Source organism: Rutilus rutilus, assembly GCF_951802725.1.
Source record: "Rutilus rutilus genome assembly, chromosome: 13".
Taxonomy (NCBI): Eukaryota; Metazoa; Chordata; class Actinopteri; order Cypriniformes; family Leuciscidae; genus Rutilus; species Rutilus rutilus.
In genome coordinates, this window is record NC_140218.1 from 30603746 (window position 1) to 30736104 (window position 132359).

Genomic DNA, 132359 nt, shown 5'->3' on the forward strand with positions numbered 1-132359 from the left:
TCACAACATATGGACCCAGCCTAACACAGGTTCCACCAGTGTATACGAGTGATAGGCCTGGCTTCGGACGTTCCACCACGTCCGTTGCTGAAGGGTATGGAGGAACTCAACAGGGTTCGGTTTAAGAGGGAACTCAACTGGAGCAAGAATTGCGTACATATCCAGTCCATAGGAGGGGAATGGCGCAGCAAGCCGACACTTTGAACAGTGCTTACAGTGAAACTGGCTTCATGTGAAGGGAGCCCACGGGAAGCAACGGTTCAACACATAGGGCCCTATCTTGCACCCAGCGCAATTGACTTTGTACACCGACGCATGTATCATTCCTATTTTGCACCCGCGCAAAGCGGACTTTTCCCTCCACAGATGCACGTCGGTTAACTAAGAAATACACTTGCGCTCCCCGGGGCGGTTCAGTGCAAAGAGGAGCCGTGTTCCGGCGCAAACGTTCCCTCGTGCTATTTTACAGGTTTAGAAAACAATTGCGCCACTAACCGAAAAAAAAAAACAGTTTAAAGTCAGTGGTTTAAAGCATGTTATTCATATGCTATTTTAAGGGCGCATGCTTGGCCTTAATCAATGTAGCGTGTGCACAACGCGCATACACTTTGATTCTCTCATCTACACACAGACGCAGCAGTTATCATTTTTGCAAATCATACATTATTACGATAGATAGATAGATAGATAGATAGATAGATAGATAGATAGACATTTTATTATAAAAGCATACATCTAGCTTACACATTTACCCAAATTATCATACGCCTGTTTAACCAAAGTTAATTTGGGTGTGTTTCTCCATCCCCAACGTCCCTGACGAGAACGTCGGTCTCCTCGGCCTTGAACCGCTCCTGTCGTGCGCCTGGCAAATCCGCCGTTATAATAGGAATCCGCTTTTGAACAAGCGCGCCTCCTCTTAAAGGGAATGTGAGATGTCGCTCTGATTGGTTTATTTCACGTTACGCCCAAACCACACCTATGAATAATGAAGCTACTTCAGACCAAACCCTTTTAGATTTGCGCCAGGCGCAAGAGTCATTTATCCCGCCGGGAAAATAGCAACAGCGCCAAGACCCACCCACAAAGTTACTTGCGCTTTGCGCTTTGACACTTGCGTTTCAGATCGTTAAAATAGGGCCCATAGGCTAGTTCTCTAGCGAATGTGTATAGGTGTCGCCCAGCCCCCAACTCTATTTAACATCTGTTCAGTGAGGCACTCTGTGTCAACGCCTAGGAGAGAGCAATACCCTCGCTTAGGAGGAGCTCACCGCCCAGGTGGGCTAGTGCATCTTGGGAAACTTTCTCACCAAGAAGAAGGCAACCACTTGTAGTGGGTCAACCTCTGCATGGAAACAGCCTTCCCTTCTGCTGGTTTCCATAACAGACAGAGCTGGTCTAAGGTCTAGGCTTTGCATTCTGATCATGTATAACCGTACTGAAGTGGTCGGACAGAGAAAAGCCAGGGCTGGGTCTGCCTCCTCCGGGGCAGCGCTTGCAGGCACACCACCTGGTCCCGTAGGAGAGGTAGGAACCTTGGGCACATATCCAGGCCGGGGTCTCAGGAGTCATGAGAGTTAGCCGGCCCGAATTCCAGGCACGATTCGTTGACCGAAAATGCGGGCAAGTCCCTACCCTCTAGAAAGAGACCAAACAAGCAGGAGAACTGTTTCTTTAAAAACTGAATTTTTAACTCACTGCCTGTAGGGCTCAAGGGAGGTCTCTGCAGTAGCACCAGAGATAAGTGCCAAGAGGGTAAAAACTGCCAGGACAAGCGGTCAGTCTGTGGAAACGGCAAGAGCGCGCAGGTGTTTTTTTCTTAATATCCAGTTCTCCTGTTGTTTCAGTTTACCATTTGAGTCAAGGTAAGGCTATTTTCGATTCTGTACTTAGTTTTAATTTTGACCTTCACATAAATCTGTATTTTAATTATACGCATTCCTACTTTAAATAACAGCCGCCGCATCTGAAAGAATTGCAGTTTGAAGACTTAAGTCCAACAGCAGTTTCGATTCCTCCCATTTGCGGATTGTTTGCTTTTGCTGTGCTAATTGCTGGGCCGAGACAGCTGTCCTCACTCAGCGGTGAAAGCATTATATCTATGTAGTTTGCGCGCTGTTACGGAAGCGTCAGCGGAATTGCAGTTTGAATTTTATTGCACTTAAGTCCAACAGCAGTTTTGATTCCTTCCATTTGCGGATTATTTGCTTTTGCTGTGCTAATTGCTGGGCCGAGACAGCTGTCCTCACTCAGCGGTGAAAGCATTATATCTATGTAGTTTGCGCGCTATCACGGAAGCATCACCGGAAGTGTTCAGCTCTCGTGTTCAGCCTCCTCGTGTGAAGACCGACTCGGGTAAAGACCATCGACTCTACCTGTGCGACTCCACCGAGCAAGGACACCAGGAAGGCACTTAAGTATCTTCTTCTCCCTTTCCTTTCACACTTTTATCTTATTTCCCCTTACTCAACATGTGCTTTCAATACATTCCTGTTGTCTCTCGACAACGCTCTTTCATCACGCGCAGGAGGCAGCGCAATACTGCTAATCTGCGTCCCATTCTCTCATCCTCACACACACCTCTCTCTCTTTCTGTGGGTCTATGGAATTGTCAGTCAGCAGTCAATAAAGCTGACTTTAATCCAGCCTTTGCATCTCAATCTACTCTTAGTATCTTGGGCTTGACTGAGACCTGGATTCGTCCAGAAGACTCAGCAACCCCTGCTGCTCTCTCTAAAAATGTCTCTTTCTCTCACACCCCTCGCCAGTCTGGGAGGGGTGGGGGTACAGGGCTTCTCATTTCTAACAATTGGAAATACTCAGCGCTCTCTTCTCTATGCAATAACAACTCGTTTGAATATCATGCTATTACACTTACAACTCCCAATAAGATCCATATTGTAGTAATTTATTGCCCCCCAGGTCAGCTGGGAAGCTTTGTAGAGGAGCTGGATGTGCTGCTGTCCTCTTTCCCTGAGGACGGCACCTCACATGTAGTCTTTGGTGACTTCAACATTCATCTCGAGAAGCCGTATGCAACAGACTTCAACTCTCTCCTAGCCTCTTTCGATCTCAAACGACTCATCACCACAGGTACTCACAAATCAGGCAACCAACTGGACCTGGTTTACACACGCAACTGCATCACAGACAACATTTTGGTGAGACTCCATGTTTCAGATCATTTCCTCATTACTTTCAATCTATAACTTCCTACCCGTGCACCACCAACCCCCCTACCAGTCACTTTCAGACGAAACCTGCGCACACTTTCTCCCGCCCATCTTTCTTCTGCTGTGTCATCTTCTCTTCCCTCACCCTCACAATTCTCATCTCTGGATGTGAATACCGCAACGGATACCTTATGCTCCATTCTAACTTCTTTTCTAGACAATATCTGCCCTCTCTCCTCCAGGCCTGCACGTGCTACTCCCTCTAACCCCTGGTTATCTGAGGTTCTTCGTGAACACCGGACCGAATGCTGCAGCTCATCTTATCCTTCAACGAGCCAAAAAGGGCCCACGTCACTCCTCTGTTCATCTCTCTGCACTGGCTACCACTCGCTGCTCGAATCAAGTTCAAGGCATTGATGCTTGCTTACAGATCTATCACAGGCTCAGCTCCCTCCTACTTTCACTCACTCCTAAGAGTCTACATCCCTACCAGAAGCCTACGATTGGTCAACGAGCGACGTCTCGTGGTTCCATCACAGAGAGCCACAAAATCACTTTCCAGAACATTCTCATTCATGGTTCCATGCTGGTGGAATGCTCTCCCCACCCTCATCTGGAATGCAGAATCCCTGACAACATTCAAAAGACAGCTGAAAACACATCTCTTCCGTGAGCACTTAACCTCATAAATTTTTTTTCCTTTAATCCTCACTTATTGGGCTTATGCTACTCTGAACAATGCCTGAACTTCGTATTTTGAGCACTTCTTGTGTTGTTTTTGCCTCTTCACGATGACTCACTTAATTTAGTCCTAATTTGTAAGGTGCTTTGGACAAAAGCGTCTGCTAAATGACTAAATGTAAATGTAAAGAGGGGACGCAAGGAGGATTTAAGTTTTTTCCCCTTGCTCCCCTCAGGGACCTGACGATCAAGTCCCCACCGCACTGCACCATGATGTGTGTCAGTACAGAGGCCACAACATTTTGAGGTGAAGGAGACAGCCTCACTCCAACCATTAGCAGGAAGGAAGCACTGAAGTGATCGAACACCTTTGGGATCTCCTCATGTAAAGAAGCGTCTTTTTGAGAGGGTGCTCTCACAGAAGTGATAGTCTCTATGGAATAAAAATTCTTGCGGTAGTAACCAGAACCTCCGCGTCCCGTTCTTTTTAGAACCAGACCTGGAACTCTCCAAGGGCTAGACGTGGGTGCCGTCGTGCCCCATCCCTGAGAATGTACTCAGAGGAAGGAGTCAGGAAGGCTGTCGAGAAGAGAGGTCGGTTGGACCAATAAGGGGCAACTAGCAAGACCTGCTCCATCTCTTCCTGATTTTAGCACCGTAGTGCAAGAAGGCTCACTAGGGAACGCATTTCTGCAGGGGCCCCAGGGCCAGCTGTGGCCAGAGTTCTTTCTGTGCCGAGGGACATCCACTCAGACAGGAGAAGAAACAACTGGCGGAGGAACGAGCCTGGAGGGGCAACAGACGTGGCTGTGCGGCCCCGAAGTGGTCCCAAACAGCTGGCCAGCTGGGGACGGAGTCTCCACTGTACCTGAACCAGAAGCTGTCGTGAGGCTTGTCAGCGGCATTATTGAACAAGCCAGCAGAAATAAGTGGAATGAAGCGACCTTAGAAGCTTCTGACTCCAAGGAGGAGGTGGCGGGCGAGTTGCAACATGCGAGGGGAGCGCAGCTCGACGGTTGCAATGTTGTCAGAATAGTACATGCTCGCTGAGCAGTGGTGTCACGAAGCTAGGAAACTGTTAGCAACTCGAGGCAATGAATGCCAATGCAGTCAGAGGGCGCCCAGACCTCTGTTACTGCATGCCGTTTATACGTGGCCCCTCAGCCGATATTAGTGGACACTTGTTCCAGAAGCCATTGGCCCGGGGAAACAAAAGGTCTATTTATGGGCTGAGGGTTTGGCGACTGGCCAGGGTGTTCACCACACGGAGCGTTGTCGCTCTGTCACGGCCACCTCGGGACTCGGTCGTGAAGCCAGTGCTGAAGGGGTCTTCATATGGAGGAGCCGTGTGGCTGCGTCTGCCATATGCCCCAGGAGCCTCTGAAAGTTTCAGTGGGACCCTTTCTCACTTCTTTAATAGCACTGAGCTGACACACCTCTATCTGAAAGATGCGCTAGACCATTTCCACACTAGAAAAGAGATTATCATGCTGTGTATTTTCTCACCTTTTGAACACTGACATTGAAACCTGTATGTACCTTTTCTATGTTCTATTACATGGTAGGAGGATGGTGTTCCCTCCACTTTAATAGTAAGATAATCATTCAAGTTCTTAATTTACTTCGTTTATTTCTATGACCGTATGTACTTTTGTGTATTTATTGGCAAAACAATGTGTGTTTTTTTTCATGAGACTTGAGTGCACTGATGAACTAGCCACTACTGTGGGTGCTTCTAAAATTGTGCATCCACATTTCCCTTCCTTGCAATCATCCTTGCATTCTTTCCTTGCATCTTAAGAAGGATGAGCTAAGATGCAAGGAAAGAATGCAAGGATGATATGAGGACAGAGGAATCAAAACAAGGCATATTTGTAAAATGGTCCTTGCCTTACCACAGTGCATGTTTTTAATAAATGCATGCTTCTCAATGCTATATTTTGCTATATAATTTATATTTGTACTTCTTCAGAAAAATTACCATAATATCATAATAATATGTTAACACACACCATAGTTTCTCCAGTTTACAGAGTGGATTCTGCAGTAGATCAGAGATCTGCTTCACTCCTGAGTGCCCTAGTTCATTATGGCCCAAATTGAGTGATCTAAGGTGTGAGGGGTTTGACATCAGAGCTGAAGCCAGAACAATACAACCTTCTTCTGTAATACTGCACTCTTTCAACCTGCAGAGAGAATCGGAAACAAATCATTAATCCATTGGCACGACTTTCATAATTTCCTTATACAGCAAAGGAGATCTGTGTATTTGTAATAATACTTCAAAAGTGCTTAGACACTCGAAAGTCCTGTCCTACAAAAACACAATCTAGACCATTGTAGTTATGCCATTCACAGCCATATGTCAAAGGCTTATTTTCACAGTTCACTGCTCAGTGGCTTCAGTATTTACTAATGCTTGTTAACAAATGATAAAAAAAACTGTAATACACCCAGGGAGCATTTTGGATACTTGCTTATGCCATTCGGCTTATCTAATACCCCCACAGTCTCTTTCAAGCACTGGTCAACGATGTGCTGAGAGACATGGTCGACCAGTTCATTTATGTCTATCTGGATGACATACTGTTTTTTTCTTTGTCGTTCCGGGAACATGTCAGCCGAGTGCTTCAGAGGCTGTTAGAGGATATGCATTTTTGTCTAGCTAGAGAAATACATTTTTCATGCATAGTCGGGCAATGAAGAGCCGTTTTTGAATGTCGGCCGACTTGTTTTTCCTGGTGTTTTCCGCACCGTTGCCTCTAGTCAGACTGCTTCTTTTTTTGCTTTTTTTTTGGGGGGGGGGGGGGGGGGGGGGCGATTCAACATGTAGAATCAGCGTTTGGCTGTCAGTGAGAAAGAGAACTGATTGGCTGTTCAGTTTAATGAATGAATCAGTGCACGAGAATAATAGCAAAACAGCGTGCAAAAAAGTGAAGACGGCACAGACAGAAGGCTGTTATAATTTGATGTAATTTTACCTGAGTGTTCCTGGGTAAATATTTTAATAATAACATGAGCTGAGTGGAATAAAAATAGTGATCAGCATGATCAATATTCAAAAAGGAAAGCATGCGCTGCTTTGTTTATGGTTTGTGTATCTGCAGCCTACAGTGTCGGTTTCGCTCTTTGAATGACGAATATAGAGAAATATATCTGCAGAAATAGACAGATATTTCCTTACACAAAGGCACTTTGAAATAGTGTGTGCTAGATGGCAGTCGGCTGTAGTCCTTTTGGTGTGTTCAAGCACAGCTTTTTTGCCCTGACACAAGGGAACAAGACAGCCGGCTGTCATCAACGCTAGTTCTTTGGCATCGGTTTGGTGTGTCCCTGTCTTAAGCTGAGTCAGTTTGGTCCAGTGCAGCTGAAACTGCCTTTTCCAACCTCAAAAGCCGCTTTGCTTTGGCTCCTATTCTAATTGCCCCGATCTGTCTCATCAATTTGTGGAGGAGGTCGATGGTCAAAAACTGGGGCTGTTACGGTCCTCTCCCAGCGCTCCTCCATGGATGGGAAGATGCATTCCTGCTTGTTTTTTTCCCCTTCGTTTCTCTCCTGCCAAACGCAATTACGACATTGGTAACAGAGAGTTACCTTGGAGGAATGGTGCCATTGCTTAGAAGGCACGGGGGTGCATTTTATCTGGACCGATCATAGAATCTTGAATACATCAGATCCGCCAAATGCTTAAACTTCAGGCAGGCCCGGTAGGCATTATTTTTCGTTCGTTTAAAATTGTCCATTTCTTATCGTCCGAGCTCCAAAAACATCAAGCCTGATGCCTTTACTTACATTTTTGACCATTCTCAGCAGCAAGTTTCCCCTGCTTCCATCCTGTCATTAAGCAAATCATTAATATTTATGTCCATTGCCGATCGATTGCTCCTGTCTGCCTTGCTGCTGGTTTGTGTCTGTAAGCTCTGCATAGCTTTCAGTTTTGAATCTCTATTTACTATCATTCCTTGTTGTTTAGATTGCTAAATATAACTTACTCATCAACATATATTAGATATTGTCAAATATTGCCTATCACATTAATCTGACATCGCTAGATTTTAACTAAATTGTTATCGCTAGCACAACACACTAGTATCTCGCTAGCCTGTTAACCTGGCTTGCACCTTTTACGAGTCTATCAAACAACTGTGGTGAGTAGGATCAGTCAACAAACATGGTGAGTAATGTCTTCACCTGTTATTGTCACTTGCACTTCGTGTCACATGTATAGTATAGCATTCTCTGTCAGCACTGAGGGCTTTACATGTGATAAATGCAGGGAGATAGTCAGGCTGACTGAGAAGATTTCAGAACTAGAGACACGCATCCAAACTTTAATTGTAAGACTTGAGAAATTAGAAAATGCCGGACAGTCTGGTTAAGGAGCGACCAGACCCTGAGAAGACAGGATCTTGCTGGAAATTACCATTTGAACTCACCATTTGAGACAAAAGTCTCACCTCCGAGTCATCCTAATCTACATTTCATTCCCTCATCCCTCATCCCCTCTCTCTCATATTCAGATCACCTGAATTCACCCAAGAAAATATATGGTTTAATGTGAATGATTATCATCGAGTATTATACATATTTAGTATCATTTGAAATGTCTCAGTGCTACTGGTACAAATGTCTCATTTCCAAATAAGTAAAACAAAAGGTAATAAGGTTTTTAAGAGTTTAGAGAGAACTGGCACACAAAGGAAGGTGGTCTCCTGGAAAATGGTCTCATACCCCCAAAAGGTGTAACCTCTGAATGCAAATTTCCATTGTTAGCACATGTTTCCATGTGAAAGAAATTTCTGTCTATTTAAGGAAATGCAACGAGAAGATCGGGGCCTTTCTGTATTTCAGATTAGCCCGTGAGGCTGAGAGTAAGACTCTCAGCTTCATGTATAATGTTGGGTTCGCATCTCTTCTCTTTATTCCAGAGCATTTGATGTTTTGTATCGATTATCTTTGAATTGATTATGAAATTGGCATGATACATTTACCTGACATAATAAATTGTTACATCTGATTATTCTAACTGACTTTGACATTATTTTCATTAAAGAGTTAAAAGGAATAGTCAAACATTCGCTCACATTTAATGATGCACAGATATCATTAAAACCTTTTCATTTATGGAGTCAGATGAAATAATGAGAGAATACATATTCAAATGTATTGAATTTAATCAAAAAATACTTTGCCTCGAGAAAAGACAGTAACACGTAGAGACCTTCCACGCTGATCGGATGCTGGACTTTGGGCCGATCGAGGGCGAGATTACACGCATCCAAACTTTAATCGAGGATAGTAAGAATGCAAGGGCTTTAAATACTGCTTTGGATGCGACTAGCTTAGTTAACTCTGTACATTGTTCGGTTCTGGATGTAGAGCCAGTGCAGCAGGGCAACTGGGTGACCGTGAGACAGTGTAGTTGCAGGGCAAAACACTGCACTTCTGTTCCAATTGCCATAACAAATAGATTCTCCCCACTCAGTGAAACACCCACTGTGAATCCTGTTGAATGTGCCCTAGTTGTTGGCGATTCTATTACAGAACGTGAAAAAAGAGACACCAGCCACCATAGTCACATGTTTGCTGGGAGTCAGAGCGCCTGACATCAAAGCAAATTTAAAAGTGCTGGCTAATGCTAATCGTAAATTCTCTAAGATTATTATTCACGTCGACCCTAATGATGCTCGACTTCGCCAGTCGGAGATCACTAAAATTAACGTTAAAGAGGAATGTGAACTCGCAAGTACGATGTCAGACACTGTAATTTTCTCTGGCCCCCTTCCTGTTCGTTGGAGTGATGAGATACTTAGTAGACTGTCCTCACTCAATGGCTGGCTGCCTAAGAGGTGTTCGTAAAATAATACAGAATTCATAGACAGTTGGAAAAGTTTTTGTGGCAGACCTGACCTGTTGAAAAGACATGGTATTCATCCCTCCTGGGATGGTGCTGCTCTTATTTCTAGTAATATGGCACATAGTCTTATAGCTCAAACATGATGATTTGTGGCTCAGGTCAGGAAGCAGACAGACTGCCTAAACCGACCGTCTGCTAGCTGTCTCATGTCACTGAGGTCAGATAAATCCTATTGCATAGAGACTCTTTCACCTAGCTATCATTATATAGAGACTGTGTCTGTTCCCCGAATTAGGAAATAAAAAAAACTCCCAAACCCATTTGAGGGTAAAAATGTAATTGATGTGCAACAAATAAAAAAACAGATATAATACAAATGAGCAACTGAAAAAGCTTGGCTTGCTGAATATTCAATCCCTTTCTTCAAAATAAATTGTTAATGACATGATTACAGATTATAACCAAGATATGCTGTGTTTGACAGAATGCTGGTTAAAACCAGATGATTACATTACTTTAAATGAGTCCACCCCCCAAGATTACTGTTATAAACATGAGCCTCGTCTGAAAGGCAAAGGGGGAGGTGTTGCTGTATTTTATAGTGATATCTTCAGAATCATTGAGAAGTCTTGTTTCAAATATAATTTTTTTGAAGTGTTGGTGCTTAATGTAACACTATCTAGATAAATCACGTTTTAAATTTGTACTGGCTGCTATATATAGGCCAGCAGGGCACCATACAGACTATATCAAAGAATTTGCTGACTTTCTATCAGAGTTAGTACTGGCTGCAGATAAAGTCCTAATTGTTGGTGATTTTAATATACATGTAGCTAACGAAAAAGATGCATTGGGATTGACATTTAAAGACACTCTGAACTCTATTGGAGTTCGACAACACGTGTCAGGACCTACTCATTGTCGTAATAATACTCTAGAGCTAATATTATTACATGGAATCAATGTTGATGCCATGGATTTTCTGCAGCAGAGTGATGACATCTCAGATCATTATCTAGTCTTGTGTATACTTCATTTAGCCAAGGCTGCAAAGCTGACTCCGTGTTACAAAATGTTAGACCTATCACTTCTGCCACTAAAGATTACTTTATTAATAATATTCCTGATCAGTTTCATCTCCCCAGCATCCCAGATAGCTTAGGAGAACTCGATATTGCGACATGAACTTTTGACTCTCTCTTTTCCAGCACTTTAGACACAGTTGCTCCTTTGCACTTAAAGAAGATTAAAGAAAATAGTCCAACACCGTGGTAGAACGAGCACACTCGGGCCCTTAAGAGAGCAGCCAGAACAATGAAGCGCAACTGGAAGAAAACAAAACTAGAGTTTTTTTCACATTTCATGGAAATAGAGCATGATTGCGTACAGAGAGGCCTTAAAAGCTACTAGATCTGCTTATTTTTCAACCCTATTAGAAAAAAATAAACAAAACCTAGGTATTTATTTGAAACAGTGGCTAAATTAACGAAAAATAAAGCTTCAACCCCAGACGTTTCCAAGGAGCACAGCAGTAATGACTTTATGAACTTCTTTATCTACAAGATTGATAATCTAAGGGAGAAAATTATAACTATGCAACCATCTACTACAGTATCGCATCAGGCAGTGCATTGTAGTCTCCTTGAGGAAAAATTCGATTCATTCTTTGCTATAGGAGAGGAAGAATTTTCTAAACTCGTTAAATTGTCTAAATCGACACCATGTATGTTAGACCCTATACTAACTAAGCTATTGAAAGAGATGCTTCTAGAGGTCATAGATCCTCTTCTTAATATCATTAATTCATCTTTGTCATTAGGATTAGGATTACCAAAAACCTTTAAACTGGCTATGTTTAAACCGCTTGTTAACCCTCTGGGGTCGGCAAACTCACCAGCGCATTTTGCTGGAATTTCTTCACATAGTAGCACAATAAACTTTAATTACTCCGTCATTTATGGTCATACAGAAAAAAGAAATATGAAAAAAGAATCTGTGAGATGTTTACTTTTGTATGTGTCCACTTACAATCAAAACAAAATATTGTGCTTTTGTAAAATAAAGAAAATAAACAGCGTGTGCTTTTTGCCTCTCTGTCTCAGTGAACTTTTTTTTTCTTGAGCACGTCTATAAACTGAAACAAAACTCAGCGAATACTTGTCACACATTTATGAGCCATATATCTATATAAACATTTAAGTGTGTACTTTTAAATGATCGGATTCAAAATGAAAACAAATATTCTCTGTTTAAGTAATTTGTATAAAACCAACAAGATGTCTAGTTTCTCAAACCCTTGCTCATTAGTTTTAATGTGACCACGCCCACACGCACAAAAGAGATTGACATTCAAATATCCACGTTAAGGAACGCGAACACGCTCATTACCTCAAAAACAAAGCACCAAACTTCATCAGTCTCTGCTTTTCGTCGAGTTTGGAAGACACGCTGTGAGCTTAGTCAGCTTACATTGGATTTACCTCAGAAGAAGAAGAACGCGATTTGAAGACAAGAAAGATGTAAGGTAAGAAATGTATTCTGAATTATATTAGTTAATGTTATTGTTGCATAAACTTCACATTGCAGTTGAACTGTTGCTAGATATATGCTGAATATTATAATGTTTAGACCCGTGTTCACTGTTAAATACTGTGTTTGTGGATATCTGCTCAAACGTAGATATGTATATGGTAACAATAATGTTTCATAGTTTGGAGCGGCTTGATCGCTTCAGTAAATAACGCAGTGTGCGTTTGAAAAGCAAAACGCACCAAACATTAGGCTTCATGTTTTACTCCAATCTCATTTCATAACGTCATAACGAATGGAAACATTTGAAGTGACATATGATAATCAATATATTTTTCTCTAGTTTAGTGTTACTGAAGTGTTCCTTTTTAACGATTGATAGGCCGCCTGCTATAGGTTATTGTTATTATTATTTTATGCAGCACTGCAGCCTATGCCTACAAGGAACAACAAACCTGTTGTTCATATATATATATATATATATATATATGTTTGTGTGTGTGTGTGTGTGTGTGTGTGTGCAGAGTCGTCGCAATGGGGTAGGCAAGGTAGGCAGCTGCCTAGGGCCCCCAGCTGAAGGGGGCCCCCGATGGCCGCACGGTCGTTTAGGTTGTGTATCTGCCCTCGTCAAACAGTATCAACCATTGTAAACAAACCACCACAGTGAGACAGCGCTATCACTTTCCAGTACTGCTCCGTGAGAGGGGCCCCCCAAACTAGAGGGATTCCCCCATGCAACGACAAACACTATGAGTGCCCTAATCACTGTAATGTTGAAGTGACATCCACCGTCGCGCACCCCCCATCAGGTCCCCCACTAGCTGTCAGTGGAAGAGAAACTGTCGTTCCCACACTCAGCGCGCTACGCGGGCATTTAAATTTAAAAATGTCATCATGAAGCGCTCATACCTTTCAGGATTTTCCAAAAGACAGAGAAAGAAAGAAGAAGAGGAAAAACGCCAAAGAGACAGTGGCAAGTAAACCATTATTATCTCAAAATACAACTGTCTGACGTATTTTCACATCTCTGCGAATAAAGGCAAAAGCTAGAGAAGTGTTGTCACGGCTGTCTGCCCGCGGTCATAGTAAAAACTTTGTCAATTCCAAACAAAATGAGCTGGTCCTATGACTCCCATGCAGTTAGGTCCAAACAAAATAATCCATCAAGTCCGGTTACATTTTAGGTGTACGCAGGCTATCAATTTCCGTTGGTGGTGTTTCTATTCCATCTGGAGAAAAATGCCCCTTTCCTTCGCGTTTGTCCTTCTATTCTTCTCCATCAACACTTTGTACCGTACGCAACAGGTAGGCCCTTGCACACTGAGTCCGAAATTCGCAATCGAAAATTTTCGCACGTTAAAAAATAAATACGACCTCACGTTATGTCAATCACGCTTGCACACTGCCTCCGAAACTTTCGTCCGCCAAAAAAAAAAAAAAATGGTCTGCGTTTTTCGCGTCCGTAGCAAGCATTTTGAATGGTGTTTTGACAATTTAGAGCCACCGAATCACGATTATTCATGAATACGAAAAAACGCATTCGAAAATTTCGGACACAGTGTGCAAGGACCTGTAGTTTTGCGTATGACGTTGCTGTTTGTGGCATTATGGGAAGTGAAGTTCTTTTCCTGTAAAGTAAATATCGAATCCTCCACACTTCACTTTCATGATATGCTATGAGAATAACAATAAATGTATGGCTATTAACCAAATGTTTTTTTTTTTTTTTTTGCTTTATTAGGTGCTTTGCTTAAATTTCTGTCTGTGCCAATTGATAATTCATGACTCTTAAAATGCACCAGAATACAAGAAATCCCATCTGAATTTTAAATTTTTTCCTGAGGGAGGACTTGGGACCTCACTTCACTCTTTTGCCTAGGGCCCCCAAATATCTTGAAACGGCCCTGTGTGTGTGTGTGTATTTTGTCATTTTTAAAAAGCAATTTTAACCAGAAAAATCTAAAATGTATTCCCAAAACCGTGCAGCCCTATAGTTTCTCTTGATATCAGCATGTTCACAGGTGTTTATTTTTATTTTTTATACAGGGACCAGATGCCCCACTGATGAGTCCTGCTGACTTCAACATTCACATGAGTCTCTGTACATGAACATGGTAAAGTGAAAAATCAAACACCTTGGAAATGACAGGTATGTATGTTTCAGGAATGGCACAAAGGTGTGTGACTGTTCAAGTCTCTGTCTTTAGATCAGTGTGTTAAATAATGTGCTTTTTTGTCATTTGTTGTGTATCTTTGGATTATGTTGTGTTGTAAATAAATCCAAACAATCAAAAAGCCGTTATTTTTTAAATCTCTTCATTCTTTGTGCAAGGTTGCTCAGAATGATAGGGCCTGATAGCACCTAATAGGGCCATTATGGGAGGGTCTTTGTTTTTCTCAGGTGTGAAAGCCATCAATATTAATGATGTGTTCACGCCTCCTCGCATAAAGCTTTCTTACACAAAACATGTCTTACAAATTTAAAATCAATATATTGTTTTATCTGAATGAGTTGTCAGGATGATTTTACGTGATACAATTTTCAAAAGTCGTGTGAAGAAATAATCAGTATGGGTTTCATGGCCTTATTTCAGTGATAATTGTTTTCGTTTTTTTTCACAAACCACGCATAAATGTCATTATCTCAAAACTACAAACTTTTACATACTGGGCGCATCTTGTCTACTGATCAGCCTAGCAGAATTTGTGCTAAATACAGTGTAATCAGATTTTAGCCATGAAAATGTCACAAGTAATAGAAATAAGAACAAATGTCAGCACATGTCAGAACACCTCCAGGGCCCAGAAAACACCTCAGACCCCAAAAGGTAAAAAAAAATGCAACTTGATCCTACAGAATTTTTCAACTACAGGTCGATCTCGAATCTACCTTTTCTGTCAAAGACACTAGAAAAGGCAGTATCCTCACAACTATGTCCCTTTTCCAGTCAGGATTTAGACCGTACTAGTACTGAGACAGCTCTCATTAACCCTTTGTCACGGTTTATGAATTCACTGACTCTTTCTGTGTGTATGTGTGGGTGTGGGTGTGTCCGCTGATTACCACTCATCTGATCATCAGCGCCAGCTGCGACTGATCAGCCTTGTCTATTTATGCTCATGTCTTTTGTCCTGTTGTTGTCAGGTCGTTGTTTGGATTTCCCTGTGTCGTGTTCTTGTCTACTGACATCCTAGTGGTCGCGTCCTCGTGTTGGCGTGAAGTTTCTTGCTTCATCTGCACGTTCTGTCCTGGTTATTACTTTCGTTTGGAGATCTGTGGATCGCGCCCAGATTTATGTGGATTCTGTTCTCTGCTTCTTCCAGAACGATCGGGTTGTCCGTTGAACGTCCCTGTGCCACCCAGATTGACTGTAACCTGCACTATATTATATCACCCGCCGAACGTAATTATGACATTGGTAACAGAGTAGTTGGCAGTCAAGTTAGCGTTGGAAGAGTGGTGGTGTCATTGGTTAGAAGGGTCGGGGGTACCTTTTATCATTTGGACCGATCACAAGAACCTGGAATATATTAGATCCGCCAAAAGACTTAACTCCAGGCAGGCTCGGTGGGCACTTTTTTTTTGGTCATTTAGATTTTTCTCTCTCGTACCGCCCGGGTTCTAAAAATATCAAACCCGATGCCTTATCTCGTATTTTTGATCGATCCGAACGCCCATCTACTCCCGAGTGCATTTTACCTGAGAGACTCATTGTCTCCACACTCACATGGGAGATCGAGTCAGGGGTCAAGACGGCCCTAGAAGGGGTAATGCCTCTGCCCGGTTGCCCACCGAGTCGGTTATTTGTGCCGGATGAATTACGGTTCGGCGTCATTCGATGGGGTCATTGTTCCAACATAGCGTGCCATCCAGGAGTAAATCATACCAGTTTTTTGGTAAAACAACGATTCTGGTGGCCATTAATGGCTCGCGACATTCGCAATTTTGTTTTGGCTTGCTCGTTTTGTGCCACTGGTAAGACTTCCAATCGACCCCCAGATGGGTTACTCCAACCGCTGTCGGTCCCTTCGAGACCCTGGTCCCACATAGCGATAGATTTTATCACCGCCCTCCCGCCCTCTCAAGGCAAGACGGTCGTTTTGACCGTAGTGGACCAGTTCTCGAAGGCGGCACATTTTATTCCCTTGCCCAAATTGCCTTCAGCCAAGGAGACAGCAGTGACTGTCGTAGATCACGTCTTTCGTTTACATGGCCTCCCGATGGACGTGGTTTCCGACAAGGGGCCCCAATTTGTGTCCAAATTTTGGCAAGAGTTTTGTTGATTACTGGGAGCGACTGTCAGTCTGTCTTCGGGGTTCTATCCCCAAAGCAATGGCCAAACGGAGAGAGGCAACCAAGATTTGGAGAGAGTGTTGCGATGTTTGGTATCCAAGAATCCTTCCTCCTGGAGACAGCAACTCTCAATGGTTGAGTACGCACATAATGCATTACCAGTGTCATCCACGGGCCTCTCTCTGTTTGAATGTAGCTTAGGTTACCAGCGACCAATTTTTCCTAGTCTGGAATCCGAAGTCGCGGTCCCCTCCGCCCACGCTTTTGTCCAGAGGTGTCGCCACACCTGGAACAGAGCCTGTGAGACTCTCCTCCAGGTGGAGGCGCGCATCAAGGCTAAAGCCGATCGCCACTGGTCGAAACCTCCCGTATAGGTCATAGGTCAAAAAGTGTGGCTTTCTACCAAGAATATTCCGCTCTGGTCCATTTGTAATAAGTTAACTCCCAAATTCATCGGCCCGTTCACTGTCACCAAAGTTCTTAGTCCGGTGGCAGTCCGACTCAAACTCCCTCCTTCACCACGTCTTTCATGTTTCTAAATTAAAACCCGTGTTTCATTCACACATTAACCCACCGGCCCCGGTCCCCCCCCCCCCCCCGCCGCGACTCGTAGACGGGGAACCAATGTATTCGGTCAATCGTATTCTGGATTCGAGACGGAGGGGACGCGGATTTCAGTACCTGGTGGACTGGGAAGGTTACGGTCCGGAGGAGAGAAGTTGGGTACCTGCTAGAGACATTCTGGATCATTCTCTTATTGATGATTACAATCAACAGGTAAGTTCCTCTGGGAGCGCCAGAAGGCACTCCTAGGGCCCTATTTTAACGATCTGAAACGCAAGTGTCAAAGCGCAAAGCGCAAGTAACTTTGTGGGCGGGTCTCGGCGCTGTTGCTATTTTCCCGGCGGGATAAATGACTCTTGCGCCGGGCGCAAATCTAAAAGGGGTTGGTCTGAAGTAGCTTCATTATTCATAGGTGTGGTTTGGGCGTAACGTGAAATAAACCAATCAGAGCATCATCTCACATTCCCTTTAAGAGCAGACGCACTTTTTCCTTGGCGTATTGCTATTATAACGGCGGATTTGCCAGGCGCACGCCAAGAGCGTTTCACAGCCGAGGAGACCAACGCTCTCGTCACGGCCGTAAAAGAGAGAGAAGTGACATTGGGGATGGGAGAAACACACCCAAATTAGCTTCGGTTAAACAGGCATATAATAATGTGGGTAAATGTGTAAGCTAGATGTATGCTTTTATAATAAATTATTATATTTATAATAAATTGTCTATCTATCTATCTATCTATCGTTTGTAATAATATGATTTGCAAAAATGAAAACTGCTGCTTCTGTGTAGATTACAGAATCACAGTGTATGAGCGTTGTGCACTCTATACATTATGGTCAAGCATGCGCCCTTAAAATAGCATAATGAACAACGCGCAACGCGTCACTGACTTTAGACTTTTTCTGGCCAGTGGCGCAATTGTTTTATGTAACTGTAAAATAGCACCAGGGAACGTTTGCGCCGGAACACGCCTCCTTTTTTGCGCTGAACCGCCCAGGGAGCGCAAGTTCATTCCCTAGTTTAGCGACGTGCTTCTGTGGAGGGAAAAGCGCGCTTTGCGCGGGTGCAAAATAGGAATGAAACATGCGTCGGTGTACAAAGTCAATTGCGCTGGGTGCAAGATAGGGCCCCTAGGGGGAGGGGTACTGTCACGGTTTATGAATTCACTGACTCTTTCTGTGTGTATGTGTGGGTGTGGCCGCTGATTACCACTTATCTGATCATCAGCGCCAGCTGCGACTGATCAGCCTTGTCTATTTATACTCATGTCTTTTGTCCTGTTGTTGTCGGATCGTTGTTTGGATTTCCCTGTGTCGTGTTCTTGTCTACTGACATCCGAGTGGTCGCGTCCTCGTGTTGGCGTGAAGTTTCCTGCTTCATCTGCATGTTCCGTCCTGGTTATTACTTTCGTTTGGAGATCTGTGGATCGCGCCCGGATTTATGTGGATTCTGTTCTCTGCTTCTTCCAGAACGATCGGGTTGTCCGTTGATCGTCCCTGTGATTGACTGTTACCTGCAGTATATTGTTCTGAACTGCTTATCTCACTTTGTGGTTAATAAACTAATTGATTATTCACAATTGCATCTCCTGCTTATTTCCATTGTGACACCCTTATATCACCCAGTTTGCTTAACCCTCTGGGGTCTAAGGTGTTTTTGGGGTCCTTGAGATGTTTTGACATGCCCTGACATGCCCTGACATTTGTGCTTTTTTCAGTTGCTTATAAACATATTAATGGCAAAGATGTCATTACACTCTATTCAGCACAAACAGTGCTACCATAATATGTGAGCAACATGTGATTGTATTGTTTGATGTTTGTATTTTTGAGAGAATAATGTTTATGCGTGGTTATTGAAAAAACTAAAAATTAAAGTTTCTGGAATAAGGTCACAAAACACATAATAAATATGTGTCCACAAGACTTTTGACTAAAGGATGTTGTCGCCTAGAGTTTTTGCTTCAAAATGATCTGAAAATCATCCTGCCTACTCATTCACATAAAACAATACATTGATTTAAATTTTGTAAGACACTTTTTGTTTAGAAAGGCAATATGCGTGGGGGCATGAATGATCATGAATAATGCTGTGATTCATACCTGAGAAGACAATGGCCCGCATAATGAACTGCACAATGAGCCGCATAATGCGCCTTTCAGTCAGGTATGTCACTGAGAGGGAACCACAAGAAAGAATGCGAGGACAAAATACTTATATTGACCTATCAAGATTTTGTTTACATCTACCTTGAAAAGTGGTCCGTTTTGCTATTTTATTAAATAGTTTTCACATGTAAATAAACAACAATTACAATTTTAACAATATTTCAAGTGTAATCTTTCTTTGTAAAAAGCATACATTTTATCAAACGTATTTTAAAGTTAAGGATTCATTAGTTTGAATTGGAACACACACTATAATAACATCTTAGTTGATAAATCAATATACCTATTTTTGACAAAACATCCCATACTATATATTTAACATATGAGTAGAAATTGGCGAACAAAAGCTTATTTGATGTGGCAGTAGTCTATTTGGTAACACTTTATAATAATGGTCCGTCATTAATAAGTAACTATGCAGGAAGTAATGAAGGACTAATGAGTAGTTCTACATTAACACTTCAGCTACTACTATTAACTAATAAAGAAACAAGCTTAACTAATCAATAAGTAATATAAAATTTAGGAGATTATTCCTTATTAGGTAATCAATAATTACTTAATGAGATTAGCTTCATTAATAACTATTATTAAAACATCTTTTTCACTTTAAAATAATGGTCCAGATCACAAGTAGTCCTTGAAGAGTGACTAGGTAATACTTGAGTAAGTAGTGATGAATTTTATGACCACGTTGAAGGTAAAAAAAGATAATTGCTAACGTCTCAGACATGATAATGTTGTGATTAGTAATTAAGTAGTAATTCTTATAAGTTGTTATAATTACTTATTAGTTCTTAATGATGCCAATCTCATTAAGTAACTATTGATTACCTAATAAGGAACTATCTTAGTCCAAAATTCGATATTACTTACTGATTAGTTCATATTATTTCCATATTAGTTAATAATAGTAGTAGCTGAAGTGTTAATGTAGAACTACTCATAAGTCCTTCATTACTTCCTGCATAGTTACTTATTAATGACGGACCATTATTCTAAAGTGTTACCGTCTATTTTACTGTAAAAACATTATAATTATCGAAAACTAGTCATATTTCGTATGCAACATATCATTTTATGACATATTAATATAGGGCATATAAATGTTAATTTGCAAGCGCACATCTGTGCAGTTCATTCACACATAGACACGCGATTCATATTTAAATTAATCTTTTTGCGGTTTACATACACTATATTGCGATTAGAACAAAACACTTAAGAATAAAGAACTTATTATTCACAATCCTCAGCTGGATACGTTGCTCCTCGAAATTAAACCGAAACCAGCACAGAATTATATTACTATTACGCTATTATTATTCCTCACAGCGTAGCAAGACAATGTAAAGTACATGAATATGATTAAACTTGATGCGTTTTATCGATCTGATATGGGTGTTGACAGGTTTGCATGGGTTGCCTCAGATCATTTGCCTTTGAATAGCGCACGCTCTCAGTAGGCCTGTTCACATTAGCAGATAATTAACTGCTATGAGAACAACTGACATCTCTCTCTTTTCATACAGATTACATAAACAGAGAATATTTGTTTTTGTTTTGAATTAGATCATTTAAAAGTAGACACTTAAATTATTATAAAGATATATTGCTCTTGCCTGTGTGACTAGTATTCTCTGAGTTTTAAGTTTAGAGACATCCTCCAGAAAAAAAGTTCACAGAGACGGAGAGGCAGAAAGCACACCCTGTTTATTTTCTTTATTTTCTTTACTCAATCTTAGTGCTGCTTTTGATACTATTGACCACAACATTCTATTAAATAGACTCAAAAATTGTGTTGGCATTAGTGGAATTGCATTAGCATGGTTTAAATCATACTTATCTGACCGTTATCAGTTTGTAGCAGTATAGTTTGTAATACATATAAGTATTATACATCATTCGATCTAGTTAAGTGTCTATTTTCTTTGTGTATACTCACAATAAAAACAAAGTGTTGTGCTTTTTGCCAAACAAAGAAAAATAAACATGATGCGAGTTCTGCCTTCTCTCTGTCAGTGAAGTCCATTCTGAAACACGTCCGAAAATGAACTGTAACTCAGCGAATACTCAGTCAAACAGGCATACAGACACACAGGCATAAAGCTTGAATTATCTTCTTTTAAATGAAGCAATTTATATAAAAAACAAATATTCTCAGTTTATGTAATCTGTATGAAAAAAGAGAGTCATTCTCATCTCAGCTCATTATAGCTCATTAAGTGTTAATGTGACCATGCCCACGGAGAGCGCACGCTATTCAAAATGATCTGAGGCGATCCATGCAAACGTGTCAACGCCCACATCAGCTGGATAAAACACATCAAGTTTAATCAGACTCTTGCACTTTATGTCTTCTTGCTTCGCTGTGAGGAATAATCCTTAGGAATAATTTAGTTTCACATCGAGGAGCAACGGATCCAGCAATTCAGAGGACTGTGAATAGTACGTTTTTTATTCTTAAGTGCTTTGTTCTAATTGCGATATGCAATAGTGTCGGTAAACCGCAAAAAGACTGTTTAAATATGAATCGCGTGTCTGTGTGTGAATGAATGAACTGCACAGATGTTAACTACAGCTGTAGTAAACAACAGCGCGCATCTGTGCCGTTCGTTCACACTTGCACTTACATTGTTATTTTTACATGAACACATCTAGTTTAGCTTTTACCAAACTATATTGCTATACTGAGATGAGTAAAAATCGACTGAAATATGTTGAAATAAAATGTCTCTGTATAAGCAACTTATTAAACTGCAAATTAACATTTATATGCAAATATATCATAAAAACAATATGTTACAGACGAAATATGAATGTTTAGACAAGATTTCATTGATTAGTTTTGGATAGATTATAAAGTTTTATAAAGTACTGTAAAAAGACTACTGTCACATCAAATAAGCTTCTGTTTGGCAATTTTTGCTCATATATAAATATATAGTATGTGATGTTTTGTTAAAAATACAGTAGGTATATTGAATTATCAACTAAGATGTTATTATAGTGTTTGTTCCAATATTCAAACTAATGAATCCTTAACTTTGATATACGTATGATAAAATCGATGTATACGTTTTAATAAGATTACACTTGAAATATTGTTAAAATTGTAATTGTTTTTGATTTATATGTGAAAACTGTTTAATAAAATAGCAAAACATATATTTACAAGGTAGATGTAAGCAACATCTTAATAGGTCAATATACACTCACCTAAAGGATTATTAGGAACACCTGTTCAATTTCTCATTAATGCAATTATCTAATCAACCAATCACATGGCAGTTGCTTCAATGCATTTAGGGGTGTGGTCCTGGTCAAGACAATCTCCTGAACTCCAAACTGAATGTCAGAATGGGAAAGAAAGGTGATTTAAGCAATTTTGAGCGTGGCATGGTTGTTGGTGCCAGACGGGCCGAACTGAGTATTTCACAATCTGCTCAGTTACTGGGATTTTCACGCACAACCATTTCTAGGGTTTACAAAGAATGGTGTGAAAAGGGAAAATCATCCAGTATGCCTTGTTGATGCTAGAGGTCAGAGGAGAATGGGCCGACTGATTCAAGCTGATAGAAGAGCAACTTTGACTGAAATAACCACTCGTTACAACCGAGGTATGCAGCAAGGCATTTGTGAAGCCACAACACGTACAACCTTGAGGCGGATGGGCTACAACAGCAGAAGACCCCACCGGGTACCACTCATCTCCACTACAAATAGGAAAAAGAGGCTACAATTTGCACGAGCTCACCAAAATTGGACAGTTGAAGACTGGAAAAATGTTACCTGGTCTGATGAGTCTCGATTTCTATTGAGACATTCATATGGTAGGGTCAGATTTTGGCGTAAACACAATGAGAACATGGATCCATCATGCCTTGTTACCACTGTGCAGGCTGGTGGTGGTGGTGTAATGGTGTGGGGGATGTTTTCTTGGCACACTTTAGGCCCCTTAGTGCCAATTGGGCATCGTTTAAATGCCACGGCCTACCTGAGCATTGTTTCTGACCATGTCTATCCCTTTATGACCACCATGTACCCATCCTCTGATGGCTACTTCCAGCAGGATAATGCACCATGTCACAAAGCTCGAATCATTTCAAATTGGTTTCTTGAACATGACAATGAGTTCACTGTACTAAAATGGCCCCCACAGTCACCAGATCTCAACCCAATAGAGCATCTTTGGGATGTGGTGGAACGGGAGCTTCGTGCCCTGGATGTGCATCCCACAAATCTCCATCAACTGCAAGATGCTATCCTATCAATATGGGCCAACATTTCTAAAGAATGCTTTCAGCGCCTTGTTGAATCAATGCCACGTAGAATTAAGGCAGTTCTGAAGGCGAAAGGGGGTCAAACACAGTATTAGTATGGTGTTCCTAATAATCCTTTAGGTGAGTGTAAACCTTCTCATTAAATTATGTATTATAGTTTTTTATTAGTGACACATTTGGGGAGAGGATATATTCCAAAACTTTCTGAAAATACAGTATGAGAATCACCTGCATAGTTACTAGAAATGTTTACCTTGGATATTATGCAATTTGCATGCATAGTCCTCACATTCTTTACTTGTGGTACTCTCAGTGACACACCTTAATGAAAGGCTCATTATGCAGCTCATTATTATGCAGCTCAAGCCCACACCCATATTGCCTTTCCAAACAAAACGTGTCTTAGATTGTTTGCCAATCAATGTATTGTTTCATGTGAATGATTAGGTAGGATGATTTTCAGATAATTTTGAAGCAAAAACTCTAGGCGACAACACCCATTAGTCAAAAGTCTTGAGGACACATATTTAGTATGTGTTTTGTGGCCCTATTTCAGAAACTTTCATTTTTATTTTTTTCAATAACCATGCATAAACATTATTCTCTCAAAAATACAAACATGTACATCAGGGGTGTCAAACTCAGATCCTGGAGGGCCACAGCCCTGCAGAGTTTAGTTCCAACCAGCTCCAACACACATACCTGTAGTTTTTAAATAAGCCTTAAGGACATGATTAGCTGGATCAGGTGTGTTTAATTAGGGTTGAAGCTAAACTCTGCAGGGCTGTGGCCCTCCAGGATCTAAGTTTGACACCCCTGATGTACATACATGTTGCTCACATATTATGGTAGCCCTGTTTGTGCTAAAGAGAGTGTAATTACACCTTTGCCATTAATATGTTTATAAGCAACAGAAAAAAGCACAAATGTCAGGGCATGTCAAAACATCTCAAGGACCCCAAAAACACCTTAGACCCCAAAGGGGTTAATGGCTGCTCTTTCAAGTCTTTGTCGTCGGTTAGGAACCTGGGTGTGCTCTTTGATACCAATCTTTCATTTGAAAGTCACGTTTCTAGTATCTATAAAACCGCATTTTTCCATCTTAAAAATATATCTAAATTAGAACAATTAGTTCATGCGTTTATGACATCAAGGCTAGATTATTGTAATGATATTATGGGTGGTTGCCCTACACGCTTAATAAACAAACTACAGCTGGTCCTTCTTACCAGTTCTTACCAGAACCAGGAAGTATGACCATATTAGCCCAGTTCTGTCAACGCTGCATTGGCTCCCTATTAAACATTGTAAGTAATCAGCAGTATTTAAAATTTTATATGAGGCACTAAATGGTTTAGCTCCCCAGTACTTGAGCGAGCTCTTAACGCATTATAGTCCTTCACGTCTATTGCGATCTAAAAATTCCGGCCAGTTGATAATAATACCTAGAAAAGACAATGCAGAAAAGCAGAGCGCATGTGGCGGAAGACAAAACTTGTAGTCCATTATAACATCTACAAAGACAGCCTTCATGCTTTCAATATGGAACTAGGCAAAGCTAGACAGACTTTCTTCTCAAATATTATAAACTGCAATTTAAACAACACACACACTCTTTTTGCTACTGTAGAGAGACTGACAAACCCCCCAAACCAGATTCCCAGTGAAATGCTCTTAGACAGCAAGTGCAGTGAGTCTTGACACACTTCCCACATCTTTTTTCAAAAGTGTGTTAAACAGTTTAGAAGCAGATCTTCTAGAAGTGGTAAATGCCTCACTTCTCTCTGGGAGTTTTCCAAACTCCCTGAAAACTGCAGTTGTCAAGCCCCTCCTGAAAAAGAGCAATCTGTATAAGAACATAAAGCAACTATAGACCGATCTCAAATCTTCCTTTCATAGGCAAGATCATTGAAAAAGTTGTCTTCAATCAGCTGAACAAATTCTTGAGCTTGAATGGATCCTTTGACAATTTTCAATCTGGTTTCCGACCGCACCACAGCACAGAGACAGCGCTCATAAAGATAATAAACGATATTCGCTTAAATACTGATTCAGGCAAATTATCAGTGCTGGTACTACTCGACCTCAGTGCTGCATTTGACAATGTCAATCACAACATACTTCTTGACAGGCTGGAAAACTGGGTGGGGCTTTCTGGGATAGTCCTAAAATGGTTCAGGTCATACATAGATGGGAGAGGTTATTATGTGAGTATAGGAGACCATAAGTCTGAGTGGACATCCATGACATGCGGAGTCCCTCAAGGCTCGATTCTTGCGCCACTCCTGTTCAACCTGTATATGCTCCCAATCAGCCAAATAATGAGAAAGAACCAAATTGCTTACCACAGCTATGCAGACGACACACAGCTCTACTTAGCCCTATCGCCTAACGATTACAGCCCCATTGACTCCCTGTGCATTGATGAAATCAACAGTTGGATGTGCCAAAACTTTCTTCAGTTAAACAAAGACAAAACTGAAGTCATTGCTTTTGGAAATAAAGATGAAGTTCTCAAGGTGAACACATACCTTCACTCTAGGAGTCAAACAACTAAACATCAAGTCAGGAATCTTGGTGTGACACTAGAGTCAGACCTTAGTTTCAGTAGTCATGTCAAAGCAATAACTAAATCAGCATACTTTCATCTGAAAAATATTGCAAGAATTAGATGCTTTGTTTCAAGACAAGACTTAGAGAAACTTGTGCATGCTTTCATCACCAGCAGGGTGGATTATTGTAATGGAATCCTCACTGACCTTCCCAAAAATACCATAAGACAGTTGCAGCTCATACAGAACGCTGCCGCCATGATTCTGAGCAGAACCAGAACATATGAACATATCACACCAGTCCTCAGGTCTTTACACTGGCTCCCAGTTACATTTAGGATTTATTTTAAAGTATTTTTACTGGTATATAAATCACTCAATGGCCTAGGACCTCAATACATTGCAGATATGCTCACTGAATATAAACCCAACAGATCACTCAGATCATTAGGATCATATCAGCTAGAAATACCAAGGGTTCACTCTAAGCATGGCGAGTCGGCTTTTAGCTATTATGCCAGCCGCAACTGGAACCAGCTTCCAGAAGAGATCAGATGTGCTCCTGCAGTAGTCACATTCAAATCCAGACTCAAAACACTTCTGTTTAGCTATGCATTTACTGAATGAGCACTGTGCCGCTGTTCGTCCGACTGTTTGTACTGTACTGTATTTAATTTTTCTAACCTGTTTTAATTATTCTTATTTCTTTTTATTATTTTAATTTCTTCTATGTAAAGCACTTTGAATTGCCATTGTGTATGAAATGTGCTATATAAATAAACTTGCCTTGCCTTGCCTAGAATATCAAAATAGACTGCCGGTAGATCCTTTTCCTATTTAGCACCAAAACTTTGGAACAGTCTTCTTAACATTGTCCGGGACACACTCGTCAGTTCAAATCTAGACTAAAAACACATCTCTTTGACCTAGCATACACATAACACATTATAAACTTCTATAATTCAATGTTAGGTTGCATAGCTTAGGTCAGCCGGAACCGGGAACACTTCCCATAAATCCTGATGTACTTGTTATATCATAAGAAGGATGGCGTCTACGCTAATATTAGTCTCTCTGTTTATCCCAGGATTTACGGCAGTCCGCCGTATCCAGGCCATATCCAGATCTGATGAAGGACCAGCACCTGGACACGACGACAACACAGTCCTGAAGTGTCAGCTAGTCTCTCCCCTGTGAAGGCCTCCTTCCCTTCCCTTTACCTCTGTACAGTTAAAACGTTGTCAAAATAATTCCAGTTCACATGGCTATGCGGAAGCGATAAATAATTATGTATTATACATTTTTAAGGCCAGACAAGTAATTTGTTGAGGTCAATTTGTAAAGAAAGACTACACGCCTGCGCACATTTATATTCAAACAGGCATACCTATAGACTAAACACGTAATACGCATGTGCACACCGTCAGTGTTTTCACAGGTTTGCATTTTTTGAAGTTTGCGCAGAGATTTTTCAAGGCTTGCACCTTGGAACCGGTTTCAGGGTTTGCATTCTCGACCCACCAGGCACTGCTTTGTGCAGGTGAGCAGGCCAGAGCGTGTTAAGAGTTTTCTATTAGAACAGTGCAGCGTTAGCATCCCCTAAGTTAATAACTAATGATCTTTGCAACGGAAGTGAATCAATCAAAACTAACTTTAGCTGAACAATAACTTTATTCTAGAGCTGCTGTAAAGCCAAACAATCTCTGTTACTTTAATTTCCTATTATCACTGCAAAGCTGCTTTGAAACAGTCTATATTGTTATATATTAGAGCTCCATTTAAATTAAGGTGACTTGACCTGACTTGAATTGACATTGTCCGCCTCACTGATGTAAATCTGGCCTTGATCTCCCCAAATGTACACTCACTTATCATCCAGGCTCTACAAAAACGAATTCCAAAATATTGTTCTTGAGGAGTAGAGCCACCATTTACAAATTCTTTCATCAGGAAAGGCAGTAGCGAGTTGGCAGGGTCTGCCAAAAGAAAAATGGATATTGCCTACTCATCCACAATCTTCTTCTCTTTATGGTTTTAAAATATGTATTTAGCTTGGAATTGGCAAAGACACACTGAACACTACCTTGCCATTTTATGACAACATTCATAAATCTGTATTTGTAGTCACTTACAGCTTACACATTCAGGGAATATCTACCCCGACAGATGGCTGCTTTATTTCGATGCGGGTCCCATCTACGGCTCCTAAACACTGAGGTATACCATGAGCATGTTCAAATCCGGAAACTAGCTTGAGGGCCCCGGGCACGGTGAAAGGTAGCTTTTTGTACATCGGACCTAGGTGGACAGAGATCGCTATGCATGTTTGCCTTAAAATAATAGACAAGGTCAGCCATGACAATCCCCTCATCACTTAAGTACTACATCGTGCACGCCACCTTTTTAAGAACTCCAACTGGTGATTTCATGTTGGTCTCTTCGCCCTCAATATAAAGACAAAGTTCTTCACTGAGGGCAATGACACAGGCTTTCGACAAACAGAAGTTTTCCTTCCATTCACGCTCGTCAACAATGCTATTGACAAAGTTATCCTCCCAGCTGCTTGTCCTCACAGGTTTTTTCAATACACTTCATTGGTGGTGATGTTGGTTTAGAATTTGACCTATGTAAACAATGCGTCTCCATTGGTCTTAGAAGTGGTTAAGTAAATCTACACTTTGTTGGAGAAGCATTAATAAACTTAAGCAGCACAACAGAATCAAAAGCATAAAACTGCATGACCATCCAATGCACAGATTGAAAGTGAAAAAGTGAAAAACTCTGGTCAAATTCAAGGACCAGACCAAATTTGTCTTTAATAAATAAAATAATAAAATACACTTACACTAGTTTATCCACTTTACATTTTGGATCTTTCAATAAAGCAGATAGCTGCTTCATTCCAGAATCTCCTGGTTTATTGTAGCTCAGAACCAGCCTTCTCAGGTGTGAGGGATTTGATATCAGAGCTGAAGCCAGAGCAGCACAGCCTTGTTCTCCTATTTTGCATTTCCAAATCCTAAATAGAGAGAGAGAGAAAAGAAAAAAAAACACTATAAAAAAATATATTATGCAATATGTGGTTACTGTGTGTGATTTGCTTCAAATGTAATTAACACCTTTTAGATTAGGATAGGTTAGGTCAACTTTATTATCCCCAAGGGGCAATCTGTTTCACAGCCAGCAGTAAACCATACAATCAGCAAGGACAAACACATAACACCACAACACACAAAAAGAAAGGGGGAAAAGACTTCCATAAATAATTAACCTGGAATAATTGTCACAGTCACCAGCTCAGTCACCAGCTCTGTAACCTGTCTGCACTATACTTCCCAGCAACCCTTCTGGTCCCCACTTGCACTCAGTCAGCCATCACCACACCTGCTGCTGATCATCACCAGATACTGATTCCCTGCATCTGCAAATTCTTTTCAACATCTGGTCTCCCTAAAATCCTCCAGACTGATCAGGGTTCCAACTTTCTTTCCAAGGTTTTGGAGACATTGGGTATTCAGCACAGAGTCTCTGGTGCCTACCACCCTGAGTTCCAGGATACACTTGAGGGTTGGCATCAGACATTAAAGTCAATGTTGCGTAAATACTGTTTGGAAATCGAAAGGTGCTGGGACGATGGACTTCCTTTTGTTATTTTTGCTGCGCGTGAGGCCGTGCAAGAGTCCATTGGATTTAGCCCTGCAGAACTTGTCATTGGACATACCCTTGAGAATTTTCAAAGATGAGTTGTTGTCGGTTAATTCTGCTCCAACAACTAATAAATTAGACTATGTTACTCAGCTGCGAGAACATCTGCACAATGCTGTTGCTGTAGCAAAATAAACTTAGTCTTCAACACAAAATCCCATGAAAAGCCGTACTGACTGACTGCACGATCCTTTAAACCTGGTGACAAAGTTTTGGTTTTATTATTTAGTATGTAATCCATACTCCAGAAAGGAAACGTCAATCCTGTGTCTGTCACATTAACATGTTAAAAGAATATCATGTAAGGGTAAGTCCTGTAGCAACTTCTGTTTAGTGCATTTCTGTTACTGATGATGTCAACTCCAAGCCTGTGGCGATCATTTCAGTACCTGCTGAGCCAGAGATTGAAGATCATCTAGTGCTCTCTAATTCAGTACAAAAGTGAGCTAGACTTTTAAATTTAGAAATGGTCTCTGGTTTACCTTCCCATCTTCCGCATTTGTCAGAAGCTGAGCGAGAAGACATTCTGCAAATATTTGCAGATTTTCCCACTCTTTTTGGAGATGTACCCTCTCAAACCACAGTTCTACAGCATGACACAGTAGTCACAGATGTGACCCCTAAAAAGCAACATGCTTATCGTTTTAATCCTGTAAAGAGAGCCATCATGAAACGGGATGTTGAGTTTCTTCTAGACAATGGGTTAGCGAGACCAAGTTCAAGTTCCTGGAGTACACCCTGTCTGATTGTTCCTAAGTAAGAAGAAACTTTTAGGTTCTGTACAGATTATAGGAGGGTGAATGCTGTTACACTTCCAGACTCTTATCCATTTCCAAGAATCGAGGACTGTATAGACAATGTTGGTTCGGCAGAGTATGTCACTAAACTGTACTTACTAAAGGGATATTGGCAGGTTTCTTTAACACCTAGAGCCTCCGATATCTCAGCATTTGTGACACCTGATCACTTTCTATAGTACTCTGTAATGGCGTTTGGGATGAGAAATGCTCCTAATACATTCCAGCGGCTAGTAAATGTTGTCTTAGCTGATGTGCCAAATTGTAATGCCTATCTAGATGATTTGGTAATTTACTCTCCTGATTGGTTACATCATGTAAATAATCTTAGGGAAGTATTTACTCGTCTTGCAAAAGCTACTCTGACTTTGAACCTTGCAAAGTGTGAGTTTGGGAAGGCCACAGTAACCTATTTGGGAAAACAGGTAGGGCAAGGGCAGGTACAATTGAGCAAAAAGTTACTGCGATCACAGCCTTTCCTGCTCCTACTACAAAAAAGAGCTCTGTAGATTTCTCGGAATAGTCGGGTATTATAGAGGTTTCTGCAAGAACTTCTCAACTGTTGTCACCCCACTTAATCTACTGAGCCCTTCTAAAAACTTTGAGTGGACTCCTGAGTGTCAGCAGGCATTTGTTAACAAATGCAAGTGCTTTTGGTGTAGGCGCGGTGCTGTTACAGGAGTATCATCATCATTGGAACTCTCTGCTAAGTGAACATTGCATACCTCTAAGCAAAATATAACTCTACCAGATCTCTTCAGCACACATGTACAAACATTGTCTGACTTCACAAAAAACATTATGAAATTATAAAGAAAACGAATAAAGAAAAACAATACTAAAAATAACATTAAACAGTAATTTTTTTTGTCTTCAGAGGATGCGGATGGAGTTGACCATCCTGTTTGTTATTTTTCCCACACTTTTAACAGACACCAGCTAATGTATTCTACAATCAAGAAAGAGGCTTTGGCAATGTTGCTCTCTCTTTGAAGTTTATGTTGGTTCATCTCCTGTACCTGCAATTCTTTTCACAGATCATAACCCACTGACATTCCTCTTTCGTATGTATAATCATTGACCATGAGATGGTCTTTAGTGGTCCAGGATTATAATTTGGAAATTAGGCATAAGAAGGGCATTAATAATGTTATTGCTGATGCATTGTCTCGTGTTTAGTTACTGAATGCAAACCTTTAAAAAAAATTCTTGTGGAAGGAGGTGTTACACCATCTAGGCGTATGTGTTTCGTTTTCTCTCTCTTCCCAATTGGTTCATCCATTTGCATTTGCTCCAGCCAATTACTGGCTGTCTTGTGATCAGCCAATCACACACTGAAACTTGAGAAGCACCTTTCTTGATGCTTGTTTTATTTTTGAATTGGGAACAGGTTAGAGGCCCTTTACATGTTGCAATATGTAGACCTTAACCCTGTCTAGTAACACCAGGTAAGGAGTGGTTGCCACCTATTGTACGTTTTTGTTCTAGTTAGAGTAGGCAGATTTATTTTGTGTTTTCTTTTCAGTGAGACACGTCTGCCTTTAGTCAGTTGGTTGTTTTGGTTTTCCTCTTGTTTCCTTTTCACCTTTTTTGTTTTTCATCTTTGTTTATGTAAATACATTTAATTATTCTTAGTAAAGCTTTACTTCTAACGCTTCACGCTTTGTTGGTGGTCTGAGTCTCCTTCTGTCTAGTACAACAGTGTTGGTTCTGTTCTAGTTTATGTTTTATGTCCCTTCGAAACCCCTAGACCATTTGTGCAGATGCAAATTTACTGGGAATAACAAGGTCCTCACAAAGAGTATATAAGCTGACACAGTCTCTGTAAGTTCATCTAGGTCAGCACACACATTTGTAAACACATCCCAATATTTGCAACCAAAACAGTCCTGGACAAAATGTATAGTTTCATCCGACCACATCGGAACTAAACAACGTTCCGGCTTAGTTTTCTTTAGGACCGATTTGTATAATGGAACAAAGTTCACAACAAGCCTGAGTCTTTTCTCGTCATACCTTCCAAGCTTGAGTCTCTTGACATCATGCCTGCCGAGCCTGAGCTTTTTCACGTCATTGCTGCCGACCCTGAGCCTCTTCACATCATACTTGCCGAGCCTGAGCTTCTTCACGTCAGGCCTTTACGAGCCTGAGCCTCTTCACGTTATACCTGCCAAGCCAGAGACTGTTCACGCCATGTCTGCTGTGCCTGTGTCTTCAGACAAGATGGCCGCCGCACCTGAGTCATCTCCGGAAGATGCAGTGCTATCATAGTGGCCACAGCTATTTTGTGTGTGTGTGCATCACAAACAAACCCTCTGGCCCCATAGCTCCACCCAAGATAATTTTTTGGGGGGCAGTAGGTAACCTTGCTAGGGCTGTGGAGGCCACGCTGCCCTGGCCCCCTGAACTACCAGCTCCACCCTGGCTCCCTGCACTGCCGGCTTCACCCTGTCTTCCTGCACTGCCGGCTACGCCCTGGCTTCCTGAACTGCCGGCGCTGCCCATGTCTCCTGAACTGTTGGGTCCACCCTGGCAGGTCAGCCCACGCTCCTAGCCCTGTTCCCCTGCACAGGCCTGACCCGCCATCCCTCCCCCAAGACTGCCCTCCTGGACTCTTGTGGTTTTGTTTCATGTTGGGTGTCGGGAGCCGGGGGGATATGTCATGTTTTGGTTTTGTTTCATGTTCGTGTTTCATGTCTGTCATGTCATCCCCTGTTATAGTCATGTGATCATGCCATGTGTTCCCCATGTGAATGTCATGTTGTCATTTCCATACATTTATCTGTGCCATAATCAAGTTAATGGATGGGTGGTATTTGTATTATAATATCTTTTTGAAAACATGGATAAAAAGACGGCATATGGGATAAAGGTTAATTGGATATAATCAGATATTTTATAATATCCCTCAAGGTCCATAAAAAGCATGCTGCCTGGTAAAGCATCATGGAACTCATGAAATGAGTTAATAGTGTAAAATTAAGATGTGTTCTTAGTTTTACACTCTTCAGCTGCAGTTTGTTGCGAGTGTGAAATAACACACAAGCAGATATTAGCTATTTGATAATACAACCATTATTGATTAATAAATAAATAATTACACCCACTTGAATTTCTCCAGTTTACAGCGTGGATCCCTCAGTAAAGCAGATAGCTGCTTCACTCCTGACTCTCCTGGTTTATTACAGCTCAGATCCAGCTTTCTCAGGTGTGAGGGGTTTGATCTCAGAGCTGAAGCCAGAGCAGCACATCCTCTCTCTTTAATACTGCAATTAGACAACCTGCAGCATGATGGAGAAAACATCTCACACATAAAGCCTAACACACACAAATTTATCATGACATTTGAAGTCACTAATTACTTAACCTGTTAAGTGTCACTGGCCCACCGGTGGGCCCAAATCCATTACATATTTGAAACAGTAATATCCTATACTAAACCTAAACTAATCTTGACAAACTATATATCATTTGAAAGCTTGCAATCTCTAGTTTTCATATTTGGTCCGACATAAATTCCACTTATTTACCCGCATAAAGGCTTCATTGAATTTCATCCGGTGCTGCGGAAAAATGACCATTTCCCCCCCATGACAGGAAAAAAATTCCGGCGCTTTCCGGTGCTTGCGCAGTACGCACACGTCACACACCAGGAAGCGCGCGCGCCCTCAGATCACTTGGACGCTTGGACGTGTTTTTTTTTTCCCTGTCATGGGGGCTGAGAGTGGACGGAGGAGCTGAACACGCAGCGCCGGATGAAATTCTATGCAGCCTCTATGCGGGTAAATAAGGGGAATTTATGTCGGTTAAAGAAGGTTAAAGAAGTATAGGAAAGTGTCAATGGTCCATTTCTGAGATAGGTGGTGGTAACGCACATATTTGTTTGCGATCCACCGTAAAAAAAAACAAGAAGAAGAAGAAAGCGCCGGAAGCGCGCGCCCTCAGATCACTTGGATGTGGTTGTGTACAAGAGGTAAAAACGATATAAATACTGTTCGTTTTCTCACACAAACCGCTCGTTTTGTGTCTTAGGCCATCAATGTGTACTTACGATGGGGAATTGTTTAATTTGGACTTCTCTGTGCATGCTCTTTGAGGTGGTGACCATAGACCTGCATTATATGACTGACAGACAAGAACGGTTTGACCTAAAAATATCAAAATTGAAACTACTGCGGAAACAAAGACACCTACATCTTGGATGCCCTTGAGGTAAGCTAAAACATACCAAAATTTTATTTCAAAGTGAACTATCCCTTTAAGGGAGGATACGGAGCCTGGGAAGTCACCTGTGTGAGTTCCTGTGCTAAGATTATCACAAATAAACAAAAGATGTTGATGCACGTCATTCATATTAAATCGTATATATTCCACCCCATACCCGCTAGGCTACAACTGAGAATCACTTTAAACATGCAGACGCAGTGAAGACAATTTTATGTATTCCACTTAATACACAATAAAACAATATGTGACCCGATCTGGCGAAATGAGTCGGAAGTCGCAACGTTCCATTTTAAGATATGGGCCGTTTATGTGGAAAAACAATGAAATAATATTTTTTATTTTATTAATTTTTTTGTGCTAAATTTCAAAGAACAGACATTCAAAAATAATCTCCTAAAGTTTCGTAGTCCAGATAATTGAGTAAAGGTATTTAAATGACTATTAAAGTTTACAAAGTTTTTCTAAATTCGCTAGAAATGAATATTGCTTTTCTCAACTCCTCTCGTCACCTCTGAGCATTTCCCGGGTATCCCCTGAAACGTCTCTGCTCTCCAAATATGGTGTTACACGTTGTATAGAACCAATCAAAAAGCTTAGAAATGTACACAAACCCTGATCATTTGTCAATGGGAAGCCCCATTTCGACTGACCGGCACGCGATTGGTCCAGCCATCCTCCTGTCAGACTCGCGGCGCTCTGTGTAAACAAGCTAGCAGATCTCCTCAGAAAGATTAAATATTATTAATTTGAGAAATGTCGCTGTTAAAAGAGAGCAAAGTTGCCAAAAAGTCGCCAAAAGCGTTGAACTCACTGGAGGCTTCTAACCTAAGCTCTGCTGCTGGTCATCAAGAGTGGCTAAGGCTAGTCAGTGATTGTTTTGAATCTGGAGACGTGTCATCCTCTGATGACAGCGACAGCGAAAGTGACAGCCCTGTGGTATTTATCATGTATGGATGTGAGTGAGTGCAATTATTCTGTGAGTGTATTTATCTGCAAGGAGAATCCATTACAATGTGTTTGATTTATTTTAACACAATATTTAACTGTTGGTATATCCGTTATGAATATGTTACACTGTTATTGTCAACTAGCCTACACAAAGATATGATTGCATAGGCTAACATTATTTGTTCTCTGTTTCCTTGTCTCTCTGCCTCTCTCACTTTCTCTCTCTCTCTCTCTCTCTCTCTCTCTCTCTCTCTCTCTCTCTCTCTCTCTCTCTCTCTCACACACACACACACACACACACACACACACACACACACACACACACACACACACACACACACACCCTCTCTCAAGCAAAACTGTAGCACCTCTGTTCTATTTTTCTGATATTAGTAAATGTTTGTAAAAGTGCCTGGCATAATAGCATATATTAATGTCTTTGGTCAAATTAAGCTGTACAATAAATAGTCCATCCCTTTAAATGCAATGGATTTTGAAAGATATCAACAAAAAACGGGCAAAAAACTTTAAAAGCGATTTTCTCAGGTTTTCAATTGGAAAAAGAGGGCAGACGACCATAATTCAAATGTGTATATATTTACAACCATTCAAGGTATGACTTTGACTAGGATATCATTTGAAAGCTTATGGTCTCCTCTTTCCATTAATACCAAAATATCGGATTGCGAAAGCGTGGGCACGGTTTATGAATTTGTGGGTACAGATTGCAAAAACTGAAGGCACTGTTTACAAATCTGAGCACGCGGATTAGAAACTCGTGGGTACAGTTTATTAATCCGTGGGCACGATTTGTTAAACCGAGGGAACAGTTTGAGAATTCGTGAGTAGCTACTGTTTATAAACTGAGTGGACAGATTGCAAAACCGTCGCCACGGATTGCTTTTTTTCTCCCACAGGTGACTTCCCGGGCTCCGTATTAATCTGAGGTTTTATGTGGCTGAAATCGTTAAAAAAATGTATTCGTAAAAAAGAATCTGTTCGATCTGATAACATGCCTTCAATGCAGTTGACTGTTAAATGTTATGTGTTCCGTGAACAAACAGCGTTGTCGTTCATTGATCAGAGAGCTGTCCATTGTGCTGATTTTGTTCTATACGATGTGCATCTCTGTAGCGTTTATACGCCCACGTATAAATATTATTAATTATTATTCATAACGGAATATGATCAATAATTAATATTTTAATTATTTTTAATTATTTTCATAATTTACTGTAGCAGAATCAATAGTATGATCATTTTATCAGTTCATCCAATGAACAGAAAGCATAAACAAGTATTAACTCTAGGAAATATAATATCTTCCTGGCCAAGAAAGAATTAATCCCCAGCTAACAATAAATTACGAAGTAAATTAAGGGTAACAGCATAGGTAACTTAAATCGAAGTTCAAGACAATAAATCTGATAAGCACACACGAGTAATCTCTTTTAAATACAAACAATACTTTATTGATTATATAGGCTACTAACACATAAAGCTAATATCTAACACAAACACACGCATACACATTCATACGAGTTGCAGAAAGAAAGAGAGAGAGAGAGAGAGAGAGAGAGATGAGATGATTAAATCCCACGTTTCTATGCACTAATAAGACACAACCTGAATGAACCATCAAACATTAATTTAACCCTTCTATCGTTTTAAGACAGGTTATTAAATGTATACAATGCACCAGTTAAGATTTTAGCCTGGAGGTACTTGCGTCTTTGCTTTTCCTTTTGGGAATTCCTTTTGTTGCGTAAAAGGGGGGTTTCCCTTTGTTCGTTCGTCGGCTGGCCTCCTCGTGCTTGGATAAATGTGGTGTGCTGGAGCTGCTGAATGAAAAGTCTTTGAAGTTGAAAGTGTTCGTTGCAGCCGTGAATCGTTGACCGAAACTTTGCCGCAAAACTTAACTTAAAACCGAGACTTTCAATCGGAAAGGGAAAATAACACAAAGAAAGAAATGAAATGAGATATGGAGAGTAGTTAGATGACTGGAAATGAATCTAACCCATCTGATCTTAATTTGGGTTGGTCTGCTTCTCAGTTACATGGTTACTAGTCTTGCTTTAGATCTTCATCTTTTTCTGCCCATCTTTGTTCTGCCTTTGTTGAGAGTTCTTCTTCAGAGCGAGAACCGAGAGAGAGCACCGGGAGAGAGCACCGAGAGAGCACCGAGAGAGCACAGAGAGAGCGCCGAGAGAGCGCACCGAGAGAGAGTCGAGAGAGAGCGATGAGTTTTGAGTCTAAGGTTTTTAAACTAAAAGTTTGTCCCCCCTCCTGAAGAGATCGGACCAATTAGACACTGGCTTTGTTTGTCTCATCGTAAATCATGCATTATCTGGGGGGGTGTCTGTTCTCCAGCTCTTAAGCAGAGAGAACAGAGGCCACAGTTTAGACATGATTTCTAATTAAAAGAAGATCAAAACATATTACACAGATATCATTCAAGCCATCTTTTGAATCTCAGGCATACGTTCATACTGATATGAAACACAACACACTTTCATTCAAACATCTAACCGTTATACCCATTAAAGGACTTACATGGGATATAATCTTATTAAACATGCATATAAGTGGTAGAAACAACACAGGATTATGTAGTTGCATGATGTTTGAGTATAAGTCCATCGAAAATTGTTCTTGAATGATTTTATGTATAGTTAGGTAAAATCTCAGTTCTCTGGTTTGAAAAGAAGAGAATTGGTTTGTTCGTTCAGAGGTCCTTAAGGAGGAGGGGGTCTGGAATGTTGTGGGCCCGAGTTGTGTCATCTCAGAACCAATCATTCTTTTCCAAGCTATCTCACATTGACAAGTTCTTCCTTTAGCTGGGCTCATAAAAGTTCTTAGTTGGGGGTTTTCGTTGGTTAGCGTAGACTAGCTGGAGACTGTGAATGATTCATGGCTCTGGGTTGAGTTTCAAGGATTTTGATAGGTTAACGTCTATTTGTGTGTAACGTTTATGGGCTTAAGACAGCCCTGGGGTCACGGGTATTTCCTGCTGAAATCTGTTTGTCTCTCGTGGGACCTTGGGTCTCACGTCATCTCTTGACCAGTCAGTGTTTCGGCACAAATCTAGCATTGTCCATTCATTATTTAGTTAGTGCCGGGGGCTCCTTTAATTAGTCAGACCGGTGATGCCGGACCCGATGGCAAGATTGATGACGATCATGAGGTGTTCTGAACAAATCTTCCTCTTTGTTCGGCAGGAAGTGGGAAGTTTGAACTAATTTTCTGGAAGAAGATTAGTTGGTGGTTGGCTTCTACCCATTGTCGCTACATCTCCTTCAAATGTGTGCTTAAAGCCCAGACACACTGTGCCGATTTCAGCCGTCAGGTGTCGACGGCGGTAGCTTTGGTGCCGACTGCACATGTTAAGCATGTTTTGTTGACTTGTGGTTAGGCCTACTGATGTTCAGTGATTTTAAAAGTAGCCTCAATTAGGCCTGCATGAAGTTGGAAATTATTTGCTGTTGCAAAGAATCGTTTATGAATGCACTTTTAAGAAAGTTGTGGAAAAAAATAATATTTACATTTTATCAGTTGTTATTGAAACTCATCATTGCCTGGAACACACAAAAGATGGCATTTACTGCAGAGGCGTGTGTGGGTTAGGGCAGGCGGACGGGATTTTGGGGAAGGGGGGGCTTGGCTGTCCTTACCTACTCTAAGGGGAGGCTCACATTCACCCAATTTGAAAACCTCTGCTCCAAAGCATTCTTTAATTACAACCATTTAAGTTCGAAATGTGCATTTTCATGTCTACTCAAAAAAAGGGGGTGACAGTTAACAGGTTAATATGTTCATTGAAGTAGCCATAATTAAAATGATGAATCCTTTCAAAATTCCTTATAAAACAAAATTGTCCAAACTGCGTGCTCACAGTAAGAAAAAAAAAAAAAAAAAAAAAAAAAAACTGTTTATTAATATAAAGTGTAAGTAATTTTGGCATTAGTAGCATCAAACATCTATTCATACATTTTACAAATCACTTGTTCTATGTAGGGTCACACGTTTGCTGAAGCCTATCCCAACATCTCACAGGCACCCCAATGTATTTGGCATACTTTGACATATTTTTAGCATAAAACATCTTGTCACTTTCCTCATATATATCTGTCATTCACAATTAAATTATGATTTTTCAGTGCTTTAGTTACACACTGAATACCCAGAAAGAGCAATCCTTGTCTCCATGTTTGTTTGTATATGTAAATACATTTGTGGTATTCTGCAAAAAAGAAAAGAAAATGAAATGATGAATACTGACTTTAGTTTCTCCAGTTTACACTGTGGATCCTTCAGTAGAGTAGAGAGCAGCTTTACTCCTGACTCCCCTGGTTCATTGTAGTTAAGATTCAATGTCGTCAGGTGTGAGGGGTTTGATCTCAGAGCTAAGATCAGAGCAGCACAATCTTCCTCTCCAATATTGCAGTCGTACAGCCTGCAAAAAGCCTTTTGTCACTCCTGAACGATTCTTATCGATTCTCATCATTCCAGAGTGATGAATAAAAACAAATTAATAAATATTTATAAACAGTTGTTGAAGTTAAAACATATATGTGGCTGTATGCCTCTGACATATATAAAGTGATCAGAACATTTATCAAACCATCTGAACTAACATTAATTTCATCAATTTACAACGTGGATCCCCCAGTAGACCAGAGAGTTGCTTCATTCCTGAACATCCTGGTTTATTCAAGTTCAGATTAAGTTCTCTTAGGTGTGAGGGGTTTGATCTTAGAGCTGAAGCCAGAGCAGTACAGCCTCCCTCTTCAATATTACAGCCCCACAGTCTGCAGAAAGGAAGATAACAGTTTGACACACTTATTTGACAATTATCCACACCACTTATGTGCCCTTGAGTATAAACTGTTTTCTTGTACATTAAATGGAACTCCAGGTATATATTAATTAAATGTATATTTGATACATCCTATAATCTGTCAGCTGCATCTCTGGAATATTGTTGATTACCACTGAAAATAATACTTGTCTCAGGTTATAGGAACAAATAAAACATTTGATATGTTTATGTGATGTCACGGCTTGCAGGGAGTTGAGGAGGCAAGGATCTAATCACAGACCTTATAGAAATCACACAGGAATAAAAAATAAGACAACTCAAAAGGAAAAGAAACCACAAAAGCTTAGTAATAAAACTAAAACAAACCACTGACAAAAAGGAACTGAAATACAGGTCTATGAATACGAAGGGATAGTGAGAACTAAACTCGAAACAGTTGAGAACTATTTAGAAACCAATAGGGAAAAATGACCCAACTGGCTGAGGTGGCTGAGCACCATGCCCCTGTGTTCGCACAACTGCTCTTGTGACTGGGCCAGTATTAGCGAGCCGTCGAAATAGTTGAGGATGTGAATGCCATGTTCTCTGAGGAGAACAAGGGCCACCTCCTCATCTTTCGTGAAGACGCGGGGAGACAGGGCCAGCCCAAAGGGTAGGACTTTGTACTGATATGCTCGAACCTTGAACGCAAAGCATAGAAAAGGCCTGTGTCGAGGGGAGAATCGAGATATGAAAGTATGCTTTAGGTCGGTCGCTGCAAACTAATATTGGTGTTGCATCTGAAAATGTGTTTCTGCCAGAAAGACTCGTGAGAATTAATGCTGTAGCATAGACATTTATTAATGAGCTCAGCAAGCAATCAAATTCTTTGGCGGAGGCCCCGTTCATGACTCGAATTCCAGGGGTATTGAATCAGCGACTGCTGACTGAAGATGAAGGCAGGGGCGCCGCTCACCCCCCGAGGCGATGAAGGGGGCCATCTGGTGGTGGTGGGGTGGATGGAAGGGAGGGCGTCTTGAAGACTTCAGGTTGGAGAGGAGAGCCCATTTAGTGATGTTGGGGATGGTGATGGTGGACACCTGGGTGGTCGTGATGGGGGGGATGGAGGAGAAGATCCGTCTTAGTGGTGGTGGGGAGGAAGGTGGTGGCTGGAGCAACAGCATCTGCGGACTCAGATATGAGTAAGTGCTGCCCTTTTATGCTACAGCAAGAAAATGAATGGGTAGTTGAAGAGGCAATTAGTGACGTAAATGATTGAGTCTTCCTGGCAGAACTTGCGCTAGCTTTATTTCTGAGTCAACATTTGGAACAGTGGCTGGTCAAGGGCCCGGTTCAGAACTCACAGGTCCAAGATTGGCCGTAACCCACTGCTATTCTTGGGTACAATGAAGGAAGGGCTGTAAAACCCTGTCTTTGTAAAAACTGGAGGGACCAGCTTGATCGCATCCTTCGCCAGTAGGATCTCCACCCGTAAGACAGGAGCATCAGAGTTTCGCACAGAGGTAAACTGGACGCCCCTGAACTTAGGGGGATGACAAGTGACCTGAAACGCATAGCCGAGTCTGATGGATGGGCCAGCAGGATGGGCTGGGGAGCGTACTTGCAGTGGGGCAGTGATGGACCCGGCTCGGAGGGTTCCGTGGCGGCCCGACACGGGGTCTAAGTGTGCGGTGCAACACTTACATGGTTCCACGTCTGGGCAAAGGGAGCATGAGAAGGCTTGGTTGCGTCCTCGAACCGCCCACTGCTGCCCACTGGCGACAGACAAGATTCTTCTCCCGGCCCTCCTCCGGGCGAGGGAGGACCTGATGGCCATCAGAAGAGGAGCTAGATCGAGGAATAGACAGGGGGACTCCACCTCGTCTGAGGTAGTCGAGTCTCGACCACAACACTGAGATCGTCATCTCCCTGCAGTGGGTACATGACTCATCCACAAAAGCCACCTCAGTAACCTCAATAACATCTTTTTATTTATTTTGTCCTTACATTCTTTCTTGTGGTACCCTCTCAGTGACATACCTGACTGAAAGGCTCATTATGCGGGTCATTGTCTTCTCAGGTGTGAATCACAGCATTGTTCATGATCATTCACGCCCCCACGCATATTTCCTTTCTAAACAAAAAGTGTTTTTTACAAAATTTAAATCAATGTATTGTTTTATATGAATGAGTAGGCAGGATGATTTTTCATCGATTTGAAGCAAAAACTCTAGGCGACAACATCCATTAGTCAAAAGTCTTGTTGACAAGTGTTTATTTTGGCAGCCATTTTTAATTTAGTCCAAATCTTCATCTTTGGATGAAAATGCTTATTAGTCTTAGTCACATTTTTGTCACTCATAGTTTTTGTCTAATTTTGTCTACGAAAAGTCATTGCATTTTTTGTCAACTTTTAGTCATTACTTTTAGTCAAACTGCAGTTACCGACATTAATTTTGGTAGCTATTTCATATGTGGTCTTTAGACAAAAAAAATGTCATTATAATTTTTCTCTCTAGGCCAATTCAATTAAGCTTATGAGAAATGTGAATCAAGGTAACAGGCTGTATTGGCATTGCACTCTTTAGCAGTAGCAATTGTGCAATTCTACATATTCCTTTTCCTTAGTTTAGTGACTAAGGTGTGTTACTTGGTGTCAGGTGACTTGAATCAGGTGTGTTAGGTAAGGGAGACATGAAAAATGTGCAGTGGTGAGGGGTCGCCAGGACAGGTTAGATAACCACTGCCCTACAGGATGCAAACCCCTTAGTAGAATGAGCCCTAATGCCAAGAGTCGAAGCTTGATCACACGTCTCATTGGCTAGAGCAAAAGCATCCCTCACCCAAAGCCTCCCGGTTTCGCCCCCCCATAACAACTGAACAGCTGCTCTGACAAATGCCAAATGACGACGCATTTGTCGACTAGCCCCTCAAGGACCAGGGCTAAGTCCCAAGAGGGAACATTCACTCTGACGGGTTATCTCAGTCGCCTAGCTCCACAAATGAAGCGGGCGATCAGAGGGTGTTCCCCACTGAAACCCCATCAATTTGAGTATGGCAGGCTGAAATGGCGGCCACAAATTCTCTGAGAGTAGCTGGACATTTGCCTGCTGACAGCTTTTTCTGCAGAAACTCCAGCACTGAAACAATCTGGCAGTGGACTGGGTCTGCATTATGTATAATACACCACCTTTTAAAGATATGCCACTTAAGGGTGTACATGCTTCAGGTGGAGGGAGCCCTATCACATCCGCTGGAAGTCCAGCGCTCAGAAAAGCGCATGTTAGAACAGCGCATCAGCACGCAAATTAAATGTTTAACCGGCAAGTAATGAACTTTTGTGTATTTCTGTGTCCTGTGAGTGTAACTACCTCTGCATTAACATGTGAATGTATGTTGCGTTGTACAGTATGTTGAGACTGAGGTGCCAGAAATGAACTGATAGACTGCACTGTAGCACGATACTACAATATTTCTTCAAAAGCAGATCGTGGAGACATTTTAATCGTCCACGATCAAAAATCATAATATCAAACAACCCTACTTCAGGGTCAGAAATACAGCCATCATTTCGAGGCAATTGATATGCCAAGTGTCTGTCATTAGCATCCTGCCACTATAACGAGCACCTAGAATGGGACCTAAAGTGAGGAACTGGGGCCACATAGAAAGGGTACGAAGCCAGCAGCATGTAACCCTTACCATAAAAATGGATTTTAGAAAGTGCACGAAGCACTCAGCGTGTTCGCTTATCATACACATGAATTTTAGAAAGGTCATGAAGCCCTCTGCTTGCCCCTGGGGATTGGCCCTCAGACGAAATCCTCTGGCTCTGAGCCACAGTTGAAATGGTCTCATGTGCAGAAGGCCCAAAGTTATCACCATGGATACAACTGCTTATGGCCTAAAACTATTTGAAAGTGATGGAAAGTAATTTCCTGACTAGCCTAATATCGCTCAGGTTGCTTAACCATCTGGGGTCTAAGGTGTTTTTGGGGTCCTTGAGATGTTCTGACATGCCCTGACATTTGTGCTTTTTTCAGGTGCTTATAAACATATTAATGGCAAATGTGTCATTATACTTTATTCAGCACAAACAGGGCTACCATAATATGTGAGCAATATGTATGTACATGTTTGTATTTTAGAGAGATTAATGTTTATGCATGGTTATTGAAAAAAATTAAAATTTAAGTTTCTGAAATAAGGCCATAAAACACATACTAAATATGTGTCCACAATACTTTTGACTAATGGATGTTGTCGCCTAGAGTTTTTGCTTCAAAATGATCTGAAAATCATCCTGCCTAATCATTCACATAAAACAATACATTGAATACAATTTTGTAAGACTTTTTGTTTGGAAAGGCAATATGCGTGGTGGCGTGAATGATCATGAATAATGCTGTGATTCACACCTGAGAAGACAATGAACTGCATAATGAGCCTTTCAGTCAGATATATCACTGAGAGGGTACCACAAAAAAGAACGCGAGGGCAAAAGAAATATATATATATATATATATATATATATATATATATATATATATATATATATATATATAAATGAAAGTCAAAAGCACATTTTTAGTACATAGTCATTAGGGGTGGAACGGTACACAGAAGTCACGGTTTGGTTCATACCTCGGTTCAGACATCACGGTTCGGTACAATGGAGGGAAAAGCAAAACAAAAATGCAGAAGGCTTGTGCATGTCTCAGGCTGTACCACCAAAGGAAAATAAATTACTTAAGCCTTGTATTTTTTAAATAAGTTTTATTAATAAAGTAAAGGCATAGAACCAGTTTATTTGTAGTGCACTGACAATAGTTTTATATAATTAGTTTATTAATTAAATTAATAAAAAGACAAAAAGACCTTGAGATATGTTTGGTAAGTGTACCTGAATGAATTTAAAATTAATTTGCTACATTTCAGATTAATATATTTGTTTTCCTTAAAATTTTAATTAACAGTAACTTAAACATTTTGCAGTTTGAATGATGTCCTGTAAAAACAAAATGACGGATTATGTTTTTATGTTTCCACTGTTCGATCGCGCCCGCGCCTCACACACACATGCACACAAATATAAGTAAACACTTTGCGACTTTTCGATCGCGCCCGCCAAAGACACATGAAGAATAAGATTTCCCACATGAACGAGTTAATTGTCATGAAGGTCCTTGAAGAAGGGGACAGACCATCACTGAGATCCCCCTTCTGGCCACAGGACAAAAATCTGCTCTAACTTCGAGCGCTTGCTCTTTCTCCTGTGGCCATTGTAGCTGTAATCTGGGGCCCGTTCTTCGTACGTCGCTAACTCACTTAGCTGGATTTGATTGTTGGCGATTTGGCATGATCTTGGATTGTTTGGTTCTTTGATGCTCATCCTGGACTTGCTGTCATAGCAACAGGTGTGCAAGCTTAAACCTGCTCGAGAGCAGGCTTATTTCATGTTAACAGGATTAGACTGCGGCTTTATAAGCGGAGCTGAAACGGGAAGTCCAGCGCAGCGCGATAGTACACTTTCTGAGATATATATTTTTTCTCATGACTCGTGAGATTGTCGTTTACATTTTTCATTTGTTGGAAATGCACATTTATTTTCGACTTGTCGGAGTCAGGCTTTAACTACAGCACAAACTGTTTGCATTGCCCTAAGATTATTTGCGAGTGGCTCTTTCCTTTACACTATTGGAGATGCGGAGAACTTGATGGAAAGTGCTGTCTGTCGTGTCATTCGGAGTTTACCTGGCGCTTTTAGGTTTAAAAAAACAGTTTTAGGTTTTTTTGTGGCATTTCCAAGCCACTTAAGACCCAATGTTGTAAAGCAGTTTTTTTTTTAAGCAGTTTTTTTTTTTTTTTAGGCTATTATAATTTTTTATGAAGATCATGCAATCATGACCATGACGATTACAGTATGTGTCACTCATGCTTCACTAACGTGATTGGTACCATAGACTATAGGCTAGACCATAGACTGCCATCAAGGCCTCAATGAAGGGGATTATGTGAACAAAGGGGGTTCACAATGTAAATGTGCAGCCCAGTTACTATTGTGATTCTTAATATTCCAGATTAGTAATAATATATCAAATTTAAAAAAGGCAGTTGACTAAAATCTTCCATATAACAAATGTGAAAGCAAAATGGCCAGGATCTGTGCATGACTTAAGAATTTTCAGAGATTCACATTTATGCACATTATTTGAAAGTGGTAAGGAAAGTTCCACAATTAAATATCAAGCTCAGTGAGCTTCAAGTGTATTACATACACTTATGCTAATCCTAACAGAACTGCATTTTTTCATAGGTGATTATGACATGTTCCTGCCTGCAGACAGGTGTTTTATGACCCCATTCCCTGACCCAAACCAGTTACAATGCAGCTCTAGCCAGGACAAGGGCACACAATGAAATGAACTTTGGCTAACTAAAGGGAAGATTTCAGTGTCTGAAAAGTCTGAGGGTTGCACACCTGACAGGGCCTGTGACATTGTTGCATGTGCCATATTACACAACATTGCCAAAAAAAAAAACACTTTTCACTAAGGCACTTTTATTAAATGTTTAATAAAAGACAAATATGCTTAGTTCCTTGAGTTTTATTTCAATTGTTCTTTGTAAAGAAAAGCCAGTGGTCAAGTGCCTGCAACAAGAGATATTAGACACATGCCTCATGCAACAAATAAAAAGGAAAAGTTGGCTATACACTGCCCACCTGTAGGCCTATGTCTCCTCTGTCTGTGCAGACTCTTCTGTAGGCCTTTCTGTAGATGTGGAATCCTGCAACTTATATTGCAGCCATAAAGCATACAAGTATAAATTAAGTAAAGTTATTTATGCACTTGCAGGTAGGCTAGTTCCTCCATATGACAGTTATCTGAGAGGATTTATTCACTGTCCAGTGCAATGGAAACAAATGGACATTACAAAGTCTTATACTTTCTTTCCTTTGGAAAGTTAGAAAATGTCCACTTACTGCACATATTTCAGCCACCACTTTCTTGGGAACAGTGTTGGTGTATTATGTAAAAGTGCACAAAAGAGGAAAACACAATGTCATTACAATGAACTACACTCTGGAAAAATGTGATCAATAACTCATGGCAAAATATTTTTACATTAACATAAGTTTATCGGTTTTCACTTTCACAAGTCAAAGCAATTTATCATTACTCAAGATTTAACAGTTGAAATGACTATACGGCCTTAATTTAATGCAGCAAAAAATATTTTACAGTGTAGGCTACTAAGATCTTTTCTTTCTTTTTTTCAGCCTTTTTCTTGGTTGCTTTTATAAACAGACAACCATTTATTTAACAGTGCCTTTTATAAAAGAGACTATAATATAACAAAAAATTACCATTATGTAGAATATTTTTGTACTTCACTTTTATTTGTTCCCATGTTCTAGTGTGGTGACTCTGGCATTACAATGAACAAAGTAATTATGCAATTATTAAAATACAAATATATAGGGTAATAAGTGATAAAAACATTTAACATGGCCATTTCTAACGGATTTAAATTGTCTGCTACTTTTGCCAGCCCTCTCTCCTGGCTTTTGCAGACTTTGAGGTGTTCCCTGGCGTTTTGATTAAACATTAAGATTCCGAATAAACTTCAAATATTAGTTCTTGCTCTGCTGAGGAGAAAAACTGAGCCCGCTCTTAGGTCATGCTGAACAGCCAATGGCAGCGTTGCTGATCAATGTTTCTACTATCGAGCCAGATCATGATTAGCACAGTGATATCATCTTGGATGTGTAATTTGATCTCGGATGTTTTAGGCAACGTATGAAGAACGGGCCCCTGGGCACTGTATGAGTGACCACCTTGAGTAACACTCAAAGGTGGAGTTCTCAAAGTTCATTTCCAGATGGCTATTTTGCAGATGTGAGATCCGAGCCACTAGATTCTTTATTGACAAGTGAACCTGTGTATTCAGTTGGCTCTGAAGAAGCACCAAGGTGCACTTGACTCACTATATGCGAGACGAGTGTGAAACACTTTAATGTACACTCATAATAAAAACAAAATATTGTTTTTTGTAAAATAAAGAAAATAAACATGATGTGCGTTCTGCCGTCTCTCTCAGTGTGAAGTTCAGTCTGAAAAGTCAGCAAATGTTTGCCACAGAGACTTAAGACATATGTCTTTACAAAGCTTGATTTTTAAATTATGTAAATCATATAAAAAACAAATATTTTCTGTTTAAGTAATCCGTATGAAAGCAACGAGAGATACAGTTTCTCAAGCGCGTGCTCATTAGCTCCAATGTGACCACACCCACGCGGGCAAAAGCAATTCACATGCAAATCGTCCACGTGAAGGACCGCAGACCTCATCAGTCCTCTGATTTTCATCGAATTTGGAAGACACGTTGTGATGTGCTGTTTACCTTGGATTTACCTCAGAATAATTAGAAGAACGTGATTTGAAGATGAAAAATATTTGAAAAAGGAACATGAAGATTCACGCCTCCTCGCATAGAGCTTTCCTAAACAAAATTTGTCTTACAAATTTTAAATCAATATATTGTTTTATCTGAATGAGTAGGCAGTAGGCTTGGCGCGATAGTCGGTGTTACCGGTGTTACACGGTGTTCAGTCGCAACACCGGTTTCATCACTTGCCCACCGCAGCACCGCAAAACATTTTTTTTAAAGCAATTACGCAGTATCCGTATTTTCTGTCACCCGTTGACTTGCGTTGTATGATCATGCTCAACCATTCAATCGTGACAAAACAAGAGACCGCGCTGTAAGTCCTAACTATTACACACGCACACATACATACATACACACACACACACGAAAAAGACGCGCGTCAGTATCGAGTTCTCTTTTCGGCCTTGAACAAGGATTGGTATACCGGTAGCCTAATAATCATGAATGCACTCTCTTGTGTGCATGAATGAATCTTTTAACACATCTCCGGCGAACTTTTCACGCAAAAGAAAAACTCTTCATAAAGCGCAGTGAAATTCATGTGGAGTTTCCTGTTGGAACGAGGTTGTTCGTTAAATTCACACGAGCTCTAAACGAATGCGAGACTGCTGCGATTAGTCAAAATGTATTAATGAAACAAAATCAGAGGGAATAGTTTCTTTAATGTATTTTTTTAAAATGTTTTACCGGTTTTACCGGTTGGCCGTTCACACGGCTTTCATAGTTTACAGTTAGGCTAGTGCGGAGACCAGAGCCGGGTTTCCCGATAACGATGCATCTAAGCTCTTAAGAGCGTTCTCTATGTGCAAGGTTACTCGTCACACGCCGCAATTCCACGCGCGTTTCCCAAAAATGCACTTAACATGAGAGAGAACGCGTTCGTGCTACTTAAGAGTCGCTGTCCATTCGCGAAGTGCTGAAACGTAACCTTACATGTTATTCTTATTCTTTTTAATAAACGTTTTATGTTTATTATAAGCGTTTGCGTTTTTCAAGAATAATAACGAACCCACCATTCAAACACTGTGGTTGAATCCGAAATCGCGCCCTATACCCTCAAATAGGGCGTTATTGTTCTCAACATGATCTCAAGCAGTGAAAAATAGAGGACACTGACAATGCGCTGAAAGACAGGACCGAGCAGGTAATATTTAATATGAAACAAAGTCTCAACTTTCAAATTTGGTCAGTCAAACAAATATAAAATAGGCCTACCGTTTTTTGGCTCTTTAATGTGTCGTGACAGTTTGCCTCAGTTTCAATTTCAAATCCACCGAAGTTAACCAATAACTCTTCTGACTGCTTTGTCGCACAAAAATGGTGGAATTTGATTGGTCAGATCGCATGTCAATCAAACTCAATACGAATGATGAATTGACGCCATGTAAAAAAAAAAATTACATCACACTACACCCCCCACCCCCACGATGAAATCGGTAATACCGGTGTTGTCACAAGTCGATTAACCGGTGGGAGAATATTATCACCGTCACATCTCTAGTAGGCAGGATGATTTTCAAATAGTTCATCTAGTACTTGAGATGCATGCCCGGTCGGTCAGCCCCTGTAACGCTAGGTTCACACCGGACGCCGAAGCGATGCGGAAGCGGCGCGGAACGGTAAATCACGCGCGGTCCGGCGCCTGCTTGTTCACACCAGACACGTATTCTCCGCGGCGGTCGACAAGCGCTTCTGCTCAGTTGTTGTTTATTCAGAGCTGTTTTTTACATCATGGGTAAGTAAATAACCTCATAAAATGAATACACCATTTTTCTGTAACCAAGAAGTTTGTACACTCCCGTTGCTCTGTGTGTGCATGTGCGTGCGTGTATGTTGTGTTTTTTCTTTGTTTGTTTTCATCTTTCTAGTCTGTTTAGATACACAAATGTGATCGCATTTGTCACTCGCGGTATTTTCATTTGAAAATTGCTTATATTTTGACAATTGACCGGATTGTCTCGTGTTTCTTGTTGTGACTTCCTGCCAGAATGGACGCGGATCACTCGCGGCTCGCGCAAAAAATAGACGCTCCGCGTCTGGTGTGAACGACACCATAGGTTAACATGGGCGGCGAAAGGAAGCGGCCTCCGTTCCGCGCGGCTTCCGCGTCGCTTCGGCGTCTGGTGTGAACCTAGCGTAATGAGCTAGATGCCACATATGTTGTGATCCCCTCTTTGTAATCCCATATGTATACACTTCCACAGTACGGTTTCCCTGTCGGTAAACATCTGTCTTTCCCTGGGCAGATTCCTTTCTATGGGGCAGAAGAGTCTGTGTCTCTGTGTCTGTAGTGGTTCCATCCCTGTCTAGGCAGACCTACTGTAAAGATCTTTCATATGTAGCACTGCCCCACAGGTCAGTCCATATGTGCATTTCCACATGCTCCTCCCTGAGTTTCGTCCGTTTTCCATCTGGACTCGACACGCTTCCTCAGTGTTTCCCCAACCAGTCGAGGTTGAATTGGGTAAAACAGAAAGCAACAGCAGCTATGAACTTTCCCTTGGTTGTGACCCTTTCCATAGGGACCCCATAACGTCAGTATCAATGTAATGTCAAATTTGACTGACTGAAAGGGAACGTCTCGCTTACTCTTGAAACCCTCACTCCCTGAAGACGTTACGCCCCTCCTGCCACAACCCTGTACCAACTGCTGAATGCTGGGATCCCATCTCGACTCTTAAGCAAAAACCTGAATAAGTGAGATGCCGGCCAGCTTATATATACCCGTATGTCTGGGGCAGTGGTTTGGCTCACTCATCAATCTTCATTGGCCCGTTTTCTTACTACCTGAAGGTGATTGAGCTCCCAAGTGAGACCCCATAACTTTGTAACATCTCTGTTCCCTCCTTCAGGGAACGAGGGTAACAAGAGTAACTGAGATGATCCTCTAAAGAGACATGGTGATAAATTCAATTGAAATGCTTTTGCATTCCCAAAGAAACTTGAATTGCATGTTTTAAAAATGCAGTGATATTAGGTTTTTCTAACAACCCACAAACATCTTTGTCTGTGACACCCCCCAAAAATCAGAAGCTTAATATTTGCAAAACTTTTTTTTACTTATTAAAGCGTTTGTGTTGACAGAATTGTATAATCTTTGTTTCTGTTATTCGATAACATGCCAAAGAAAAATGACCACTTACTGCAGTTTCTCAAGTTTACAGTGTGGATCCTTCAGTACAACAGAAAGAAGCTTCGCTCCTGTGTCTCCTGGTTTGTTCCAGTTAAGATCCAGTTCTTTCAGGTGTGAGGGGTTTAATCTTAGAGCTGAAGCCAGAGCATAACAACCCTCCTCTTTAATTAGGCACCCAGAAAGCCTGCAGAGAAAAATAGTAACAATTCTTTGCTATTCATAACTAGACTTCTTACAAAAAGAACAAAAAAAAAAAAAACACTATCACACACAATCAGCAGGAAATTAGTGAGAGATTAGTCTCACTTCTGAGAAATTAGTGTAAGGATTCTCACATGTGGCACCAAAATATATTTTTTTGCCCTTTGATCACATTATCTAAGGCGTGGATCCCAACCTTGGTCATGGAGAACCCTCAACCTTGCACATTCTCCCTAATCAAACATACCTGATTTAACTCGTTAGTAGAGATTTAAAGACCTGAAATGGTAACGAGTAATCAAACAAATTACCGTTTCCCCCATTACAACGCCGTTACTGTTACTGACGATAAAATGCATCATTACTATAATTGAGCTCACTGAAGCGGTTTTCATCCGACTAGGCTCTCTCTCAGCCATAGGACCTGCAAAGTTTTTTGTTTGGTTTGTGTGTGTTTATGAGGCGCCGGACTGGACAAAAGTGAGGTGAACGCCGCGAGAGCACTCGACAGTGCGCGAGAGAAACCGAGTTTGTCCAAGAGCGCGCTCGACAGTGCGCGAGAGAGACCGAGGGTGTCTGAGCATTATATAGTTTGTTTATAAATAAATTATACATATCAGCATTAGAATAATCTCTGTAGCCAATTGGTATCATCTGCAACGTTTTAATAAGTTTACATGGTTATAAAAAAATAAAAAAAATAAAATCAAATCAAAAATCAAATGAACGATCTGGGAAGGTTCTGTTTAGGTTATAAAAATAAAACCAAAAAATAACAGCGAATGTTCTGGGAACGTTCTCTTTAGGTTATAAAATAAAACCCAAAAATAACCTGCAGGGAATGTTCCCAGCAAACATTTTTTTGACCGGTTGTGAACACATGTGGCAAACATGCCTATAATTTGGCTTAAATAAACTCTGATGATGATGTTCTCTGTAGGTTATAAAAATAAAACTCCAAAATATTATATTTTATTTGTATTCATTATTTTTAGTACATTGTTCAGTATTATATTAAGAGCACTTCTTGTTAAACGGTTTACTTTTGTGAGGAAGAAAATACTTAAAGTCGGCTACAGTATGTCTACCAGTTGTTAAGTTGTGTGGAAGTTTAATCATTTTAATTTGCACACACAAAGAGTGTATGTATGTTTTTGTTTTGTTTTTATTCATTTTTGGTACATTTCTAATTATGCTTCTACATAAGAAGCATAATTTATTTTTAGACTTATTTGTTGGTCTGTGCAATAAATATTAAAATTTCTATACCATCTATTGTGTTTTATTGTTCCACTATACTAATGATAATATTTACAATAATATATTAAATTTAATAGGTGTCTCCCACATTGTCCCACATCAACATTAAAATAGTGTAGATTAGTATACAATGTTTTATAATAATAATGTATTCTATTTGGTGTCCATTTCATTCATTTAACATTTTTAATATTGGGGGCATCCAAGTCATTTGACATATTTGAACATTTTATTAAAAAGTAATGCAATAGTTGCTTTACCTGGTTATTAGTTACTTTCATAATGATGTAACTCAGTTACTAACTCAGTCACTATTTGTGAGAAGTAACTAGTGAAGGGCGTGGACTGGAATCCACTGCTGCTTCAATGTACAGTATATGTAATAAGTGATTATAATCAAGGTATTAATCAATATTTTCCCTTCTAAATATCAAATGAGAATGACTTTGTAGCAACACTGACTTGGCATCCGGCCAGATGTTCTGAATTGGCGACTCCTGATTTGCAAAATACAGCTCGTTTCCTCTTGAGTAAACAAAGAACTTTCTGTTTACGATCCCCTTGGGGCATGTTGACCAGCGGGGGCGCCGCTCGGGCTAGGGCCTCCCTGGCACATGACACATTTATAACAAGCCGAGCGTTGAGCAAAAGGGTCGACCTAGTCCCTTGATTCAAATCTCGCCAACTCACGGGACTCACATCCCGACCCTCCCCCGAAAGGGTGGGGGAAAGGACAAGAGTTCACAAAAGCAGCCTGAATTCTGAATGACACACACACACACACACACATACATACACACACACACACACACAAACATCCTTTGTGTTTAACTTAATATCCTTTCAATGTATGTAACTCAGACTTGTATCTGAACTTCCTGTATGTATGTGTGATTTAATGTTGATTTGATCATATAGTTATGATCTTCGAGTGTTCGGCTCTTACATGTATTTTTGAAGAATGTTCTCCCAGTAGAATCGCATCCCGTAATCCGATCTCATTGACCATTGGTCATAAAATTTTACCACCAAGCTCATCCAGCCCTATGCAAGAGAGACAACGGAAGCGCAACATTCCAACGCGACATTCTAACACACACACACACGCACATTGCCATATTTTGACTTCCACTAGTAAAATTTGATTTTACCAACTATGACAACTGTATAAAGAGGGTTCCGGGTGATTTGCATGTTCACCAGTGTGATATTAGAATAGTTGTGTTTTTGGATTACAGTAAGGTAATTTTAAAGTGCCTTTGTTCAACCAAAATAATGTATCTCTATGTTGCTATCTTTGTCAATATTCGTCCTTAGTATTGTTTTAATCCCCTTTGCACGACGAAGGAGATTTTTGATAAGAGACTGTGATAAACGTTATGGTTCTATGCGTTTTAATTCCCCGAGCATAATATTATATTTTGCTCCCTCGTGATTCCACACGAGGGTCGGGCAGCATTAACACACCAAGACAATCTTCCTGCTGCTGATTCGTCCTTCACGAAAAAGGAGGCGTACACGGGACACTGATAAAAAGTCCAAACCTTCTCTTATCTCCCTCTTCTTTCATCGATCGCTGTGACCTCCTCCTCTTCTTTCCTCCTCCAAAACTTTGGAAACCCAAGTCCGGAACGGCTTCGGCCTGCTTTTCTTTTCTTCTCTTTTATTTCTTTTTATAGTCTAGTTTAGTTTTCCTATTCGCCTCTGTTCATTCACGAGCTGAATGAACTTAGCCTGAATCATTCCCGGCAACTTCACCTCAAAGAAAGAGACTCTTTGAACCTCCCGCGCTCGCGCTCACATGGAAGACACAGCACGCGCACGCCTGCCCTCAGACGACTCACGCTGCTTTTAAAGACACACGCAGGACTCTGCCTTCCTTCCTCATACAAAGAGAACCATATGCAAGTATCGATTATTGAATTGAACTTCTAAATGTGATTTCTTTGTTGTCTCTTAAGGGTCACTGTCTGTGAATTTTGCCATAGCCTACTGCGATCTCTGATCGCAGATTTTTGCTTTCACTTCCGATCTCATCTCTTATCCCCCTCTCTCTCTCTCTCTCTCTCTCTCTCATCCTTTTCTGTCATTCATATCTTTCTCTAATTCTGATCATTTTATTCTCTCTCTCACTGTTATTCGTTGTCTTGTATTGTTTAACTGTATTTTATGTACATAGACATATAATCCGTGTGTAATGTGTAGTTTGATATATTCCTTAGTTCGATGTATTAGTCCAATTATTAAATTCCATATGTCCTTGACTGACTCTGTTTTAATTGCCCATGTTACGAAGTCACTGAAATGTCGATCTTAGCTATATGCTTTATCTTGATACGATTTAAGTAACCTAATCTTACAAACCCAGAGAGTTGTTTTCTTTCAAGGCCTGGAAGGGATACTCTTTCTTGTGTTTGTAAGAAGGATAATTTTCCTTGAGAGTTAAGCTAATCTTACGTTAATGTTTGCGGGACAAACAGATTGTTTGATAGCTAAATTAATTCCAGTAAAGTTATCCCATAACTTCGAGCTGAAATAAGACTATGTATTAATGACGAACCATAACCCGTTATGGTAATCATTCATATATCAATCTAGTTCAGCTGCGATAAATTAATATAACTGTAATATGCAAAATAATAATCATATTCATGATTATTAAAATTCCCTATAGATCATTTGAGCTAATATTAATATTAATGTACAACCAGTTGTTGCTACAACTTCTCTGGAGATTTTACTTTGTTATAGAAGTTACCAGTGTGATTACTGAAATGTAATGTTTCATGTATTCTTTAATGACTGTATTTGATATCTGAATGCAGTAACAGTGCTTGCTTATTTAGCCCGGCTTCCAGAAATGAAATAGGGACTTGTTTTGTGTTTGAGAAAGGTCTTTGATGTGTTAAAACATATAGGGGTCAATGAAGCCAATAGTTTAAGGGACCATTTCTTTGTTAAAGCCTTACTTTCCAGTTAGACTAAAGTGTTGCTCTCCTTGAGAGAAAGAACGCATTATCTTGATGTTTTGAGAAAACTACCCTGTTTATAGTTCTGAAAATCATCCTGCCTAATCATTCACATAAAACAATACATTGATTAAAATTTTGTAAGACACATTTTGTTTGGAAAGGCAATATGCGTGGGGGCGTGAATGATCATGAATAATGATGTGATTCACACCTGAGAAGACAATGACCCGCATAATGAGCCTTTCATTCAGGTGTGTCACTAAGAGGGTATACCACAAGAAAGAATGTGAGGACTTATTTAGTATGCATGCAAATTGTATAATATCCAAGGTAAACATTTCTAGTAACTATGTAGTTAATTCTCATACTGTATTTTCAGAAAGTTTTGGAATATATCCTCTCTCCAAATGTGTCACTAATAAAAAAACAATAATAAATAATTTAATGAGAAGGCTTATATTGACCTATTAAGATGTTGCTTACATTTCTTCTATTTTATTAAAAAGTTTTCACATGTAAATCAACAACAATTACAATTTTAACAATATTTCAAGTGTAATCTTTCTTTGTAAAAAGTATACATTTTATCATACGCATTTCAAAATTAAGGATTCATTAGTTTGAATATTGGAACCCACACTATAATAACATCTTAGTTGATAATTCAATATACCTGCTTTATTTTTGACAAAACATCCCATATTTTTTCTCATCTCAGTATAGCAGTATAGTTTGGTAAAAGCTAAACTAGTAGATGTGTTCATGTAAAAATAACATGTTTACTAATGTAAGTGCAAGTGTGAATGAACGGCACAGATGCACGCTGTTGTTTACTACCGCTGAAGTAAACATCTGTACCGTTCATTCATTCACACACAGACACGCGATTCATATTTAAGCAGTCTTTTTGCGGTTTACAGACACTATTGCATATCGCGATTAGAACAAAGCACTTAAGAATACAGAACTTACTATTCACAATCCTCAGCTGGATCCGTTGCTCCTCGAAGTGAAACTAAACCGCACTTCTGAGGTAAATTTCCCAGGATTATTCCTCACAGCGAAGCAAAATGACGTAATGTATATGAGTCTGATTAAACTTGATGTGTTTTATCGAGCTGATGTGGGCGTTGACACGTTTGCATGGATTGCCTCAGATCATTTGCGGTTGAATAGCGCGTGCTCTCCATGGGCTTGTTCACATTAGCAGATAATGAGCTGAAATCAGAACGACTGACATCTCTCTCTTTTTTTTTTTTAGATTACAAAAACTGAGAATATTATTTTTTTATATAAATTACTTTATTTAAAAGAAGAGAATTTAAGCTTTATGCCTGTGTGCCTGTGTGACTGAGTATTCGCTGAGTTACAGTTCATTTTCGGACACGCTTCAGAATGGACTTCACTGACAGAGAGAAGGCAGAACTCGCATCATGTTTATTTTTCTTTATTTGGCAAAAAGCACAACACTTTGTTTTTCTTGTGAGTATACACAAAAAAAAAATAGACACTTAACAAAATCGAATATGTATAACACTTATATGTAAGATCAAAATCAACAGAGTATTTTGAGTCTATTTTGCACTGATAAGAAAAAAAGCAAGCTCGTTGCGCCGGCGCGACAGCTGACCCCAGGGGTTTAAAGGGTTAGTTCACCCAAAAATGAAAATTCTGTCAGTAATTACTCACCCTCACCCTTGATTTCCACCAACTGCGGAACGGCTGCGGATCGGCTCCGCTGCGTGTCGGCTCCGTGCTCCGCTGTCCTTCAATACCCACCAGGTCCGGATTTGTTTTTCACGTATGATCGCGCGATATAAGTTCTGAATTGCTGCGGAGCTCTCCGGCATCCGGCAAAAATAGAAGCTCTGCGTATCTGCTCCAGAGGGCTGCGGATTGCCGGAGTCGGAACACAGCCATTCCGCAGTCAGTGAAAATACACACATTGACTTTAATGGAAACCTATTGACTCCGCCGCCGTTCCAGAGCGGATCCACAGCCGTTCCGCAGTTGGTGGAAATCAGGGGTCATGTTGTTCCAACCTCGTAAGACTTTCGTTCATCTTCGGAACACAAAGTAAGATATTTTTGATGAAATCTGAGAGCTGGATCACTCCTCCATAGGCTTCTATGGGATCGAAACTTGCAAACCCAGAAAGTTAGTAAAGACATCGTGAAAATAGTCCAAATGACTACAGTGGCTCAACCATAAGTTTATCAAGCGACGAGAATACTTTTTGTGTGCAAAAAAAACAACAAAAAATAACGACTTTATTCAACTATTCATTTTCGTCTGTGTGGGCCTGAATTAATTCACGTAGTGTAACAGCGCAGCGCGTCTGGGTTGTACGTCACCACGTAGGACAATTTTAACAATGTCTTTAATAACTTTTCTGGGCAGGCAAGTTTCGATCCCATAGAAGCCTATGGAGGAGTGAGACACCTCTCAGATTTCATCAAAAATATATTAATTCGTGTTCTGAAGATTAACGAAAGCCTTACTGTTCCCAAGGAAGTTATTACCTGTACAGTGCAGTAGTTCAAGTTTCACATTAACAGTTAACATGTTTTAAGATGCAGTCTTGAAAGCTTCATAAACGGCAACACTGCTTACATTTACGTTTTACATCTTATGAAGAATGTCAAACAATTCTTACAAATGATTATTTAACACCTTTATATTTGATCTCAAAATTAGGCCATAAATCCAAAAGTTTTATGTTCATGTTAACTGAAACCAGTAAAACTTAATGTGACTGCTATAATAAATCTTACTTTAATATCTCCAGTTTACATTGAGGATTCTTCAGTCCAGTAGAGAGTAGCTTCTGTCCTGAATCTTCAATGTTGTTGTTATTCAGGTTCAGCTCTCTCAGACGTGCAGAGGAGCTGAGAGCTGAGGCCAGTGCCAAACAACTTTTTTCTGTGAGACCACAGTCACTCAGACTAGGAAAAAAAATATTCATGCATTCAATAAAAAATGTAAGCAGTGCAAAATTGTGTAGATTCTTTCAAATAACCTATATAAATATACAAAGCAAATCATCCACCAACTGAATCCTTAAATTCATGTGTTCACATTTCACACAAGTATACATGTTTTCTGTGAAACGTGGAGATAAATACCATCTGTTCAGTCAAGAGACCATTCATGAAATGCATTTGTAACTGTGAAATGTACAACTTTGAATTATGCAATACACAATTTAGTTTAGTGTATAGTGCGTTATTTTGTTAATTACATATGTAAAAAACAAAAATGCCTGTAGTGCATATTCTCTTTATATTTCTACATTTAGATTTTAATGTCTTCTGTACTCTACCGTGTTTATCTATTGTACTTCATTATACAAAAAAAAGTAACACTCACTCTGCTTTTCTAGATGCTTTCAGTACTGGCAGTAGCTGTAAAAGACATTCCTCTGATTGATCATATTTACTTAGATTAAACTCCTCCAGCTCCTCATCTGAGTTTAGCAACACAAATACCAGAGCTGACCACTGACAAGGAGAGAGGAGAGCTCCAGACAGTCGGCTTGCACCTGTTTTGCTCAGGTATGCCTGAACTTCCTGTACTAATGAATGATCATTCAGTTCATTCAGACAGTGGAACAGATTTAAGCATTTCTCTGGAGAGGAATTCTCCCTGATCTTCATCTTAATGTACTCAACTATTTCCTTTTGGCTGGAGGAGATGCTTTCTGTCTGTGCCATCAGGCTTCGTAGAAGAGCCTGACTGGACACCGATGAGAGACCCAGAAGGAATCGGAGGAAAAGATCCAGGTGTCCACTTTCACTCTGTATGGCACGGTTCACTTCACTCTTTAGAAACTCAATTATTTTTGAGTTGTGCTCTTTGTTCCCAATAAAGGAAATGAACTTGAATAGGGCTGCAAGAAACTCCTGAAAGCTCAAGTGTACAAAGCTGTACACCTTCCCCAGGTACAATTCAAAGTCCTCTCTGAAGATCTGAGTGCAAATTCCTGAGTACACAGACGCTTCTCTGACATCAATGCCACATTCTCTCAAATCCTCCTCATAGAAGATCAGGTTCCCTTTTTCTAGTTGCTCAAAAGCTAGCTTTCCTAGTGACAGAATATTTTTCTGTGTCAGCTGAAAATCTACTTCACATGTCCCATCATACTTTTCAGTCTTCAGTTTGGTCTGAAAGATCAGGAAGTGAGTGAACATTTGAGTGAGAGTTTTGGGAATCTCTGCACTCTCTGCTTCACCCAACATTCTCTGTAGAACAGTGGCTGAAATCCAGCAGAACACTGGGATGTGACACATAATGTACAGACTTCTTGATGATTTCATGTGTGAGATGATTCTTTTTGCCAGACTCTGATCATGAATTTTCTTCTTGAAATAATCATCCTTCTGAGGGTCATTGAACCCTCGTACTTCTGTGACCTGGTCAACATAATCGGAAGGGATCTGATTGGTTGCTGCTGGTCGAGAAGTGATCCAGATGAGAGCAGAAGGAAGCAGATTTCCCTTGATGAGGTTGGTCAGCAGCACGTCCACTGAGGCTGATTCTGTCGCATGAAACAAGTTCTGATTTTTTGCGAAATCTAAAGGAAGTCGACATTCATCCAATCCATCAAATATGAACAAAATCTTGTAATCCTCATAGTCTGTTGGTCTCAGTTCTTTTGTATCTTTGAAAAAAAGATGAAGAAGCTCCATGAGACTGATGTTTGTCTCCTTCATCAAATTGAGCTCTCTGAATGGAAGTGGAAATATGTAGTGAACATCCTGATTATTGTTTCCTACTGCCCAGTCCAGAATAAACTTCTGTACAGAGACTGTTTTTCCAATTCCAGCAACTCCTTTAGTCAGCACAGTTCTGAAGGGTTTGTTTTGTCCAAGTGAGGCTTTAAAGATGTCATTACATTTTATTGGTGTTTCCTGTGTGTCTGGTCTCCTGGATGTTTTTTCAATCTGTCTTACCTCATGCTCATTATTGACTTCTCCAATCCCTCCTTCTGTGATGTAGAGCTCTGTGTAGATCTCATTAAGAAGTGTTGAGCTCACTTGATTGGAGATTCCTTCATTAATTCTCTGAAATTTTTCTTTAAGTCTTGACTTAAGTTTTTGTTGACATACAGGGGCACATTCTGAAAGAGCAAATAGCAATCAAAATGTATGTTCTTTTTCACAAATATATACAACTCAATATAAACTCATTCATAAAAAAGGAAAATCCTCAGTACAAATCTCAACTATTTTCATTAAACAAATATTTCATTAAACAAATATTACATTTCATATGCTTACGATATATTACTGGCAGAACACAAACATATGTACATAATTGCATGCCTTTTTCTAAATATTAATTTTGTTTTCTTGAGAGACCATTTAATACACTATGCATTTTCGAAAGAGCTCTTACTGGTTTGCAATGTGTTTGCGAGGTCGGGCTGATTCATCTCCCTCAACACGTGCAGTGTTATTTTCAGAATCCCCTCTTTGACTCGGTCCTGAGTTTCACTATCATCCTCCTGCTCTCTCTCAGAGCATGTTGGGTAATCTGGGCTCAGTAATCTCTTGAACCTCTTCAGCTCTTTCTTCATCAGAGAGATGATTTTGGGCTTAAGTTCCTGAAATCAGTGTAATCAGAGTGCATATTCAAAAACATGAATCTCCATTCAGTAACAGAGAGACTCAACAAAAGCATCAGTAAACAGTCACAAGTCAGAAGTTCACAAAAGTAACAAGTTAATTTGTGTTTAAATGAATAGCCTTCACACCAGGTATTAAAAAACTGTTAGATGAACGGTTAAGACCGTGTCATTTATATGTATCACTTAACTGTGTGAATGATAGACATTACTAAATAGTAGGATTTAACCACGGTCACACTAGACTTTGAGCATGCAAAACTTTTCGCATTCATATGTGTTTGTGGTCAGACGCATTCGGATGCATATGAATGGAAGTCAATAGAACGAAATGTGTAGTGTGACCTCCCCTTTAGGCTTGTTGCTACACCAAATTGTTATAAATTGAGCATAAGCCCACAGGTTTCATAAGTCTCATATCACCCTGTAGCCCAAGACTGGTTGCCCACTGAAGCTAAGCAGGGCTGAGCCTGGTTAGTACCTGGATGGGAGACCTCCTGAGAAAACCAGGTTGCTGCTGGAAGAGGTGTTAGTGAGGCCAGCAGAGGGTACTCACCCTGTGGTCTGTGTGGGTCCTAATTCCCCAGTATAGTGACGGGGACACTATACTGCCAAAAGAGCACCGTCCTTCGGATGAGACGTTAAACCGAGGTCCTGACTCTCTGTGGTCATTAAAAATCCCAGGATGTCCTTCGAAAAATAGTAGGGGTGTAACCCCGGCATCCTGGCCAAATTTGCCCCTTGGCCTCTGTCCATCATGGCCTCCTAATCATCCCCATATACTGATTGGCTTCATCACTGTCTCCTCTCCACCAGTAAGCTGGTGTGTGGTGGGTGTTCTGGCGCAATATGGCTGCCGTCGCATCATCCAAGTGGATGCTGCACATTGGTGGTGGTTGAGGAGATTCCCCCATCTATGTAAAGCGCTTTGAGGTCTCAGAAAAAGCGCTATATAAATGTAACGAATTATTATTATTATTATTATTATTATTATCACCTCACCAGATGATGAATTAATAAACCAAATTAAATAACGAATTAATAATTAATAACAAAAAAGACTATTTATCAAACACAATGTTCCCAGCAGATCGATGTCAAGTAGGCTATTTATTATCATGTCCCTTTATAACCTTGACACATCAAATGAATGCACTATCGCTGTGCACTATGCAAGTTCTCTTTCTAGCCCTCCACCTACCCAGCATCACCTGCCTAGATCTGCTTCAGGGGGTTTCCGTCTCTCTCCCTAGCAGCAACATGTTCCCTTTTATTTATGTTCTGACCATTAAGCAAAGTGGTCACCAACCTTTTCAAGCCCAAGATCCCTGACCTTGGCCTTAATGAAAGGCAAGATCTACGAATAGAAGAATAGATTGAAAAAGAGATTGTACTTCCAACGTGAGGCCTTTCATTTAGTATTTGAATTGTATTTGAATTAGGCTACATTAAATGCTTTGGTTATAAAGTTTAAAATTGATGCAACCAAGACAAATATTAATGTAACAACACTGTAACATTTGCAGTGAGCAGATCATATAAAGTTTCAAAAGTGCAAAAGTTCAAAAGGGACAATGTGTAGTTTTTTAGGTATTTTATTATCTAAAATCAATATTTTTATTCATAAATATGTCCTCAATGATGTACAAATACCTCTGTCAATGATCTGACTTATCCTCGTAAACGAAGAATTTATTATCTTTATATACATGGGACGGGTAGGTCCACGGAGGCTTCCATGTAGTTCCGCCATCTTGAAAAACTATAATAGCAGAGAGGGACAAAAAGTACTAGGCCAACGCATTTCCACAACGTGTTTTCGTTCAGAGCCAGCGTCACGTGACTGAAACCAGCAGAAGCGGAGGAGCAGAGCAGTGAGAGGCGCTTGTCACTGCCCCGGCAAGTTTAAAAGGCTGCACTGCACGGCTATTTATAATGGAGGACCATACATATGCTGAGTCACAGGATAAGGAGTCCTCATTGTCGAAAAAGTCCAAAATAGACTGTAAAAGGAAACGTGACCGGAGATTACAAAAAACAAGGGTTAATGTCGGGATAGCTTTTTCCAGGTGGAAAGAGCTAATGCAGCAGAAAGATTTCAAAAGAGACGCTGAAGTTGCCTCCTTTCTTCTCGACAGGTAAGTCAATGTTACGGTCTTGAAATAACAAACCTGTTCACCCGAAGGAAAACTCGATGAAGTGCTATTAGAAGACATCCTGTCATAGCTTTTTGGTACATAACGGCTACCGTAGATGCAACACGCATTTGATAAAGCGAGGCGCTGGAGAGCACTATTCGTTTGAATGCAAAATACAATTTCACCACTAGATGGGAGAAATTCCTACACAATGTCCCTTTAAGAGTAAAATGCTTATTCACTAAAACCAATAGCTGTAACACTTGCAGTGAGCAGATCATATACCGATACCGGTTGCCAATTTAGTTTTTCCGCTCATGTAAAAAAAGTGTTTCCCGTTTATGTCCGGTAGACCGGCGCGTCTCTAGAAAAAAGGTAGCACCACAACAATTATTTGCACTCGCAAATGAGCATATGTGACCAAAATGGTTGCAATTTCGAGCCTTGATAATGCGTTTTGTTTTGTTTTTTACATATTATTCTCTTCTTTTCTGGAGCTACTGGGACAGTGATAAAGATATACTACTCAACTACTACAATCGGCAGGTCGGCGACTACTGATTTAGTGTAGCAAGTTGGGAAGAGAGAAATATTAATTGTATTTAATTCTTATATGATGAACTTCCCAAAACTATTTTCCTATGAAGTAAAAGACTTTCGGTTTCATTTTGTATTAAATACTTATACGAGTGAGTCATGCAATGTTATTGTGGTTAGGAACTACAATTAAGGTGTTTCATCAAGTGGGACGCTTATCAGTGTTGCGCGCTACGCCTAAGGAGAGTGCGTGAGTACCGTCAGCCTCAGAATTGCAAATGAATGCTGGCGAGGCTAGACGCACTTGTTTTCTTCTCACTCTTCCCAGTTAATATTGTTTATAACGTGGGAAGAGGTTGGCGCAACGGATATTATTCTGATCAATTGTCCCATATTGTGTATGTATATATGATTTTTAGTAATGTTTTATTGTAGTAAATTTGGTATGATTATATTAGGACTGGTGGCTGTAATGGGTGTATGATTGATTGAATGAATTAATAGTTGCATTTGAGTGGTCAAATAAATTTTTTGTATATTTTGTATTGTAATTCACCTGCTCAGGGACTGCAGATGGAAACTAGCTTAGGCTAAATCTGGTGCAAGGCATCTTTAATTAATGTTTTTTGCACATTGTCCCTGTTGAAATAAATAAACAAACAAACAATATGTTTCCAGGGTCAATAAATACAGTCTTTTTGAAGCCATCCTGCTGTCTGCTGTGTGGAATTCTTTATGTACAGAACTGGATCTGCAACATTTGCAGAAGCAAGCAGTGTTGCCCACTATTTTCAAACGAAAGTAGCTAACGCCTTCCCTAAAAGTTGCTAAATGTCGCTAGATGATGTCACACGTCAATTAGCATATTCATGACGTCATCGCTTCGTACTTGCATTCTGCCTGCCTAATGTGTTTTCTCTCTAAATGAATGATCACATACTGTATATAATATAATATAATATAATATAATATAATATAATATAATATAATATAATATAATATAATATAATATAATATAATTGAATTGAATGTCAAATAAAGCTGTTCTCATTTCCTATGTTTTTTTTTTTTTTTTTTTTTTTTTTTTGGTCAGACAATAGAATGAGTAGCTATGATATAGATAATGATTACATTTTATATAGGCCTATGTGGAAAATTATCTGAATTGAGAGAGTTCGGGAATCGGATGAACTAAAGCTCTGTGATAGTGAGTATTACAAGTATTAAGCACAAGAAAAGAAAGGAAATTAAAATGGTCAAACTAAATTCTTTAAATATAAAACAAAAGAAAAGCAGAAAAGTTATAAGTTCATGGAAAAACACTACTCATTCACGTTTGTTAGCAGCCATGTGCTCAACAGATGAACGTGCTGCTGCTCCTCTTAGCATGACCTCGCACTGGCAGGACAGTAAAGGCAACATTTTGAGGTTACTGGTTTGTCCAAAAAGTCACTAGATTTATTGCTAGTCGCTTTTTTGAAAAAATGTCGCTAAAGGGGTCTGAAAAGTTGCTAAAAATAGCGACAAAGTTGCTAAGTTGGCAATACTGGAAGAAAGTCATACTTGCTCTGCAGCAGCAGCAACATTATCTCCAGCAGCAGCAACAACGTAGCAGATCTAGTCTGCCAAGACCAAACCTATGTACATTTCATTTTTACTAATAAAATGTTTTAAATTATTAAAACGAGAGTTGTCATGACTGAACTGTATGCAGTACATACCATTTTATGTTGAAAGTTTGAAAGTTACACCGTCCAAAACTATAAAATATAATAACAGCCAGCGATATATTAAAAAAGTTGTGTATGTAGTACATCCTAGTTATTTTCATACATATAGTATACTCACATAAAGCAATACTATATAGCAAATCTCTGCTGCATATGCTTACAGATGATGGATGCTGCCTTTAACTTCAAATAGTCTAAAGCCCTATTTTGACAGTAATTGTTTCTCATGCATACATCTGCATGGCACCTCAGTGATAAAACTCATGCTTTCAGATGTACTACTTGTTTCACATACTGTTTTCATACTGCGGTGGAAACAAGCTTCCACAGTGGCCTAAAGAGCAGGATGGAGTAATAATTATAAGCTTAACTCCCTGGGGTCGGCAATCACGCCGGTGTGATCTGCTCGCTTTTTTTCTTATCAGTGCAAAAGTACTCTTGAAAAATACTCAAATTTTGATCTTACATACAAGTGTTATACATCATTCGATCCTGTTAAGTGTCTATTATTTTTGTGTATACTCACAATAAAAACAAAGTGTTGTGCTTTTTGCCAAATAAAGAAAAATAAACATGATGCGAGTTCTGCCTTCGCTCTGTCAGTGAAGTCCATTATGAAACGCGTCCGAAAATGAACTATATCTCAGCGAATACTCAGTCAAACAGGCATTCAGACACAGGCATGAAGCTTGAATTCTCTTCTTTTAAATGAAGTAATTTATATTTAAAAAACAAATATTCTCAGTTTATGTAATCTGTATGAAAAGAGAGAGATGTCAGCCGTTTTCATCTCAGCTCATTGTAGCTCATTAAGTTTTAATGTCACCACGCCCACGGAGAGCGCGCACTATTCAAATGCAAATGATCTGAGGCGATCCATGCAAACGTGGCAACGCCCACATCAGCTGGATAAAACACACTGCGAGTTTAATCAGACTCGTACACTTTGTCGTCTTGCTTCGCTGTGAGGAATAATCCTTAGGAATAATTTAGTTTCACATCGAGGAGCAATGGATCCAGCTATTCAGAGGACTGTGAGTATGTGTTTTATTCTTAAGTGCTTTGTTCTAATCGCGATAAGGACTGTTTAAATATGAATCGCGTGTCTGTGTGTGAATGAATGAACGGCACAGATGTTTACTACAGCTGTAAACAACAGCGCACACTTGCACTTACATTAGTAAACATGTTATTTTTTACATGAACACATCTACTAGTTTAGCTTTTACCAAACTATATTGCTATACTGAGATGAGTAAAAATCAACTGAAATGTTGAAATAAAATGTCTTTGTATAAGCAACGTATTAAACTGCAAATTAACATTTATATGCAAATATTTCTGCTTATATGTTAAATATATAGTATGTGATGTTTTGTTAAAAATAAAGTAGGTATATTGATTTATCAACTAAGATGTTATTATAGTGTTTGTTCCAATATTCAAACTAATGAATCCTTAACTTTGAAATACATATGATCAAATCGATGTATGCTTTTTAAAAAGAACTCGAAAATATTGTTGATTTATATGTGAAAACTGTTTAATAAAATATATTATATTTTATATTCCAAAACTTTCTGAAAATACAGTATGAGAATTAACTGCATAGTTACTAGTTACTAGTCCTAGTTACTAGCAATTTGCATGCATACAAAATAAGTCCTCACATTCTTTACTTGTGGTACTCTCAGTGACACACCTGAATGAAAGGCTCATTATGCAGCTCATTATGGGGTCATTGTCTTCTCAGGTGTGAATCACGCCCACACGCATATTGCCTTTTCAAACAAAACGTGTCTTACAAAGTTTAAATCAATGTATTGTTTTATGTGAATGATTAGGCAGGATGATTTTCAGATCATTTTGAAGAAAAAACTCTAAGTGACAACACCCATTATTCAAAAGTCTTGTGGACACATATTTAGTATGTGTTTTGTGGCCCTATTTCAGAAACTTAAATTTTTAGTTTTTTCAATAACCATGCATAAACATTATTCTCTCAAAAATACAAACATGTACGTACATGTTGCTCACATATTATGGTGTTCACGTAGTATAACTGCGTAGCGCTTCTGGGTTGTACGTCAGACGCATCACACACATGACCAGCGTCGGCCAATAGTGAGCCTACGTGTGACGTACAACACAGATGCGCTACGCAGTTATACTACGTGAAAAAACTCGAGGCCCAGAGAGAAGGAAATGAATAGTGGAATAAAGTCGTTATTTTTTTTGTTTTTTTGCGCACAAAAAGTATTCTCGTCGCTTTATAAACTTAAGATTGAGCCACTGTAGTCACTTGGACTACATTGATGATGTCTGTATTACCTTTTCTGGACATGGACAGTATACCGTACATACATTTTCAATGGAGGGACAGAAAGCTCTCGGACTAAATCTAAAATATCTTAAACTGTGTTCCGAAGATGAACGGAGGTCTTACGGGCTTGGAACGACATGAGGGTGAGTCATTAATGACATAATTTTCATTTTTGGGTGAACTAACCCTTTAAGCAAGAATGGGAGAAGGAACTTGCTATAGAATTGTCCAGTGATTCATGGGAAGGATGTCTTAATAAAATTCATGAATGTTCTATTAATGCTAGACATGTGATCCAATTTAAAGTTATCCACAAACTTCATTATTCAAGGACCAAACTACTGTACATAGGATTTACCTATCCTCTACATGTAACAAATGTAAAATCGTAGAAGGTACGTTGTCTCATGCTTTCTGGTCATGTCATAAAATCTGGCCTTTCTGGCAGCATATATTTTAATTTCCCTCAGAAGCATATAAAATTAACTAGGCACCTGAGCCAAAAGTGGGCATTTTTGGGGATACTTCAAGTATAGGAAATAAATATTTATCACAGGTCGTTTCGTTATGCATGATCTCAGCAAAAAAAGCAATTTTACAGAAGTGGAAATCTGAGTCGGTGCCCATATTTGAGAGTTGGCTCAGAGACCTAAGTAATGTTTTACCCCTCGAAGAGCTGAGATATAAGTTAGAAAATAGACCCAAGACATATGTAAAAATTTGGAACCCAATAAAATCCTTACTTAATCTTGATTTATAACTTCTTAAAGGCTTAGTGGTCAAGGAAAGGTGTGCGCTTTGACTAGATATTACCTGTTATCTTAACAAGGACCTGTAGTACTTCCGACAATCAGGTTAATAAAGATGGTTACCGCCTTTTTAGTTCTTGTTAGTATTAAAGTTACTGGGAATATCCTTAGTGATAGAAGTTAAGTGTCATTTGCAATTTTCTTCCATTCATATATTCTTTTTACCCACTTAATTATCTCATTTTTCATTGACGTGTATGGACATGTATGTGAACATGATGTATGTGAACATGATGTATGTGGGCTGTTACAAGTATGTATGCATATGGTATGAGTATGCAAGTACGCGTGGCCATGCAGGTGTATAAGTATAAATGTGTTTGTATGAGTATATGGGGTGTGTAAATGAATGTAATGCACATATATGTATAATTATGTAGGTATATATAGTTTTCTTTAAATATAGGTGTATATACATTTATGATATGTATATGTATGTATATATTATTAGTATGCATTATCAAAGTAATTTTATTCATTCATTTTTGTTGGTTTTATTTTTCCTCATATGTTTATATATTCATATATTTACTATATTTACGCAGTCAGTCACATACTCATTTAGTTTCTTGGAGTACAATATGAACGACTTGTACTTATAACATCTACGAATGAGGGCAGGTGGGAGGTTTTGTTTCTGACACTTATAGTAGAACATATTGTGATTGTTATTAATGTTTCCCTGTTTACCAAAAGCTTCAAAAACATTTATAAACATAGAAAAACCTAGTCCCACACAGAAAAACATAAAAATCACTCCTACCTTAAAAATAGAGTCCAACTGCTTCTTTTCAAGGGACTTTGATCCATCCTGTTTGTGACTGATTAGAACATTGGAAATCATTTATCAGAACATTTAAATATTTGTTCAAGCATTTAATACACAACTCTACATCTATGGATACATATGTATTTTTCAGTGTTTCCCAACCCTGTTCCTGGAGCACACCAATGGTACACATTATCAAACTCTTCCTGATTAAGCAAACCTGATTCAACTTATCAGCTCATTAGTAGAGACTCCAAGACAAGGGAATCTGTCCAGAATCACCCCCTATACCATTAAATAGGGGGGACAGCCATTTGTAGTGGTGTCTGAAACCATAGTGGGTGTTATTCAGTGCACTCATTCAATCCCATAATGCACCGCACTAACGAGTGTACAACTGATGCATGCTCAACGGCTAGAGAATACCGAACGGTGCAAGGCCGGTGGCGTGATTGATAATGAGCAACACCTGCGTGACACACCGGTTTCGTATCTCTCGCGGAGGAGCAGAAGCATAAAAGGGGGAGCGACGACAGTGGAGATTGAGAGAGGCCAAACCTGGACTACTTTATTTGAAAAATTGCTCTGAAAAATTACAACCTTTAATACTCAATGGATACCAGGTAGAAATAGTCAATAGTTTTAAATACTTGGGAACATTCATAGATAGTATCTTGAGTTTTGCTGGAAATGTGGATTATGTTTTTAAAAAGGCAATGCAGAGATTGCATCTTATTTGGAGGCTAAAACACTTTGGCGTGAGCAAAAACTATTTTAGAGATTGTCTATAAGAATCTTGTATAGAGTATTATGTCTTTTTATATGACTATGTGGTATGGAGTTCTGACTGTTAAATCAAAGCAGAAATTGTCTAGGGTGGTTAATGTAGCTAGCGCAATTGTAGGTAAGACACAAAGACAACTGATTGAGATGTATTTATTAAAAGTTAAACAAAAAGCATGGGTTATTATAGAGGATTTTTCTCATCCCTTACATTCTAAATTCCAGTTGTTACCATCAAGGAGACAGTTTAGACAACCTAGGGCGAGTAAAAATGTGTACCAGATGTCATTTGTGCCAACTGCCATTCGGGGGGCGGTCGAGCTCGCTGTCGACTGCCTGGGTGCTGAAGGGGCGGCTGCTGTCCGTGAGGGAGCGGAGGAGTCGCCGCCGTTTGCCAGAGGCCGGAGCCTGCTGCCGTTCACCATGATGGGGAGAAGCAGGGAACGGGGGACTCCTGCCGTCTGCCCTGAGCGCTGCCTCGGGTATGTGGCGAGCAGGACGAGGCTGAGGGCCGTGGGAGAACGGCGCAAGGCCGGTGGTGTGATTGATAATGAGCGACACCTGCGAGATGCATCGGTCTTGTATCTCTCACGGAGGAGCTGAAGCATAAAAGGGGGAGCGATGACAGTGGAGATCGAGAGAGGCCAGGCCTGGACTATTTTATTTAATGTTTTAAATAAAATAATGTTTTTGTATTTGTATTTCGTTCTTGTGATCAGTGATTCTTAAAGTGTGAAGATGTCACACCCTCTGGAGGTGTGTGAGCCAATAAGAAGTTGTTCCCTAAGGAGGGAATTTCTTTACGACCCTTTGTTCAGTAATTTGATTGGGTGTTTAACAAAAGAATCTTCAAGATTCTTATAATACTAAGGTGTCACACAGTTAGCAAAATGTAATGTAAATTAACAAATGGGAGACGAAGATTGGAGTTTAAAGTGACAAAACATGCTACACATATGATTTTGGTTAACCATAGTATGCAAGTCTATGAAACATTGATCCAAAGAGTTTAAAAGAGAAAATGAATACATAGGTCAAAGAAATAATAGTATCAAAGACACTACACAAGACAGTAAATCATTCACACAGTGTCCTGGGATGCAAGTTCATTTATAGATCAGTTTGTCTATAAATGAATGCAGGAAAGTCTGTTTTAAGGTCTGTTTCTGTCTTTCCTATGGCCTAGGTCTTGACAACATGACCTAATTTTTCACAGCAATAAAGCCATCTTATCTGATCGTTACCCTGGCGACTGAAACCTTTCCTGCTCTCTTGTCTCTTTTGGGGGGATGTTTCATTCCTAAGAGTGGGCTTTGAAGCTTATTTGTTAAATGTAACAAATAGTTATGTGTCTGACTGTGTCTGATTGTCTCAGTCGTTACAGCACACAGTGTCTGAATTCAATCACTCGTTTTCTTTCACTCTTTCAAGTGAACTAAGTGGGCCAATGTAGGGAATAGGGAATGAGGGTATAGGGTATGATTTCGGATACAACCCAGAAGTAGATAGGCTACAGCCAAAATGTGTACTATTGGTGTGCCTCAAGGAACACGGTGGGGAAACACTTAACTACACAGATAACAGAATTTCTGTTAGCTCCCCAGCACCACACACTCATTAAGGATACGTTTACATGACAAAAATGTACTAAAAACTGAAACATTTTTCCTTTGCGTTTTTGACAAGTTGACAAAAACAACTAAAAACGCTGTATGATGCTGGCAATGTCACTTTGTAAAGCACTAAATGGTTTATCTCTTTAATAATTGAGCGAGCTCTTAACACGTTATAGTCATTCACGTCTATTGCAATCTCAAAATTCTGGATAGTTGATAATAGAATTAGAATATCAAAATCAACTACAGGCGGTAGATCCTTTTCCCATTTAGCATCCAAACTCTGGAATAGTCTTCCTAGCCTAGCAGACACACTCTATTAGTTTAAATCTAAACTAACAGATCTCTCTAACCTGGCATACACATAACACATTATCAATTTGTATTATTCAAATCAGTTAAATGATTGTTATAAATTAACAATTTATAGGCTGCATAAATTAGGTCAACCCGAACCAGGAACACTTCCTATAACACTCAATGTACTTGTTACATCGTAAAGAATGATAGCATCTACGCTAATGGTATGTCTTTTTCATCCTTATCCCGAGGTTACCGTAGTCAGACGGATCAGATCCATATCCAGGTCAGATGGTGGCCCTGCCCCTAGACACGACCACAATGCAGCCCTTAATGTCAGCAGAGATCATGTCAGATAGACAATCCCCTGTGAAGGCTTGTCGACATAACAGCCTTCGGCACAGATCCTCAGCAGAGACCACAAGACAAGTCCTCTGCACAGACCTATGACCAGTTTTGTCTCTATTCTGGCATGATGAATCAATCTTCAAGCAAAAGGAACTGTATAAAATATTTGAATGCTACTACTCCAGAATCTGATTTCTGACTTGTGATGCAGCCTGAATCATAATCACACTGTGTTTGTTCGTTGGCCAGGGGAGAACTGGCCCCCCAACTAAGCCTGGTTTCTCCCAAATCTTTTCTCCATTCTGTTACCTAATGGAGTTTGGGTTTCTTGCCACTGTCACCTCTGGCTTGCTTAGATGGGGAAACTTATACTGACACTGTTGTATGAGAACTGAACTGAGCTGGACGATGACATAATTTTTTGCAGAACTGCTTTATAGATGAAATTAACTCATTCAATTATTGATTATCTTTACAACAGAACTGATTTTTGATCAAATAAATGCAGGTTTGATGTGCATTAGAGACTTCTTTAAAACCATTAAAAATATGAATGTGTCCAAGTTTTTGACCAGTACTGTATATTCTTTTATATATACAATTGCCTCAAAATTATCACAAATCTTAAGATATAAGTCCTTTCACGTCACCATTTTGCATGTTGTTGTCAGCCTACACTTCACATAATAGGCCTGTAGGTGCCGCCTGGGCTTGATTTTACCAACTATGATAGTTGGTTATGATAGTTTTTCAAATGGTAAATGGTGTATCAATATACATAGACTACATACAAGTGACTTAAATACTACTTACCATTAATGCTACTTTTGGTGCTGGTTTTGTGCAGTGCTTTGTACTCAGTTAACATCCATTGTTTAAACTATGCAGATTTAGATCGCTTCATACATGTAAATTCGTCTGTCCATGTAATTTTCAAATGATTACAAACAGGCATCAATGAATTATGTAATATTTTAAACTATGTAATATGTGACCCTGGACCACAAAACCAGTCACATGGGTCAATTTTCTGAAATTGAGATTTATACATCACCTGAAAGCTGAATAAATAAGCTTTCCATTGATGTATGGTTTGTTAGGATAGGGCAATATTTGTTCGAGATACAACTATTAGAAAATCTGGAATCTGAGGATGCAAAAAAAATCTAAACATTGAGAAAATCTTCTTTAAACTTGTCCATTTACACTCACCTAAAGGATTATTAGGAACACCATACTAATACTGTGTTTGACCCCCTTTCGCCTTCAGAACTGCCTTAATTCTACGTGGCATTGATTCAACAAGGTGCTGAAAGCATTCTTTAGAAATGTTGGCCCATATTGATAGGATAGCATCTTGCAGTTGATGGAGATTTGTGGGATGCACATCCAGGGCACGAAGCTCCCGTTCCACCACATCCCAAAGATGCTCTATTGGGTTGAGATCTGGTGACTGTGGGGGCCATTTTAGTACAGTGAACTCATTGTCATGTTCAAGAAACCAATTTGAAATGATTCGAGTTTTGTGACATGGTGCATTATCCTGCTGGAAGTAGCCATCAGAGGATGGGTACATGGTGGTCATAAAGGGATGGACATGGTCAGAAACAATGCTCAGGTAGGCCGTGGCATTTAAATGATGCCCAATTGGCACTAAGGGGCCTAAAGTGTGCCAAGAAAACATCCCCCACACCATTACACCATCACCACCAGCCTGCACAGTGGTAACAAGGCATGATGGATCCATGTTCTCATTCTGTTTACGCCAAATTCTGACTCAACCATCTGAATGTCTCAACAGAAATCGAGACTCATCAGACCAGGCAACATTTTTCCAGTCTTCAACTGTCCAATTTTGGTGAGCTCGTGCAAATTGTAGCCTCTTTTTCCTATTTGTAGTGGAGATGAGTGGTACCCGGTGGGGTCTTCTGCTGTTGTAGCCCATCCGCCTCAAGGTTGTGCGTGTTGTGGCTTCACAAATGCTTTGCTGCATACCTCGGTTGTAATGAGTGGTTATTTCAGTCAAAGTTGCTCTTCTATCAGCTTGAATCAGTCAGCCCATTCTCCTCTGACCTCTAGCATCAACAAGGCATTTTCGCCCACAGGACTGCCACATACTGGATGTTTTTCCCTTTTCACACCATTCTTTGTAAACCCTAGAAATGGTTGTGCGTGAAAATCCCAGTAACTGAGCAGATTGTGAAATACTCGTGCCCGTCTGGCACCAACAACCATGCCACGCTCAAAATTGCTTAAATCACCTTTCTTTCCCATTCTGACATTCAGTTTGGAGTTCAGGAGATTGTCTTGACCAGGACCACACCCCTAAATGCATTGAAGCAACTGCCATGTGATTGGTTGATTAGATAATTGCATTAATGAGAAATTGAACAGGTGTTCCTAATAATCCTTTAGGTGAGTGTATGTTCAAGATTGTGCTGCATCCACTCACAAAAATAAATTATTTATACATTTACGGTAGGAAATTTACTAAATATCTTCATGGAACATGATCTTTACTTAATATCCTAATGATTTTTGGCATAAAAGAAAAATCGATTATTTTGACCCATACAATGTATTGTTGTCTATAGCCACAAATATACCCGTGCGACTTATGACTGGATTTGTGATCCAGGGTCACATATGTGGATTTTTTTATTGAATCGACACACTACCTTTTGATTATCATATACTCACTGAAAGAACCATATTTGGCTCGAGAGCATCGACTCAGAGCAGACTGTGGAATACCAACGTTTACACTAGTACATTTTCATTTTAAAATGCATAACTTTTGCAGTCAAAAGTTCAGTCAAGTCCGAAGCAAGACACATGCAAGTGACGCAACCCATAGCAACACGTTATGGCAATAACACCTCAGACTGACAGATACGTAAAAATAAACGTGAATTTAGGCTACTTTAGTTTTTTACACATTGACATGTTAATTATAATCAAATGCATTTTGTTTTATTGACCACAATATTATCATTGATATTTGTTGATTAATTTTGAAAAAGGGAAGGGGCTCGAGCCCCCAGGCGGCTGTTAACACTATTAACATAGTGTCAGCAATCAACGCAGCGTTTCGGCCAATAAGATTGCTGTGATTTCAGACATTGTCAATGTGCCTTAGAGCGTCAGCAACTGACGTTCCCCTCTCTGGGAACTGGGGTTACATGTATTCCCAATGTTACATGGTACAATGTATACATATGTAACCCATCCCACCCCCCACGATCCATGGGCTGAACACATTTAGATAATTAGACAAATTAATGTTTCAATGATCAAATCTAAATTAATATCTAAATCTATCTAAAGAATATAAATATGTATAATAATGTTTTACAAATCTTGTTCAAAGCACATGTTCCAGGTTCTTAATAATGTACTATTTGTATCGGTGTGGTTTCATGTAATGTAGAATTTATTTTATTCAATTATTATAAAACAAACATTAAACCATGAGACTGTCCTCACCTCTCATCAGCAGACGGTTCCCTGAAGTTAACTGGTGTACCAATTGATTCAGTGCTCTTCATAGACACACAGCTGGGTTCAGGACATTCTCTCTGAATTAGACTAAAACACAACATAAATTATGCACAGTTAAAAAATGAAGCCACCCACATAAATTTGGAAACCTTAATTTGTTCTTAGTCTTCATACACCCTCCCCCGATTCTCGTTCTCAAAAACACGTACATCAGTGTCACATGAGGCTGCAGTAAGAAGTGCATGAAGACGAATGGCTCAAAAGGAGACAGTCTTTAATATCATACTCAGGAAACTAAGGTTAACTCAGAGTTATAAACACAACAGGTGATCAGAGTAGGTGTGTAGAACTAATTAACAAACAACGAGATTAATTAGAGAACTAAGTCAAACGAATTCAGAAACTGAGAATACATGTTACAGTAGCTCCCCATCCCAGAAGGCGCGTCCTTGTGCCGAAACGAGTCCTGACCGATGGAGACGGCGTAGCAGAGAGGTCAACGGACCAGGGTGACCTCCATGGCCCGGAAGCCCAAGGTGGAGCTGCAGAGACTGGGGCAAGGCAGACCGGGGCGACGACGGAGGGCGTGAGGACGACAGGGAAGCCGGAAGGAAGGAGAAGCCTGGTGGAGGGTAGAGGCGCAGCCGGGGAACCAAAAGTCCATGGCGGAAACAGAGGGACGACTGACTGAGGCTGAGCTGGAAGGACGAGGGAGTCCCGGTGGAGTCCTAGGGTTGACAGATCACGGTGAGTCGAGGGAGCGCAGAGTCGAGGCGGCGCAGACAGACTGACAGGTCGAGGTGGAGGCATGGGCCTGGAGGCTTGAGGTGAAGCCAGGGAATCCTCATCCTCGTGCCAAGCTGGTGATTGAGAAGCCTGAGGCGAATCTGATGAGCCATACAGAGTTAGCGGCACGAGCAGAGCTGAGGACAAGGACGACACCAGTGGAGCCGACGGAACCAGCGAAGGAGATGAGACCAGAATGTTGGGCGGTAACACAGGAGGAGAAAGATCTCTGGACGGGACCGGAGCATCCAGATAGCCGGACGGGACTCAGGAGGGAACTGGATCTGCAGACCACAGATCTATAAGGCAATGGTCCTCTCCTGGTTCTGTGATGGAATGGACAGCACACTTTGAATCCGTGGCGACCCAGGTGGCGGACTCTAGCGCTCGGTCGGTGGTAGGCGTGGGTCCGGGCTCCTTCTCTGGCTCGCTGAGGGTAAACAGGGCGTCGCCCTGCTGAAACCTTCACCACCAATATTCCACCAGCGGTGGATTCTCGCAGGCAACAAGGCGAAGCAGTGCTGGTATGTCCATCTTAATTTTTTTCGGTCCTATATTCTGTCATGTGAGGCTGTTGTAAATAGTGGACGAAGACCAATGGCTCAAAAGGAAACAGTCTTTAATATCATACTCAGGAAAACTCAGAAGAATCATCCAAAACACAAGTACACAACATAGGCGATACAGGACAGGGAATTAATTAATTAACTCAGGGCTTATAAAAACAAGAGGTATTCAGAATAGAAACATAACAGGTGTGTCAAACTAAATAACAACCAACAAGATTAATTAAGCCCCTTTCACACAGCGCATTGATCCTAGGAAAGTGCCAGAGTGCCTTCTGTGTGTTTTAAAATTTAGAAATTTTTATAAAAGATTATGATAAAACAAATACGAAACCATGAGACTGTCCTCACCTCACATCAGCAGAAGGCTCCCTGAAGTTAACTGGTTTATCCATTGATTCAGTGCTCTTCATGGACACACAGCTGGGTTCAGGAGATTCTCCCTGAATTGGACTAAAACACAACAGAAATAAGACACAAACTGAGGCACTCAAGAGTTAAAGTAAATGTATATAAAAAGCCTTTATTTCATCATGGCTTAAGCAATTCAAAACAGTTTTCAAATAACCGTACACCGACGCGTTGCAGCTAATAAGCCTTCATCAGGGTGAGTACTTTTAAGCAGCAATTAGTCATGTGACAATCACCTGATTACGTAACATAGTATAGTCACAATAGAGAAGAAATTGTTAGAAAAAAAGATAAGACATATCTAACAAAAACTAAATTAAACCCGACATTATAGGTTCCAAAAAAAAGGAAAAAAAAAATATATATATATACATAAATACAAGGACAACATCACAAAAGATATCAATGAAATATACAAATCAGAAATTCAAATATAGTTCTTAGGGTGAACATTCGTTGAGGGTGGTTGAGGGTGAACATTCATTGTATTTCGGAAAGCACCTACAATAATCGAAAGTTTTTGCGATTCGTTAATCATGGCAGCTGTAATTAAACCATTTTCTGGGAAAGTGCCAGAGTGCCTTCTGTGTGAACGCAAACACGTCTCGGGATTGATGCCGGGATCGATCCCGAGTTGGGGACCTAGTAACATTGCCGGTATCAGTCCCGGAACCCACTCTGTGTGAACAAAAGCCGTAATCAATGATGTAAGGAGTGTGTCGTAGTGATGACGCTGAAGTTGGGATCGTTCACCAGCTAGTGAAACGGTACGTAATGCGCTAGTTTATGATCGAATCAGAAAAAAATTAAAATAAAATCTGTCCTCACCTCACATCAGCAGAAGGCTCCCTGAAGTTAACTGGTTTATCCATTGATTCAGTGCTCTTCATGGACACACAGCTGGGTTCAGGAGATTCTCCCTGAATTGGACTAAAACACAACAGAAATAAGACACAAACTGAGGCACTCAAGAGTTAAAGTAAATGTATATAAAAAGCCTTTATTTCATCATGGCTTAAGCAATTCAAAACAGTTTTCAAATAACCATACACCGACGCGTTGCAGCTAATAAGCCTTCATCAGGGTGAGTCCTTTTAAGCAGCAATTAGTTAGTCATGTGACAATCACCTGATTACGTAATATAGTATAGTCACAATAGAGAAGAAATTGTTAGATACAAAGATAAGACATATCTAACAAAAACTAAATTAAACCCGACATTATAGGTTCCAAAAAAAGGAAGAAAAATCACAAAAGATATCAATGAAATATACAAATCAGAAATTCAAATATAGTTATTAGGGTGAACATTCGTTGAGGGTGGCTGAGGGTGAACATTCATTGTATTTCGGAAAGCACCTACAATAATCGACAGTTTTTGCGATTCGTTAATCATGGCAGCTGTAATTAAACCATATATATATATATATATATATATATATATATTTCTTTTTATTGGAACATATTATGTTGGGTTTAATTATGTTTTGGTGAGATTTGTCTTCTCTTTTTATCTAAAATTTCTTCTCTATTGTGACTATTCTATATTACGTAATCAGGTGATTGTCACATGACTAGCTAATTGCTGCTTAAAAGGACTTTGAGTGTGTTTGGTTCTGTTAGGCCTTGATACGTTTTTATGAGTCGCATTTTCCTTACATCCAAAGAGAACTGGGACATGGATTTTTACACCCCGTGCAATGCTTTTTTGCACTCCTTTTTTGCACTCCTTGTCTTAAGACACAAACGGATTTCACCAATGCAACATGTTCCTAGATAAACATCTTTGTTTATCCTTGAACAACATTCCAATCAGCCAATCAGATTTGAGGGACAAGTTTATAGGTTATGTCAAGTTTAGGCTTAAAAACAGCAACTTCTTATTCACCTACAATTTCACTCTGATTTTAGGGATAAGTCATGCGTAGGGTTAGGTTTAGGGGTAGGGATATATATGGCTAGGATAAAAACTTTGGACAGGAATGTTGCCAGGATCAACAAAATATGTTGGAACCCAGGAACACATCTAACTCTGCAAAATCAGGACGTGCGTCAGGCTTTCTCTATGCGGAATTAAAACACTCACAAGGTGAGGGGGTTGAGGTTTTCCCAACAAATGATACAAAAACAGTTTCATAATATAATTTTGGTATATAATTATGTATATAATTTTGTATATAATTATGGTTTAATTACAGCTGCCATGATTACAGCATTCTGCTTGAATTCCCACTGCAGGAAAACGTCTCTGGTTACTGATGTAACCTATGTTCTCTGAATAGGGAACGAGATGCTGCATAGCTTAAGACGCAATGGGAACGCCCTCTGGGTGTGCCGATTGTCTGAAGCCCTTATAGAATCACGCCAATTTATTGGCTGATGGCACGGGCGCCGCCCCGACGCTCTTACGTCATCACATTATATATGTGCGCGTGCCATCTGCTTTCTCTGCCGAAAAATAAGCTTGTCGGCAGCGCGAGGAGCTTGGTAGCAAATGCAGCGTCTCGTTCCCTATTCAGAGAACATAGGTTACATCAGTAACCAGAGACGTTCTCTTTCATAGGTTCACTCAACGCTGCGTAGCTTACGACGCAGTGGGAACGAAATACCAAACTAGCCAAACTATAGCGCTGCCATAACTAGTACAATCACCAGATAACTCACACAACTGGTTCAAGCAGATGAAACTTGGGAACCGGGAGTCACGTCGAGATCCAAACTGTAGAATCTGACAAAAGTGTGCGGAGAGGACCAGCCTGCCGCCACACAAATGTCTTCCAGGAGGGCCCCTCTAAAAAGTACTTGAGAGGAAGCCACACTTCTGGTGGAATGTGCCCTGATGCTAAGAGGTGAAGGTAGACCGCGCACCTCACATGCCAGTAAAATAGCCTCTGTAACCCAGTGGGAAATTCTCTGCTTTGATGCGGCAAGCCCGCGGCGGCCAGCACGAAAACATACCAAGAGCTGGTTCGATTTTCTCCAACAGCCAGAGCGATCCACTTAGAACTTCAATGCTCGGACAGGGCAGAGCAAATTAAGTTTCCTGTCCTCCTCAGAAACAAAAGGAGGAGGATGGAAAGAGTGAAGTTTAATAACCAGAGAGCGAAATGCTGTGGACAATACTTTGGGCACATATCCTGGTCTCGGTCTTAAAGTCACCCTGACCAGACCAGGAGCGAAGTCTATACATGTCTCGCTAACAGAAAGAGCTTGCAAATCCCCCACCCGTTTCAACGAAGTCGAAGCTAACAAAAGAGTAACCTTGAGAGTCAGAATCCGCTCCGGAGCTGACTCCAAGGGCTCAAACGGAGCCTCCGTTAAGCCCTCCAGGATGACTGACAGGTCTCAAGAGGGAATTCCAGGGGAGCGTGCTGGTTTCAGGCGCCTAACCCCACGCATAAATGCAGAGACTAACCTTAGTTTACCCAGGGGGATCTCATCCGACTCTCTATGAGCTGCAATAGCAGCAATGTATACTCTCAGAGTGGTAGCGGCCGCTCCAGAAGCAAACTTCTCCTGTAGGAACTCAAGCACTGAACCCACCGGGCAGCTGACTGGATCCATAGCGTGTGTTGAACACCATGACTCAAAAACCCTCCACTTGGAGGAATACAGCCTTCTCGTGGAAAGGGCTCTCGCACTTGCAATGGTCTCCTGGACGTCAGCGGGAATCAGCGGACTCTGATGGGCAGGGGCGTCATGCAAGCCAAAATTCTGGGGGGGCACAATCTGAGACGTTGCAATTGTTTTCTGACGGGTGATATGGATCATGTTAGGAGGGGTCAGGGGGTTTCTCCCCCTGAATTTTTTTTAATTCTGGCTGCTAAACATACCATTTCAATGCAGTTTGGGAGGGACAGAAATACCTTAACGGAGCTAGCAGCAACCCTCCTCTATCTGAGGACTAAGTTAAAGTATCTATTTTGTAAGTTTATGTAAAAGACAGGTTGATGAAAGAACTGTAAACTCAAATTCAAAAGCTTTTGAAGTCTACTTCATTAAAGCGTGTTTACACACACACTTAGGCCTACTACACATGATTTTAAAAACAGTACCATTGCAGTTTTTATGTTATGATTTTAAATTGGTATGTGACCTAAGAACGATCTTACATTAAAGGTACATAAAGGTGCTGAGGTCTGACTTTGTGGTGCTCTGAAATTAAGTTATTTTAATATTTACTATGGCTTTGTATGGCAGTAACGTTAGCCAACTAGTTTACGGTTAGACTAGGCTAGCTATCGATAACGTTACACTGACACAACTTAAGTTAATGCTCTGAATTCGCAGCTAATATCAAATGCATCCATAACTTTTTCCAGGTCAACCACAAATAATCCCACTACCTTTTAATATCATCCGATAACTAATTCAATGCCGATTTGTTGCTTTGCCCACTTACCACTTCAAGACCATCTGTAAAACATTGCCAGCTCAACGTGCGAGACGAGTGAGTTGCTTGAACATACACAGCAAAGATTCTAGAGCGCTACGCGCGTAGCGCTCTAGATTTGATATAGGCCTACACAGACACCATATTAGGAAAAAGGGGCGGGCTGATGCTGACCGATTTATTACACATCCAGAAGAATACATTTGAGTCGTTATAGGCTCTGGTATATTATGGAGCATAATAGGAATAAAGTTGTGACAAAAAAATTATCAGGGAGGAAAAATCTGAGGGGGCACGTGCCCCCTCACTTTGAATGGGCATGACGCCACTGCTGATGGGCCATACGCATAGCTTCCAAATGTTGGGCGAGGGTGCCATATCCTGCCCTGAAGCTGGGATAGTAGATCCTCCCTGACCGGAATCTCCCAGGGATGGGATTCCAGAAGAGGAACCAGCGCCGAGAACCACGGCTGGGATGGCCAGAATGGGGCTACAGGTAGGAGACGGGTTCTGCTCTCCCTCACCCTGGAAAGAATCGCCTGGATCAATTTGACGGGCGGGAATGCATAAAGTTTCTGCATCGGCCAAGGGTGGGCGAATGCATCTATTCCCAACGGTGCTGGGGGGCTCAGGGAGAACCAAAGTGGGCATTGGGACGACTCCTGAGATGCAAATAGGTCCACTTCCGCTTTTCCGAACACGTCCCAAATCAGGGCTACTGTTTGACGGTTCAGCATCCATTCCCCCGACCTGAGCTTCTGCCTCGACAGAAAATCCGCTGCGAGGTTCAAGATCCCGGGGACATGGACTGCCCTCAGTGAAAAGAACTTGTCCTGAGCCAACAGGAGGAGGTGGCGTGCATGCCTGTCTAGGGTGTGCGACCGTGAACCCCCCTGTCGGTTTACATGGGACACTACCGCCATATTGTCTGTTCTGACAATGACATGGTGCCCTTCAAGAAAAGGGAGAAAGTGAAGAAGGGCCAGGGAAAAAGCTTTCAGCTCCAAGCTGTTTATGTGCCAAGAAAGACTCCCCAGTCCAGACCCCCCATGCTGGCCTGCCCTCGTAAACCGCGCCCCAGCCCGTCAGAGAGGCATCCATCGTAATCATTTGGCAACAGAAAACTGCACCCCTGCACCTTTCCGATGGAAGAGGGGGTCCCGCCAGATTGAAATGGTGCGGAAGCAACTGTGCGACACCTTCAACAGGCGAAGAGCCGGTCCTGCGGACCGGGCCCCTGAGAGCTTCATCCACCACAGAAAAGGTCTCATGTAGAGCAACACAGGGGAGGCTGTGGCCATGAGCCCTAGAAGCCTGCGGCAAGTGCCCACAGAAACACAATGGCCGAGCGTGAAGCGGGCCAAACATGTCACAAGACTGGAAATCCGGGCAGGAGCCAAACGGGCCTGCATCAGAACGGAATCCAGGCGCACCCCTAAGAAAACTGTGCGTTGAGCTGGGGTAAGAACACTCTTCTCTGTGTTTAACCTCAAGCCGAGAGACAGAATGTGACGAAGGACAATGTCCCTGTGGTGAGTCACTAATTTCCTGGAGTGGGCTAAAAGGAGCCAATCGTCCAGGTAGTTGAGTATTCGGATGCCCTGGAGCCGCAACGGGGCCAGAGCAGCATCCATACACTTTGTGAACGTTCTCGGCGCTAGAACGAGACCAAAAGGAAGGACTCTGTACTGGTACGCCTTTTCTCCAAAGGCGAATCTGAGGAACCTCCTGTGTCGCCGTACGACCTGAATATGGAAAATGCATCCTTCAGGTCTACTGTCACGAACCAGTCCCCCGCCCGAATTTGAGATATGATAGCTTTGAGAGTCAACATCTTGAATTTCCCTTTGTAAAGGGAGAAATTCAGCCGGCGGAGGTCTAGTATAGGTCGCAGACCGCCGCCCTTCTTCGGGACCAGGAAGTAACGGCTGAAGAAGCCTTACTCGACTTCCTTCGAAAGAACCTTTTCTATAGCTCCCTTGAGGAGAAGGGACGAAATCTCCTGCTGTAGTACAGAAGCCTCTGAGGCGCTGTCGACTACAGTTGGAAAAACCCAGTTGAAGCAAGGGGGGTTGCGACAGAACTGAAGCGTGTAGCCGAGCCGAACTGTACAGAAGATCCAAGGTGATACCCCTGGCAGACGCCTCCATTCTTGAAAGAAATGTGATAGAGGAAGCGGAGTGCTGCAATGCAGAGGACATACCTGTGTTAGGGTGTCGCGCTGACTCCTATGGGGTGGCGTGGTCGAACATGAAGGAGAGCACTTGGCGTCCTAACACGTAGTGGGAGGTACCACTGCCTGGATCGGTATTACCGGGTCTGCCTGCTCCTGAGGAAAACAGAACGTGCCTCCGAGGATGCGAGCGGCAGGTATCAAACGCTTCGGAGGCGAGGGGAGAAAGCTTAACGCATCTCCTTCCTCCTGCGCCGGACGGTTTGAACGAGGTTGAATAGGAACTGCACTTTGAAACACGCTGGGCGGCGAAAGTGGCAGGGTTGGAGAAGGAGAGCAAGTGAGAGGTGGGCAGAAACGCTTGCGCGGTCTGTCCCAACCTCGTAAATCGGGGGAAGCGCTCCTTTTTCTGACCTGAGGGTCAGGAACGATTCGAGGAGGCTGGAGCGGAAGGTTCTCGAGATCTCGTGATGCAGATCACTGAAAAAGGGCAGCTTTCTCCGCTCTGGCCTAGAATTAGGGCCACTTAAAAATCTTTTGTCGAGTTTAGACGATTGTGACTCACGGGGCTCGTCGGGCCAGTGAATGGCGAGCTTCTCTGTAGCGCGCGAAAGCACTTCAATAAGCTCCGTGTAGGTTGCAGTAAGCCGCGCTTCCTGGCCGCTAGGTGTGAGAACGTCATCAGCTAAAGCAGGCCCGAAATCCTCGGAGTCTAACACTGCAGTGTAAATCACATCTTCCAGCCCGAAAGAAACTGTCTCGCGCGCTCCCGGGCTGGGGCATTAATAATCATGTGAAAACTCGACTGGCAGGACGCCGCGTGCGTGCTCGGGAGAGGGAGGGAGAGAAAGGGCGAGGCCCGTCTGCTCATACTCTATATCCTCGAGCTCTACATCCGAACTCCAGGTCGCGGATCCCCGCGAGGCCTCAGCGGTCTCTGGAGCGCGACGGGGGGAAACGAATGACTCCTTCTCAAAAACCGCGAGCCTAAAGCGGAGGGTTTTGAGAAGCAGGTTGTCACAAAATTTACATTTTGACAAGCCTAGAACAGCCTCGCGCGCATGCGAAAAACCCAAACATTTTACACACTTACTGTGAGGGTCATCACTCGCAATAAAGCGAGCGCATGGCGTCAGGCAACGACGAAACTCCATGGCACTTCACTGAAAGGAGAACTGAGTTCCACTATTCGCAGTCGCTGAAGTGCAGATGAAGAATGTTGATGCTAAATCCAATATTTGGGCCAGAAAAACCGAGACCGAATGGCTTAAAATGTGAAGGCAGAGAAATCTGAGGAGCAGATGGCGCGTGCACGTATATAATGTGACGACGTAAGAGTGAACCTATGAAAGTGAACGTTTATTGCCACGATTGAGCAATGCAACCAACCACACACATCTTTTGAGTAAAGTAACAGCAACGGTGATTAAGGTGAATCATAATGAATGAGTTTTAAGCAATCTGATCCACAAATGCTTGATTTTTAAAAAAATATTTTTTGTACTAAAAACTAAATGTCTAGTAATTAATGACATTTCAGCTGTAAGAACAGAACACATAGGGCCTCTAGTTTGGTTTGGTGCTGAAGATGTTTCAGGTCTCGAGTATCAAAATTATTAATATCTTAAGCTCCCATTTGCTAAGTCATAATGCACAATAACAGAGACTTAATCCACTGATTCAGTTTTATTAGGTAAATAGAACTAAATAGGATTATACTACTCAGCAAGATTTATAACCCATTGCATGGACAATGGATTCTAGCCAAAAGCCTTTTTGAGGTCAAATCTTAGCAATATTAAAAACGTCACAAATATCTTCATTATTGGTAATAAGCAGTACTTTTCTTCTCATTCAGACAGTTTTGGAGCAAAAAAAAAAAAAAAACACCTGACCTGTAAAAAGTGCTTGGAATTCTCTCACCTCTTGACAGCAGGCATGTTGTGTACCCCCAAAAGACTTCTTTTGGTGGCCATACTTTAGCTCTGTCTAAAAAGTACATGCAGACAGTGAGTCACAGCGTTAATCACAGTAGAATATCCTGTTGCTGAAGTACTACAACCACAGTGGCACTTTGAAGTACTTGGTTGATCCATAAATGGTTGAAGATTAACCTCAAAATTTTAACAATTGTATTCTGTTATTCTACACATACAAAACTTTAACTTTCATTCTGTACTCACTGTGTTTCTCACATTTCAGGACTTGAAACTACCAATAGCGTTTGAAAGCTGCTTATCGTCTCACGTTGCTTGAGAGTGGTTTGTTCTAGTTTAGTCAACTACAGAATGATCTGGAGATGGAATCTCAACTTTCCAGTTCTACAACTTATTTGCAGTAATTATCATCATCGATCCAGGGGCGAGACATAATGTAGAAAATTAAACAGCGTTTACACAGCAGGAGCTTTACCCAGGAACTAGGAACTTTGAGGTGGTACTCTGTGTGTTTCAACGGCAGAAACCAGGACATACAGTGCATCCAGAAAGTATTTACAGTGTTTCACTTTTTCCACAATTTGTTATTTTACAGCCTTATTCCAAAATGGTTTAAATTCATTATTTTTCCTCAATTCTACAAACAATACCCAATACTGACAACAAGAAAGAAGTTTTTGAAATCTTTATAATCTATATAATCTATAAAAAAATAAAAAACACACATTTACATAAGAATTCACAGCCTTTGCTCAATACTTTGTTGAAGCACCTTTGGCACCAATTACAGCATCAAGTCTTTTTGTGCATGATGCTACAAGCTTGGCACACCTATTTTTGGGCAGTTTCTCCCATTCTTCTTCTCAAGCACCATAAGGGGGAGTGTCGGTGCACAGTCATTTTCAGATCATCTCCAGAGATGTTCAGTCGGGTGCAAGTTATCTTGTAGCCACTCCTTTGTTATCTTGGCTGTGTGCTTAGGGTCGTTGTCCTATTGAAAGATGAACCGTCGCCCCAGTCTGAGGTCCAGAGCGCTCTGGAGCAGGATCTCATCAAGTCTCTGTATATTGCTGCATTCATCTTTCCCTCGATCCTGACTAGTCTCCCAGTTCCTGCCGCTGAAAAACATCCCCACAGCATGATGCTGCCACCACCAGGCTTCACTGTAGGGATGGAATTGGCCAGGTGATGAGCAGTGCTTGGTTTCCTCCAGACATAAAGCTTGCCATTCAGGCCAAAGAGTTCAATCTTTGTTTCATCAGACCAGAGAATTTTGTTTCTCATGGTCTGAGAGTAATTTTGGCAAAACTCCAGGCTGGCTGTCATGTGCCTTTTAGGGCGCTTTCACACTTGGTTCGATTGCTTGTTCCGAACCCGAATTCGATTGCTCCCCCCTCCCCCTGCCCCCGATGGACTGTGTTCACATTATATTATTTGTATCCGAATCGTGGTATGCTTGCGTCATCAAGCTGCAGCTGGGGCGTAATCGTGTTTCTTGGTAACCGCTGTGAATGAAAAGGCGTCAAAATGGATAGAATTGCTCGCTTCATATCAGCAGCGAACTGTACTGGAGTTCACATGAACCGTACCCCAGACCACCTTTTTAAGCGGACTCGAGTACGGTTCGCGGGTGCACACCCGAGTTCGGAAGACAGCGTTCACATCATCCAAACGAACCGAACTCGGACGTCATTCGAACCCGGGTGCGCACCAAAAGTGCTAGTGTGAAAGCACCCTTACTGAGGAGTGGCTTCCGTCTGGCCACTCTACCATACATGCCTGATTGGGGGAGTGCTGCAGAGATGGTTGTTTTTCTGGAAGGTTCTCCTCTCTCCACAGAGAAACACTGGAGCTCTGTCAGAGTGACCATCGTGTTCTTGGTCACCTCCCTGACTAAGGCCCTTCTCCCCCGATCGCTCAGTTTGGCCAGACAGCCAGCTCTAGGAAGAGTCCAGGTGGTTCCAAACTTCTTCCATTTACGGATGATTGAGGCCACTGAGCTCATTGGGACATTAAATGCTGCAGAAATCTTTCTGTACCTTTCCCCAGATCTGTGCCTCGATACAATCCTGTCTCACAATTCCTTGGACTTCATGGCTTGGTTTGTGCTTTGACATGCACTGTTAACTTTGGGACCTTATATAGACAGGTGTGTGCCTTTCCAAATCATGTCCAATCAACTGAATTTACCACAGATGGACTCCAATCAATTTGTAGAAACATCTCATGGATGATCAGTGGTAACAGGATGCACCTGAGCTCAATTTTGAGTGTCATGGTAAAGGCTGTGAATACTTGTGTACATGTGATCATTCATATTCATATATATTATATATTTATTTATAATATAGATATATTCATATCATTAATTTTCACTGAAGTTAATATGTAATTTTTCAATAGCAATAGAGTTCTTCACTAAATCGGCTTCTAAATATAATAAGGATTTTATACAGGAATTTTCCGTCTTTGTAGGTGAGATTTGTTTAAAATATGATTCATTTTTAATTGTGGGAGATTTCAATGTGCATGTTTGTTGTCCCTCCACTATCCGCCGGATAGTTTTTGGATGTGATTAACTCTTTTAACATCACACAACACGTTTCTGGATCCACCACATGTTCATGGACATACCTTGGACTTAATACTAACTTATGGCCTAGCTGTTGGGGATGTTAAAATTCACAATTTAGCTCTCTCTGATCATATGCCTGTTACTTGTACTGTAACTCTCCTTTGTTTCATTCGTAATTCTTAATTTCCAATTCGCCAGGTCCGGAACCTAAATGCAGTCTCTATTGAGCAGTTTAAAAATGCATTCATTTAATCTGATATCAACTCTACTTGAGAGCCCTTTGCATTCAGATGTGAATGTTTCACTTGATACTTTTAATTCTGTATGTTCTTCTATCCTAAATTCAATTGCTCCTTCCGAGGGATAAGAGTTTTAAGGCCAAACCAGAACCTTGGCTAAGGTTTGAGGCGTGCATGTAGGAAAGCGGAGCGTGGGTGGAAGAAGGATACATTACAAGTGTCATATGATATACTACGTGAGTCTTTATCTTCCTACCAGAATGCAGTTAAGTCAGCTAAGAGAAACTATTTTGCTGATCTAATCTTAAGGTACAGCAGTACTCTTAATATTTTATTCAATACTATTAATTCAGTGCTAAATCCCACTACTACATGTCCTGTTTTGTCCAACATCACATATGATGATCTGCTGAAATTTTTTTGTGCAGAAAATTGATAATATCAAGTTGGTTCATATGATCCCAGGGTTACTTGTTTGAGCATCCCTCTTGCTGTGTTTGATACATTTTCACCTATTTCTTTTCATTCTTTTGCTGCGGTAGTTGGGCAGTTAAAACCTACACATTGTGCTTGTGATGTTATTCCATCTAGATTAGTTAAGCATACTTTTGATATTATTGGTCCTAGTATATTGACTTTAATTAACAGAAGTTTCGAAACAGCAGTAGTTCCAATGGATTTTAAGGATGCTATTGTACAGCCTCTTTTGAAAATAAAAATTGGATCCAAATGTTTTATCTAATTACAGGCCTATTTCTAATCTGCCATTTTATCTAAAATTCTTGAAAAAGTTGCATTAAACCAACTGCAGACTCTTTTAGTTAAAAATTAGATTTTTGAAAATTTTCAGTCAGGGTTTAGATCAAATCATAGTACAGAAAGGGCCTTGTTGAAAGTTCTAAATTATATCTTGATTGCGAATGATTCTAGCAGCTCAGTGGTTTTAGTTTTACTATAGATCTTAGTGCAGCGTTCAATACCATTGATCACAATATCCCAGTCTCTCGCCTAGAAAAAACAGTGGGAATTTGGGGCATGGCACTCGATTGGTTCAAGTTTTTCCTTTTTAATAGGACGTTTTCAGTTCATTTTGGTCAACATTATTCTAAAATGACCCCATTGTCTAGTGGGGTTTCGCAAGGATCCATTCTAGACCCAATTTTGTTTTCATTATATATGCTACCCTTAGGTTCTATTTTTCATAAGCATGCCATGGAGTATCCTTTCATTGTTACGCAGATGACACTCAGGTGTATTTATCTTTGCAGAAACAGGACCAAAGTTCTTTTGAGACACTATTGAGATGTTTACAAGAATTTAAATCTTGGATGTCACAACATTTTCTGAATTTGAATGAAAGTAAAACTGAAATAAGCTGGTTCGGGCTCCTGACACTCAAAACATAATATTTTTCTTACAAAAACGCATGGCTTCAGAAGGCCTTTATTAACCCCCTGGATCCGTATGGATCACTTTTATGATGGATAGATGCACTTTTCATCCCATTCACTCCCATTATAAAGCTGGGAAGAGCCAGGATATTTTTTAATATTACTCCGATTGAGTTCATCTGACTTTGAAAGAAGAATGTCATATACACCTAGGATGTGCTTGAGGGTGAGTCAATTATGGGATCATTTTCATTTTTGGCTGAACTATCCCTTTGAGTTCCTGTGGGGTCTGTAAGTTGTATAATACATTTATAAGTTCATTGTTAAAATAGTATTTAATTTAGTTAAGGTTAAAGAATTATTTTCTTTATTTGTACTTTGTCTAAAATTCTACATAAAAATGTATATCATAACAGTCTCGATTGTTTTTTTAAGTAATTAATTGCACTGGTTTCTGTGATTAATCACACCTAATATTACATTTTAATCACAAATAAAAATATTAAAATTCACATCAGGGTCCAGAAACTTCACTTTATGATAATGATCCGCTACCAGTAGCTACATGATCCCTTACTTATCAGTCATTTTTGTGGGATAATCTATGTAGTGGAACTACATAACGATGTGTTACATGGTTTAGATCCCGAGTACTGTTTCTGCCCAGGAGGGGGCGTTGTTGGGAAGCTGAATAAATGCGAGGCTTGAAAGAGGCCACAGAGGTGTGTGTGCTTTTTACTCACGCAATAAACAAGAGAATACGACAATTTTATGAAATTAAAATGAAGAAAAATGTTTTTATGCTCTATAAAACCACCTGAGCTGCAGAACCAAGACTTCTTCAGCTTGTCTGGAAGATTTTAATCATTGTACAAAAGGTAGACAGATACTTTGAAACTTGTATAAATACTTCTAAATAAACACCAACTGATAAACTGTAAGAGGCAGTTTCACTGATCAGACGAACACATTGTGCATTTATATTTTGAATAAATTAAAATGTCACTAGGCACTACTGTTAGTTTAACTGCTTCTGTTGTTCTCATTTGTAAGTCGCTTTGGATAAAAGCGTCTGCTAAATGAATAAATGTAATGTAAATGTAGGTAAAACAAAATTAATACCCGTGGCTCCTGACGATACATTGGGGTAGCGAAATTATCTGTCTGTGCAATAAACTGAGTGCAATAAGAGTTGTTTGCTATTCGAATCAACAATGGAGTTTAAAAAATACGACAGATGGACCGACAAGGTTCAGGCTTTATTAAGCTTATATGTGAAGGACAAAATCCAGCAGAAACTTGAAAGTCACGTGCAGTCCTATGTCACCTGACTAATAATCTTCACGTTACTTAAGACCACGATTGAAACGCAGACAGCAACAGGTCTAGGGAGAAAAATTTCCATGGGAAAAAAATTCCTGACAAATTGTTCCAGGTAATTTTGGTGAAACCATGGCTTACAGACCAATCATTTCACTTCATAAGACCCCAATGTATTGTCAGGAGCCACAGGTATTGATTTTGTTTTATCTGTATATGTTTTTGTTTTGTTTTACTCTCAAAGTGATGAATAAAAAATGTGGATAAAAAAAAGTGTGGGGGGGAATGTCACTACAATGTAGCCTACTTGTAATTGTGTTGATGTTGTATAAAGGTCCCATGACATGGATTATTTTATTATTTTATAATGTTTCCTGGGGTGCCCTTATAATGTTAGTATGTTTTTAAGATCAAAAATTGTAATAATTTAGAAATAAAAGGCATTTTTCCTTGCCTGATTTTAGCCTCCGATTTGAACGCTCTGTTTGAAGGGGCGTGTCTGCTGTGAGACTTCAGTGTAAACGCCCACTGCTGTGATTGGCTGACATGCTTGCATATTAAATATTTAGCATTACATGTGGAACTCTCTCGAATACTTTTACTATTACAGCTATTATACGTTTTTACTAGTACAGCTATCGGGATTAACGAATCGTGAGAAGTTTTTTAAGTATTTAGATCTATTCACATCACATAAAAGGTTGCAGTGATGAGCATTGAGCAGATGACAGCCTGTTGATCGCATGAATGAAGATCTTATCATTGCAACACAGTTTCTACACTCTCACTAAGATTTCACCAATGCAAACATGAGGTAAGTACAGTAAGAGCTTCGTTGTGCAGCATATTTCATAACGAGTTTTGGCAAGTGTCCAGATAAACTCGCACTGTGTGATTGACAGCTTGGGCGATTGGAAAGGGATTGTTCTTTGATCGCTTTCTGTATATATATTAATCACAGTTTAAGTAAGATTATTTTCATCCTACCTAGAGAAACGATGTGAAGTTGATATTTTAGTCACTGGCTTGATTTACTGATGCATAAACAGTATTGAACGATTTTGAGAGAAAGATTATCTGTCTGAACTTGAACAATTACACATCAGAAATTCACATAACCCACTGGTTCTTCAGAGGCTCGGATGAAGGAACTAAAAAAAAGACTTTTGTGTTCAGTTGTACATCCAAACACTGAGCAACTTCCATGCTTCGCTCGTTTGCAAGCCATGATGTCTCTCGAGGAAAAAATAATATCGCGCTCGCGCAGCTCATTTTCTCATGGGCGGGCCAAATTCTCTTTGCGGGCAAAGAAGAAAAAGGGGAGGTAACCTTATGACGACATACGGGGAAGATTTCTAGATTCGCCCGTCTGAGCTTTCATTTTCTCAAAAATACCCAGGGCTTGGTTTACACCCATCAAAACGTCTAGCCACTGGGGGACCATAGGCAGGCTAGGGGAACTCATATTAATGTTTAAAAAACCTCATAAAGTGAAATTTTCATGTCATGGGACCTTTAAAGGTTTGGTGGTATGGTTAGGTTTAAGGATGGCTTAAGGTGTAAGGGAAGTGTCAACATTGTGTAATTACAGAAATTAATTACTGCTGTATTGACATGCAATCATTTTTTTTAAGTATTTGTACAATGTAAAAACATGTATGTACACATGTGCATTGTATCAAATCATTTATTTCAAAACTACTTTATATAAAGTGGCACCCGAAAAGCACAGACATTCAGTAAATATCTCCTTTTGTGTTCATTCAAGAAAAAGGGTGATGACAAAAAAAAAAAATCATGTTAGGATAAACTATTCTTTTAAAATGCTGCAGACAGCTCATTAGTTTATGGAACAGGGTGATAGACAATATGCCAGTACATTATAGGGTAACATTTGCAATTTTAAATTATAAATTTTAAACATATGTATTTAATATCTACATTTTGCCTCTCGGACAAATTATTCGCCACCATGGTTTTCAATACCACTGTTATGCCGACCATATCCAGATATATACTGCTTGCCGGCCGGACTCTATTCACCAGACTACATCACTATCATCATGTATTAATGAATTAAAGACCTGGCTCAACTGCAATTTTCTCAGTTTGAATCTGACTAAAACAGAAATCTTAATTACTGGTCCACCATCTCTTACAAAAAATATAACTAATACTCCCAGACTTGACCTTGAAGCTACATCAATTATTCCATCTGCCAGTGTCAAAAACTTGGGTATCACTCTTGACCCTTCACTGACCTTCGACGCTTATATTAGTCAACTCTGTAAAGCTTCATTTTTTCAACTCTGCCGTATAGACCCCTTTTGTGCCGACGTCACAATTACGTCACAGCGTTAGCTGGAGGCAAAACAAAGGGAAAACTGGAGGCGGCCAATACAAACCAGCACAGATTCGGCTACATAATAAGGAGCTTAAATTATTATTATTGTTATTAAATGTCATCTTGTTGTGTTGTTGGGTGCAAGAATCGACGGAGTACAGGCTCCAATTTGAAATTTTATCGCATAATGTTTTCTAAATTATTGTGATTATTTGTGAATCATCTATGATTGTATACATTGTTTTGATTGATTGTGACTAGGCTTTTTGAAGAACCTGGTAAGAAAGTGTAATCAAAAGTTAAAATAGTTAAAAAATGAATATGCTGTATCTGGAATTTTTATTTCTAGAAAATATTCACATCATTAAAATTGCACCGTAATGTCACTCTTTACATTGTCGTCTTCTGTCTGGCCTTGGCGCTGCAGGCAGAACTGCGGATCGTAGGCTACTACACAAGTCTTGTACGTGACCATTTAGTACAGTTATAGGCATCTAAATATGTATATGCCCTCAGTTTCTCTTTACCCTCGGTTTCTCTGTCGGGTAGGTGTAGAAGTCAGGCCACTCAACCGGAGGTAGCGTTGACGTTAATCCTGTCAGATCATCCATCCATTGAATGAGCGTGTATGCCGGGTCAGCCAATCTGGGATGTCCGTTAAAATTTACTTTTGCAAATAACAATCGCGGTCCTGGACAGTGAGTGACCTTGCACATTAAGATAAAATCGGATTTTCTCCAGTCATTGTTAAAAAACAAGCTAACAAACTCCAGCCCTATGTCAGCCCAAAAGACGCTGAATTACTGGTAGGCCTACATGCGTTCATCACATCTCGCCTCGACTACTGTAATATTCTTTTTTCTGGACTACCAGCACACTCTCTCTCACGTTTGCAATATATTCAAAACTTTAACTTTAAAACTATTACTAACTTACACTAAACAATCTGCTCAAACTCCACGAGTAGGGGGAGGCTGCAGACCTGGAGCCGGTAGATCTACGCCCCACGCAGTTTTACGCCCCAGCAGTTTTACGCCCCTGCTGTTCCAGATGCGTCCAGTAGGGGGAGGCTGTACAGCGACACGAATTGAGGTATTTTAAATAATCTGCTAAAGTTATTGTTGTTTAGCAATGATGCAACATTTATTATTTATAAACGATTAGCTTGATAGAGCTAGGTAGATATCAATTCGTTTCTATATATCAATGGATGGGTCTATAATTTATTTCGAGAGACAAAAAGTTCTTGACAGTCAGGTACGTGTTCTATCTGTCTTAAACTTATCTAACCACGTGTAGGTTTAGCAGCCCCTAGTCTTCTCTACTCACTTTCAAAATTAATTTTCTTTTGAATTTTCTTTTGTTTTCTGTCTTTATCTTGCGCTCTTCTGGTAAGACTCTGTTTACTCCTTTCTGGTTTTGATTTGTTTCTTATAAATGAGATGATCTAACTATCTAATTTATATCTAAATATACACTTTTCTTAAAATAGCTTACTGATCTGGACTAAAATGTAGGCTGTGTGAACTTAATGTGGGATTTATCATACTCTGTCTTTACCAAGTTCTCTTTAACTTGCATCCCATAAAGGTGTGTTTGCTTTAGCTACTTAAGGAAATGAAAATCTCTCTCTCTCGCTCTCTCTCTCTCTCTCTCTCTCTCTCTCTCTAAACTTGTAAAAACTATAAACGCCCATCTCTTTTTTTAACTGCATTGCAAACCAATAGCTTCTCTAGTAAATAAATGACTTACAGAGACATACATGGACATGTTTTTAATGTCATTTTCAATTTTCTCTGCACAGTCCATCATCAGTGGCCAAAAGAAATCAAAGTGTTTTGACACTTTTTCCAAAAGTGTTCCACCAACAAGTGCCTGTGAAGACCAGGAGCAATTGATGCAATCCACACGCACCTGATATAAATTCTGGGCAGCACACACACACACACACACTGTGACAAGATCAAATTCCCACAGATATGAAACTCAAATTAAAAAGGCAGTTTGTGTTCTCGTAACACTTTCTTTTATGTGGTCTGTGACTCTTAGGGGGTCTACAGTGATTCTGCAGGGTCTCCAATAAGTCTTATAGTTTATCTCAGTTGCTTTGGTGCAATTCTCAGATCACAACTGAAATCACATCATCTTGTCACTTGTGCACATCATAAAAGCAATTTCTCATTCTTTTATACAAATCGCAAATGCTTCGGTACATTCATGCAATTGATAATGTACAACTGTCTGCTGTTTCCTACATTATCAACACTTTATGTCATGTTGATCAAAATATAGGCCTATTATACTATTTCTCTGTTGAATTGTCATACTCCTCAAAACATCTAGGCATTAGTTCCTTGCATACTGTAAGTCATTAAATGCAAAATGGTTGAGTTGTCATAAACTGTCAAGCATGTTTTCAATACATTTCTATTAGACTTTATTTTGTAAATGTGTCCTGAATTGATCAATTGCGGAGGTGTATTTAGAATTTCACTAATGAAGTAAATAATGAATTGATAAATTAGGAAGCAGCAAGGCAATTCATAATCAATTGCATGAATTTACCAAAGCATTGGCAATTTGTTCAAAAGTAGTTATGAGAATTTCAGTAGTGATCGGAGAAATGTACCAAAGCACCTGTGATAAAAAATTAAGGATTCAGGAATGTTATACAAAATGTAACAGTGAGTCCTGCTGCGTGTGAATTTGACAAGATCAAATTCACCATGGATGTCCTTTTTACATTTTTTTTAATGTTTATTTTTTTATCAATGAGCAGAAACACTTTGACAGGAGGATAGAAAAACAGTTAAAGAAGAGTGGCAAGCCATAGGGGAGTCATCTACTGGAGTCATCATAATTCATAAATGGTGTTGATAAATAATGTTTTTGTGAACAACAATATTGTCTCTTTCTTCTAAATGGCCCTTGGAATTTTAGAAAAGGGATAAATTGTGTTTGTCTTCATAAAATGCTGTAGGACACTGTTTTGTAGCTGTATGATGACCAATAGTGAATAGTACAGCATATATAATCGAGGATCTATATGATTACACGTGCTGTATGTCTAATGAGCTAAATATGGTTAATATCTAAATGTAACTTTATATAAAGTCACAACAACATATTTCACTCAGTCTCCAAAAACATACAGTGAATATTCTATATTCAATATTCAATAAACTATTCTACAGGTCATATATAACTATTCTACAGTAGGTCATATATCATTACTTGTCATCTGATCCAACTATGAGTATTATAAATTTTTTAATTCACAAAAACAAATAGTCATCTGTAGGCTGAGTGAAGAGAGTGAAGCCCAACTGAATATCTACAGATATTTTAATCCATAGTGCAGATCTTCACTGTAACGTTTATATTTAAATGAACAAAAAACACAAAATTGGGCAAAGTCTATGAACGGGACGGTTATTAATGTGTAAGTTTTGAGCGTCGATTTAATGGTGTCATTCATCTCCAACCCTAATCAAACACACCTGAAGCAACCAATTAACGTCTTCAGGATCACTTGAAAATTAAAGTCAGGTGTGTTTGATTAGGGTTGGAGATGAACTGTGCAGGACAGTCGATCGGCAGGAGCAGGATTGGGCACCCCTGGCGTAGATCTACCGGCTCCAGGTCTGCAGCCTCCCCATATAGAACTCCACTGGCTACCCGTGTTATCTCGTATTACTTACAAAATTCTTCTGCTTACCTTTAAGTCACTCAATGGTCTTGCTCCTTCCTATCTCTCTGACTTACTTTCTCCTTATATTCCCCCTCGAACTCTCGGATCTTCCGGTTGTGAACTCCTCTGTGAGCCGAGATTTCGTCTATCATCTATGGGTGGCAGGTCTTTTTCCGTTATAGCCCCTAAGCTATAGAACTCTCTTCCCCTGGCTCTTAGGACAACAACCACGCTGCAAGTCTAAACTCAAATCCCATTTGTTTAAACAGTATTATCAGTCATGACACGTTTTTCTTAAACATTTTTCATAACTCTGTATTACAGTCATAATGTTAACTTGGGTACCATTAGTCTTTTGCATCTTTACTTCAACTGCCCACCTTCCATGCTGTCTGTAAATAGTGTTGTTTTTTTGTTTTTTGTTTCTGTTTTTGTTTGTATTCCAAATGTAATGCGATATGCAACTGCAATCGCTCATTTTCTTGGACTGGGCAAATATCTATTGTCCATTTATGTGTGAACTGATTGTTTGTTCTTTACTGTTATTGTGAAGCGTCCTTGAGCTTGGGAAAGGCGCTATATCAATTCAACTTATTATTATTATTAATAATATAATTTAATTTTTCTCTCTTCCTCTCTACATAAAGAGTATTGTTGCGTTTTTGTTGTAATGCCTCAGGCCATTTAAATACCTGACGAAAGCAAAACACAGCTGTGCATCAAATAATTCCCTATGAGTCTGACATATATCCCAACTACACAATGAATGCAGCACTTCACAACATGCTACCTGAGGTATGTGTCATATACAGCCAAAATAATCACCTGCTTCCTAAAATATGAACTCTTTTATACTTAGTAGTATATTTATATTTATAGATGTTGTTTTCATCACAAAACTGTTTGTAGATGTTTTTAATATTTTATACTGTACAAATTGTTTATCACAATTATGTCTTAAATGGATAATTCAGTTTTGGGTGAACTAGGCTATCCCTTTATCCCAATGCATTAAGGGGGTCAAATTGACCTGGGAATATGGGATTTTTAAAAAATATATATTTTATCAAGGAAAACATTTAGTTGTTAGATATTCCATGAATTCTTCTTTTTCAAAAAAAACCCCTTGTTTCTGACCTGAATCAATGTCATGGGATTGGGAAAAGAAAGAAAAATCACTACCCCAAGAATGCATAAAGGGGGTTGAATTGACCTGTAATCATTTCCTATGTAATTTGGACTCAATACAGTATTTTGTTTATACATTTTTGTCAATAATAATAATAATATTTATTTTCTTGAAACTTTATGGATTACTTAAAAATATGTTGCTCTGAACTAAGAATTTGCCTTAGACACCAACCCAGTGTCTGAATCTCCATACTATGTATTTGGTGAAAAGCAGTATGTGAATTGAGTAGTATGTCTGAATTCACAGTATTCATTAGTAGGCAAAACGTATCCGGGTGACCTACTACTTCTGCCATGATTCTTAAGTTCACATCCACTGGACGTTACTGTCCGTAGACTGTGGGAGAGGAGTCATGAATGGCAGGGAAACGATAGAACTCACTCATAGCTCACACAACAATGCTAACATGGTGGCAGATGTAGACAGTATGTGATTTCAGATGCAGTAAATGAGAAGAGAAAGGTCACAGGAAAGGACAGCTGGAGGCCCTAAACAAAGAAAGAGGTGCAAACTCTGCCCAAAAGTTCGGTTTTGACAGGTGCAAATCTTATGGGAAATGTTGTCTCTGTCTGAAAAGATAATTTTTACAGGGTCTGTGAAAAATGTGGGGAGCGAATGTTCAGACTAGAATATGCTTTACTCTAGATCTAAACTAGTTTAGAGTTTGTCTAAGTGCATTTTTAAAGAATAATTTTTAGAATATTTAAAAAAACAAAAAAAACAAATAGTGGACAAATTAACATGTTTGATATATTAAAACATTTGTGTATTGTCAATTATTTTGATCAGAAAACCATCAATTCAGGTAATTTTGACTCCCTTTATGCATTTGTACAGGTTTTTTTGGTTCATGCATTCTAGGGTGAGTGCACAATAATTTGACAGCCCAAGACTGCATGTTGTAAAATATTTAGGCCCCCAAGCAACCCAGTTTTAAAACCCATGATCCTCTGCAATTAAATTCATGTGTGACTCAATATTTATCAGGCCACAGTGATAGAAAATTTATATAATGGGCCCTATCATACACCTAGCGCAATGCGGTGCCAGTTTCAGCCCGACGCAGTTTTCATTTTCTCGTCCTGTGTCACATTGTTTAAATAGCAAATGCATTTGCGCCCATCTGTTCACCCATGGGCGGCTGGTCTGAAAACGAGGTGTGTTCAGGCGCATCGTTGGCATGTTGCTATTTTGAGGAAACTGTGCCATTGACTGTGCCATTGACCAACTGAAATCTGGTCCAAAGTCAATGGCGCAATATTTTTTTGTTATTTAAAGCGCGTTAGTAATGTGCGCCTATCGGCGGGTCCACAACACGAGTACACTCTGCTTATTACATACATAGGGACGCGCAGCAGCACACAAACTAGATAAATATTAAACATAAAAGGATTACAATGTAAAAGATTATTATTGTGTACATAAAGATTTGATGGAATCCGGCATGTCCCGTAGATGGTCTGCTTGGGGGCTTTAACCTCGTGCACGAGCAGATCCGTTTCCTCTCTGAAGAAGCGTTCAGTCTTTCCGCTTACAAATCCCACCATGTAAATAGCGAACCCGCCATGGCGTGAGCACAGCATGCTTTTAAAGGGAATGGGAGATGAGACTCTGATTGGTTTATTGCATGTTACGCCTAAAGCACACCCATTACTCATTAAGAGAATAGGGACAACCCTTTTAGGTCGCCACTCGCCAACCATTTTTCCTGTCATTAAACTAGCAAAAGTGGATTCGGACACACCCTAAGTGCATTTGCGCCGTGCGCTTTAGACCATGCGCTTAGATCATTAAAATAGGGCCCAATGTGTTTAATGGACTCATTGATTTGGTCTGAAGGCCTTTCCCTGGAGTGAGCGTCGTCTGGGTCGATGTGCTGTGGTGGGCAGTGGAGGGATTCTGAAGAACAGCAATTGTGGAAGAGAGATTGACAGCACTGACTATGTCATCAGGTACAACCCATCTGTTGCACTCTACACAGAAAGTGTATAAAAGTAGTAATTAACTTGACTACATTTTTGAGTATGTTAGCCCAGCTTGGTTTCTGAATGACAGCAAAGGTCAATTCAACAACCCCCACATTTTAGTGGAATGTTTGGTAAAGCAGGGTGTAGCAATGATGAAGTACTCGTCTCTTTCAGGCATTAGTCTTTTGTTGAAAGGCTTTGTTGTTTTGTGCAGTACTCTCTGGTATTTGATCAATCTTAACCAATGACCTTTTCCGTTTGTTGCAGGTTTAATATGGCACCCGTTAATGACAGTGATGTTGGTTTAAAGACTGATTTAATCACAGTCAATCCCAGTCAGATCCGGAGAGGGTGAGAAACCATTTACAAAAGAATATACACAATTTAAACATTTTATAGTTTATATAATTGTTTATATTATGTTCTTTATAGTGAATCTAAAACTTAAAATGTTAAATATATAGTTCACTCAGAAATTTAAATTCTGTCATGATTTTCCACGATAACTCCGAGCTATGAGGCTGTTATCAATGGTAAATGCCTAGGGTCAGCAACCTTATGGCACGCGGACGGATCATTACTGAAGCGAATGGTTTTGTCGGGTCTGCATGCTATCGCAGGCTAAAATCTCACACTGTGGTGAAAATCAAGTTTTTAATGTTGTTTAAATGTTGTTTGTCAATGTGGTGTTTTAATATCCCTTAAAGTCCCCCTGTAGTCAATCATGTTATCCCTTAAACTTCCTCTTTGATCACCAAAATGGCATATTTAAAAAAAGTATTCATGCCTTTAAATAGCTTAAATGTAACTCTACACCCTTGCTTTTTATTTAGTATGCGTGGATTCATGAATATGCAAATGAGCCCCGCCTCCACTCACTCATACTTTCTCCACTGACGTTCTAGCAAGCAAGCAAATTTTATTTATATAGCACTTTTCCAAACAAATCAATGCAGTTCAAAGGGTAATTACACTTTGTGACCTACATGGTATCTGTTATGTTACCTACATGATACCACTTTTCACAGTTATGCTGAATATACACAGTTATATGTAGCCGTATCTCCTGATGCTTTTCACCTGCCTTACAGCTACCAGACATTCCGACTGATGCACATGATCAAGTAGACAGGCATCCCGCGTTTCCTTCTACTCATATTTAGCCTACCTATTTGCCACATCACCTTATATTTTATTCCGCCGTTTTAATCCGGAGCGCGAGTCTCGTGACACTGGCATTGCACCTGCCACAAGATCTCTCATTACATCTACCAGACACTCCGATTGATGCACGAGAGCACACAGACAGTGCAATCCTGCTCTTATTTACCTTTTTGTCATCTTATCTTATATTTTATTTGCTTGTTTTGCCTGTATTGGCGCGCGTCTCGTGGCTCTTACTAAGCGTCGCGCCAGCCACTAGCGTCGCACCTGCCACAAGATCTCTCACTGTTTTCATCTACCAGACACTCCGATTGATATACGAGCAGTAGAGGTAAAATCTTTGTGTGGCGGGGGAGCTGCCGCTCGACCTGTCACTCAACCCGCCACCGCTAGGGGCAGCTGCCACTCGACCAGTCACCGTTATAGGCGCCTGCCACTCGACCAGGCACGGATATATGCGCCTGTCACTCGACCAGTCACCGTTATAGGCGCCTGCCACTCGACCAGTCACGGATATATGCGCCTGTCACTCGACCAGTCATAGTTATATACGCCTGCCACTCGACCAGTCACGGATATATGCGCATGCCCTGCCTCGTGCAGCTAGCGTCGCACCTGCCACAAGATCTCTCACTGTTTTCGTCTACCAAACACTCCAGATTGATACACGAGAGCACACAGACTGCTCTTATTTACCTTTTTGTCATCTTATCTTATATTTTATTAGCTCTTTTGGCTTGTAATGGAGCGCAATACTGCGATTGACATTCTGAAGGAGAATGATTTTGACCACTCCATTAAGTTTTGTTTTGTATAAAACCTCTTTAAAGTGAATTTCGTTTTGTATAAATTGTATCTTAATTTGATCAACCAATTCCCTGGATTTAATAAATAAGAAGCAAATACAGCAGACATATAGGCCTATAGCAATAAAATCATGACATGGTTGCGGCGTGATCACTTGCATTGAATGTTCCTCACAGGCATGAGAAATATATCTAGAAAGCTAGAAATGAAACAATTCTTTTAAATGAAACAATTCAAAACGAAAAGAAATAGGCTATGCATTCATCATTGCAGCCAACACTGACACAGAAAACACTTTTGAGATGGGTGGGGGTTGTGTCACCCTGTGCCCACCTCCACCCCTATTTTTGATACAGCTAGATGTTTTGCATGCAAATGCACTATTTACAAATTATATAGACGTGTTACGAACCCATCAAATTATTTATGGATCGGCATAACATATAAAAGACCACAGAGATTCGATGACAGTGTAAATAAATAATTTTAATTAAGTGATACGCCTTAGCGTACGCAGAGCATGGTGGCAAAAATAAACATAACAAAAACAAAAGAAAACCCTGACCCACACTATTCTTCAAAGCGGATGAAACTTGCCTGCCTCCCGTTCAAAACAAAAGACAGAGTTTGTGAGTCTTCCGGGTCCTCTTTCTCCTGCTCTCCACTAATCTAAACTAAATAATATGCAAAAACCCATCACCAGTTACCACCAGCTGTAAAATAAATACAATAAACTAACAAACAATAATCCCATATCGGGATCGTGCTTGTGAAACCAACATTGAACCAAGCTCTAAACAAGTTCAAAGGAAGAGGCCGAGCACGCGTCGGAGCTTGTGCTCCGCCTGCTAGGAGCAGATGGGAAGTGAGAGAGAGCCCACGGTCTCCAGACTGGGCGTCTTTAAAGCAGTTGCCCCGCCCACAATCACAGCCGGCGGGACCTCACGTGATCTGTATAGGAAATTAAAAACAGATAGAAATAAACCGCACTCAGCAGCAGGTAACCGTGGCCATTTAGCAACGTAACACCCCCACCCTTAAAGAAAAAAAAATGTGGTTTAAATAACAATATAAAATATACAAACCATTAATGTTCAACAGGAAAAAAAAAAAAACCTGCTAAACTAAACAGAAAAAAAATTAAGGTGCAATCAATACACATTTTTTTTTTTAAGCACAATTTACAATATTTTTTCTTCAAGCACGGGACAATGCATCTGCAACTACATTGTCGCGTCCTCGGATGTGCCTAATCTGCAGGTTGTACCCTTGCAAAATCAAACTCCACCGCATTAAGCGCTGGTTAGAATTGCGCATGCGATCGAGAAAAACCAATGGGTTGTGGTCGGTGTAAACCACAACCGGACATGCGGCACCTCCGACATAGACCTCAAAGTGCTGAAAGGCAAGCACAAGAGCAAGGGCTTCCTTTTCTATGGTCGAATAAGCACGCTGATGTCGGTTAAACTTGCGCGAGAAGAAACAGACAGGATGTTCAAGACCCTCCTCGTCATGCTGCAAAAGAACAGCCCCCGCTCCAAGGTCGCTCGCATCAACAGCGAGGGAAAAAGGCCGGGAAAAGTCAGGAGCAGCCAACACAGGCGCAGTAGTCAGCAATGCTTTAACGGACTCGAAAGCCACTTGACTCCGTGAAGTCCAGTCGAAGGTCACTTTTGAACTGAGCAAATCAGTGAGGGGTGAGGCAAAATCAGAGAAATTTTTGCAAAATGACCGGTAGTAACCTACCATGCCCAGAAAACGGCGGAGTTCGCGACGAGTGGTTGGAGGAGGATAATTCAAAATCGCCTCAACTTTTGACTGGACAGGACGCACCTGCCCACGGCCAACCACTTTACCCAAATACACCACGGTGGCCTGGCCAAACTCACATTTAGCTAGATTGATGGTTAAATTAGCTTCTGATAGCCTGCGAAACACAGTAGAAAGATGGGCCATATGCGAAGGCCAGGTGGCACTATAAATGACCAAATCGTCTAAATAGGCCTCGCAATTAGGCACACCATCAAGAACGCCGTTGATAAGCCTTTGAAAGGTGGCGGGAGCGTTCCGAAGGCCGAAGGCCATGGCGGTGTACTGTAGGAAGTGGTCGGGTGTCACAAAAGCTGAAATCTCTTTGGCACGGAATGTCAGCGGAACTTGCCAGTAACCCTTTAATAGGTCGATTTTACTGACAAATACCGCTGAGCCCAAACGATCAACACAATCGTCAATACGTGGTAATGGGTAACTATCAGGTTTTGTAACGGCATTCACCCTCCTAAAATCCGTGCAAAACCGCATGGAACCATCACTTTTTGGCACCAGCAAACAAGGCGAACTCCATGGGCTATTACTAGCTTCTGCAAAGCCATTTTTCAACATGAATTTTACCTCACTTTGAAACAACAACCTTTTATGTGGATTTGTACGATACGGATGCTGTTTAATTGGACATGTAACCCCCACATCAATGTCATGTTCAATTGCCGTTGTTCGACGAGGCACATCAGGAAACAAACTCTCATTTTTTTTAATCAAGGAGATTAAATCGTTGCGTTCTGATGTTGATAAATTAGACAAAAATAAATCTAAATCATTAAGAACCTCAGAATTCTTCATTCTTCCTTCAATAACCTCCATCGATGGAGTACGACCCTCATCTTCAAGGTGAGGACTCGCCACAGCACCGTGTTGTACTGACAGAGACGCATTTTCTCCTTGTCCCACAACCGCCAGTGAAGAAACAACTTCAGCACCACGCGCCTTGGACAGCGCCGATTTAGTTGCGCAAGCATTTTCACGGACAGTGGAAGTGCAAGGCGGGGTAAGTTCCGAGATTGAATCTTCTCCTCGATCACAGTACAATTTTAATCGGTTAATGTGACACAGTGTGGTCTTTCTCCTTCGATCTGGAGTAGAGATGACATAATTCAAATCACTCATTCTACGAGCAACGCGATAAGGTCCACTATAACGAGCATGTAAAGTGGAACCCATCCCCGGAATCAGCACAAGAACTTTATCACCAGGACTGAAACTTCGGGAAACAGCCTTCTGATCAAACCTCTGTTTCATTCTCTTCTGACAAAGACCTAAATTGTCTCTGGCCAACTGACATGCACGGCTGAGCCTATTACGTATGTTGGACACATAATCAGTCAAACTGGAACACTCTTTAGGCTCGGCGAGCCACGACTCTTTCAACAGCTTTAAAGGTCCACGAACCGTGTGTCCGAAAACCAGCTCTGAGGGGCTAAAACCCAAACTCTCCTGTACCACCTCGCGTACAGCAAAGAGAGTAAGCGGTACACCTTCATCCCAATCACGCTGGAACTCGAGGCAGAAACACTTAAGCATACTTTTCAAAGTTTGATGGAACCTCTCAAGTGCACCTTGAGTCTGTGGACGGTACGGGCTGGAGGTAACATGATGGACAGCGAGCTGACGCATAGCTTGCTCAAACGCACGGGACATAAAATTAGTACCGCGGTCGGTCTGAATGGTTTTCGGAAGGCCAAAAACAGAGAAGAAACCCATCAGGGCTTTAATAATGACAGGAGCTGTGATTTTACGGAGCGGTATGGCCTCTGGAAAACGAGTCAAGCTACACATTATGGTGAGTAACCACTGATTCCCAGATTTTGTTCGAGGCAATGGGCCAACACAGTCTAGTATAACGTGTTCAAACGGCTCAGACGTAACCGGAATCGGCTGTAAAGGCGCAGGCGGAATCACCTGGTTAGGTTTACCAGTGACCTGACATAGATGACATGTTCGGCAGTATCTCACGACATCTTTTTTAATACCTGGCCAGAAAAAATGGCGTAAAATTCTGTCAGTAGTCTTATTTACGCCAAGATGACCCGCGAAGTGATGGTCATGAGCTATACTCAAAACGTTATCACGAAAAGAAATTGGGACTACAATTTGAAAGAGAACTCTCCACTCATCTTGCGCTGAGGCCATAAGAGGTCTCCACTTGCGCATTAAGACACCATCTCGTAAAAAATAGCCGTGCGGCGAATGCTCAATGTCTTCTTCAGACATAGCTTCTGAAAGAAGAGAAGACAGAGATGGGTCAATTTTCTGTTCCTTGATAAGCTGCTCTCGACTCATAGATAAATTAGAAACATCAGAGGAAAACGACAGTGAAGCAGAATTCAAAGACAAATCACTATCGCTAGAGAGTGAAGGTCGAGCAATAAAAGTATCACTAAGATCATTTTGCACATTTTTTTCTTTCTTCGCCATCGCATGAGTAACCACGCTAGAGGTGAAAACCTCAGGGAAATTAATTGACAGGTCATCGGTACATGATTTTGGAAATGCATGAGACACTATTGGGCAAGGCAAAACTTTTCCACCACACAAATCGTTACCAAGCAGCACAGCTACATTTTCAACAGGCAGAGAAGTGCGTACGCCCACGGTAACTTTGCCAGTGACCAATTCAGACATAAGAGAAATCTCATGCAGAGGGACATTAACATAACCCATTTCAAATCCACGTACAAGAATACTATCCCCAGTAAAAGTCTTCTCACTAAAAGGCAACACATCTTGTACGATAAAGCTCTGTGAAGCGCCAGTGTCACGCAGAATTTTTACAGGAATTTTTGAGCGTTCACCAGGCAAAGAGACAAAGCCATCCATTATAAAAGGCGCAAAACTGTGGTTATCAGTATCGTCCCTACTCACAGGCAAGTTCGAAACACACAACCCTACCTCTGATCTACCAGAAGCTGGTTGACTCGCTACCTTATTTTTACGTTTCAGAGAGTAACACTCTGCCAGAACATGACCACGTTTCTTACAGTACGCGCAGGTCGGAGCTGTAACGTTAGACCCCGACGGACGCCAGTCTGAAGAGCGGCCAGAAACAGGCACGGTTTCTCTAGAAACCTTGGACACATTTGGATGACTAGAAACGTTTTGTGAAAATTTTAAATTAGAAGGAACACGCTTGTGTGTGAGTACATACTCATCCGCAAGTACAGCTGCACGAGCCGGAGTCAGATTCTGATGCTCACTAACATGGGTAGCGACTATTTGAGGAAGGCCGTTTTTAAAATCTTCAAGAATAATCAAATCACGAAGAGATTGAAAGGTTGTCACTTCTTGCGAGCTAAGCCAGCGATCAAATAGCATTTCTTTTTCTCTAACATACTCGACATGTGTAAGAGCTTCAGGTTTATGATAATTGCGAAATTTCTGTCGATACGCCTCAGGCACAAGAGCATAAATGCGCAAAACAGCATGTTTAACTTTCTCGTAATCTGCTGCGTCTTCCAGATTTAATGAGGAATAAGCTTCCTGCGCTTTCCCAGTAAAAACACACTGTAACGTCATGGTCCAAATTTCTTTGGGCCATTTAAATGTTGTTGCTACGCGCTCGAAATGTGCAAAAAACTTATCAACTTCGCTCTCATTAAAAGGTGGAACAAGGCGAATGTTACGAGTTATGTCAAATTGATCTTGCCTAACAGAAACACCAGCCTCACGAGCCTTCAGCTCGAGCTCTTTAATACGTAATGCTTGCGCAAACTCAAGATCTTTCAATCTAAATTCATGTTCTCTCTTCTCCCGTTCTCGTACTGTCTGTCTATCAGCCTCTAATCTAGTTTTTTCGCGTTCCCATTCAATTTCCTTCTCTCTTAACTGTAAACGTTTTAACTCTAGTGCTGCTTTACTAGGTGAAGGTGGAGGTTCAATAGGAAAACGCTTACCCTCAGGCAAAGTAGATGCATCCGGAGATACTTTCAAAAATACTCCAAGTTCTCGCAAACCTTCAAGAAGCCTATCCTGAAGTTCAGCCTTGGAAGGGTTACCACTCACCTCAAGTTTATAGTGGCCAGCAATTCTAACAAGGTCATCACGCGTAGCAGTTAAGAAAACCTCCTGTGAAGGAGCGAGAATAAAGGCATCTAAATTAAACATTGCGTTAAATAAGAATAGGTCCACCCTAAACGAAAAAAATTAAATACACTAAAGAAAAGTCACCGAAAATCCACGGCATAATTAACAAAAGGCGATCACAGCAAACTAATGCGCACTCACAGCGCGCAGTGCGACCACCACAGAAAAAGATTTTCACTAAGAGAAAATCGAACTTCTTCAAAAACGTCAAAAAAAATGACAAATATGGTTCAAAACCCGGCTAAACGAGCCCCCATTTATATGTTACGAACCCATCAAATTATTTATGGATCGGCATAACATATAAAAGACCACAGAGATTCGATGACAGTGTAAATAAATAATTTTAATTAAGTGATACGCCTTAGCGTACGCAGAGCATGGTGGCAAAAATAAACATAACAAAAACAAAAGAAAACCCTGACCCACACAACGTTTGGGTCAACCTTCTTCAAAGCGGATGAAACTTGCCTGCCTCCCGTTCAAAACAAAAGACAGAGTTTGTGTGAGTCTTCCGGGTCCTCTTTCTCCTGCTCTCCACTAATCTAAACTAAATAATATGCAAAAACCCATCACCAGTTACCACCAGCTGTAAAATAAATACAATAAACTAACAAACAATAATCCCATATCGGGATCGTGCTTGTGAAACCAACATTGAACCAAGCTCTAAACAAGTTCAAAGGAAGCAGCAGGCCGAGCACGCGTCGGAGCTTGTGCTCCGCCTGCTAGGAGCAGATGGGAAGTGAGAGAGAGCCCACGGTCTCCAGACTGGGCGTCTTTAAAGCAGTTGCCCCGCCCACAATCACAGCCGGCGGGACCTCACGTGATCTGTATAGGAAATTAAAAACAGATAGAAATAAACCGCACTCAGCAGCAGGTAACCGTGGCCATTTAGCAACGTAACAGACGCCATATTTACTTTTGGCTCTGATTACCGTTAGTTGCTTTAGTTAGTCGCTACTAACTTAGTTTTTTGATGACTGATGTGTTGATCATTGACAATGACACCATGGAAGGTAAGCAAACTAATTCAACATTTGGTAACACTTTAGAATAATAGATATGCTTACTAGGGCTGCACGATTAATCGCAATTTCCATGTAATCGCACTTAAATCGAGATCGCTTATCGCGATTTTAAAATCGCAAAGGCTGCGATTATTTTTTATGCAGTTTGTCATTGATGTACGGCTCTGTAAACGCTGCTCCATCTGAAAGCACTGTGAGTTTGAGTCACTTATAACGTGCATTTGAAAAAAAACAACACGAGTCAAATATCTTTCCAAACACGAGAATCATTTATGAACCTCGTTTAATAACATGCAACATTTAATAACATGCATTTACTCCAAACTCACTTCATAAGGACAGTTGAGCTCCTCCTTCTGTGAGATGATGAGCTTCTGACACAGAATAAGGCGTGCATTTATAAGTCATGTTTAATCAAAGCGTTTCAATCTTCTGACTATTCAGCTACAGCGACAGGGATTTCCTGGAATGATGCGCCGTTATTGTACTTCTGCGGCGGGGCATATTTAGCGTGTTTGCGTGAGAGCGCCCTCTGGTGTTCAAATGGGGCAGTGTTTACTACCGATCAGCCGCACTCCACTTACAAGCTGCGCTTAAAATAATCGCAGCCTTTGCCAAATCGCGTGCGGTTTTATTGCGATTAATCGTGCAGCCCTAATGCTTACTCAATTTTTTTTCCTTGGTCCAGTTATTTATAAATAGCTATTTCATTTTCAGCAAGGAAGTTTGAGTTTGTGAGTCAACAAGAGCTTTTAAGTCTCGAAGGAGATCAGGGGTGCGTTTCCCGAAAGCATCGTTGGCCAACTATGGTCGCAAGTTCCGTCGTTACCAATAGAGTTCAATGGACATTGCGATGAACTTGCGACCATAGTTGGCCAACGATGCTTTCGGGAAACGCACCCCAGGACTGTTGTTACTGCAGAACATCAGTAAAAGCATCCAAGGATCACATAACCCAAAAACATTTAAGATTTGCCATCCACTATAGTGCTGGTGGCGTGAGTAAGTAATTGTTTAAAATCATTGCATTTTAAAATTATTTGTATTGTTTTTTTTGTTTTTTTTACATAAAATATATGTAATAACCATGTCATAATGTTATTTAATATCCATAATATTCAAGATCCATAATTTACTTCTAACAGACAGAGTGGGAAAAGGAGACACTGGCACTGTTCAAAGTGTGACAAAATAATTAACAGGGCCCGTTTCCCCAAAACGTTCTTATCGCTAAGTAGTTCTTAACCTATTCCTTAACCTCTCTCTTAACGTTATGGCACGATTCCCGACACGTTCGTACGCTAAGTATATCTTCTGTAAGTCACACTTTTGTAAGGTTGGTCTGGACCACTCTTAGCTTTACCTTATCACTGTTGCAGGTCTATACAAATATAATTCTGAAGTTTTAATACACCCAGACAGTATTCAATTAGGCTAATTCAAGTGTTTTCATGCAAAGAACAAAATTGTCATTACACTGATTGTTGTTAGATTTTTAATTATATTATTATACAATATTATTAATTTAATTAAAAAGCGCTTTTAAAGGCCAGTGAAAGCATAGGCTACTGTCAGTTAAGTCCTATTCGGACGCTAATATTGTTTCTCATGGGCTTGTATGGTATTTTAAACATTTATAGGGGTGAGTCGGTGATTGTAGTGCCGTCCGAATCCATAATATCAGTGTTTTTTCTCACCCAACCCGCTTAAAAATCCCTGGTCAAATTAGGCCTACTGTTTTTTTGACAAACAGGTCGTGTGGTAATTTAATTGCTGTCTGAATCCACATCTTTGAGTTTACAAAATCCACTGTTTAAACCCTTTTTGATCACTGCCGAGCACCGAGATGTAGGCCTACACTTTTATTACTGAAATGCTGGAAAGAATTTCCAAGAACAATATTTCATCGCAGCTCCACCTCAGCGAACAAAAATTGGAAAGAGAAGAAAGCATGTACAAATTTGAAATGGTTATGGCAGCAATATATGATACAATTTAAAAATATGTAGGCTAGGCTATTATAGGCTATTATAGTTTGGATTTTTTTTTATAATATCCCATGAGTCCTAATAAATGCAATTTCAACTATTTCTGAAGTGCTTCTTTTATAAAGAACACCGCTTTCTCACATAAACAGCCCCTGCACGAGAGAATAATTGATTCTCAAGCCATCGATATCAACCAATTCAGCACCATCGCCACGGACAGCACCCGGTAACGTCGCACGTAAGAAGGTATATCTTAAGCAGCTTCCTAAGGTATGGTTCGGGGAACACACTTAGGAACATAAACAACTTTGGTAAGATATATCTTTCGAGTCTTCTTAGCGCGCTAAGAGTGAGCATTATCGGGGAACCGGGCCCAGATCTTTTGATTTTAAGTGTCACTTAAAACAACATGGTAAGTTTATTTCTAGTTGTGAAATGTGTACTCTTTATTTTTAGATGCTTAATTTGTCTTTGGTCATTTACTTTTGTTTTGTTTTTGTGGTGTGGCAACAACAGGTCTGGTGGTTGCTGAAGGACCCTCAGGTCTGCACATAATACATAGTCATCCTACACGGTTATTCTACATCAATGTAACTGCAATAAAGTTGAAAATGTCAATGTCATTTATCATGATAATGGTTAGATGATGGAGAACCCTGCCAGGACACCACCCATGTTGATCCAGTTCAGAAAGGGAACCTATTCTGCAAGAAATGTGGGATTTATTTCAGTAACACGTCCAATTACAAAAGACATGGCAGGCAGGAACCAATGTTGTCTATCAATTCTGTCAATGGAATGTATGTGACAACAAGAGAATCCCATGGGGTGAGACTACCTATACATGTGCAAAAGTCTTCAGTTATTAAATATTTTGCCTGTGAAGTGGAGTCATGCATGGATTTCATGAGCATAGCTGCAAATAGTGGAAACCCTGGGAAAGAATGTTTTCACTTAGAAAGGACCAAGACAGCAACATCACATAGTCCCCCAGAAGCACTGTGCAATGAGTCCTTGCAGGAGATGCTAGAAAAAGGACTTATTTCTAAATCAAGACAAGAAGAATGCACAGCGTTAAACCAGAAGGCTTGCTCTGAGGATGTTGACTGTGTCTTTCCTATTTTCTGGGGTGAGTAAGGGCTCTCTGAATGCTATATTTACTTTTCTGTGTATACCGGCCAAAAGGACAATTGGTGTAAGCTTGGAAGAACAATCTGCACCTTTGGTAGTAAAACTGGTAAATGGCACTGCAGGTGCAGAGGTACAAAATACCGGATCAGTTGTGTCCATCGATATTTGTCCATGTGGTGGCTTTTCCAAGAGCATCCCCAGCTGCTACAAAATGCAGTGGACAATTCAAAAGAGGAACTTGAAGATGTGGAGGAGAAGATCAGTGCCACAGATGACATCCATCAACATTCTGAACATTCACGTAGTGGTATCATCACACAGACCAACTACTTTTGGAGTTCAAAAAGAATCCCAGAGGACCTTCCAGTGGATTTAACCACAGCAGAGAAGCCCATTCCAGGACACTTTGAACCACTAGAAGTACAGTGTCCATACTGTCCTGGGCCATCTCTGCCAGAGCTTATACTCATCACCCAACAAGCAACTGTTTACGGAATATTGAAACAATTTAAAGGTAAGATGAGTTCTCTAATTGTTTACATGATGAATAACTTGCATCAAATTGAATTGATTTATTTTTCATCTAGGTGTTTCTGTCTATGCAAAGGAGTGTCCTATCTGCAGAAACCTGGTCTGGTTTCAGGAATATAAGAGTGAACTACAATAACAGAGTTTTCCTATCAATCCCCTTATGCTCTTTTCTGACAGCTGGTATTTCGGTAAGTATGCACAAATATTTAAATAATTAGAGGGCATGTTTCAAGATATTTAAACAGGTGATTATGAAAACTGTTGATTAAATTATTACAATGTTTATTATATTCACTTTCCACAGAATCACATCGCTGTGGGTCACCTGTTCAGAACAATTGAATCCCATTCCCGATCTGCCTTGCCAGTCAATACACTAAGAAAGGCATTCTACCATTTCTGTGCGTTAAGACAATACTCGTACAATTATTTTTTTTTGTTACCGATGTGGACACCACCCATCCATTGTCATAACAGACACCAACTGGAAAGTTGCACCAGGTGAGTGTAAAATCTGAACAAAAAACATAATCTGTAAATGTTTTTAACCAAAATTGATGCATTCACCTTAACACACATTCACATACAGCTTGTCACTATACCCCTTTTACCTTATAATTTCTAGTCAATCTCATGAGACGCCCAGACATAGAGAACATTGGCCCCCAGGACACTCAGGCTAATGTGGCAGCAAGATGGGAGGACCTAGGAAAGGAGATCATTGCCACTGGATTTTGTGATGGTAGCCATGAAAATACCCTGTTTAATTCTACTAATGGATTTAATGATAATAATGTATCTTAACAATGTGTTACATTTGAAAAAAAATGCAGGGTAAAACTATATTTATTGTAGTCTTGTAGCTGCAGTGGCAAAATTAACTGATGTTGATCTAAAAACGTATGTTCCTCAGATTCACCTAACAACCCTTTCACAAGTCCACTGACATATTCAGCATTTGCACCTTGGATTGGGAAACACACCAGAGTTGATGACAAGGTTCCTAAAACTGAAATTAACAAAAGGTCTCTCTCAAAGTGAAAAGGTAAACTCTGCATGCCGTGAAAGCCGGGAAGTTGATGAAGACCAGATTTTCCAAGTACTGGACTCAAGATTGGTAAGACATTTCTAGTTTCACAGAATTCACATTAGCATGCCATGTATTACGAGTGCACTGGGCTCACCTGCTCATACTCACCGGAGTATTAGACACACTTGCAGCGAACTACCTTCTTTGAACTCAAACTGAAACCCCACATGCACATTTATTCTGGCTGGCCTTACTGAAGGTATTCTGGACTCTTCCTCTCAGCTGTCTTTGTAAACAACTTTTGTAACCTATGATTAGCATACCTGAATTGTATTCATCATCTTTGAGCTAAGTGATCGTCCTGTCAATTATACTTATCTTATAACTGCTTCCTTAACCTCACAAAAGATCTTAAATGTTTTTCCACTCAAGAACCAGCAACATATAAATGAAAGTCTCATCTGTTTGATGATAACGACGAAGATGATGATGATGATGATGATGACGACAAGGATAATGACGTTGAAAGTTCATTGACCACACTATAGAAATCAATGTCCATCAAAGCTCAGGTCCAAGAATACAAATCCCAAATCTTCCCAGTGCCAACCTTAGTATTGATACAAAATCACATATGTGGTATAATTCAGCTTCAGGATCCACATCAGTGAGGGTGTAATCCAGTTTCAGGATCCACAGCAATAAGCCACATGGCCTCTAAACTCACTTCATAGAGTTTCAGACAAGGGTCCAAAACAGGCATGTGCAACAGATAGACAAATCCCACAGAATGTGAAGTCCTTCTACAAAAAAAAAAATCACATTAGGAAAATAACTATTCATACATCAACCAGTCAACATAAGAAAATAAACAATGCTTACTTCCGATTGAACATCAAACTTCTCTGTTTCCCAATCAGGACTATTGATTGTTTGGATTCATAAGGCATGCTTACTCCTCCATTACAAATCTACTACTTCTACTCTCTACACCCGTTTTATACCTGAAAGTATTACTCCTTGTTGCCCCCTCAAGGTGTGTAGTATAATAACAATACCCAAAAAAAACATGTTAACAGGTTTGACTGTTACAACCTGATATGATTTCCTTCTCAATCCTCCACAGTCTTACTGTGTAATCTTCCTCTCCATCCCTGTTGAGAGAAATGTGTAGTTAAAGACCCTAATTTAACATGTGAAAGACTGTGGATTATTATTCAAGATATTGAGAGGGTGTACCATTACATTGGTCCCACTTTACATCAGGTGGCCTTAACTACTATGTACTTAACATTTAAATTAATAATTTGATACAATGCAGTTATTGTTTACATACATGTTTTTAGATTGTACTTATATTTAAAAAAAAATACCAGCATGTAATTACATCTATAATTGCGCTGTTGACCCATCCATTACACCTTAACCCACTCTTAAACCTAAACATACCACCAAACCTGTCCTAACTTTACCCATATCCCACCTCAATAGCAGCAAAAATGTTTTGCAATACAATATGAACATAATACTGTACGTATATTGTACTTAGTTTTTGGATGCAAGTACTTAAAGGGATACTTCACCTCTGGAAAGATGAATGTGTATTTAAATTGGGTCATTTATGTAGTATAAATGTGAAATTATTTTTGAATTTGGAGCTTTCTAGACTGAGAAAAGCCAGAAAATGTATTTTTGGCTCATGTGGATGAAAGACAACAACTCCCAGAATGCACTTGCTTCACTGCCCTAGAAGGCCACTCCCAAGCCACGCCTACCGGTTAGAGAGCTGGGCTGCGTTCAGCCCCGACAAAACGTTGCACAACGTTTTTTAAACAGAAACGGTGATGCGTTGAACACACTGTTCTGATGACGCAAGAGTTGCAACTATGGCAGCTGAGAAGGCCATTCTTTGTGTTCTTTGTGAAGAATTTTCAGAGCCTGATGAAGTCGGTATAAATATGTGTTTAATACTACAAAATATGCCCTCTGTTACAGTTACTGCACTTGCCGCCCAGAACAAAAGAGAACATCCCAATCGAGTGAAGGGATTGCTGAAACTGAAATGGAAGCACATATCTTACCTAATTCAGACTAAAACACATCTATTTAGCCTCACATACTGACTTTATTTGTAGTTCATACTGTTTTAATACCCTGTATTTTCTTTCTCATTTTTAGGAAAAGCACTTAATTACCATTGTTTATTTCTATACCAAATGTCATACACTTGCAATGAAGCTACAAATATAAACAACTACATCATTATGTTGATATCCTATATTTTTACAATAAAAACTTACGACAAACATGTCTTCTAATATCCTCAGTTGTTGCGTATACCGAGCTGCATCGAACACATTTGTAAATTACTTTCCTTGAACCCATTGTGCGAGTTCACTTTAATACCGTGTGCTTTATATACATGTTGCTGCTGATTGTACTGCAGTTCTGACACACCCACCAAACAAGAGAAAAACGTATCTCAAACCCCGTTGCACACTGGTCCACGCCGTTTCCAGGAAACATGACGTTCAGCCCGGAAACCGTAGCAAAACGTTGCGCACCGTTTTGAACTTGAACGTGCCCCAGTTAAACCAGGGATGTCCAATCCTGCTCCTGGAGGGCCACTGTCCTGCAGAGTTTAGCTCCAACCCCAATTAAACACACCTGAACCAGATAATCAAGGTCTTACTAGGCATTCTAGAAACTTCCAGGAAGGTGTGTTGAGGCAGGCTAGAGCTAAACTCTGCTGGACAGTGGCCCTCCAGGACTGAGTTTGGACACCCCTGAGTTAAACAACAAAGCTAAGCTACTAGTGAGTCTCCATGACAAGTCTGCTCGGGTTTTTGAGATCGCACAAAATGTCCGGGATTCGGCTTTTGCGTTCTACAGTCGCCATTCATCATGTTTACTGTGGCGAGCAGGACGAGGCTAGGGCCGCGGGAGAACAACGCGAGGCCGGTGGTGTGATTACCGATGAGCTGTGAGATGCACCGGTCTCATAGGCTATCTCTCACGGAGGAGTGGGTATTTTCTTAGCAATGGTAAAACGCACATCAACGGATCACTTGTTTAGCGTTCATGTAAACACTACATTCAGATTCACCAATCGGAATGAATTCAGTTAGATTGAAAAAAGGTGTGCATGTAAACAATGAATGGCGACTGCGGAAAGCAAAAGCTGAATCCCGGACATTTTGGACGATCTCGACGGCCGGACATGTACGGGAAAAAGAGGATGTATGGTAACCCCTACTACTCAGCTTTCTCCACAGAACAAGAGCCTGCTAGCTTAGCTTCCAAATAAAAGATGGCTGACACTGTTTGTACATTCTGAGAGTGAGATCCCACCCTCTATGGGCGGGTTGAAAACATGCGGGACAGCCCCTACTACTGGCTGTAGTGTTTAGCCTCTGGCCAAAAAATCCTCAGATGACGCAAAATGACGATTTTTGCGTCATCAGAGGATTTTTTTCAGACAAAAAATACATAAATCTCTCGTCTCAGGGGAATATGAGGGAGGAAAGCATGGTAATTCGAAAATACTACAGGTTTCCTACTGATACAAAGCTTAATGTAGGGATGGGGAAATTAAGCCTCATGAATCACTAGCTGCGTTTACATGGACACTTATAATCGGATTGACGGCTCAATCGGACTAAAAAACCTTCATGTAAACACCTTAATCGATCCGATTGAGCTCGATCCGAATGAAATTTCGATTGGATTGAAAGGGGGTGGTTTATCCCTTTTGTAATCCGATCGAGAGAACATGTAAACACTTGATCGGATTGAAAACCGAAACTGAAAGGACTGCGCATGTGCAATGACGTTAACTAGCGTAATGACGTATGATGCGCGGAACGAGCTGTTCTTCCTGTTGAATAAAGTGTCATATTAATAAGTTTCCCGTCATTCTAAAATTCTCATTTCACACGCACGTCTGTGAAGTGGAGCACGACAACGTCCCACCAGTCCTTGTTTTGGATTCTCATCCACAGACGTCTGGTTTTTGCCACGGGGAGGGACATTTTTACTGCGTGATCAATAAGCAGCACGGCAAAACGGTTAATATGCTCTAAATTATGACTAGAGACGAATTAAAATTAAGTCTGCTGTTTAAAACAAATAAAGAACCAATAGAGGAGAATATTTATGCGTGAAAAGGGGGAAACTCTGTATATTCGTGCAGTGTGCGCATGTCAAAACATCAGATCCGATTTGAAACTTGTGACATATAAACGCGCACATCAACCCGATTACTTTATTTATCATTCATGTAAACACCTTGTTCGGATTCATCAATCGTATTGATTTCATTCCGATTGTGTCCATGTAAACGTAACTACTGAGGCTTTCCCCTGACTGTTCGCTGGTCAAGAACAGCGCCATCTGGTGCTTATTTAAAATAAAGCAGCCAGAAGCCAGTGTTAGAAGCTCTGGCAGATGAAGCAACCACAACACACTCCATAGTTTCAATGTTATGTGTACAAATAAAAGCCTTACATGTTTGTGTTTGATTTATTTATTAAATAAATTCATTTTCCCATTAAAGTGTGACAATAAAATATAAGCTTCTATGATTCAATAAGATTTAATGTAGGCCTGCTCTCTCTCTCTCTCTCTACACACACACAAAATGAATAAGGACATTGTCTGATAGGATCATCTGTTATTAAATGTGCTTATGACACTTGTTACTGATAGTGATTATGTAACTGTAGGAATGACAGAAAGGTGATAAAGTTTTTTATTATTTTTATTATTTTTGGTTGTTGCCATTGCTCTAAATACAAACCCTTCACCAAACACCAACACCCTATCCCCTCTCCCCTAATCCCACCCTAAACCCAAATACCAACACCAAATTACCTAAAATCACCAAAAAGTGCAAAGATTTTACAAAAACAAAAAGACACAACAACAACAAAAAATAATAGCCTAAGTAGTGAAAAATACATTTTGCTTATTTAAATGTAATATATTGATTAACTGATTGAAAGTACAGCACTCTCTTCACAAACCCATCAACCAGACTGAGGCAACAATGACTCATTAAATTAGATCTGGAGTACGAGCCTTCTGACACCCAAAGCGAAACGCGCACGTGATTGGACAGAAAGTGAGGCTTCGTTTGTCATCGATCACGTGACTCTAGTAAACCAATACAGACCCCGATACGGGGCTTCACTAGAAATTGTGTCACTTGTGTGATACGCGCATCGAAGCTTCAGTGTCATACGTAACATCACTAGCTTAATGCTAAATCCTGAAGTATCCCTTTAAGGCCACCTAATATAAAGTAGGACTGTTACATTTATACTGACCATGAAAACCTACCTGCCTTAAGTTTTTATATGCAGTATATATAATTTGGCCCATTGATTTTTTTAAATATGGATGGACAACAATTTTATGTTGTTACCTGAATTCCTCAACTGTGAATGTTCTTTGATAATCCTTGTTTTTTTTTTTTTCATCATTGTCATGATCCCTGTCTTGTGTGGACTTTTGTTATTTCCTGTTCTGTGCCAGGTTTTGTAGTCCTTTGTAGATTTTCTTGTTTATTAGTCTCTCCAGGTGTTTCTAATTAGCCCCGCCACCTTATCTTGTTTAACTTGTTTGCCTGTGTGCTTCACTTGTTGGTTGTTGTTTGTTGTTTGCTGTAGCTGTCCCCTGTCCTGGATTTACTGTTTGTTTCATTAAAGAAGTGCTTGCATGTGGATTCTCTCTCCGCTTCATTCCTGCCTCAAACGTTAAAATCATCATCCTTCTGAGAAAGTAATATTACCTGATTGCCTTCTTGTAGTGTATTGTAATACCATCGATTAACTTTTCTTTTTCCCCATAAACAATAATAATAGATTGTAATTTCTCTACAGCACAAATGAGAATACCTGGTGAAGGCATGCAACTGTCTTACAGTGTCTACAACTGGCTTGAAAACAGACCTTATAAATAGGCTGGAGGAACTTCTCCTTTATAAGGAGATTTACCCCAAAATGTTTGTGAAGCTGAAGAAAGCTGGAGGTAAGATATTGTTATTGCATGATATACACATTCTTTTGTGTTGGGAAACATTCATGCTTTTCTTGTTTTATTACCCATATCTCTGCAGATAACCTTTACGTAATAACATTTATGTTATTATAACACAGTTGGAGTGTTACATATGGGCTGCACCCATGGTGTTGTATATTATGCATCAACATTATGGTGGCAGGAATCTGCACGGGACCACGGGGATGCTCTCCTAAGTTTTAAATATCCACCCACTGTGTACATCTCTGACATTGCTGGACGCGTTGCCAGACATGTGAACAATCGAACACAGCAGAGATTTTTACAGCCAAATGATGGAAGGGTATGTGCACCAACGGAAGCCAACATATTAATTGCAGCTGAAGGAAAGTTAACTGTAAATCTTAAGTGGATGAAGAACATCAGAAGGAAACCAAGAGTTGCAGAAAAAGCCAAAGAAATGGACAAGTTCTCATGTCCACACCCTGAGACTGGGACATCAGACCGGTATTCATTGTATGACAGATTTCATAAAAAAAAAAACAGAAGCGCCCTGAAGAGAGACTACGCAGCCTTAAGGTGATCCCAGACCTGGCTGCTCTGATTAATTCTGCAGCAGCAGAACAAATAAACAGAGAGCTTTCCTTAAGCCGCTACTCACTGTGCCAAATGAAGGACACCCACTTCATGTTCTCACTGCGTCTCTATTTTCACCTCCACAATGAAAAACTCAATAGCTCCTTCATTAAGGAAATGGAAAAACAGAACACATCAGAGCCCCCATACGCATCGGATTAAATGGCAAACTGATATGTGGCAGAACAGGTAAGAATCTGAAAATTAAATGACTGTTACATGAAATGTATTAAAGGTTTGACACGTACTCCTGGTTTCACAGACAAGGCTTAAGTCTTGTCTCAGACTAAAAATGCATGTTTGAGCTGTCTTAACTAAAAATAACTTGCACTGACATACTGTATATTAAAATCTGTCAGTGTCATTGTTTTGTCTCAGGACTGTTCTTAGGACTTCACACCAAAGATGAGATCTTCTGAGGCTGAAAACAGATGTTTGGCCCAGGAGATTGGTGTTTGTGTATTTCAAAAAACCCGGACCAAGTAAGTGACCATACTGCATTTTACCATGTTATACTATATAGATTGAGCAGTTATTTAAATGTGCATCTTGTTTCTTCTGCAGAACCATGCATCCAGATGTCAAGACACTGCAATGGATTCAGTGTGACATTTGTAATCAGTGGCTGCACTATGACTGTGCTGGCATAAATCCAGCAATGGCATTCAGCTGTGGATGTGACATTGAAAAGTCATATCCTTATGAGAAGTATGCAGTTTACATTTTCCATCAAACTTCACTCACTACATTAAAAATCCATTGAATGCTTTTGTAACCATCCCATTTTTACAGAACTCTACAAGAACAATGTTGAAGCAGGGATTGGTGGTGAACGTAGTGACAGATCAGGACATTATGGTAAACAACATGAATACTCACACCAATCACTGAATAAATGTGACTTACCTTTTGTAAGGTGCTTATCTGCATATCCAAGCTTTGTGACATTTACATGCATATCTGTTGGAATTTTTTTGGAAGTGAACAATTAGAAAAATAATATATATTTGCTACACTTGTTTCAAAGAGATCCTGTATGACTTCCACAGGTTCCAGGCAGAAACGGTCTTGCAAACAAAGGGACATTTGGCGTAAGTGTATTAAAATGGCATTTGACCTTTTTCCTGATTTTAGTGTTCGCTCTATAGCTTTGTCTATTCTATGTGTTTTATAAACTCTTAAATAATTTAACTTTTTTTTATTTTTACAGAGCATCCAAAGATTTTGATCCAGAATGATGAGAAAGGGATGCCTCCTGTTTCTGTGCCACACACATTGTGCTACTGTCAGGACCTTTTTTCTCTGTGCCCCCTTCCTTGTTATCTTTGTCACATTTGTTGAATATTAATCTATAAAGTAACTTTGCAGAACTAATAGTTACTTATTTAATACAGCAAAGCCTTTTGAGTTTGCTTCAATGTCACAATGTGTAGGCCTAGTCAGTTTTATAACCATATTCAAACTTTCATTACCTACCTTTCAATCATATTTTTGCTAGAGTTCCTGTGTTTTTTCTTTGCCTTGGCACACAGGAACTCTAGCAAAAATATGATTGAAAGGTAGGTAATGAAAGTTTGAAAATGGTTATAAAACTGACTAGGCCTACACATTGTGACATTGAAGCCCTGTATACAATAAAATAATAATAAATAAAAATAATAATAACTAATGCTGTTTCAATGTTGTCGAATAACACAAACATTTAAAGAAATGGTTTATAAAGCTTTACAAATGGTTCACCAAACTAGTACTTAAAAAGGTATTTAACAATATTTTTATAAACCACAATGTGATTTTTAAATATTCAATTTACTAACCTTGACTGTGGCATGTTCTGTGACAGGCAGTTTGTTCCCCTGCACCATTCTTGGATGACAGGCAGCTGTAAAAATGTGAAAGATCTTGTGGCTGGCGCGACGCTTTTTGGTGCCGAGATGCGCTCCAATACGGGCAAAAAGACCGAATAAAATATAAGATAAGATGACAAAAAGGTAAATAAGAGCAGGATTGCACTGTCTGTGTGCTCTCGTGTATCAGTCGGAGTGTCTGGTAGATGAAAACAGTGAGAGATCTTGTGGCAGGTGCAACACTAGTGCCTGGCGCGACGCTTAGTAAGAGCCAGGAGACGCGCTCCAATATGGGCAAAAAGAGAAAATAAAAAATAAGATAAATAAATAGGCGCTCCAATTCGGGCAAAACAAGCGAATAAAATATAAGATAAGATGACAAATAGGTACATAAGAGCAGGATTGCACTGTCTGTGTGCTCTCGTGTATCAGTCGGAGTGTCTGGTAGATGAAAACAGTGAGAGATCTTGTGGCAGGTGCAACACTAGTGCCTGGCGCGACGCTTAGCAAGAGCCAGGAGAGGCGCTCCAATATGGGCAAAAAGAGAAAATAAAAAATAAGATAAATAAATAGGCGCTCCAATTCGGGCAAAACAAGCGAATGAAATATAAGATAAGATGACAAATAGGTAAATAAGAGCAGGATTGCACTGTCTGTGTGCTCTCGTGCATCAATCGGAGTGTCTGGTAGATGTAAACAGTGAGAGATCTTGTGGCAGGCATGACGATAAAAGGTATCTTTACCATGTAAATCAGAGTTTTTGTCCTAACCAGGCGCGACGGCGACACGCGACGATTCTAATTTAGAAACAGTTTCTATTTTTCTGCGACGTCGCGCTGGAACAACAAACACAAAGTGTGGCAATGATAATCACAGGCACTGTTTATGTGCTTTATTTAATGTTAAAAGCGTGTAATGTGACTTTGAATATCATTTAGTGCTCCAGCTTTGTAGCTGTAAAAGCAACAATGGATATAATTCACCTCAGATCTTGAAATTAAACAAATGGAAACATGAACGTTAAAACTGTGAACAAACAAGTGTATTATTTGACAAAGATTGTTTTAGTAACTCAGTAGCCTATGTATTTTTAAATGGTGTAATATTTGTGAATTTGATTATGTAAGTTAGCTACTTATCCATTTTCTTGCGAGTGCCGTCAAGATTACTCTAGTGCTGTGCACTTGCCGCGAGACCCCACCCACACGCTGTTCTGATTGGCTGTGATTTTTGATTGATGTTGTGGCGTCTCACAGTCGCCTCTAGTGTGGACAGACATACTGCCTGTCATTGGAATTTTATCGTGTCACGTATAGTTAGGACACGGTGTAAGGGGGCAAATAAGTTGGATAAATAAGAGAAGGAAATGCAGGATACATGTCTACTTGATCATGTGCATCAGTCGGAGTGTCTGAAAAAGCGTTTGATTAATGGTGAATGATGACCTATTGTGCGTACCGTTCTGGCTCCTGCTGGCTACAGGGGATACCAGGGGGGCAGGGTTTCATAAAATACTGAAGGTTCCCCGGGCGCCGCCATTGATTAGCGGACCCCCACCTGCTGTTAGCATACCATTGACTCCCATTCTTTTTGGCGTCACTTTGACAGCGAATAACTTTACATCTGAGGCGTTTAAATTTGTCTGAGGCATTTGTCCATTATTTATTTCTAAAGAAACACGAAAATGTATAAAAGGCTCCATTTACCTTGTATCTTACGTTATGGCCCCGTAGATGCAGTTTTTGTAATAATAGGCTAACGATTGCGTCATAACCACGCGACTCTCCGTCGCACAGTAGAGAAATTACCGTACGGACAGGAGGAGAAGCTCGCACGCAATCGGGGGGACGTGGAGGCAAAATGACAAAATGATTAATCAGAATAGAATACTTAGCAAAAGTTGCTCTTGCTCCAAGCTCATGGACACCTCCTACTCACACTCTCCGTCTCTGCAAGATTCGGAAGGGAATGATTCAGATTTCTCTTGGCACAGCTACTAGAAGACAGACGGGTTGCTCACGTCACATCTACGTCGTCCAGCTCAGTTTGAGTCTGCGCAGTACGCTCGACCCCCAGGAAGTGAGAGCTTCTACTTCACTTGTCTCCATTGAATCCAATGGGGTCGCTGTGTCCAGTTTATATACTGTCTATGGGGGATACACGCTACATTTGGTTTAAAAAAAAACATCTGACATATTGTGTAAGGCCGCAAGGCAGGCGCATATATCCGTGACTGGTCGAGTGGTCTAGTGGCAGGCACATATATCCGTGACTGGTCGAGTGGCAGGCACATATATCCGTGACTGGTCGAGTGGTCTAGTGGCAGGCACATATATCCGTGACTGGTCGAGTGGCAGGCACATATATCCGTGACTGGTCGAGTGGTCTAGTGGCAGGCACATATATCCGTGACTGGTCGAGTGGCAGGCACATATATCCGTGACTGGTCGAGTGGCAGGCACATATATCCGTGACTGGTCGAGTGGCATGCGCATATATCCGTGACTGGTCGAGTCTCTATCAATTCTTAAATCCCAAGAATCGATTAGTCATCCTGTTTTCAGTTGATGAATGAATGGAACATTGTTGCGCGCATCCCATCCAATAAATCGCAATAATCTTTGTGCTTTGTTATTATTGATATGAAACAAAGTCTCAGATTTCAAATTACGTCCATTTTCTTACGAAATTCAAAAACATAATTACGGTTTCGGCACTGTGGCGTGAGATCGCTCTGGCGCAGCTCAAGAGAAGCAGCAGCACATTACCTTCTCTTCCGCCTTAATAATACCAGTTCCAGCGCGAAATAAACATGAATTAGCATCTGAAAGTGTGTTAAAAGATAGAGTACAACCGTATCATGTTACATGGAATCGCTCAATCAGTGTTTCAACCGTGGAAAGACGTTAGACAATGTCATGTAACGTCACAAATTTACCTCATAAAAAAACATATCCAGTGACCATAAACTCGTTAGTCAGCTAGAAAAATTAACTCTAGAGAGGAGTATTTTGTTAAATATATGCACCATATTACATATTCATTATAATTTTTAATGTTCTTCAATATTTAATGCATGTTTGAATAAATCTGGAAAGTTTTTTATGACAGCCACCATTTCAATTTTTATATAATTTCATATAACTTTATTCATATAACTCTGTCCCTGGCCTGGGTCAATACAAGATATTTCCTTATTATTATTATTATTACATAGTGGTAGATTACAGTTTGTCTTAAATTAGATATTTTATTATTATTATTTAAATACAGTGATTGATTACTGTTTGTCTTATGTTAGATGAGTAATAAGGAATGAAGTCCCTGGGTCAACACAAGATATTTCATTATTATTATTACATAGTGGTAGAGTACTGTTTGTCTCATATTAGATATTGTGTTATTATTATGATTATTTAAATACAGTGATTGATTACTGTTTGTGTTATGTTAGATATTGTATTATTATTATTATTTACAGTGATTGATTACTGTTTGTCTTATATTAGATGAGTTATAAGGAATGATGTCCCTGGGTCAACACAAGATATTTAATTAGTAATATTACATAGTGGTAGATTATAGTTTGTCTTATATTAGATATTGCATTGTTATTATTTAAATACAGTTATTGAATAACCCGCATTATTGGTATATTTGGTCCCATCCGCGAAAGTGTTTTGCTTCTCCTTTACAAAAGGATTAGTATAAGGGTCCGCTAAACGAATGCAGGGGAAAAGTGATAAATCAACGGGAGAAAAGATCCGACGACACGATCACGGGGAGAACACCACACCGGGTCGGATGGCGAAACAATCGCGGGTTCCCTTACTTGTCCGATAGGAAAGGGGTTTGGGTGATTTTCACCTTATATTAGCAGTTTAGTTAAACGTACAGTATGGATTTTTTTCGCCGCTAGGGGTCGCTAACCTCTTTACAATAACAAAGGCGTAGTTTGATGACGCAACACATGCTAAGAATTATGGATGTTGTCGTCAACGTCAAGCCGGCCGATCTAATAATGTTTATGGATGACTGAATACATCGATGTTTTTATCATGACTGTGATATGAAGCAGTTCGGGATTGGTAAGAGACAGCTATCAGCTCCAAACGCGATGCGAGTCCCATGGATATAAAAGGAATATGGACATTTTATTCTACCGAACTACACGCAGAATTACTACTCACAGGTCAGTTTATTAGACAAATTAAACTTGTGAGGTAACGCAGCGCTGTTTCACTTGGTCTAACATTACACTATCACTCTAAACTGCATTTGAATGTGTTGAAATGTATGTGTTAACGTTAGTTTGTCTGTATGAGACTAGCAGTAAGCTAGATCAACATTAGAATAACATACAGATCATATTCTAACATTTTATCATTGTTGAACTATATAATATTGATTAGTTTTATGTAAATGTGCTCACCTGTTTAATAAAGTACGTGTAGGAGTTGTCGAAGTCTCGGACGTGGAGCTCTCGGCATCTCGAAAACACCGCGCTGATATTGATTCTCGTTTTAGTTCTCCTTTTTTATCCAAAGTCTGCTTGCCATGGTCCATAATGTTTGAACGAAACAACAACAGCGTGCAGATAGACATTGCGAACTACACAGTTGTCCGCGTCAGTTTGGTTACTATCAGAGGGCTCTGGGCCATAGCGGAAACCAGAGACAACACGGATATGACGGCATTGACGGCGACAAAACGGAAATAAAGACACGGTCCGTGTCTTCGAATTAAAATATTAATTTCTCTGGATTTAGAAGTTAATTGGAACTGTCGGGATAATGTAAATACACAACTTAAAAAAAATATATAACATTGTGATTTTTTATATTTTTAAAGCAAAAAAAATACATATTGTGCCTTTAATGTTAGCGTTAATGAATTCATCTTGAAATTAAAATGAATACATTACACTGAGTAGATACGGACACACGTTTGAAATTATACATTTTAAAGAAAATGCACTTACCTCTGCTCTGTGAAATGAAGTAGAGAGGTTGAAGCATGAGAAACTCAAAAGTGGCGCTCAATCTGGATGATGCCACGTGATGAATCTGATTGGTTGATCAATTTTACCTTAAGCCACCTCCCTTGTTGACCCAGGAACGTGTCTAATAAGGCCCCAATCACACCTAACACGTTTTTTGCAGTGAGAGGCGCCTTTTTTCAATTGGTTTCCTATGGCAGTGACTGTTCTGGGCGCAGTTTATGCGCCCCAGGCGCCTCGCGTTTTTGCAGTTGAAAAATAAACAACTCAGAGCGGAAAAAGCGCCCGACGTCATCGTGTTTTTTTTCCACTGTCCAATCGAATGAATGGAGAGGCGGCCCTTCTGTTGTAGTGATGAAAGCTACAGTTGCTTTAAACGCCCGGAGAGTGCGATGATGGAGGCTAAACTTGTGGTGCTCTCGCGGGTTACCAGGAGCTTAGCGACTTCACGAACCAACCAAATACCACAATGTTAACAGAAAGTAAATAAAGTTAATAAAAGGCTGATTTGACGTTTACTTGACTGACAGGACAGCTGTTTCGGTGGTTGCCTAGCAACATAAAAACCGCAGCGCACTGCTCGGTGTGCGAGGGTACGGACCCACTTTTGCGACACGACTGAAGCGTGGTGTCGCGAGTCGCGACACCTCCCATCATTTGTATGTTGATGGGCGTTCCTCAAGTTTACCGCTATGGGCGTGCTTTTGAGCCAACGGATCATGATTCCACCAGTCTCCATATGCTCTACTTCTATTGGATAGTCGCGTCACGTTCAACAGATTAATTTGCATAAAGATGGGCATCGGCCAGCTTTTTGACGCCCGGGATGCTTTGCGGGCGCGTTAACGTCACCCATTGGAATAAAGTGGAGTGTGGCGCGACAGAAGTGTTGCATGGACAAGTGGACATTTCACCTTTAAAAATTTAAATGTATATTTTTCCTATTTTTAGGACCGTTAAAATCTTTTAGATGCATTTTACTCTCATTACTGTAATACAAGTATGATACAATTTTAAGCTTAGACATAATACCTGATTACAAATGCTACAATGATGTATAAATACTTTACAATTTAAATGTTATCATTAGTTGGAAAATCTTAATAGTCATAAACACAGGCCTCCCTTTCTTTAGGCAAAATTTAATCCCCTAATTTATTTATTTTGCTTGTTTTTTGGGGTGAAATATGACCCATTTTTTAGGGTGAAATATGTTTTTCAATGTAATTGTAAGTTTTGTGAGTTCATCTTTTTGCTTTGTATCACATACTAAACTTCCAGCTGCTCTAATTTCTTTGCAGACTAATATTGATGGTCCAGATCCAGCATATGTAGCAGCACCCAAGCCAAAGCCTGTATTTGGTGTCTCCCTTTAAAAACTGAGGGTCAGGGGACAGATGCGGCAGGGCGTTCCTGTGGTGCTCATGCAGATGGTGGAGTTTTTGGAAAAATATGGTAAGAGGTGTGAGTGCTTTTGAAAGTGCTCAGTTTATTGTTTCCTTCTTTAAATTAATACATGATGTAAGCTAACTGCATGATTTGTATTATCTTAGAACTGTACATTTCTGAAATACATTACTTGGACACATTTACCTTCTGATAACAGATCACTCTTAATTGTAATGTAGAAACATGCATTTTCTGTAAAGCTGCTTTGAAACGATATGCATTGTGAAAAGCGCTATACCAATAAATGTGAAATGAAATATGATTTGTGTTTGAAGGTCTCCATCAGCATGAATTGTTCCGTGCCAGCGGATCAGAGGCACAACGCATTGCGTTGAGGGAGAACTGTATCGTGGTGAAGTTCCGGCTTTTCGCCGCGATGATGTCCACGCCGTGGCCTCTCTGCTGATTCTCTTCCTGAGAGAACTGCCCCATAGACTCATCCCAGACAGGGATGCCAGACGGCTCTTGAGAGTCTATACAAGTGCATTCACATTCGAGAATATTCTTATTTTCTCACCAAGGTTTCTGCTAATAGGACCAAATCTGTTTTGATTCTCAGTCGACCCTGCAGAAACCAAAGGGATGGCTTTGAACCTCAGGCGTGCAAAGAAAGTCCTGTACAGTTACGCACCTGAAACCTTCAACATCCTATCCCTGCTCATCCACTTCCTGTGTCATGTCAACCACATTTCATCAAAGGACTTAAAGGGATACTCCACTTTTTTTGGAAATAGGCTCATTTTACAACTCCCCCAGAGTTAAACAGGCGTAATGATATGACGCAGCGCATGCCGCCTGATAATAGGCTTCTGAGCTGGGGACTATTATCAGGTGCTGCGTCATATCATTACGCCTGCTGGACTCATGGTACTGCAGCAAAGTTTCTTGATTATTACGCAGGAATGAGAGTATAGTTCCTAGCCATATCAGGCTAGAAAATCGCAACTTTTCATTTTCCGTCGGTCTTAGTACACGATGTAACTACAGAAGAGTCAAGTTTTAAATAGGAAAAATATCAAAACTCTTTGTTCATTTTTTTGAGAGAGATGCTAATGGTATTGTCCGGTTCAATTCATTATGCTAAGCTATGCTAAAAGTGGGACCCCCAGACCCGGAGATCGGCTGAATGGATTCGAAAACGGTAAAACTCAACTGTTTAACTCTGGGGGAGTTGTAAAATGAGCCTATTTCCAAAAAAAGTGGAGTATCCCTTTAAGGTGATGATACACAGGGCAACTTTTTGAGCAATGTTGCTGGGCAATCTTGCCGAACAATTGTTGCTTGGGCACTTTCCCACTGAAAATGGGCAATACATTTCTATCTGGATAATTTAGATCGGTCGTGGGCCCTGTGTCTCATCTGGTTGCCCGTTGACGGCAACATTTCCCAGCAACATTGCTCAAAAAGTTGCCCTGTGTATCATCACCTTTAACCAAAGTTTTTGGGCCCTGCATCTTTCAGTGAGTGTTTGAATGTAGCCTATATATTATGCTGTTTTGTCGATCAAATGAGGGAAAAAATTCAGATTTTTGCTAATAATTGTTTTTAATTAATAGGTCAAGCCTAAATTGGCACTTTAAAATATAGATAAATGCTGTTTGTTGACATAAACAGCCCTTATGAAAACCCACCATGAACATGTTTATTTCTGGTAACAATTTACAGTAATAATAAACGGAGCAATTCCAATAGGGCCCTGACAAGGTCTCGTTAGTTAACATTAGAGAATGCATTAACTAGCATTAAC

The 132359-nt window shown here is 40.3% G+C and overlaps 1 protein-coding gene across 1 annotated transcript; it reads right to left on the reverse strand.

Moving 5' to 3' along the window:
• Positions 1 to 4529: 4529 nt before the first annotated feature.
• On the reverse strand, positions 4530 to 83974 carry LOC311302990 (uncharacterized protein; the record flags this gene model as incomplete). The annotated part of the gene is made up of 18 exons (XM_084429193.1): positions 4530 to 4722; positions 5867 to 6040; positions 28948 to 29121; positions 33712 to 33885; positions 40059 to 40232; positions 40414 to 40587; positions 41076 to 41303; positions 41526 to 41746; positions 41983 to 42403; positions 52175 to 52348; positions 59372 to 59542; positions 59967 to 61716; positions 61995 to 62202; positions 70524 to 70581; positions 78781 to 78882; positions 79669 to 79770; positions 82256 to 82590; positions 83579 to 83974. 18 exons carry the CDS (start codon positions 83972 to 83974, stop codon positions 4530 to 4532), a joined length of 5229 nt encoding a protein of 1742 aa, XP_084285319.1.
• Between the last annotated feature and the right edge of the window lie 48385 nt (positions 83975 to 132359).